The sequence below is a fragment of the Lissotriton helveticus genome, chromosome 4_1, assembly GCF_964261635.1.
Source record: "Lissotriton helveticus chromosome 4_1, aLisHel1.1, whole genome shotgun sequence".
In the NCBI taxonomy this organism is placed as follows: domain Eukaryota; kingdom Metazoa; phylum Chordata; class Amphibia; order Caudata; family Salamandridae; genus Lissotriton; species Lissotriton helveticus.
Genome location: NC_136063.1, coordinates 123639343 through 123783521, shown reverse-complemented (window position 1 = coordinate 123783521; position 144179 = coordinate 123639343). Strand labels below are relative to the sequence as shown.

General features: G+C 43.0%; 1 pseudogene; it reads right to left on the bottom strand.

Annotated features, from left to right (window-relative positions):
• Nucleotides 1–36065: 36065 nt before the first annotated feature.
• On the bottom strand, nt 36066–124901 carry LOC144827954 (uncharacterized; annotated as a pseudogene).
• Between the last annotated feature and the right edge of the window lie 19278 nt (nt 124902–144179).

Genomic DNA, 144179 nt, shown 5'->3' with positions numbered 1-144179 from the left:
ATTCTGGAAGGTCCTGATCTTCACCGGCACTTCTGCAGTCAAAGGGTTTGTCATTCTTTTTTTAGCAACTCTGATTATGACCTACTGTCCCTCCTGTTTCCTGCACCTGCTCTCTCTTCTGTGCTATATGCATCTGGAGCAGTATTACCTTTTACTTTATGCTTGTAACTTACCTCATCACTGTACTCTGCATACCGTGGAATTTCATCCATGGACTCCTTTTGCCAGCAGATCAAATTTTGCTGGATAATGAGTATGATTTCCAACCCCACTCCTTTCACACATTTTTATAAGAAGTGTCCCCATGTCTTTGGAGTCAAGCATTTCTAACCCACTGTACTGCTTGAAGGCTTGCAAGAGCCTCTCATAATAGGTATACACTGACACTTTAGGCTACTGGGTTGTTTGATCTATCTTAACCAAATCAATTTCTTAAAGGGCTAATTTGGACTGCAACCATGTGATCACCTGATCACATTTTTTCATAACCAAAGGCGAAGGACCATGAGTTGAAGGATCTCTCTCTGCCATTCTATGGGCCAATAAAGAACTATTTTACATGCAGACCATAGATCAATAGGGACCACAATTTCATACAGAGTATTTAAATCAATCCATAACACTTTTGAGATTATAACAAAATGATTGACTTGCTTGCACAATTCAGCAGTTTTCTCCCTCAATCTAGGAAAATCATTTGTGAATGCAGCTCGGTCTCCTCTACTCCAAGGGACATACACGTACACTCCACTAGGCATCTTTTTTAGCAGATATGCCTCAACTCCAGGGGCCTCATTTATGAGGCCGTGCGTCACTTTTACGCCGCTGGTGCGTCACTTTTTGTGACGCACCAGCAGCGTAAAAAATGTGCCTTGTTGCACCAAATTTACAAAGTGACGCATCTAGGTAGATGCGTCACTTTGTAAATCCCTGCGCTACATTATACCTGCGCCAGGTATAATGTATGCAGGAGGGTGTTCTGGCACAAGAAAAGGTCATAGAAGTGACGCAGTGAAATCTATAAGATCTCACTGCGCCACTTCTAGGACGCAAATGTGTCAATTTCTTACGCCTGCTGATGCAGGCCTTTTCACATGGGGCTTGCCCCATATGAAAGGACACATCGCTGGAGTTGCGTCACTTTTGTGACACACTCCAGCAATGCGTCACTTTTGCACCATGCAGAGACGTATCTGTAACTCCTTGCGCAATGATGGGTCATATTGTAAATATGACGCATCATTGATGTCGCAAGGAGGGAGCAATGAAAAGTGACGCATCGCTGTTTTGACGCAGCGATGCGTCACTTTTCATAAATGAGGCCCACGGTGTTTTCCCTTCTGGAGGTGGTATTTCCCCTGTCACTTTTTTATCACTCTTCTTCTTAGACCACCTTAACTCCCACTTATCAAGCATACTTCAAGCCGGTATTCCTACAATCAACTTTCGGATGTGTTTTTTCAATCCCATCACTCTTTCCATCAGTTCCTGGTCACGATAATTAAGCCTATGATTTCCTTGTAGCATTTTTGTTGGAGACAAGTCTACTTCACACCTCTGGACTAGTTCTGACAGCTTCTTATGTGCTCGTCTTTCATAATATACAACAGCTCATCTGACTCATAGGTCTCTATTCCCTCCAAAAGGTCAATTTCCACTAAGAGTCTCTACTACCTCAGCCTTCAATCTCACCACATCCAATAGTTTTACCTTTACGGCAGCCTTGATGGTTCCCTGACTTGATGTACTGTTCTGGCCTTCCTTACTGTTATTGTGATCTCTCAACCAAGTCTCTAAGTCTGTAGCTTGGTGGCTTTTAAAGGGGCACTAGATTCTTTAGGCACAAGAGATGGACGAATTCCATTCATGTTCCCTGACCTTCCCAATCCAGTTCTCTCCGTATGAGTGGACTGTCGCTGACTAAGGTTTCCCAGTGAGCTCGGGTCATTCAGAGGGACAAAAGGACCAATGGTGACCGGTACTGTAAGAGCTTTAGGTAACCATGAAGCAGCGCTGATTGTTTTGTTCAATACCTCCTAAGGCAGACACTCCTGTCCCCCCTTCTCCTGCAGCTATCATACCCATAACTCCTGCATTAGGACGTGTTAGAAAGCTGACACACTCTCCATGTTCCTTGTTTTTGCCAACTCTCACCTTCCCTCCTCTGACTGTAGATTATAAGGTGGAGGACGATCCAATAAACAACCCATCCAACAAGCGGAAATCAGTATTATTTCAGTCGTTTCCATCTTCCCTTCTATTCTGATTCTGAGAATCTACTTCTCCTACCAGCATTGGGTACAACCTTTCTCTTTCAATAGTATCCACTCTCCATCTCCTGAGCTGTGCATCCCATTGCACTTCCAGACATGCCCTCAAAGCTTAACTCATCTTCTCTTGGTATATTTCCCTTTTTCTTGTATGTGCTTCCCTTATCCATGCATCTAATGCATAAAACTGTGTTGGTCTAGGTAAAGGATGCAGCGCAAACAACTCTCCTCTCAAATAGTGCAACACGTCTAACCAAAAACATAGAAATGACAATTACCCTTCTTTTTCAGTGATTTTGTGCCAATTTTGAAGCCAAATTATAGTATGGAGCCCCACTTCTGTTGCCATACAGTCTGCTGGAGAATCCTCGGGTGACGCTTCTTCACCCACTTGAGTAACACCTCTGAAAAGATCCCACAACACTCTAAAACATGCCATTATTGTCCCCTGCTTTGCACATGTTTATTTTGCAGGTGCCTATTTTGATACTTTCACATGAGAAACTATCACTGTTTTCAGGTGTTGCAAGTTCCTGGGATTTAGTCTGAACTTTGTGAACAAGGCCAAACAACAATGCCCCTTCTTATTCTGTTCTGGTCAGGCCCTAGTGCCCAGACAAAACATACAGATGCAGCTGTTGCTTGGGAATAGGTACTTTGGTCATCTTGGAATACATGGATAAGTAGCACACATTTGGAGAGGGACCTTTCCAGGGAGAATAGCATGACAGCACTTATTATGTAGATCTACCGTCTAAAGACTGAGGTACGCAGTGTGCTGATATGGCCTAGAGATCTTCTGATAGATAATCATCCTGCTTCTATACAAGGGGAGGGAGCTTAGGCTATGATGTCTTTTGCTATGACAGATCCTCTTATGATTCGTGGACTACTTGCTATGCTGACTGTATTTGTGTTATGCATTTTTCTGCTTATTGTGGTCACTGTTCTGCATTATAGAGCACGATAGGAAAAATAAATATTTTAAACTTCTTTGTGTCTGTCAGATGTTATTGTGGACAAGTACAAGAGTGTGAGCTAAAGTGTGCATCTTGCAACTGCAATTTCTTGGAAAGTCAGGAGTGTTGTGTCTTAAATGGTTTTAAAGCCCATTTTGAGCTACCGTTTTGACCATTAGTTACATACAACATGGCATAACCAGTTGCTATTCCGGCACATAACTGGGCGGCGGTTATACACCTTTAGACGCAGCATGGGGTCCCCAATGCGGGTGCTACCATTATTTGCGTGGTTGAGGTAGATCCAGCATACTGCTTTGAGGTGTTTAATTCCTGGGTTACCTTTCCTTCAGTTGATGCAAATTATCTTTTGTTTCATGCTTACAAAGTCACTGTTCCTGCAGTATATCGTCCTTACTTGATGATTGAAGTTCTGTTGACGTCCTGGGAGCATACTCTTTGGTTGAATAGTGCCCTTCATATGGGCCCCTTAATTATTGATGGTGCTTCTTGGCAAGTTTTGGCTGGTTTTCCACCACATCCAAACTATCTCAATGTTACTTTAGTGGAGCTTTATTTGCATTATGAACAAGTAATCCAACTCTATAGCTGAGTCATACAATTTATTCATGATTCTTTCTTGGTGGCTGCGGCTGAAGCTGTGCCTCCAGCACCAATACAGGTTGGAGGCCTTGTGATTAGTCCCGTCATGATTAACTCTGTGATGGGCAAACATCCTCAGAATCATGAGGACCTACCCTTTTGGATAGCTCAGAAAACTAAACATATTGATGCTATTTTCCCACACAATACTAATGAAGCGAAACACAGCATCCTTACTATGTGTTTGCCAAGTGGTCTAATTCCTCCTTTATCGGACAGCATCACCTGGGGGACGGTCTTTGTCGAATTGTATACACTGTGCTTTGGCACCTCCTAAATGAGTGTTCTGCTGAGTGTTCTGAAACATGTATAGGAGGAAAACCGGGTGGTCCAGCCCTGGATTTGGGGATGAAATTAGTAGAAGTGTTCCCTATTGTCTCAAATATGTTTCTGGCTAACATTAAAGGTGAAGCAGTTTGCTTGCAGGTTCACCCATGGCTGGTGGCGGTGGCTGCAGCTCAACAGAAGCATCGGTTGACGATTAATATAGCGGATGTTTTTACATCCTAGGACGCAATAATTTGGGAGTCAGACCATTTATACAAGTAAAGAGTAAACCCCCTCCAGACAAAGAGGGTCGTCCAGTCTTTCCCAAAAAGGAATGGAACATAAACATGCAGAAGCCTAGGTCTTGTGCTGGTTGACTTCCAGGTTTTATTTATCTTGATCAATGCGGTCATGTGACATTAGACAATGCTTTCAAATATATTTTGGTGGTATTGGATTCGTGCACTAGGTTTCTCTAGGGGTGGCCACAGCGCTGTGCTGACGCTCTGACCAAAGTCTGGCTTTTGCCTCTAAGGTTTTCTTTAATTCGATAAAGTCAATAAGGGTGCTAGTACATTTCTCTTCTCCATATCGGCCTGAGGGCAATTCTTTTGTGAAGCAGATGAACCGTGACTTAAAGCAATTTTTAACAGCAAGTGTATGAGATACAGGCTGGGGCTGGCTGACTATAATAATAATAATAATAATAATAATCTTTATTCGGTTTTTAGCAATGCAAAACCATAAAAGTTATCACGACATACAAAATACATAAGTATTTATATAAAAACAGTTATTACACATGTTTTAAAACATATAACCAGGTTCTGTGCAAATTGAGTAAATGATAGGGCTCTAGTAACCCTCTAAGTTTATTCTTCTATTTCAAAGGTTATTCCTATGTCTCATAATGCACTTTAGGAAATTGAGTACATGGTAGCAGGTACCTTCAGAATCCAACATCTGTAATGCTAACATGGCTGGGCGACACTGTCTGTAACCCCAACTTTTTAATAGAGGGATTATCCAGATTTTTCTATGGGTATGAAAAAATTTGCATAAAAAGATTGTATGAATGGTTGACTGTCGGGACAAATCGTCACATGGACAAGGAGCCAAGTTTAAGTTCCAATTGTTTTTATCAGGAAAAGTCACTAGTCTGTAAAAAAGATTCAGTCTGAACCTTGTTAGGAGCATCTTATCGTATGCTGTAAATTCTAGGGTTAGATAAAGCTGGATTTTCGGGGAATACTGTATCATATTTGCATGGGTCACAGATTTTTTGGTCGACAACAAGGTCAGTCTCAAAGACTCTAGATGGCTCAGCGCAGTTTGTTTCAAATCTTTCTTAGATATTTCTCTTAATTTTTCTGGGGTGAAATAGTACTTATGTAATCCCAGATCAGAAAAGAAGTGTCTGATATAGGAGAGCCATGTTATTTTATGTACATGATCCAGTTCCATGGAGTCCTGTAAGATGTTTTTGGTCAGCAGATTTTTGTCCGACGTCCAGACGCGCCTCCAGAGTAATAGTGGCTGGATCTTTATTAAGTCTTCAATAAATGGGATTCCCAATTCCATGTGCGAGGCATAGATGGAAGAGCCTTTTGGCGTGGCCAAGAGGAATCTCATGAAAATATTTTCTTCTTTTTGCAAAGAACCAATGTCTGTGTGTCCCCATATCCCTGCCCCGTAGAGGGCGATGGCTTGGCATTTTGCAGCATAGATCTGTAACAATTCTACTGATGGTCTTTTTCCAAGTCTTTTTGAGAAGTTCATCAGTGCTAGAATTGCTCGTTTGAACAGGTGTCTCCTGGCCTCGACAGCCGCCTTCCAATTTAGGCTGTCATCAATCATGATGCCCAGGTAAGGATACTGGGAGGTCTTTTCAATTTTTTGGTCTTTTAAATAAATGGACTTTGTGGCTTTTCGTTGTCCACCCGCTACCATAACAAATGTTTTTTTTACATTAATATGTATGTCCAGGGCACCCATGAAGTTAACATACTTGGATAAAGATTTCTGTAACTCGATAGGGGTGCGTGCTAAAATAACTGCATCATCCGCATAGAGCAGTGCGGGGATCAGGCGATGTTTCAGTCTGGGCAGGTCCTGCCCCCCCTCAGCATGGTCTCCTCCAATCCGTTAGTATACAAGGAGAAGAGGAAGGGGGCTAGGACGCATCCTTGCCTTACTCCTCGCTCTACCCTAAACGGTGCAGTTAGCTCTCCTTTTATTCCATATCTCACTCTTGCTGAGGCTTCACCGTATAGCTCCCTTAGAAAATTCAAAAGGGGAGGATCAACCCCTAGTGTACCCAGCAGAGACCAGAGCTACGCATGCGACACGCAGTCAAACGCGGAGGACAAATCCACGTAGACCATATAAATTGTCCCTGGCTTTGCATGAATGTATTTCGAAACTAGCATGCTTAAGTTAAGAGCCTGTTCCACTGTTCCAAATCCTTCCCTAAAACCAAACTGGAGATCCGAAAGGATATTTTTTTCTTCTGCCCATTGCTGGAGTTTATCCAGGACAACTCTGCCGACTACTTTGCCCAGAGAGTCAAGCAGCGAAATGGGTCGGTAACATTTCGTATCTTGGCGGTCTCCCTTTTTAAAGATAGGGACCATGATGGAACATGACCATGACTCCAACAGTCCAAGTTTCGCTGCTGCTGTGCAGACTCTTGTGAGTATAGGAGTCCAAAATTCAGGAAGATGTTTAAATAAGTCCACTGGGACCCCATCGGGGCCAGGTGCTTTGCCGCTCTTACTCATCGATAGTGCCATTTCGACGTCTTGTAGTTCAAAGTCTATCAGTATTGGAAATACTACCTGGGGGAGATTAAGATGACGTTCTTCTGCTTTCGATGTTAGTTCAAAGATTTTTGAAAAATGATTCACCCAGGTTTCCTCATCGATGGCAACGTCGATCTGAGGAATATTAGAGTCCGATAGCAGAGGGGACTTAACTATTCGCCAAAAGGACTGACTATCTTTCTTGAGTGCGCTTTTATGCAGAGCTTTCCACAAAGACTGTTTCAACTCTTTTTTCCTTGTCTTTCTGGCATTATTATACTCTCGCCGGAGGTATTGGATCTCTAGATGGTCTCTGTTTGATTTTCCAAGTGCCTTTCTTAAGTTGGTCTGCGCCTTAGTACAATCATGATTAAACCAACCTGTAGTACTTGGTTTGTTTTGTTTGGGGTGATCTGGTCAGCAGTATTTTTACTTGTTCTAATATCATCTTAAAATTTTCCAGGATTAACTTGGCATCTGCTTGGGGATCCAGGCATATCATTATATTATTATAAGCAGTCTTTATTAATGTGTTAGTAAGCTTGTTAGGATCCACTTTTTGACTGACTAATCTCAATGGGGTTTAACATGCACTGAATAACCTCCCTTGAAGACCTCTAGGTGGGTGGACTCAGAATGAAATGCTCTTTGGCTTTAAGATGTTTATGCCAGACCTTGACGGTCTAGATGTTGTGGCAGCTGCCTCAACATTTGACGTAGATTACCATTCTGCTATGTTACAGGATCAACAAAAGAATCAAGATGATCTAGCAAAATCTCATTTGCCCTCGCCATCAAATGCAGCAGTGCTAGTTCCTGTTTCTGGCTGGCTTCCTAAAGTTGGTAATCTGGTCTGGGAGAAAGTGACCAACAAAAAATGATTTGGTCCCACATAACATGCCACGGTCCCAGAGCTTGTTTTAAAGGGCATCTGAACTGAGATCTTACCTCTGCTGCCTTGGTGCAGAGACAATCAGTTTATTTCAATAGAACATGTCAAGTTTCATCATTGGGCGGATGCCTACAATAATTCTGTGTTGGGATGTTTCACTCCATCAAATGAGTTCTGGTTCTTTTGATTCTCCCAGGCAACTGGAGGGGGAGACTAAATCTTCAAATGATGTATTGCCAGTTTTTCCTTTAACCTCTATAATTGTAGAAAACGAGTGTAGTTCTCCCACAGTTGAACTTACAGTTGATATCCCAGAAACTATAATACATTCAACTTCTAATGAAGAACAGCCCTCTTTGTTTCAGCTCAGCTCCAATGGTTACTATATTGATCAAGATAACTTTTTATGGATACACCTACATTCTCTTTGTCTATAGCTGTGCCTCCTACACTGATTTGTGTTTTTATCTTGGTTTGAAAAGAACTTACTTAGTACCACCATGGACTTAGAACTGGATCATGTTATCAAGTGTGTTCCTTTTCATGTAGATTGGATTTGTGACTGTCTTTTTCTTTTTGATTACTGGGCACTACTTGCCTGAATGATCTGCTGTAGAACGGGTTGACGGAGTACTGGCTCATCATGCTTCTTCGTATAAAATGAAAAGAGGCCAAACCCTTGTTAATATTTCAGCAGTCCTGATCGCTGATGGCATTGCTTGGGACAAAGTGCCATTCAATGTATATGGTCCTAGGGAGACCCTGCAAATTGAAAAAATCTTCTGTGTTTCCTTGGGAGAAGCCTTTTTTTACCTGGCATGAATTCAGATGATTGGGATGCCTGTGCAGTTAATTCTTTGTTTACAGATTTGCAATATTATACAGTTTTTGTTACAGAAGATCTTTGTTTCAATTCAGCAAATTATTTTGTTGCCAACATTATAGACATCACTTCACAAAACCCATACTCAGCAACCCACTTTTAATTATACAAAATGAGAACACTGCCCACCACCATCTAAAGGGAGTTCCATTACAAAGAAAAATAAATGTGCATATTTTACTGGTTACTATCTATTCAACCCAGCATCACATTATTTAAAATTGAATATCCCCACATTCAACAAATATATGCTTGCACTCTCTACGTTGGTCGATCTCTCTTCCTTCATAGAAGATCTGTCCCTGAAAGGTTACAATTATTGGAAGGACACTATTGACTTGAAGTCTATTTGGGGCACTAAAATTTGGCAAGTGCAAGGGAATGAGTCTATGCATCGTGAATGTTCAATATCATCTCAACTAACATTTTTAAATCAGACGGTTCAACAAACTACTTGTTTTGGTTAAGCCACTGCTAACAATTCGAATACTATCTCTATTATATCTCCATTCTGTCTCTGCCTCAATATGAGATATGGCTCACACATACCAACTAGATGCAAAATGGCACTTTTAATTCCTCTATGATAAATCCAGAGAACGGGGTGTATGGCCTACACACAGCAATGCTTGTCATGTATGTTTTATTAATGCTGCTGGTTGGTTTACCCAAAATAGACCTGATCTTCATTAACCCCATTCACATACATTTACGACTTATTCGGTTCGTAAATTATGTCAACAATGGTTGGAAAATTCCACACTATCGTCTGTGAAGGTGAAGGATCATCTTCCCTTTTGTCAGGTGACATTGATCTTTTAGATTTTCTTTTATTCCCAAAATACATTTGCAGTAAACATTTGGTTTACGCAGCCTATAATGAATTTTGGAAGCTATCAGAAATGGAAGCAGTACTACGCTCATGCCAAATTGATCAAGATAATTTGGAAAGAGTTCTTGCCATGGTTGATAACAGTATAAGCACACTGTCTTCTCGTATATCTACCTTTGACAATATTGTGTCGACTGGTATTGATATTGTTCAGAATGAAGTATCTACTTTGTATCATCCTCAAAATCAACTGCGTACAGTTAAGCAATTTCATTGAGCCTTACATACATTTGAAAGTGGGAGAGTATCACGGGATTACCTGAATGCTTCCGCACTATTTTTGCCATTCAATTTAACAGATAAACAAAAACTAATGTCTATGAAAGTGGCAAACTATGCTATGTTACACAGTGAGAAACTAGGACAGTTACCATGTACTGTAGCAGAAACAGATTCAGTGGTGTGGTTAATACATGGTGTTATTTCATTACCCAGCTCACCTTTCCAGCTACAGCTTGCACGAAACACTATCCTGTGGGTTGATATACAATTTTTGGGAGCATTTATATAGATGAATTGTGGTCCTTGCTATTCCCATTTTCTTGTCAGCATGCAGAAAAGGACATTTTCTTACAGGGGAGGATTGAAAATCTACAGTCAGCCACTCGCTTGTTTGTAAGCAAGTAAAACTTCATGGCACCTGCAACATTTCTGCCCCAAATGTGGCTTGTTTTTTTAAAAGAAACCCCAGTTCATGCATATTATTCCAACTCTCATTAACTGCTGCTTTTTTGGGGCAGGTATCCCGTACATAGTAACAGTTTCACAACACGTTACTTGATGCAGCAATATCCTGTGTCCCCCATACACGGGAGTGTAGATAGTTCACTGTGGCCTTCATTCCAACTTTGAAAGCAGATTTCAATAAGCTAAGCAGACTCAAAGAGCTATTGTTTCAATAAGAAGTAGCTCTCACATTAGCTTATGAGACCTTTGAATTGCAGGTGGCAGGAACATCAAGTGAAATTCAGTCATTGCTAAACACGATTCTCCCCCTACACTTTGGGCAATTAATTCACTAAGGGGCACATGCATAAGGTAATCATTTGCGATCTCCAAATAGCGAAATGTAAGGATTCGCTATTTGGTAACCCCAAATGCCTATGCATGAAGGATACGCAAATAGTTTACGAATCCATAACATCTCCAATAGCAAATTGCATATTATGATTCGCTATCAGGGAATGAATTCCCATTCATTCCAATAGGCCTATTTGCCTATAGGAATGAATGGGAATGCATTCATAATTTGCGATTACCAAATTGGTAATTGCAAATTGTGAATACAATTGCAAGGATCCTAGGGGGCCTATGGCCCCCTTGATAAACCCCCCAAAAAGGTAAGTGTGTACATGTGGCGCACACACAAGCCCTAAGGGCATGTCTGTGCACCACATGGCTTTTTGAAAAATGCCCTTTTGTGCATTTTTCAAAGGATTCACAAATTACCACCAACCTGAAGTTGATGGTAATTTGTGATTCCTAAATGCAAATTCGCATTTTGGTAATGCTACATGCATTGCATTTAGGGATTCGCAAATTGCGATTCCCTAAATGCATTTGCAAATGTAATGCCTTTGATGCATCGGAAAAGGCATTTTACTGGTTGCAGACTGGCTGATTGCGGCTGGTAAAATACTTAATACATGTTCCCCAAAATCTTTAATGCATCTGATATGACTGGCCTAGCCCACACTTCTAAAGTTGTAGGATCCGTCCTTGTAACATTGTTTCAGACTAATTTATTAGTAATCCCAGTTTTTATTCCTTCTATTTTTTCTAGTGTATTAGGAGGGTTCCCCTGCTGCTCCTCCTGATTTGTGTCGTTCTGGTACTTCTATTGTTGTTCCGCAATGGCTTTTCGATCTGTGGGATTGCCAAACCAGGATCAGTTGCAGCTGTACTGTGATCGGATGCAGTAGCTTTTTGGTTAAATGCCATTGGAATCTCTTGACATTGACTATTGGCTGCCGTTCTGTTATACTTTCTGTACCTGTGCAGCCTGTTTTGTACTGCATCTAGGTTTCCTTTTCAATGGGCCTTGGACGTCTGCCTGTACACTACGTCACATGCTCCCCTGGTTTATGAACTGATGATGCGTCCATTGATGTCCCATAACCAGGACTGTGGTGTGGGTAAGTGGCTTGTTTACAATCCTTCGCTGGTGCCGGCGGCTGAAGCGAGTCCCCGTGACCGTGCACAGCACCTCTTGGATCTCATTTTAATTGAAGTCGCCACAAGTTGAAATGGTATACTCTTGAAGCCTGCGGATATGAGCAGCATGTCTGATCATTTTATTTACTTTATTGGATGGCAACTTTTTTTACTCTGGAAGCTTCTGACACTTTATTGGAACTGGCATTCCAATTATCCCGCAAAGTTTTCGCCCCGGAGATATGCTACGATTGGATATGTTATTGGGTACAAAAAACGAATCTTCTCCATTTCTTGGCCCATCGAACTTCAGCTTTTGACAAGAATTGCTGTTTGGCCTTTGACTCAGACACTTTAGATTTGCTTACCTCAGACTTCTGTATTAGTCCAGGGCTAACGTCCTGACCAAGGGGGGGTTGTCATATGGCCAATGGCAACATTGTCGTCTTTTGTAAGGTAGCATGAGAACACTGCAGAATGTCCGCTGCTTTGCACATGTTAGTACACATGTTTATTTTGCAAATGCCTCTCTTAAGAATTTCAAATGAGAACCTATTGCTGTTTTCATACTTCCTGGTATTTACTCCGAGCATTGTGAACAAGGTCAAACAACAATGCCTCTTATTATTCTGTTCTGGTCAGGCGCTAGTACCAAGACAAAACATACAGATGCAGCTATTGTTTGGGAAGTGGTACTTTGGTCTTATTGGAATACACGGATCGGTAGCACACACTTGGAGAGGGACCTTTCCAGGGAGAAGACCATGACAATACTTATGATGTAGAACTGCCATCTATAGACTGAGGTATGGAGTCTGAAGATAACGCCTAGAAATCTTCTAATCTATATTCATCCTGCTTCTATACAAGGGGAAGGGGGTTAGGCTATGCTATCTTTTACTATGAAAAGCTCCTTTTCTGATTTAGGGATTATTTGCTATACTGGCTGTATTTGTGTTATGCATTTACCTGCATATTGCGGCATGTATGCTGCATATTAGAGCATGTTAGTTAAAATATATATTTTAAACTTGTTTGTGTCTTTGTCAGATCTTATTATGGACAAGTACAAAAGTGTGATCAAAAGGGTGTCTCTTGCAACTGCGATTCTTGGGAGAGTGGAAGTGTTCTGTTCAGGGGTATCTAGTCACTTGTTCCTCTGTGAGGTAGTAGGAGGGCAAGTGGGACACTATAGATAGTCGGTCCTGTGCTCACGAGTACTAAGGTGGTACGATGACTCAGTCCATATATACTACGGTCCCATATTCCTACGCATAGTTCTGTGTTTGCACAGAATCCCTGCAATAAGTTGTCTTAGGTGAACTGTCAATGACATCGCATGACAACTTCTCAATTCTTAGCTCAGACAAGCACAATAACCCCGGTGTCTTCTAGACCATTAAATATATCCCCGGATATTAGGCCACATTGTGGCCTGAAATGCACACCTCAGTCCCTGGACCACGTCCCGCTTGAAACCACATTCACTCGACTCTCACACCAACTGTGCCAGATATCTCACAATTAATTAATTCCTGAAATCCAACAAATGACATACAACCTATTGATACTCACTCCTCCGCTTGCCGCTGATCTCCCCGCACCATCAAACTCTGTGCTCCGCCGATATCCCTCACCCTCCGTTCTCAATCATTGGGCTCTATTTTGGGGCTCTGGGGTTCTAAGTTTCCTCTTTTCTAGAGTAATTCTGGATTCTTCTCACACTGCATGTGTAAACCATCCAAGTGAAAGGGCGGGCCTATAAGTTCTGGTCCTCTCTAGAATCACAATCTGATGGTTGTTTTTAGCAGCATGTAAATGTAGAGGGGAGAAAATAGTTAATAACACCAGTCAATTGAACAGAATTTTCCCCCGACACATTGTAACTACAGACAATTATGTAAGGTTAGGTAATTTATTACAAAGCCAAAAATAACTGGACATTGAGTGTTATAACTGGTATATTTTGGCATGTTTTCCCTGTCTCATTGCTTCCTGATCTCCTGGTTTAATGTCCCTGCACACTTTCTCACTGTTGTTCAGTGTTAAAGTGCAAGTGCTCCTTCTATAAATTATGTTATGGATTGATGTTTCTGTGATTGGCATGATTGATTTACTGATAAGTCCCTAGTAGGGTGCAATGAAAGTACCAAGGTCCGTAAATCAAATGCTACTAGTGGGCCTGCTGCACTGATTGTGCCACCCACAGAAGTAGCCTTGTAAAAGTATCTTAGACCTGCCACTGCAGTTTCTGCATGCTGTTTTTACTCCCAAGTCGACTTGGCAAGTACACCTATTTATCAGGCCCTAGCCTCCACTAGGGTAGGCCCCAAGTACCCCTATGGGCAGGGTGCAGTGTATGTGAAAGGCAAGTCATGTTCTTGTGTGTGTGACATGACCTGATGGTGAACATCAGTGTAATTCATGTTTCACTATTAAAAGGCTATTTGTCCCATGAGATAGAATGGGAGTTACTTTGTAACATCTTACAAGTATAACTTCCCATTGGGGCACAATCGAAAAATTGAGTTTAGTATCCCTGAACTCATAATGTAAAAATGCATCTTTTAGTAGACTTTATTTCTATGTTGTGTGTTTGAAAATACCACTTGTAGAAAGTGGGTACTTTCATGCTGAGCCATCCTATGAGCCTCTGCTGTGCTGTTGATTGACTGTCTGACTTTGGAGTGCCAGAGGCTGGAGATGTGCATTCTTTCAGACTGCTACTGGGGGGGGGGGGTGTTTCCTGCCTCTCCTGGATGAGTCAGGGCAGGGCTGCATAGACCTGGGCTGCATTTAGAGTAGTGGGAGGAGATTTCCTCGCACCTGAATGGGCCTTTTTGCATGGGATAATGCTATTTCCAATTCCTGACAGGAAGTTGGCCCAGAGAAGATAGCAATGGTTTAGACTTAGAACAGACACTCTCTGCCACAAGAGAACAAAGGGAAGTGTGGTATAAATATTAGGGCCCTGACCCCAGGATTTTAGAACTCTTTTGGACTACGAAACCTACCAAGAAGAAGAGCTGGAGAAGCTGTTAGGAGGAACTACCTCTTTACTGTGTGATTTGTGTGTTGGCCTGCATTGGCTGCTTTTGTCACGGGCAGAGAAAGGACTGTACTGAACTTTCTGTAACTTCTTTGTTTAAGTTTCTCCAAGGGTTTGAGGTAGAGCTTGCCCCCTCTTCAAAAAGCCTCAGGAACTGCAAAGATGTTACCTTCCTCTGGGTAACTCATGTGGTATACTAACACGGGAAATCTCTGTTCGTCAACAGCAAACTTGGTGAACACAACAACATTTAAAAGATCCAGGACAGGAGGGAGACCCTTTAGATCTGCGGCCTCACGGCTGTTGAATGGACTCCCAATCGATTTCAGGCAAATGGAGAATTTAATGCAATTCAGGAAGAAGCTGAAAACCTGGGTGTTTCCGATGGAGGAGTAATACACAGATTTATTGTCATTGTCTTATTCTGTTCTCCTCCCCCCTTAACCATCTGCCTTTTTTTTGAATGTACTATAACAACAAGGTAACTCTCTCAGCGCCAGGATACCCGTTGGGTGACAGTGCGCCAAATAAATCTAGTGTACATTACATTACATTACCGCCTCTGGGACGGCATTTCTCAGGTGCCATAGAAGCAAATCACAAACTGGAGCTGTCACCAAGACCCCTGTCATTTCCGTGAACTAAAGGCATGGCAGAGGGCACTGCCACACTTTGTACCGCAACCCTAGTCTCACCAACGATGATGATTGCTACAGCCACTAAGCCGATGTGTGCTCTGCGACATGTGTGCACTGCACTGCTCACAGCCTCGCCTTCACTCCACCGCCCAAGTCTCACTGACGATGCCATTGCCAGGTGACATCAACGCATTGGTCTGCACTGTGGTCTGGGGACCCCGCTCGTAAGCTACATAAAGCACTGGTCCATTCCACACCATAGTCTTAGCTAACCAACACCAGCCCCATCAACCGCCAATCTTCAACAGACACCACATCTTGCCCCATGACCATCAGCACCATGATGATCACCGACCTGCTTTGCACCTCAGCTCTGGTCTCACAGATGCCGCTGGACATGCACCACAAAGCCATTGCCTGAGGGCACCAAAAGCTGGTGTTGACTCAAACTGTGGGATTTGGTTGTTTTCAGCTAGCACCAGACTGAGCTACCGGCTTCAAGGAAGTGCATTTAAAGGTCATTCTTGCAAAGTGGATATTTTGAATATTATATATTGAATCTTTATCACTTTGCTCTTGTTTTGCACAGATAAATATTAGATATCTTTCTTAACTGGTGTGGTGTCCTTTTGTAGTGTTTTCACTTTATTGCTGCATGTTATGTGCAAATGCTTTACACGCTGCCTCTGGGATAAGCCTGACTGCTCATGTCAAGCTACCAGGGCGAGAGCAAGGTTTTTTTCAGTAGTTTATCCCCCTTATCCTGACTAGGCAGAAGGGTCCCAATTTGGACAGGGTAACAACTCGCCTCCTAGAGACTCCCATTTCTAACATAGAGACACCTCAAAATGAGAGAGTAGAAATACATTGGAAACAGCATGAAGCAACATGGACAAAATAATTACCTCAAGAAATAGGATACAGAGGATACTTTATTAATATTTTGTAAATGACATTGGAACACAGAGTCAACCTGCTTGCAAATGTATCATACTACTTGTCAAACCTTTACTATAGCTGTCATGCATACTATTAGCAGATATATATGTTTCACTGCCTAAATACAAGGTTCAACTCTAATCTCAGCATTGTGTTTACATTTCAGAGTATTGTATCATAATACATCTTACGATCATACATTGCTTCGTACCTCTCTGCTAATTTCACTCAGAGCTGTTGTTATGCGTTTAGTATTTAAATGTTATGTAGGGTTGTATGTCCTTCCTCCCTCGGCGGCTCCCTACCATGTCTCACCCTATTCTTGTGTAAAAACGTCCATGTCTGATCCTCTTTGTCTTTATTGAGCAGGTAAGTTTTGTATAGGCCCCAAATTTCTTTGGGTGGCTACGCTGAGGAAGGATCCCATTGTAATTTTCTGTTTGCGTGCTACAACATACCATGTCTCTCGACCAACTCTCAACAGTGGGTATCAGGCCGCAAGGCCAACACATCGCCATTCTACGCTTTGCAACCAGCAGCGCTATGTCATGTCAACCAAACATCTAATTGCTTTTGGTACTTGCCTGGAGTGCCTCAACAGGGCCAGAATGGGATCTGGTGCCTGCGTTGTGTTGATAATATTACACTGGCGCTAAAGTTACACCCCTACTTAAGGATCCTCAAGGAAAGAAATAAAAGGTGTCAGCTAATGGAGTCTTTCTAAAAAGTCTATCCACCATCGATGGGTCGAATAGCATTAAGCTATAGAGACAGAGCTCGTCCTGAGATGCTCTCTCTCGGAAGGCAGAGAAGAAGCGGGCCCCTTTTACTACTTGCAATGCTCTTAGTACTGGTATCTTCCCAAGAGTCCTTAAAGGTCATAAGGAATAAGGATACCCATCAGTCACCATACGGTACCGCCCTTTATCATTTGGGACACCTTATGGACCTTCCCATCTGTGAGACATAAATGATTAGTGAGGACTAGATAGAATGTCCTCAATCAATCCTGGCGATGTCGAAGACTGGATTGAAGTGATGGAACTTACCAACGCGGAAGAGCGGACCCTACTTATGGAGGAGCGGAAGAACTTGTCGGTGGTCTCTTCGTCCAGGCACCGAGGCCGAAGACAGCAGAGAACCAGAGACACTGTAAGAATCACTCAGCACCAGGCCCAACAGAACAAGCAGCGGGCGGTGCTGGCCACGGCAACTTTCACAAATGCGACGAGATCACCACTTCCTTCGCCATCGGCCACCGAAGACACTCAAGGTTCGGACTCTGAGGGTAGCGTGGCTTTGTTTCCCTCGGCGACCCCACAGCTGATAACTAACCTGTTTGGCTGACGGACTCACTCAAGTATTGTAACTCTTGTTTATTACTCCTTTCTGTGATGTGTAGAATAGGTTGCACTGCTCCCCTCCTCCGCGCGCCATGCTCCTTGATCCTTTTAGACTATATATAGGTGATCATATTATGCCCAGGGGCAGTGGTAGCTTGCTTCAACAACTGCCCATTAAGTGCTACCATAAGTAAGGCGGCGCTGCAACCCCCCATATGGCGAAGGAGTAATGTACTTCCTTTGCATATCCTGTTTGCTGTGATTATGCTTGTCATTCCTGCAATGCAAAGTGTTCTACCTCGGTTGGATCAGTTAGCGGGAGTTATGGTCCAATGCTTGTTTTTGTATGGACCTTGTATTAAGGGGGGTGGGATTGGTCATGGTCTGGGAATGTTTACTACTTTGAGAATGGACACCTGTCCATGCATGTTGTGCTCCTGTTCTTTGTTCTATTACATTGCCAGATGCACACACCGGGAAAGTATAAACTTATCACTTGGAACGTAAGGGGTATGGGCACGGTCCACAAGAGGCACAGGATTCATGCTCAATTACAACACCGCAAGGCACATATAGCCTATTTTCAAGAGTCACACCTGATAGTCAGTGAGATAGCAAAGCTTCAGAAGAAACGGAGAGGCCAAGTGTTCTCCACTGGATACTCTAACTATGCCCGCGGTGCCACGGTTTGGTACCCTTCATAGCCCAAGATCAAAGAATCGACAAGCAGGGCAGATATGTGTTTATAAAAGGGTCTTTGGATGGCCAGTTGGTGGTGGTAGGTACTTTTTATGCCCCAACTACGAACAGGATCAATTCTGGCCCATACTAAGTGGGGCCCTTGCTGGTTGGGAGGGGTGCCCATGGCTCCTGGGTGGAGACTGTAATGTAGTCATGGATGTGGCACTTGATAGATCACACCCCCCACTGCAGGGCACCACTGTCTTGAGACAGGCAGACGCTATCACTAATTGGCTGTTAGGTTGGGACCTGAGGGACCTGTGGCGATTAGGACATCCTTCTGAGAGGGAATACTCCTATTACTCTGGAATGCACGGCCTTCATACAAGGATTGACAGATTTCTTTACACGTGTAGTGTGGTCCACAAGGTGTTAGATTCCACTTATTTACCAAAGACACTTTCAGACCATAACCCCTTGAAAACTACCACATGGGGCAGGATTCCCACACCGATTCCCACATGGCGGCTATGGCCGCAACTGTTGGAAGACCAGGTCTTCCGAAGTACCCTTTCCGATACCATAACTCACTACTTTGCAGAAAACAGTCATACGGCGTCTAATGCATTAATAGAATGGGACGCATTCAAGGTGGTAGTGCGTGGTAGGGCCATAGGTACAACAGTGGGGGAACGCTAAGAACTTCACAAGTTGCTAGTGGAGGTGGAAAACCGTATGGGCGAGCTAGAGAAGGCTGAAATTGTGGATGAGACAAAGAAAGAGCCATTGCAGGAAGCGCGTATACGACATGCGGAACTGCTGGAGTTAATGAGAGTGCTTGATCATACGGCATATATACAACGTATACATGGTGAGTCAGATAGAGCAGGAGCATTGCTGGCTAGGATATTGCGAGATACCCCCCCGCCTGTGGCAATACCCCGTATTCTGTCTAGCACAGGCGACATGCTTACTACGCAGGTGATTTTTATGCCACCTTGTATGGCCCTCCAGTAGGCAAGATGGACTCACAGATAGATGGGTATTTGTCGGACTTGATATACCCGACGATACCGGAAGCACTCCGTAAGGGTCTGATCGGTCACATTACAATGCATGAGATTAGACAGGCTCTAAAGGATCTACCTAGCAACAAAACGCCTTGTATTGACAGCCTGCCCGTTGAGTTCTATGAAACGTATGCAGAGTTGCTGGTGCCGCAACTGATGAGTTTATATAAAGAAATTTGGGACATGCGCTCCCTACCCCAAACATCCGCACAGGCACTGGTCATTGCACTTCCAAAACCGGGCAGAGACCACACTAATATGGCTAACTACCGTCCGTTGTCATTATTGACCACAGAATACAAGATTCTGAGTAAGATACTCGCTAACAGACTAGTCCCGCACTTGTCAAAATTGATTCACAGTGACCAAACTGGATTTTTACCAGCTCGAAGTACATCCCTTAACATTCGGAAATTACACTATCTATTGACCGAAGTCCCGAAGACCTACCCGCTCGCCGGTTGTGTGTCCCTGGACTTACGCCAGGCCTTTGACTCCATTCAGTGGGGGTACATGCTTCGTGCATTGGAGAAATTTGGCATTCCGATGGAATATATTGAATGGGTGAAGATACTGTATGAGGCACCAACGGCGCGGACTAGGACCGGGGGCCACATCTCGTCAGCGTATACTATACAAAAAGGGACTCGTCAGGGTTGCCCGTTGTCCCCCCTCCTCTTTATATTGGCGCTCGAACCCTTGGCCATACGGCTGCGCCGTGATTTTGCAGATTTGGGGATCCGTTTGGGTCACACCACACACCTCTTCTCGGCATACGCTGATGATATTTTAATATATTTATCAGACTTCAACGCCCCACTGGCTCCACTGTTTGAAGCATTTCGCGACTTTGAAGGCGTATCTGGGCTGGCTTTAAACACGTCCAAGACGCACGCCATTTTCTTTACGGAGGGGGCGAATGTTGAGGAACTAGACATTGGGGACACTAAAATTCAGGTTACGCCCACGTCGTTCCGCTATTTAGGCATCCAAATTTATCGGACTGCAGCGGATATTTTAGACGGGAATCTGAATAAGGCTGTCAGGGCGCTGAGGTCTAGCGTCGCGTTCTGGATGACGTTACCACTCTCCGTCCCCGGCAGGGCTGCAATAGCGAAAATGGTTATGCTGCCTCGCTTGCTCTAGTATTTTACAAACCTTCCTATACTGATACCACAGAGTACTTTTGCATTAATTGATACGTTATTGACCGAACTTATCTGGGGTACGGGTAGAAGGGGTACTAGCCTTAAAAAACTTCAGATCTGCTCTACTGCCGGCGGCTTGGGAGTGCCGGATTTCCGTGCATACTATTATGCCTGTCAGCTGCAGTGGTTGTCCTACTGGACAGCAGGACGTAACCTGCATGAAAAAGATTACACATTGGAAGATATAGACAGAGGCAGATTGAACGCCCTTCTGCTTCCGGGGAGTAGTACCCCTGATATCCCCCCCTCTGCTACAGACAGCCCTAAGATGCTGGAAGGCGGCGCTGAGATACACTCGTTTGGGTGGCGGATATTCCGGGAATATTCCGCTGTTGGGGATTCCACTGGCTACTGGCAGGCTAACGAAGCGTATCCTATCCCCTTGGTTGGAGGTCGGGGTGAGTACACTTGCTGATTTGTTTGGGGACGGGACACTTATGGATCATGATACCTTTGTGCAATGTACTGGTGCTCCGACTTCTATGTTTCTCACATACATGGCACTGACCGTATTTGTAAAGAAAACCTGGGCCCGCGGGGTATATCCCCCCCTGATAATGATTTGATAAAAATGTTGTACTACATGGGAAGAGGGAGACACTTGGTAAAGTGGTTGTATAATGGAATTAGGGCGCACACACAGCTCACCCTCTACATATTGAAGACCCAATGGGAGGAGGACTTGGGGAAGGACCTCTCGGATAGGGAATGGGTGATAGCACTGGAACACCCTAAAAAAATCCCTAGTAATGCTAGATTTAAATTTATACAGACGATGATTTTACACCGTGCATATCTCACTCCTCATAGACTAGACAAGATGTTTCCCCAGACGCAGCACCACTGCCCGCACTGTTTGCTAAGCGGGGCAGGATTCCAACACATGATATGGGATTGTCCTAAACTAAGACACTATTGGAAATCGGTACAACATCTATTGGAAACCTCCACACTCATTACTATCACAAACACTGCGGCGGAATGCATTCTAGGGCTACATGCCGGATCACCACTAACAAAGTGCAATACCGTTTTGTAAATTTGGCATGCCTAATAGCCATTGGGAATATAACTAGGAAATGGAAATCCCGTCTCCCTCCTGAGGTACACATCTGGAGAGAGGAGGTCCTGCGTTGGGCAGCGGCAGAGGGTGCTGCACTCCGTAGGGAAGAGGCAAGGGGATTTAGAAAGACACCGATGTCTCTTGAATGGGAAGTAATGCTGGAAGGTTTACGAGCACAAGCAGAGAGGACATAGGTTCCCTCTAGGTTGGTACATCACCGGGAGTTGTTGTTATGGCTATGAGTTGCAATACACGTTCACACTGCGGTATGTCACTGTACGTACTCTCACCCTGTTAACTTGTGGCGTTGCCCGCCCTTCTAGTAGTTCCGACTGTATATGTACAACGACATCGCCGACCGTGACCTTGGGGTGGAGGGTGGTTGGGGGATTTCTCCAGGGGGTTAGTGTTATCTTACTTTGTTTTTCTTGTTATTTAATCAAGACAAAAATTTCCTTTTCCTTTCATTATAGTAATATTGCAGATACACTATGCATGGTGCGGAACTGCACACTTGCCCCACCCGATAATGACGTTCATGTCGGTTTGTAACAGATTTAGCTATTATCGGGACTGCTAGGATGCATAGACATTATACTTCTGTACCATGTTTCTCACCCACTGCATTGTTACTGATTATGTGACTCCATCAGGATTTCATTGTATTGTAATGTCTTATATTTGATATGAAACTAATAAAACATGTTTCAAAAAAAGAATGTCCTCCATCAAAATATGACTCACCGTGCGGTCCTATTGATGTTGACTCGAAGTCTAATTTAGTGGGTAACTAAATTGCAGTTCATGTGAATGTGAAAGAAAGTGAATTAACATTGGGTGAATGAGTAATACTGTATTTTATTATTTTACTCAATCCCCAATGTTAAAAAACAAGAGCAACAAAGAGCAGTAGTAAACAAATATCTGCCCAGATGGAATGTAGGTCGACATGTTTCAGCAATATAGATGGACATTCTAGTCCTTGCCTTCCTCAAGACCTATGTGAATGAGTGCTACTGCAATGTGCAAATGTGAATAAAATAGTGAATAAAGAAAAAAGAACATTATCACCTGGAATCCTAGGTGTCTATTGAATCCTTCCTGCACATGGACTAATTTGCCACTGCGAAAGAAAAACAGTTGTTACTATGTTATAGCATGCATCTCAAACTAAGGTATAATTAAATGATCAGGTGTCTAATTGTATTGACCTCCTGATCTTACATAAAAGTTAACCAAAGTAGCATACTGCTCACATTCATATTACATTGTCGTCACATCATGTACAGTCTTATCACTTAGGTGTGACCCAGCCCCCGTGTACCTATTGAGCAGGAGGAAAGAGCCTCACCTCACCTGGCTGCAGCTCAGGGAGAGGAAGCACTGCTCTAAAATCAGGGGAAAAGCACCGGAAACAGCGTTACATGTTCCTTCTCCACCTGACTGCTTGTGTATTATGAGTGAACAAAGCCCCTCACTCAATCCCCATAATTTTATCACAAATCGTTAATCAGGAATCTTGTCTCCTTGATTTTACTGTTAGACTTGTTAATATGGAACAACCATATTGTATAGACGATGTTATGGTCTAATTCTGTTAGTAGATATATCATATCATTCTGTCGTAGTGATTTTTAATGGTAGTGCCATAGAAAAACACGTGATGGTCATTCATGTCTTTATTTACAAGGTGCGATTAGAGATCATTTCATAGCCCGTTACCGACAAAGCGCCATTCTTTTGATATCTATCAAGCCACCATCATTCCCAAACACACGCTCGAGGCAAAAGTTACAGCAAACAATTAGAGAAACTCTCACACACAGTCGTGCCGGCATAATATAGGCCACAGGGTAAGCTAAGATCGCACCCCACTTCGTGTCTCCAGGATAGCTAGTGTTGCAAAAGAAAGCTTTTACAGAGGCATTAGGCTCTTACCTGTCCGTCGGTACTTCTCGCCGGCGTCCGCGCTGACTTGGAGAGGTACCGAACGGCCAGTCTCAGCCATTTTTATTTACCGAGCTCACTGATAGGGCCTCAGTGTGCCTCGTGATCGCATCACGTTGTGTGGGATTCATCAGAAAAAAATGTAGTTCGTAGGTTTTAGCATTATTGGATCGACCCATCTTTAACCACTTCGATGCTATTGACGGAACCGTTCCGTCACGCCCCTCGGGTGGGCTGTGCTCATGACGGAACGGTTCCGTCACGGCCCGGCTGCCGCGCCTGCGCGGCGCTGGTTTCGTGCATGCGCGGCGCATTTCATTAAGCGGGTGGGGCCGTGACGGAACCGTTCCGTCACAAGCACAGCTCACCCGCGAGCCGTGATGGAACGGTTCTGTCACCCGCGCAGGTGAGCCGCGCGCCCCCCGCGACCGTTAACGCTGCGGAGGAATAGCCGCCGCAGCCAAGGTGTTAATTATTCTGATGTATGGGTGGTACACATTTAAAAATACCAAAATGTTTATGTATTGATAAGAAAGCGAGTCAACCTACAAAGGAGTCACCAATTCGTAAATGAAGCGACACCAGATCTCGCAATCACGCGTCTTGTGTGGTCATGGTGGGGATTTGTAGTTCTCGAGAACCTAGCATTATTAATTCGATCCATCGTTAATTATTCTGATATATGGGTGCTATCTTATTTAGAAATACCAAAATGTTTATGTATTGAAAAGAAAGCGAGTCAACCTACAAAGAAGCCACAAGCTCGTAAGTGACGCGACACCAGATCTCGCGATCACACGTCTTGTGTGGACATGCTGGGGATATGTAGTTCCAAAGAACTCAACGTTCTGTAATTCAGGCCATCCTTAATTATTCTGATGTATGGGTGCCGGATTTTGTATAAAACGGAAGGAAAACAAGTCGACTCACAAGTGGCACATCACGTGCCCTCATGATCACTTGTCTTGTGAAGTCGTATTAAAGCCTCGTAGTCTCAATGTATTCCTTAGCTGACAAGCAGCATATTAAACCAGTTCCATCAGTAACACTTCTTAGATAGAATCACGGATGAAGTTTGAAAAGCAGTATTTTTTACTAGATAGTTTATATCTTAATGTGTCAAGGCGAAGCATGCCTAATAGAATGTACAATGATGCAATAATGAGTACTACATATCTCGCTGTATGAAGAGGACATCATGGAGATGGAAGTACATGTGCTCCCTCACTCAAACTTTATTAATATACACACAGTCAGCCAGGAATAGTGTGTCAATATAGAATGCACCTTTATCTCACAGTTGTTGAACTGTAATTGTGAGCTCGCAAGATGTACCTTATGGATATGTATATATATTGAAGGAACACTCTCTAAGTGTGGACTACTTCACTATAGTACGATGATAATGTTTTAGTTACTTTAATGGATAGGCATAAAGGAGATCAGAATTCTTTTCGCAGAGAGGACCATGGAATCTCATAATTCAGTCCCGTCTTATGGCTGCCTAACCTGAAACCCCATTTTTGATCTCTTGTTAATAGGTATTTCGATATGTCTGTGACATGATCTGGAATGAATGCCTGTTTCTGCACTGTCCATTGGAAATCCAACGGACTATATTTAGCCTCCACAAAGTAACTCGTAAGTTTGGTGGCCTGCTTTTTGCATCGTACAGTACTTTTTTGCTCAGAAATTCTAAGCTTGATTTTGCGGGTAGTCATGCCCACATACTTCAGCCGGCACGGGCAGGTAATTAAGTATATGAGCTTGTCGCTATTACAGTTAGCGAATCTTTTTTGTAGCCATGACCTATTTGTACCAATGTCAATCTCAAGTGATTTTCTTGTCTGCGGAAAAGCTGCACAGTTGCCACAGGGATGGTGGCCCTAAACTGCTGGTATGTCCCACATGGTGCCTACAGTATGTGCCAGTAGGTGCCTTATTTTTAGGTCTTGTGTGGACCAATCGATCTTTAAGGTTCGGTCCACATTTAAATGCAAATAGAGGATGCTGATAGATTCCTGGCCTGTATTGAGTATCGACCAATGTTTTTTAACAATCTTCTGGATGTTGTTAGATAAGGTGGTACATGTGTTCACGAAGGTCAATCTCTGTAAATCGTGTTTCGGTACCGGTGGTTTTAGGAGAGTCTCGCCATTGTTGTTTTTAGCATGCTTGAGGGAACGACGTACCAATTTAGGTGGATACTTCCTTAGATGTGGTTGTTCAGTGAGTAAGGTGGAATGTTCCTTGAACCCCGTCTTAGTAGAGCAATTCCTCTGTACCCTCAAGAATTGACCGTAAGGAAGATTATCTCTTAGGGAGGTTGGTAACTATCATAACAGAGCAGAGAATTGCAGACATGGGTTTTCTGTACAGTTCTGATTGTAGACCTGACAGAGTGGCTAGGATCAGTAAATCCAGAAAAGCTAGTTTTTTCTTGCCAAATTCTACAGTGAATCGTAAGAATTTGTTTCTGTTCTTAAGCCATGTAAGGAATCCCTGCAGATCTTCGATGTTACCTCGCCAAATGACCAAAATATTGTCTATATATCGTTTCCACAACAGTACTGAGTTGTAAAAGGGGTTAGCGGTGGTCAGTACGTGTTCTTGCTCGAAGCAGTGGACATAAAGACTTGCCAAGCTTGGCGCAAAAATGCTCCCCATACTGGTACCAGAGGTTTGTAGGTACATTGTATCCTCATATTTGAAAAAATTCTCTTTCAAGGCAATAGTGGCACATGCCATGATAAATTGTACCGGGGTAATGGAATCCAGATCCCGGGACATTAGTAGAGTAGTAATGACTTCCAGAGTTTCATCCTGAGGGATTGATGTGTATAGTGATTCCACATCGAATGATACTAAATAGTCAGTAGTGGTATCAAATTCGATCTCCGGTAAAAGTCTTACAACATCCTTGGTGTCTTGTAGGAAGATAGGCATTTCATTTACCATTGGGCTCAGAAAATAGTCTACAAACGTGGATAATGGCTCTAAAACAGGCCGTCCTGGGTGTGGTCTTTGTGTTTTGTGCACCTTAGGTATAATACAAGTATGGCATAAAAGGATGCTCCATGCAAAGATAGCCAGTCTCCAGGGTAGTGATCCATCCTTCCGCCAAGGCTTCTTCCACCATGTTGGCAATGATCATCTTGATCCTAGCTGTAGGGTCCGTATGGAGGGGCCAATATGCTTTTCTGTCACTCAATTGCCTAAGGCATTCGGCGCGATAGGTACTAGTATCTAACAGAACAATTGCACCAGCCTTATCGGCTGGTTTGATTGTAAGGTCTGCGTTGGATGTTAGATTCCGAAGTGCCTGTTGTCCTGCTCTAGGTAGGTTGCAGAAAGCATCTTTATTCTGTAAGAATAGTGAGTTCATATCTTTTTCTACTGTTTGTTCGAATGCTAGCACTTGCGCTGGCATTGTGTGAGTAGGTGGATTAAAGGTGGATAGTTTTCTTAGTCCTGTGTTAGTATTGATAGGATCAGCCTCTTCTCTTGGTTGTTTCGCAAAGAAAAAATGTAGCCTCACTTTCTGAAAGAATTTTACCATTTCCATATGTGTGTTAACCCCTTCCAGGCTGATGATGAGCTCAGCTCGTCATGAGCGTAACCTGCCGTGCGCTCATGACGAGCTGAGCTCGCCATGTAACGCGGTAATTTTAAAATTTCCGCGTACAGCGGGAAAAGCCGCCACATCGATGCGGTTAAAAGGGTAACCTTTGTGAGTAGGTACAAAGCCAGCCCTCTGTTCAAGTCTTCTTCTTCCACTCCAGTGAGTATGTGTGTGCTCAAATTCATCACAAGCCTGTCTCGGAGCTGGTTCCTGCTTGTTCCTGAGTCTTCTTCTTGCTCATGCCGCACTGTTCTCTGCTGACTTCCGGCTCTATTGTTCACCGCGGATGTATGACGTTACAACGCATACTTTTAGCACACATACCTTTACAACGCAATTTTTACAACGCAGGATCCATTACAACGAACTACCATTACAACGCATTTTTTTACATCGCAGATGCCATTACAACGTAAGTATTGGTAAGTATATATTATTTTTAAAAATGTAAATAATTAATATTAATATAATTTAATTTTAATTGTATTTTATTTAAAATCCAAACCTAGCCCTAAACCCTAAAAATACCCCTGTACCCCAAAACCCAAACCTAACCCTGAACCCTAAAATACCCCTGTACCCCAAAACCCAAACCTAGCCCTGAACCCTAAAATACCCCTGTATCCCAAAACCCAAACCTAGCCCTGAACCCTAAAAATACCCCTGTACCCCAAAACCCAAACATAGCCCTGAACCCTAAAATACCCCTGTACCCCAAAACCCAAACCTAGCCCTGAACCCTAAAATACCCCTGTACCCCAAAACCCAAACCTAGCCCTGAACCCTAAAAATACCCCTGTACCCCAAAACCCAAACCTAGCCCTGAACCCTAAAAATACCCCTGTACCCCAAAACCCAAACCTAGCCCTGAACCCTAAAAATACTCCTGTACCCTAAAAACCAAACCTAACTCTGAACCCTAAAAATACCCCTGTACCCCAAAACCCAAACCTAGTTCTGAACCCTAAAAAAACCCTGTATCACAAAACCCATACCTACCCCTGAACCCTAAAAATACCCCTGTACCCCAAAACCCAAACCAACCCCTGAACCCTAAAAGTACCCCTGTACCCCAAAACCCAAACCTAGCCCTGAACCCTAAAATGCCCCTGTACCCCAAAACCCAAACCTACCCCAGAACCCTAAAAATACCCCTGTACCTCAAAACCCAAACCTAGCCCTGAACCCTAAAAATACCCCTGTACCCCAAAACCCAAACCTTGCCCTGAACCCTAAAATACCCCTGTATCCCAAAACCCTAAATAAATTATTTTATTTTAATTAATTACCAAATTAGCAAAAATAATTAATTAGAATATTTAAAACTCTAGTATTATTTTTAAACCAAAAACAAAAGTTTAATTATTTCCTTTTTTTTTTAATTAACACAGTATTTTCAAAAATTACAAAAGTATTTATAATAAATCTAAAATCAAATAATATTTTAAGGTTATTTTACATTTAACATACTTTTAAATATAATGCGTTGTAAAAGTACATGAGTTGTAAAGGTACTTGCGTGGTAAAAGTATGCGTGGTAAAAGTATGCGTGGTAAAAGTTTTTACATTGTAATAGATGCGTGGTAATGGTATTGCGTGGTAAAAAATGTGTGGTAAAGGTTGTATACCGTTCACCGCAATTATTTTCTGATGTGTTCTAGTTGTTTTCTTATCCGTGACTATTTAGTCACTTCCGGGCTGCCCCGTTCTCATGCCTGAGAAACAATCCGGAGCCGCCAGGACGGTAGCATTTCCCCTTGTCCAAGTAGTTGAATTGACGGAATCACCACAGTGGGCATTGTACCTTTGTGCTATATAATTTTGGCCACATGATATAACCTTTATGTCGCATCAGTACACCGTTTACTTTTAAAGTATGTGCCTTTTATTTCTTTTGTTTGCTCTATATATGGACGTAGCAAACACACACATGTGTTTGACCTAGACTTTACCGAAACAACCCCTTGTGGCATTTTACGCGCACCTATGACTCTGTAAGTGGATTTTTTTATCCTTTGCACATTTTGGGCTGACACGATAATCCGTTTCTATTAGCATTGCTTCTCCTGATGACATTAATATTGTACGGGCAATTTTTGCTTCTCTGCACACCTATCGAAGGTGAGATTTATGTGTTCCCTTACCCTTAATTTGGTTTTCACCCATATTAGTCGCGGACCACACTATTTTCATTTTCCCTAAGGTTGTTTAGTACTCCAGCTATGTTAGTTCACCCAATGTCAGTTGTGCCGGATTGGAAGTATCACCAGCATCATGGTGAGGTTCTTTTAATGTGTCATTCACATGTTTAATATTGTCCTTTTATTCTCCGATACTACTTTTGGCTCCATCCTTATATAAACTTCATGGTATTTTGTCAATGTCAGGTTTTTTGTGCCGGAAGAATGGCGCTCAGGCTAAATTCGGCATCTGTGTGGTGTGATGCAGTATGTACGGTACGTACCGGTCGAGGGAACACACCTTGAAACCCCCGTATATATATGAGTCCAGAAATACACAATTTCAAAGCAAAACACAGTCCAGGGCACGCGTAATGAGACTCAAAATTGTTTCCGTACGATATGGTGAACTAACCAGGATGTTAAATCAACACCAGAGACCACCTCTCAGCAGCTCTATTACTTGTGTGGACAATCTACAGCGGCGTCGGTGTACCCGCCAGCCACGCCTGAACACTGGACTGCCCCCCCTTTACTCTTATTCTGTGGAACCCATTAGGACTGCTTACTTTTGGCCTATGCATCTCCAGGTCTGCACTCCTTTTCTCACCCATCGCCCTAGCTCCACAGGAGCACCTCAGCAAGCCGGGTTTAGAATTGTACCAGCTATCGGGTTAGCTTGACACGCGCCCGCTCCTCCTCTTATCTCCGCACCATGATCACATGCCCTAGCCGGGTTGGAATTATCACCGGCTACATGACCATCATCCCAACTACGCCAGTTTAGCCCTGAAGAGTCACAGGATTACTCCCACATATGACAAAACATGTGTCGACTGTTTTTTCGCTCAGTTTAGTTGATTAAAACACATGTGAAACTACATATCTGGTGTGGATCTAACATCCTGTTTAGTTCACCATATCGCACGGAACCAATTTTGACTTTCATTACGTGTGCCCTGGACTGTGTTTTGCTTATATAAACTTTGTTACTATTGATTTACAGATTACACCATTTGCTAACTCAGCTGACAGGTAGTCCGTGTGTTGTATATTGTTCACTGATTCCTTGCAAACTAGTTTATGGTATGCCCTTACTGTTTCTCTTTATATACTTCTATAGTCACCTGCCTTCGCATCATTCAGGATTTTGAAATAAACTGACACTCGTGCCCTAACGCGTTGGAATTATCACCGGCTTAAGGGTAAGAGTGAGCACTGGCCCTATATTTTTCCACATTTTGTACCCATACCCAATGCCTCTTACCTTTCAATACTTTTTCAACCATATTTATACCTTCCATTGTCTTCCTCTTTTATTATACCTTGCAGACATTACAGAGTTCTGGTAAATCCTTTCAGGTATTTAATTTTGAGTATGACTATCATCGCTTTTCCTACCTAATAGAAATAGAGTTCCCGTTTGTACTTGTCGCGCTTTCTTCTTTCTTGAATCACTTTTGGGTAGTTGATAACTGATGTACTTTATTTATCAGCCACATCAGTTTTCCTGGTGTTTGTGGTTTGAAATAATAGGGACTTATAGGCACTGTTAACTAATGATTACATTAGACTTAAATGCAGGTGGTACTCCCCACATTATTTTGTTGAGTTTGTTTGCATCATGGTTTCCATGTGTGACGGGGTGACGTATACATCATCTGCGAGGAGAGCATGTGCTCTCCAGTTGCTGTCACTCTATGCCTTGCGCTTAGGCCATTTCTTGTATCATCCCCAGCCCTGAAGAGTCTACTTTTACCCTGACGAAACACATGTTGGCTGGCTGTGTTGTACAACAGAAATTAAAGAAACTAAGACATCAACAAAGAATATTGTTCCATTTTGCTTATGAATTACACTTGTATAACTTGTTTTAATTTTGTATGTGTGCACGGGATACAGGTATATTTGCATTTTAAGGGGTTACAATGGTCTCCCTTTCTCAGGTAGCTCCATACGTAATACTGTCATACACAGACACTGACGCAAATAGGCTGAGCACCATCACTTCCTTGGGGCAGATTTATGAAGGCCTTGCGCCGCCGGTGCGTCACTTTTTCCCATGTTAAAGGCCTTCATAAATCTGCCCCTAAATCCCTGAACCTTTAGCCTCAAGCTTCTTAAGGTCATTGCCGCCAAAAATGAAGATCTGGGAGCGCACAGTAGGCGCAATACCATACAGGTCATAGGTATTCCGGAGAGCATTAACACGGGAGGCATGGAGGATTTCCTCAAAAGTCTCCTGACGATCACATTTGCCGCCGACGCATTCTCATTGTAATTGATACTGGGACATGCACACCACTCTCTGGGCCCTCGTCCTCCTCCGGGTTGAAACCCACGACCGATCATAGCTCGCTTGCTTAACTTTCGTGATCGAGACAGTGCTTTGAAACTGGCTAGAGAAAAAAAGGACCTAAAGTTCGAGGGCGTAGGATTCACCATTTATCCAGACTGCACGGCAGCTGTTCAAGAAGCCCACCCGAAATTCCGTCCTGCCAAACAGAAACTTTGCAAGGTGCAGATTGACTTTGCTCTCATGTACCGGGAAACATCATTTTCAACGAAGGCATTACTACGCGTGACGTTTACTACGAGGCACTTACCACGCAAACGTCTTTACCACACGTATGCCTTCCACGACAGTCTTTACCACGCAAGTCATCCTACGTTCTGCGTGTTACACTCCGGTCATCCTATGTTATACGTCTAAAAAAGGAAGTCCTTCTTTTATTTTGTTGGAAGTGTTTTCACTCTTGTTTCTTTGGGTGGTCGAAGTAAGGGCTGCTGGTGAAAGGCGTGCGGCTGACAGGTAAGTGATATGTTAAAACGTAATATTTTAGCGCACTTAAAATTAAATGCATATTTTATTTTTACGTAATTGATGTATGTGACATCATTGCTTTGTTCTGCACTTGTGGAAGCTGTAGACAGCTAAGCTAGAAACGGTGAGCAGCCCTTGCTTCTTTCTAGAGCATGTGTCAACTCTAATTTATGTGCAAGGCAAGCATATTAATAGCGGCCTTTATCTGTTCCCAGCTCGATTGCGTGCGTTTAACATACAGCTCAAAGTCAGAGCAGCAGCATTTTTAAAGGTTGTGTATATGCTAATATGGTATCCTGGGTGAGACATGCCGTATAGTGTAGGATTCCCACTAGTGGAGACATTGTGGATTTTAGGAGGCCATACAGATTTCATTTTAATTGCATCATCCTTATTTATTTATCTTTATTTATCCTTTGCTATTTTGAGGACCTATTTCACTTGTTCAGTAAGGCGAGCTGGTCCCTGGTGGCCTTTGGCTTCCTGGCTGTGTGTTCCTTCTGGTGAATTTACTTTTCTTACTTATAGGAGTAGGATGCTTGGGGTATAGGGGTATTGGGTGGGGTAATGTTTTAATACCCAGGTATTTTTCTTCCTAGTTGGCAAAAAATACCTGAGTATGAATTTGTAAGTGGCTACTCCTTATTTATGTTAAATATAAAGAAGTATACTTTACATTAAATTTCTACGCTAACTTTTAGTTGCGGGATACTTGGGGTATAGGGGTATTGGGTGGGGTAGTGTTTTAATACCCAGGTATTTTTCTTCCTAGTTGGCAAAAAATACCTGAGTATTAATTTGTAAGTGGCTACTCCTTATTTATGACAAAAACAAGAAGTGTATTTAACAAGAAATGTCTACGCTAACTTTTAGGAGCGGGATACTTGGGGTATAGGGGTATTGGGTGGGGTAGTGTTCTAATACCCAGGTATTTTTTTTCCTAGTTGGCAAAAAATACCTGAGTATTACTTTGTAAGTGGCTACTCCTTATTTATGTTAAATATAAAGAAGTATACTTTACATTAAATTACTACGCTAACTTTTAGTTACGGGATACTTGGGGTATAGGGGTATTGGGTGGGGTAGTGTTTTAATACCGAGGTATTTTTTTTCCTAGTTGGCAAAAAATACCTGAGTATTAATTTGTAAGTGGCTACTCCTTATTTATGACAAAAACAAGAAGTGTATTTAACAAGAAATTTCTACGCTAACTTTTAGGAGCGGGATACTTGGGGTATAGGTGTATTGGGTGGGGTAGTGTTTTAATACCCAAGTATTTTTTTTCTAGTTGGCTAAAAATACCTGAGTATTAATTTGTAAGTGGCTACTCCTTTTTTATGTTAAATATAAAGAAGTATACCTTACATTAAATTTCTACGCTAACTTTTAGTTGCGGGATACTTGGGGTATAGGGGTATTGGGTGGGGTAGTGTTTTAATACCCATGTATTTTTCTTCCTAGTTGGCAACAAATACCTGAGTATTAATTTGTAAGTGGCTACTCCTTATTTATGACAAAAACAAGAAGTGTATTTAACAAGAAATTTCTACGCTAACTTTTAGGAGCGGGATACTTGGGGTATAGGGGTATTGGTTGGGGTAGTGTTTTAATACCCAGGTATTTTTCTTCCTAGTTGGCAAAAAATACCTGAGTATTAATTTGTAAGTGGCTACTCCTTATTTATGTTAAATATAAAAAAGTATACTTTACATTAAATTACTACGCTAACTTTTAGTTGCGGGATACTTGGGGTATAGGGGTATTGGGTGGGGTAGTGTTTTAATACCCAGGTATTTTTTTTACTACTTGGCAAAAAATACCTGAGTATTAATTTGTAAGTGGCTATTCCTTATTTATGACAAAAACAAGAAGTGTATTTAACAAGAAATTTCTACGCTAATTTTTAGGAGCGGGATACTTGGGGTATAGGGGTATTGGGTGGGGTAGTGTTTTAATACCCAAGTATTTTTTTCCTCGTTGGCTAAAAATACCTGAGTATTACTTTGTAAGTGGCTACTCCTTATTTATGTTAAATATAAAGAAGTATACCTTACATTAAATTTCTACGCTAACTTTTAGTTGCGGGATACTTGGGGTATAGGGGTATTGGGTGGGGTAGTGTTTTAATAGCCAGGTATTTTTCTTCCTAATTTGCAAAAAATACCTGAGTATTAATTTGTAAGTGGCTACTCCTTATTTATGACAAAAAACAAGAAGTGTATTTAACAAGAAATTTCTACGCTAATTTTTAGGAGCGGGATACTTGGGGTATAGGGGTATTGGGTGGGGTAGTGTTTTAATACCCAGGTATTTTTTTTCCTAGTTGGCAAAAAATACCCGAGTATTAATTTGTAAGTGGCTACTCCTTATTTATGTTAAATATAAAAAAGTATACTTTACATTAAATTACTACGCTAACTTTTAGTTGCGGGATACTTGGGGTATAGGTGTATTGGGTGGGGTATTGTTTTAATACCCAGGTAATTTTTTTTACTAGTAGGCAAAAAATACCTGAGTATTAATTTGTAAGTGGCTATTCCTTATTTATGACAAAAACAAGAAGTGTATTTAACAAGAAATTTCTACGCTAATTTTTAGGAGCGGGATACTTGGGGTATAGGGGTATTGGGTGGGGTAGTGTTTTAATACCCAAGTATTTTTTTTCCTTGTTGGCTAAAAATACCTGAGTATTATTTTGTAAGTGGCTACTCCTTATTTATGTGATAAACAAGAAGCATACTTTACTTGAAATTACTACATTAACTTTTAGGAGCGGGATGCTTGGGGTATAGGGGTATTGGGTAAAGTAGTGTTTTAATACTAATGTATTAAATCCAAATGTTTTAAAAATGTTGTACAATCAATTAACATTATAAGCAATGGATCAATGCAATTATTAATACCATCATGCACATTTTAAATCTTTGCAAATCAAATATAAAATAGAATCTAAGATTAAATAATGAATTAAGAGATTAAATTAAGATATTGTTCAGTAAGAAATTTTATTTATTGAGTAAATGTTAAAATATTTTTCAGAAAAAGAAATCAATACATTTTTAATAATGCACAACAAATTTTTATTTTAAAACAAAAACATTAGTAAATATTTTCTTAATATGATATATTAATCCATTTGGAATTTAGTTTAATCGTTATAATAGTTCATTCTAATTTTATAGATACTTCGTAGTCACTAATTGTTTCACATTTGATTCTGTAGTCGGTGGTTCTTCTCAGCATGCAATGACATGAAGACGGGGTCCGGTTAGGTTTTGTTCTTTTTTTACCAAATACATTATAACATTTGGAAGGTACATTTACTGTAAGGAAAGTTCTGTACGTTAATTTCAAATTCTGCGGTGAGTATCATTTTTAATTTTTAAGAACTACACTTTGATCCCCATGCAGGTTGCCATAATATACACACTTTGGAACAATTGTTATCTGACTAATAAATTGTTCAAGAAAGTTATTGTAGATGAACTCAGAAACATTCTTTTATTCATACCTAGCCTAACTTTGTTAATTTGAAAAAGAAATTTAAAAAAAGTGTTTCAAATTAAACATATTGATCCAAAATTGATGTGATGTCAGTTCAAAAAATTTGTGCTAGTTGGTAAGATAGCAAAAGTAATTTTTTTTGATATTTGGGTCAATTTTGAAAAATGTCAATTATAACTTTTGGGAGAATTGTAAAACAGGCGATCAATTCACATGTTAGAAATGAAGAATATATGCAATACTTTCAAGGTAGTCAGACGTGCCCATTAAAGGAAATTGTTGGAGTTTTGATTGAAGTCTTTCAGTCATCTCTCGGCTACGTCGTGTCACTCGAGGATTTAGCATACCTGAAAGTGACTGAGCCATCCTCATTTCTTGAAAACTTTGTTCTTTTTTTTAAATTTCTAAGAAATGATAAAAGTTTGGATGACTCCTACCTATGGATTTATTAAAAGAGTTATGCCATCCTTCGATGGAATTGTTCGTTTTTGCTCCTCCCTCTAAGCAAGTTAAGTAGCAGTTCCACCACTCAATGGGGAACCTTGGCTTCCTCCTGCTACCTGACCTGCTAAGATTGCCAATCCAGGTTCCCTCAAAATAATTTAAAAGAGGTGCCAATTTCTCTTCATTTGCTATAAAATAATCTGATTGTATAATTGCAGTGTAGAAGTCATCTACAAAATCAGGAGGAACAAAATACAAAGCTGTTAATTTTTTTAACTCGTATTGTAGTTTGCTGTCTGACATAATCTTCGGCTAAGGATGTTTTCTGTATTTTTCTCCAATACGCCTGGGAAAAGTGAAAAAAACAACCTTGAATTTGGGTGTCTGGATATAATTTACAAATAGTATTAATCATTTGTATCTCAAAATCAATTATTACTTTCCGAGGACTTTTGTTGAGAGTTTTGGTTTTTATAACTGATAAAAACTCAGTGTAAGTGGAAGATTGTCTGTCAGGCAGCAAACCAACTACTAAGGGGATAGTTGTGTGGTTAATATTACCATGGATAGTATAAATGTGGTTAAAAGGATGGGGGTAGATTTAAATGTGCCGTCCATCATCCAAATTTCTGTATTTTCAAGAGTGGCCAAATTACGTGTTGTAGAAAAGATTAGAAGACGTTTTTCAGGATTATCATTATCATGTAAAAGGAAAGTTTCATTAGTAAAAGTCACAGTTAGTTCTGGGGGGATGTTAATATCGGAGAAAGTTTGTGGTCTTATTGCATGTGGATTGATGGCCTGTTTTGTTCTTTGAATCATGCGCCTTAAATTGGGGATTGTGGGCATATTACTGGCAACATGCATGGGGATGTTTTGTGCAACTTCCCGTAAAAGTGAGCCACAGGGTTCATTGGAGGTGGCTGCCAAAAATTTGATCTGCTGTAGGTTTTCCCTTACTTCAATCTCCATTGCAGAGGCAGAGTGGTTATGCTCTGTGGACCTCTCCACTATGTCTCCCAGAGTAACCGCTCTGCCTTTGCAATGTGATGAGAAATATTCTACGCACCTCCAATTACTCCTGGGCTCAGTTAAACGATCCTTACAGTAAATGTAGCCACCAAATTTTAATAACCTGTTACCCCTCTTAGATTGAATGTAATTTGCTCGGCGACTTGAATTATCTGTTGATGATCCTGTAAATAGAAGAGGATAATAAATGAGTTTTCATTTTTTTAAAACTACATGTGTTTTTCTGTACAAAAGATTTATGGTATCTAAATAAAATTACTAAAATTAAGATTTTTTCTGTTTTAGAATGGATGCAAGATTTAGTTTAATCAATAAAAACTGGATTCAGACACTTTAACACAACTGTTTCCACCAATAACCATAACCGTGCATGCATTATAACTCATGGGTGGTTACCACTAATACCCTTTATCACGCATGCATTTACTACAAGATACATAGTAAAAGCATGCGTTTTAACCCCTTGCATGCTCATGACGGAACGGTTCCGTCATCAGCGTCGGTGCTCCGGTGCTGATGACGGAACATTTCCGTCATGAGCCAATACGGTTTTAAACCCTTCAGCACTGCAGCAAAATTCGCGCAGCACTGAAGGGGTTAAAGGAAATTTAAAAAGGTGGGGGTTGGGGGGTCTCCACCCCAAAAAAACCCCAAAAAACTCTTTGTTGTGATGTGAAAGCAATCAGCGTGGTAACTAAGTGGAAATGAAAAGACACTTCCATTTCCTCTTTATGATGTGTAATGGGGATAGGGGTATTTAGTAAAAAAATAGAGAGCTGAAGAGGGGGAGCTACAGGTATTTAAAACATTGTCTCTAGGGACATAGGTCAGCCCCTTCTGTGGGGTGTTTACTGTTCAACTAGCCAAAAATATTTTACCTGTTTTCTCCGACAATACAAAGAAAATCATTATAAAGATTTGGTTTTTAAGGTATTTTTGTAGTAACAGTTATGCATGGTAATGAAATACGCGTTATAACTCATGCGTGGAAAAATTAAAAAAGGGGGTTTGGGGGGGTTTCCCCCCCAAAAAAACTTACAAATCTAAAAGGGGGGTTGGGGGGATTCCCCCCCCCCCAAATAAAAGGCATATGTTGAGACAGGATGCATAGTAACGTCATACAACAAATTATAATGTGCTACACTATTGACAGTTTTAATATCTGATTAAAAAAAATAATTATACATTTGTTTTTCAGAAATGTTTTCGATTGTACCTGAGGCTTGCATTTCTTTGTTCTTCTGTGATGAAGTTACGTTTCCAATAATATTACTATATGTGTTGCTTTCCTTTGTATTCTCTTTTCCAGTCTGTTTGGTTCTTCAGGTCAATGTTGTACACGTTGCTGCAATTACATGTATCAATAATACGATTAGAATAGTTAACATAAAATTATTAGTTAATCTGCAAATTTTAAATTGTTTTTTTAAGTTTGTTTAACGGTTTCATTATTTTCTAATATCACTATAAAAATCCTTAATTAAAAAAAACGGCATAAGTTGGTTGTTTTATTAAAGGTTTAAATAAAAAGATAAGGTAAATTAAAAGGTTGTTTCATTTATACCTGAATATTGGATGTTTTGTTCTTTCGTGCAACAGATGTGGTAAGCTGTTCTTCCTTTTTCTAGTTTATGGTTTGATGTTAATGATTCTCTTTACGATATCTGGTTAGAAAAACAAAGACATAGCATATTTTAAATAATTATTATTTAGACATTTTACACTTATCTGTTGTATCTTTCTTAGTAAAGTTAATATATGTTGACAAAGATTTTCTCTGAGGTAAGTACCTAGCAGAGTAAGAATACTAAATCTAACTACCAGACAACGTCCAACACCTATCCTCAGATAAGTACCCGGCGGAGTATGAATAGTAAATCTGCACCCGTTCACCTATCTATTCCTTCCCAGAGGTAAGTAACCATTGGAGTTAGAATAGTAAATCTGACACAAAGATCCTAACAAACAGCATTATATCTATCATGAGGTAAGTATCCAGTGGAGTAAGAATAGTAAATCAGGCCCTCCCACACTGACCAACACCTTGCCTGAGGTATGTAACAAGTGGTGTATGGATTGTTAATCTGCCTCTTAAACACTAAACAGCATCTTCTTTAATTTAAGTATCCTGAGGAGTTAGATTTCTTAGACTCAGCCTAACACTCTTCCTAGTGTAAGTTTTCAACAGTGTAAAATTTTAAAAAAGTGCTCTTAGAAAACAGAGACAGATTGTTGAACCACTATTGGTTTTAAAAATACAAAAGACAAATTAAAAGGTTCTTTCAGTTATACCTGAAATTTGGATGTATTCATGCAACTGATGTTTTAAGTTGATCTTCCCTTTTCCAGTTTATGTATTGACGGTAATGGAGATATCTGTTTTAAAAAACAAAGAAATAGTATATTTTACAATTTAGAAATATTACATTTATTTGTTGTAACGTATTTTGAAAATTTAATATGTATCAACAAACACCTTCCATAAGGTAATTATTCAGCATAATAAGAATAGTTAATCTGGCTCACATACATTGTCCATCACCTTTTCTGAGATAAGTCCATAGAGATTTTAGATCATATAATCTGGTCCACATAATCTGTCCAACATCTACCCAAATAAAAACACTCATCTGTCTAGTAATAGTAAAACTTATCCCAGTTAATACCTAACATCCTCCCTGAGGTAAGTTTGAAGCAGAGTAAGAATTGGAAAATATGCTCTCAGAAAACCGAGTTACATCATTGCACCACTATAAGTTTTAAAATTATATAAGGCAAATTAATAGGTTAATTTATTTGTACCTGAAGATTGGTTGTATTTTTCTTTCATGCAACTGATCTCTTAAGATATTCTTCCTTTTATCAGATTTTTGATTGATGGTAATGGTTCTTTATCTGATTTCTTGTTAGAAAAATAAAGACATAGCATATTTTAAAATTGTATATTACAAATATTACATTTCTTTGTTATAAGTACCAACTAAGAATAGTACTAAGAATAGAAAATCTGACACAAAGACACTGACCAACACACCTATCCTAAGGTAAGTACCCAGCGGAGGAAGATTTGTAATTCATACATACAGACTCTGACCAAAACCTTCCCTGTAGAGGCTTGAAAGACCCACCGCCAAATTAGAATGGCTGGTGGGTCTTGCAATCTGTCCGCCGCTTTTCCACCGCAGTCGACTTCCGACCGCGGCAAAAAAGCATTAACATGGTGGCGGTGTCTATCAGACACCGCCAGCCATATTAGGATGGAGTAGAAAGTATGCTTTTCCACTGTGGCTTTTCCGCCGTGGAAAACCATACAGACCATCACATCGCGGCCCATTGTGGGCCCCCTGGGCAAAGGGGGGTGTGGTGGGTGCACATGGGGGTACCTATGGTACCCCCCTGCATTTGCGTGAACAATGCGACAGGCACCATGTGGTGCCTGCCGATTTGTGCACACAAATGCCATGCATGCATTTTTAACATTGCTGCGGGTGCAGCTTGAAGCTGCACCCGCTGCAATGTTAAAGATAGAGGATGTAACCGCCACCCTGTAGGTCACATCCTGATCTGCACGGAGGGACCGCTGCTGCCCATGCGTACGGTCCCTCCTACTCTATGGTGGCAGACAGACTCAGCTCCGTCTACCATCATAATCGGCCTCTTCATTTAGCTACCAAACTTTATACAACACCTACCCTGAGGTAAGTACACAGCAGTATATCAATAGTGAATCTGTCTACAAAACAATGACCATCATATTCCCTGAGCTAAGTACCAATCTGATTAAAAATGAAATATTTAGCCAATAGACAATGGCCAAACATCTTTCCTGTAGAAAATTAGTTCATACCTTACTTTTTTTTGTTTTGTTTTTTAAACTGCTTCTCTATCCAATTCAGTATAAAGTAAAATAATTATATATTTTAAACTTCAAAACCCATGTATTTTTATACTCAGTGGAAATATTACAAAAAGACTGAATTTTAAAAACACAAACATTTTAATATCAAAATATTAACTAGTTACTTTGGGGCAGATTTACAAACCCCTTGCGCCTCTTTTGCGCCACTGTTGCGTCACTTTTGTGACGCAGTGGCAGCGCAAAAGATGCGCCATGGTGCGGGCAATTTACAACGTCACGCATCTGAGAGATGCGTCACGTTGTAAAGCCATGCGCCTTAAGGAGGCGTTCCGGTGGAAGGGGGGTGTTCCGGCACAGGAACGCCTCCTAAAAATGGCTGAGTGAAATCTACAAGATTTCACTCAGACACTTTTATTCCAATGCTGCGTCAAAACCCTGCAACTTGGCGCAGCATTAGTAGAATGGGTCCCAGTGCATTGCTGGAGCTGCGTTGCACATGCAACGCAACTCCAACAATGCGACACCTTTACCCATTTTTGCCCCATGATGCGCCGCATTGTAAATGCCGTGCATCATGGGTGGCGGACGCATGACGCACGATTACTGGAGCATCCCTGTTAATTTGCAGGGATGCGCCAGTAATTATAAATATGACCCAACATGTTTTTTGCTCTCTACTTATCAAATTAATAATAATTTATTAGTTACTTTTAAATTTGATATAATTCTAGACATATATCATCTTTCACGGACATTATGTTTCTAAAAACTGTTTGGCATACATTGCTTTTTGGAAACATGGTTTGTGTGACATTTTGACTAAATCAATATAAAAAAAAAGAATACATGTTTTCCTTACTTTTGTGATATTTTTTTCAGTTGGAAGCAAGTGTCACTCTCCTCAGATAAATTCTGTTATGATAAAATTAAAATACATTTTGTAAAATCCTTTACCAGATTTACTATTCCTTTATATTATTAAATGTGTGTTAAAACGTCTACTTACTTTGGTCAGTAGATGGCAGTAACAAACTAAAATCGAGCCTGCTTTCTCTAGCTGCTCACAACAGTGTTTACTCTCCAGATAGCGGCGAACCACTGATAAGAAAATGGTGGACAGCTCTTTATATGTGTTAATTGAGTGACAACGGTATTTTGAAATAAAATATGTGTTTTAATCTGCTTTAAAAACGGGATCAAATGGTGACTAAAAGTGTATTTTAAAGTGCTTTTTTGTTAATTACAATTGACCTTCATCGTCGTATTTTTCTTCCATCTTGCTTGGGGACACGTTTTTAGAGGGTCAGTGAAAGTGACAAAAGACAAACGCTGTCACTACGTAACGCATATTTTTTTAACCTATTAGTGTCATTGTGTTTATTCTAGTGTCATTTGTGCTTGATGGACGTTGGGTGCTTCATTACGTTATATGCGTAGTATAATACTTCGTTGAAAATTCCAGCGTGGTAAAGCCACTTGCGAAGTAAAATTTGCGTGGTAAAGCCATGCGTGGTATTTGTATACGTGGTATAATCATACATTCTCATGTACCCTGCCCGCCTGCGTGTCACATACCAGGGTAAACAACACTTCTTTCTCAATGTGCAGCAAGTGGGGAATTTCCTCAAGAGCATCAAAAAACACTCTGCAAACCGGGATGACAGAGGTCGACCTTCAAGATCTACATCTCCAACGTTTGTGTAATGCATCTACAACACATGGTCTCAGTGATGACATGCAGCAACATTCTTTTTTGTTCAGAGACTGATGTTAGTCTGCCCTGGAACTCGGGTCTCCTCAGTTTGTGGCTACGAGATTGTATCCCATGAGGCAGGTGATAAGCACCATTGATTCCGGATGTGTGGCAGACGGTGTGCGGGAGTCAGATAAGTAGACTGAGACATATTTGTGATGGTAAGGCATACACTATGACTGTTACATGAACAATGCAAAGCACCCTCTTTCTCCTCCCACTGGAGAGCTGTTGTTGTCACTTACTGAAGTCACTTGCTTGAAAAGGGTATATATTGTGTGCTTCTAGTGACTCCCCCTTGGGCGTTCCCCTTAACGTTCTGTGTATTTGATTTTGACTATAATGGGTTGTGTGGAAAGTGTACTGGGTTGGCATTACAATGCCAGCACGATTGGGTTTCTGTTCAGTGGGGAGTGGGTGGGAATTTGTTGTTTTTTCTTTCATTGTTCACAATTTCTCAGCCAGAAGACATGTGGATAACAGCCATTAGACGCTTGCACAGCAGTAGATCCCATTTCCTTCAGGCATAATTTCGACCGCATATACATGGCCCCACTGACTGAGGTGCAAAAAAATTACTTGCTTACTTGGAATGTTAGAGGCAAACGTTACCAGATCTCAGTGTACCTTCATAGACACCAAATTTTATATAGCAAGGCTACAGGAGACACTCTTTGAAATGCGTTGCCCTCCTGTCTTTGCTGGTACAAGGGTGGGGGATAGGATCTTCTCCTCTTATTCTACATACTATAGGGGCATGACAATTCTCGTTAGGAAAAATGTCCCTTTCATGCATGGTGGGGTAAACCATGACTTACAAAGAAGGAGCTGTATGGTTTGGGGCAAGCTAGGATCACAGTTGGTCACACTTGTCTGTTGTTATGGTCCTAAAATAGATGACCTTGACTTCTTTACTACACTCTGGGGGCACATTATTTTAACACTGCATTTCACCCCTCTCGTGATAGGTCCAACCCCCTTCCGCACAACTACACTAAAACATGCGGCTTACTGCCAGATAGAATTGCCGACCATGGCCTCATCTATGCATGGTGACATGTGCACCCAGATGCGCTGGAAGGTTCACATCATACAACTATACATGCATGCAACTTGGGCCCGCTTGAACCACTAGTTTGTCTCCCGTGGGATGGGTACATGAATAACCAGCAAGGACCATCTGGCCAAAACTTTTTCACATCATGCACCGGTGTGATTGACGTCCAGACCCGCTCTCTTCTCCTAGGAACTGGAAGCTTATGCCAGATGCACTACTGGGTTCTGCTTTCAGGGCAGAACTCAGCGCAGAAATTGCTGAATTTTTTCATAGAAATGTTGGCTCGGTTACACAAGTGGTGTACTCTGGGAAGCCTTTAAGGTTATGATGCGGTGCTTCTGCATTACTAAGCATTTTGGTGTCCTGCATGACATGCAAAACTACTACAAAAACTTGAAGGTGAGTTCAAGCAATTAGAAGGTGACATTGGTCATGATACAACTGGAACATCACAGGTGTCGTTCAGGTATAAGCTGACTGACTATAGAGATACCACTGAGCGGGAATTGTGCTTCAGGGGAAAATACTGCACAGCCCGTAAGTATGGCGAGGCGGGACGGCCTGGAAAGGCTTTATCAAAGGTGATCCGTACACCCCGTTTCTCCAACCACATATTAGGAGTCTGTGATAGCAATGGCATACGTCACAGTGATGGCCAAGGTATTCTGTATCATTCTATTCTGACCTTTATAGCACTCGCAGGCTGCAACCCCTGATTTCTCAGGATTCCTGAGAGACTTTACTCTTGGCTGGCTTAGGAATGATCAGAGGGAATTCCCGGCGGCACCCCTTGAAGTTGATGAGATACGGACAGCAATAATGCAGATGAGGTCAGGGAATGCCCCAGGGTCTGTCGGCCTTCCAATTGATTTCTACAAAACATATGCTACCAATGTTGGAAATGGGATCCCTGGCTGGCCAGGGCTTTCGCCAAAGTCAGTCAGAGACCACCACTCCCAAGTCAGGGCAAGGGAGTTACACGCCAAGATAACCCCTGCTCACCCTCTAGGTAACGTGGCGCGAGCAGCAAGGCTAAACTTGGAGGCGATGTAAGTTAAGTATTTGCGCATGCACCCCAGCAACAACACCAAAAGGCCCACCACAAAGGAAACTCCACACAAGGTTATGTAAAAATAGCCTTTGTATTACACCAAAACACATTAGATAAAACACACACTTTACAATGTGCCGGAGGCACGGGCAGAATTTACAAGGGATTATTTACAAGACAGGGCCACCTGGACCACTGTCAGGAATCAGCACTTTTAGAAGTAACAATACAATTCTTATAGGCCTAGAACTTAGAACATAGAGCCTATCGGACAGTACCTTCCGTCCTGGTTGCGCGGGATAATGCGAGTGACCTCCTTAGTAAACTTGAGCGGGCAGCCCAGCGAAGCGGCGCGACTCAGGGGAGAGCGGCGCGGCTCGAGGCTTGAGCGGGCGGCCGGCAAGGTACAAGCGTTTCTCTGGGACGACCAATGTGTGCGGCTCAGAAGAGGAGGGGAAGGCAGGATGCGGGCGACCCAGCGAAGCGGCGCGGCTCAGGGGAGAGCGGCGCTTCTCGAGGCTTGGACGGGCTGCCGTGCACGAGCTGCTGAAGGAAAACGAGCGAGGCACACTTCAGCGAGGCCCCGGGGGCCCAGAGAGATCAGACAAGTCCCAGCAATTTGTCAGGGAAGGCACAATAGAGTCCACTGGTCCTGGGACTCTGGTCAGGGGGCGAGCTCAGTATCAAGCCCTTGGAATATCACTTAGAACATAACAGAACATCACTGTAACACAAAATAGGACATAAAGCACACAACCAGTACCCACTGGTAACTGGTAAGTACCCCCTACGCAATCCTAACCACCCTAGGAACAGGTCACGCAGGGAACCAGGACCTTACTAGCACCACCTGCACTAGCAAGAACAACCACCTCAGTATCACAATACAAGTAGGGGCATAGACCTGGGGACAAAACACATGATGCAGAACCTACATTCAGCGGTGTAAGGAACACATGACGCATCAACACACGTTCAGCGGTGTAAGGAACAGGGCACATAATGTATCAACAACACATTCAGAGGTGCAGAACACAGGGTGCGCAAAACATACTACACATTGTACATTTCCTAACACCCAAAAGCAATAGGACATAGATCATAACAGCATCTAAACCTCAGTTAGCGCATAAATCACCTTTAGCGCAGAACTCACAAAGTCCAGGTTGCGCCACTTGCGCCAGAACCTAAACGTAGCAGCTGCCCACAAAGTGCTGGGCAACTGTAGGCAGGGACAGAACAGGGGGCCTAAACGCTGCAGCTGGCACTAAGTGCTGCGCAGCTGGAAGGCCAGGGATGAAGGAGTGCGCCTCACTCCTAAAGTCCAGAGTACATGTCCCTAGAAAGGCCAAACCTAAAATGGTGCAGCTGCCCACTAATTGCTGGGCGGCTGTAGATCAGAAAAACTGCGGCAGGGCTCTCATCAGCCCTCTGGGACAACCATGGAGCCAAACTGAGCCATCTGGCTCTGGGGACGCGGAGCCTCGCAGGCTCTAAACACAACTTGCCCCCTTGGAGCCTCTCGTGGCTCTCGAAACAATTGTCGGCGGGGAGCCTCGCAGGGCTCATCAAATATGTCACTAGGAGCCTCGGGGCTCCAATCCTCAGACTGCCGCCTCGTTGGAGTCCCTCACGGGGGACTCGACACACAAACAAATGCCCTCACGAGCCTCGCAGGCTCGTAAATCACTATAGGCGGGTTGAGCCTCTCTGGGCTCGAGAGATAAATGCCCCCAAGAGCCTCGTAGGCTCAACGAAGATGCGTCCGTCGTTGGAGTTCCCCCTGGGGACTCGGACAGAAAAGGCCCTTGGACATGGCAGTCCCGCTCAGGGGACTCAAGATACCACTGTGCCTCTCTTAGGCACGCTCCCCCCAGCCCGTGACACTCACCGGGCTGCTGTCTCTGGGGACGCCGCTCTTCTGCTCCTCTTCCCGGGACGGATTGCTTGGCTCTCTATCTCCGGGGCTCCCTCCTCTACATGGGAGCCCCGCAACACCGGCTCTGGTTGCTGGCGGCCCCGGGGCTCTCCCTCACTCCTGGGAGCCCCGGGCCGCAGGGATTCGGCCAGCTTTCTTCTTGCCCACCGGTGCTCCCAACAGCTCACGGGAGCCCGGGCAGCAGGCGGCCATCTTTCTCTGCCGGCGGAGCAGGCAGCCAATCACCGTGCAGCGGCGGGCGGGACTTCCCCGCAAAACCGGAAGTCCCACCCCGAGTCAGGCACCGTAGTGCCTGGCTTCCTGTTTTGCGGCGCTCGGGCCGCGGCGGTGAATCTCGGGGGCATTGAAGAGGGGTGGCCTCCCTCGAGAGATTAAATAATAAGCAATAAAGCAAGGTAGGCACTCGCTGGGGCCCAGGGGCTCTTCTCAGAACGGGGCAAATGCCGGGTGGGCACCGGCTCGAATAAACAGCGCTCCCAAGCGCTGTGAGCATGAATACAGCGCTCCCAGCGCTATAAGTGGAAAGTAAAGCGCTCTCAAGCGCCAGGGCAGAGATGAAGCGCTCCCAAGCGCTAAGAACAAGAAGAGCAACAAAGTCCTTCAGTAAGTCAGCATCTCAGCAGTCCAGGGGCTGGGCAGGGCTCAGGGAGGCAAGCCTTCCCCTGAGCCCAAGCAGCAGCACGCCCCTGGCAAGATTCAAGTTGGGAACAAGAACATTTTACAAGAGGTTACAGCCTCTTTTTATACAGAGCAACCCTTTGTCTAAAGGTGCAGGGTGGGGGAAGAACCAGTCGCAGCTGGTCTGGGAGTACTGTTGATGGCTCAACCACCCTCTCTATTCACTGGCAGGGCTAGGGTCATCAGACACACCACAGGGGGGCGGAGCCAGCATTGTGTGGGGAAAACCCAGCCCATCCAGGACACAGGTACACTCCTCCCACACATCACTCATGCTAATCTCACACTCACCACCGGGCAGACCCATCCAGACTTCCTGGAGCCTGGCATGCCAGCCAGCTCCAGCCAATCACACGCCAGCACCCTCACAGCACATGTACAGCCATGTCTAGGAATAGCACTTCCCCACTAGACACATACATGCCGCATACACCATCTCGCAGCATTCATTCTCACGAGTTCACACATACCAAACTCGGGCCTGCACTCCCCACGCATCAGGAACTACCAGGGACACATACATTCCCCATGCATTCCTATGGGAGGGCAGGCCTATCTCACCACATGCACTCAAGGAGCGCACGCACTTTACACTGCGCCACAGTGTCAAAGTGCGCAAAGAGCAGAAATCACTACACTTCAAGGCAAAAAGTTCAGGGGTGAACCTGCCACAAGGCCCAAGTCCAACACTGACCAGTTGACCCCATAATGAAAGAGGTCTATGAAGAGGCGCAGGAGCCCTAGCTCCTTCCAGAGTCTCTCAGGCAGCCCTTATTACATCACTTCTGAAACCCGGCAAGCCCGCTGATTTATGTGATTCCTGCCATCCTCTTTCATTGATCAATAATGACTTGAACATCCTTGCCAAAGAACTGACAAACAGACTCAGCCTGCTGATGGAGAAGTTGGTATTACCGGATCAGGCAAGCTTCATTCCTGGGAAGGCAACTTTGCACAATCTTTGCACTCTCTTCTCCATTTTGCGAAATGTTGACCCGCAGCTGGCCCTAGTGGTGGTCTTTCTGGACGCCACGAAGGCCTTTGATGATGTTGAGTCGGACTATCTCTTCACCATTGCCCAAGGGTTTTCTATCTTGGGTAAGACTTTTATATACTTCCTCAGTGGCCAGAGTTCTGATTAATGGGCATATCTCCACTCCCTTCTTGATCACGAGAGGCACCCATCAAGGCTGTCCCCTGTCCCCTCTACTTTTTGCACTAGGGATCGAAGCTCTCTCTGCTAGAATTAGACAGCAGCATTACGATAAGGCACTGAGGTGTCAACTGCTTCCTATTCTAATTTCTTTATATGCAGATGACGTCACCCTGAATGTTAGAGACCATCAACAAGACCTTAATCCACTCTTGCAAGATTTTGTGCGGTTTGGGTGGGGCTCTGGAATACACATTAACTGGACAAAATCTCAGATTTTCCCACTCATGCTCTTGGTGACAGAGTTTGCGCCCGACTTCCCAATTGAATGGTGTACAGCAAAGGTTAAATAATTGGGGGTTTATGTCACTGCTGATGTGAGGAGCTAATGCTCTTGAATTACGGCAGGGCGCTGGACAGCATAACCAGTAGCCTCAAAAGATGGATAGCGCTACCTCACTCATTAAAATGATCATTCTCCCAAAACTCCTTTACCTATTTTTAAATATTCCATATGACCCGGGAAGGCATTTCTTCTCAGCGCTATGCACAGAACTGATACGTCTGACATGGGGAAGCAAATGTCCCCGACTTCAATGGGACAAACTTGTCAGACCTTACTCCCGGGATTGGTTTGATATCCCTGATCTAGACCTCTACTATCTTTGCGCACAGGCACATTACGTATGTTATTGGTTTCATCCTCCCAAATACATTCCCCAAGTAGCTACAGAACATTGGTTAGCAGACCATGTCCCTCTGGAAGGGGCTCTATTAAGCCTATCCATGCCTCGAGACCCCACCCCTACACCAATCACATGTACGGTTCGAGCATGGCAACGCATTGCTAAAAAGGTACACGCACTTCCATGTTGTATTCCCCCCTCCTTCCTCTGGTCTACCATCCTGAGATGCCGTTACTACAGGAAGGAGTGTTTCACAGAACTAAAGCAAAGTTTCACATTACCTGCTGGCATGGTCTTATCTCAATGGCAGATTCCTCAACATACAACAGATCTTTGTCTGTGCGACCCCCACCCCCATGGACTTATTTCATGTTAGACTCCACAAAGGCATAAACGAGCACACTCCTATGTATCCACAAGAGCCACAAGACCTCCCCCAATTGCATTCATTGCTGTGCAGTGATGATGCATCGCACGTGATAGCGACAATATACCATAGCTTATACAGCATACCGGTTTTGGATCTTTGCCCGGCTAGCGACAAGTGAGACGCTAATATAGCACAAGAAATATCTGATAAACTGATGATAACTGCGTGATATCGATGAATGTGATAGGTGCGGCGCAGATGGTCTTGACTTTCTGCATCTCGCTTGGGAATGTGGTGCGATACAGACATATTGGCAACAGGACTTCCACGCATTGGAACAGATGACATCATTACAGCTACACGCTTCTCCACTACTAGCATTGTAAGGCTACATGGAGGAGATAAGCATTGCATCCCGTTGATTTGTATCACTTGCTCTTTTAATAGCCAAAAGAAGAATAGCATGTCGCTGGGGACGGGGCAGAGCGCCACATTTTAAGGAGTGGATTAAGGACATGATGTTTTGGCAGGAACAGTCACTCACATATACCGAACTACTCCCTCTGACTTCCCGTCCTAAGGCTATCTGGGCCCCCTCAAGACGTATCTACTCGAGCACCCAATGGAGGCCCTCCATACGGCACAGTCACCCCCACACGAGACAGGCCCACATGCTTCCACAAATACTGAACTTCATCTTTAGAGTACATTCCATTCTTCACTTACAGCCCTCCACTCAAACCAGCAAAATATGCTTTGATGGCCCATGACATGTATTTCTGTTAAAGAATGTTTTGTTAATGACTGTTACCATTCATGTTTTAGGACACTGCTGTAAATGCATACTTATGTATTTCAGTTGTGATGAACATATATCTAACCAAACACTGTATATGCTGAGATTTGTGTATATTTAATAAAGCTAATACAATAAAAAAAATTGCATAGGAAATAGTGCATGTTTAGTTATATTCCGACCTTCATAGAAAATTACACATTCATAAACACATTTAACGATGAATGATTTAGTTGCACAACACAAGTTCTTTCATGTTAATGTTATCTGCTAGTTACATTTTCTTTCTACATTAACTCCACATGTTTACTATTTAATGTCCTAAATAAATTTTGTTTTTCTTTATTACATTTGAAGATCCTAACACTTTATGTTGACACAACAAAGGATATATGCCGGTGCGCTCTACATGTGTGATTATAACGAAACACCTATATATAAAATGAATTTGTTCTGCTACATCAGTCATCATGTGAATCCTACACCTTGTAGTCCCCTTTGTCTTATGTAACATTTTCTAAAACTGATGTAGATACTTAACATTAATTTCATCTGTATGTGTGTGATGTAAAATTCTCCAACATCCACACTGACATGAGAGGAGCTGTAAAACAAATTAAATACATGTGAGAGAGAGGCTATGGCGAGATAAGACAGACTGTTGGAGGATGATAGTGAGTGAATCAGTGAAAAGCCCCAATAAAGATTGCTGTACCCTGGAGTACTGTAAGGACATTATTTACTATGCTTTAAAAAAATAATACAATTGAATATATGATGAAACGTGCTGTAGAATGCACCATTTTTGTCATTTTGCCCCAAGTTTTTATGGAGGGGAGAATACACTGAAACCTCCACGTAGTGGTCAGGCTCCCTTGCTGCGTTTGCTCGCTATGCACCACATGGCAGCTGCTCTGCCAAAAATATGCCAGGGCTGCTTTGGGTTCCCAGTCTGCACGCACAAACATCAGCTTGTTTCCTGCTTTCATGTAACCATGGCCTTAGTGTCGTCAGACATGTCCTTCAAGGAGCACACTGTCAACCTGTTGCAAATGATCCCTTCCAAATGAGTCTCACTTGCGCTGGTTGAATAGCTAATTGCTGCCATGTCCTTTCCCTATTGAAGTTCTGAGACATTGCCACAGATCACCATGAAACCCTATGAACACTGCACACAAGTAATGGTCGCTAAGCTCCTAAACAAACCAATTGTACAAGACATCTGCTTCACAGACCACAAAACCTATGAGAACATCAGTGGTTCTTAATGCTAGATGACCTCATTCAAGACTCTCTGGTTCAAATATAGGGCCGTTACCATAGGCAGCCAACTTACCTGCTGGAGAGACTCAACGAATCGTACAAGCATAAAGAGCACCTTTAGCCTTTGATTAGCAATTCTGCAAGTCCAACAGAAAGCAACAAAATGACTAAACTTATCCTGGTTTTCCAAATCTAAAATAGATTTGCTTTGAAACTGATCCTGTCCATTCAAGAAAGAGCAACAATCTTATTTTTAGACACTATTTGTCTCTTTCTGAGATGTTTTTGCAATCGGTATTTTCATGTTCTACCATCAACTCTGTACATGGACTGCAAGGAGCCACCACCAGGGTCATAGATGTCCTCTCAAGGTCAGGGGTCTGCTACTCTCTTAGCAAATTCAGAATTGAAAGCATAAGTGAAAACGTAGAAAATCAGACTCTGTTATAATCAATCCAAGAGGGAACTGCTGTCCTGTCATTGCTTGTCTATCCATGCAGAGCTAAACAAAGCAACTACAGCTCATCATCTTTGTTCAGTATTCCTTCAGTGGTTGCAGTTGCCAGTTTTGTATATTTGATGTAATAAATTCTTCCCTTTGTTTAAAACGAACCACTTAGCTGAGCCACGCCCCTCGCTACAGACAGTTTATCACCAGCTGACATACCTGCTGCCCTTGCATTCCTGCTGTGTTGAAGGAAGGAAGGTACAGTTCATGCCTCTGTCAGTGTTGACTGTTTGACCGCTCACTATACCTTGCATATAAGTCCACTACGCACAGAACCAACACCAGACCAACTTCCCTGTGAGCAGCTCCGTCACATTGAAGGGATGAAGGTTTTTTTTGGTGCCTTCCTGGTATGTGCTCTTCTGATTGGGATAGGTAAGTGTTCCAGCAGAACCTGAAGGAACAACCTTTCTGTGGGTGGGCGATCACATATGGAAGCACCTATAGCACCTACATTGACCCGGAGTGAATCAACATAGGGGGGAGGTTGGAGTGTTTTCATGGGTCAATTGACTGAAGGGCCAAACAAGTGTTTTCATTAGACATTGTGCACACAACTCTACATTTTGGTGGGTTTGGTGGTAATGAAAGAGCACCTGCCCCCTCTGCTTTTGTGGGGAGATGTTCACTTCTTGTGAGATAAGTGGCCTGAGAATGCAGCAGTTGCTATCTGAGTCATCAGTTTAACCCAGAGATGAGAAAAATCAATTTCCAGTGCTTACTGGCACATTGCACAAGCAAGTCAAAAAGAAAGATCATCTTGGAGTCATTCTGAAGTCATCCGATGAATTCAGCTCAGCTATTCCTACCATTTTCTTGGGAAGTCATCCCAAACCATCCTGAAGTATGCCTGTAGGGTAATATATTAAAACGAGATGACTCTACAGTCATCAGAGAAACTACTCCAGTATAGGTTCCTGATTACTTCAGGGAAAAACATTTGATCATTTATTACTACTACAGAATGGCCCCAGAATTATTTCAGGAGTAAGCTGGATTACTCCCAGATGATTTTCTAAGTGTTTCAGGATGGGGTTGTATTACAACACAATGATCTTGAGACAACCTCAGAATGAGGCTGATTACTCAAGGATAATCCCAAAATATCTTTAGAATAGGGCTGCACTAGTTGATGATGACTTCATGATGGGATTCATTAGCCTAGAATCCGTTCAGGCTGTATTACTACATGGGGATTTCAATATGTGGATGTCTATTCTATGATGATCTTGACTAGTAATGTGTAAAACTGACATATACAGGAAATTAAGAAATCTGTTTTTATTACTTTGTTGGCAGAGCAGACTGCTGCTACATAAACAAATGAAAAATTGCTTCAGGTAGTCTACCAAGCAGAGCAAATTCCTTGTTTGAACACAAGAAAACCTCTCGCCATTTTAACTCCACAGAAAACAGAAGAATGAACGCTAAAAGGGATACCTGACTCGGAATATATTTTAGCTTTCCACAGAACACATACCCAGCCCAAACTGTAAGGACTTTAGGATATAATCTTTTTACTCCAAGATATTTCCTCTATTACTCCTTTATGAGGTTTCCATGATTGCAACATACAACTGCAATTAAATAACACTGGTGAGTTAAGATATTTCATTGAGCATAGAGCGCTAATAATATTATTGCACTTCTTTTAATTCTGCTGCACTCTTATTTTTTCATTTTGATCACTGTCATTCCAATCCAGTGATTTTGCTGATAGCAGATGTAAAACAATAACTGTAAGTATAGAGGTTAGTACCCAAGGTGCAGAACTGGTATTGAGTTATTGTGCAACTATGAGTCTGATCAGGAAGTATGTTGTTGTTGAGTGACTGAGTAATCCTTTCAGAGAACAAGTGGGTAGTGCAATTCAGTGCTGATGTGAAGGAGGGCTGCTATAACAGACTCTGGATAATGGCAGTGTTGGGTGAGTCGTGGTTGTGAGCTGTATAAGTATGCTGATGGAGTGCGGTTTGATCAAAAGATGCGAGTGGCCATTATTTTTTGTGTGAAGAAATAAGTGTTTTGTGTGGTTCAGAGGCATTTCGAGTGGCTTATCTTACTATGTAGGGTCGGGAGGTCTTATACATGAAAATGTGATATATGTACATGAATGAGAGCATGGGTGCAACAGGCTGGGACTTGTTATATAATAGATTTGGGCGAAGGAAAGCATTTTTGGTGGTCATTGATGTTCTGAGGAGTGCTGTAAGTGATGAGTGCAACTAGGTTGTGTTAGGAAAATTAATGCATTGCTTGTGTGGGTGCAGTGTGAGTGTGTGGTTAATGAAATTTACAAGGACTATTGCACCCAACTCTGATGTATAATACTGATGGGGGTGTGAGTGGACCAGTATTGCTAAATGACTGTAAGCAAACAGAGCAATTGCTGGTGATAAATTGTGAGTCCTATTGAAGAAGAAGTTGGTAAGCAATGAGTGGTATGGACTGCAAATGATGTGAATGAGTGTTGCAAATGTCTCATGTTTGAGTGGTGGAACGTTTAGCTCTGAGATGTGAAAGAAAGATTGAGAGGCTGGGTCTCGGTGGTATTGTGAATGGTCGGTCAGGGGATACACACGCCACAGTAAGGTTTTGAGTAGTGAAGTTAGTTGGTGAGACAAGACGTAGTTGTGTGGATAAGTTATTATGGATTTTTGTCATAGTGCAGCTGGTTGGTGCTGAAAGTTAGTAGTGTTATAGGTGCCTGAAGGCTAGAGAGTGGCGTGAGTGACTGGGGCAGTAGGTGGTTCTGCAAGTGTATGTCATTGTAGTGTTCTGAAGGGATAACTGAAATTACATGCAGCTGAGTGTGTGTTGTGCGGTGTCAGTGAATGGGTGATGGAGGCAAGAGATATTGCACCTCATGTGTTTAATGAATTAATCAAATCAATCAATCAGCATTTATAGAGAGTGGCGCTGTCACCCCTGTGGGAATCTGGATGCTGGCTAGTGAGGTCTTTGTTGTGCTAGCTTCCCCTGCAACAGGTCTTGAGTAAAATGTCAGGAAGAGAGAAGAAACAAGTAGAAAAAAGCAAAACAGAGGTTAGAAAATTGAGTGAGCAGAAAAGGCAAAACAGAGGGCACAATAATGAGTGATCAGTAAGGAAAAACAGAGGGCAGAAAAACAAGCAGGCCGGAAAGGCAAAACACAGGGCAGAAAAATAAGCAGAAAAGGCTAAACACAGGGCAGAATGTCATTCAGAAAATAAAAAAACACAGGGCAGAAAGCCAAGCAGAAAAGGCCAAGCAGAGCAGAAGAGGACAAAACAGAGGGCAGAAAGATGCGCAGAAAAGGCAAAACACAGAGCAATAAAATGAGCTGTAAAGGCAGAAAAGAGCAGGAGAGAGTGGAAAAGTAAGCAGAAAGCCAGGCCGAAAACTTACACCAGATGGCAGAAAAGCAAGCAAAACAGAGGGCAGAAAACTTAGCAGACAATGCAAAACAGACGGTAGAAAATCAAGCCACAAAGGCAATAGGGTAGAAAAACAAGCAGAAAAGGCAAAAGGGCAGAAACATGAGTAGAAGAGGGCAAAACAGGGAGCAGGAAAATGAGCAGTAAAGAGAAAACAGTGGGCAGAAACACAAGCAGAGGAGGCACAACAGCAGGTAGACAGGCAGCAGAGGGTAGCAGACTGAAGGGCAACCTGGACTGGAGAACTGTCATAGCGAAGCTGGCAAGAGGACCTGCTCAATAAGAGAGCGCTGAGCCCATTATTAATCAGGTCATGGGGCAGGGGGGCCACTGGGTTAGAAATAGAGGGAGGGAGGAAGAAACAAGCTGAAAAAGGTAAAACAATGTCAGAGAAAAAGCAGAAAAGGCAACGCAAAAGAGGGCAAACAGAGGCCAGAAAGGCAAAAATGAGGGCAGAACACTGGAAGAGAAAAAGCAACACAGAGGGTAGAAAAATAAGCTCAGGATGCACAACAGAGGGCAGAAAGTAAATTGGCAGCTGAGGGTAGTAGACTGAAGGGCAAACTGGACAGGAGAACTGTTGCAGGCAGAGCTGGCTTAAGGACCTGCTCAATTAGTTAAGCAGGTCCTGGAAGAGGGCGGGTTACTGCATGGGAAACAGCTGAAGAAAAGAAGAAACAAGCAGAAAAGGGCAAAATAGAGTGCAGGAAACAAGCATAAAAGGCAAACCAGTGCAGGGTGGGGCAAACAGAGGGCAGAAAAACAAGCAGAAAAAGCAAACATAGAATAGAAAGATGGGTATCAGGAATGCTCCCACAGTGTGTTAAAAAAACAATTGCTTAAAAATACACAAGTAAAGATATTCTGAATGGCACTGAGAATGTATTTCTAGTCACTTAAAACAATGTATCAAAAGGATTTCAGTACATCTATGTCTATTCAAACCTACCTCACACCACACTACACGTCTCATACCTCAGTCCTAATGGGGTCTTCCGACCAGGTGTGCCAAAGGCATTCTGTAATGCCCTTTCTAAGAACCCACCCCCTTCACATATATTTTTGCTTCAGTTCAATCTTTGGCAGACATGTGAGTGACTTGTTGTTACGGTCCATTTAAGTTATGAGTAGTTCTTAAAAGCCACACCTAAAACCTTAATTCTCATTTTTAAAGTACATGTTTGTTAACCCTCACAAGGCTGTGGGCATTTTAGACTCTTATACAGAACATGTCTTCTTCCAGGACCTCTAGATCTCAGTAGGTACCAGGATTATGACATATGCAGGGCCATCCCATCGAATACCCAATATTATTAATTTTGGTTCAGCTGTAATCAGGTGACCTAGAAAGCCCTTTGTTGCTGCCAAGACATCTTTCCAGAAGAACCACATGAACATGTGCACCATACAGAAGAGGTCCCCTCCCAATTGATATTTGTAGACCACTACTGGCACCATTTTTTCCTGTACTGAGTATCAGACATGTAGTATCCTAAAAATGTATCTCTCTGCTAAAGTAGGAACTGCTTCTCCAAGGAATGTGTTTCTACCCTGTCCTCCATCAGTTCATTAGTATTGCCCTACTATATCTCTTGCCCTTTCTTTGTGCATTTCCAGATTACTCCCCCTCATCCTGACAAGAGTTTTCATACATTTTTATAAATTTAAAATTTGCAATTTTATTCCCTGAGTATGAAATTATAAATTGTTCTAACTCGGCCTTTAGAGCTGCAGTTTCTAATGCCACTGTCACGTCACTGAATCTTTTCTTTGGAGGATAATTTTGAATAGGCATTATTGTAAATGGAACAGATAAAATACCCCTTGTGATGCCTATAGTGCCTCATGCTTTTCTTCAGGCTCTTGCATGCATTAGTGGGTGTCTTTGTAGGCAGCTATATGATATCTCATACAGTGCTAACAATGAATGCCTCGTTCATACAGGTCTAGCCTTTCAGCATTGTTTCTCCTATTTGTCCCTTCTGGGGGCCACTGCGGCTCTTTTCCCATTCACATAATGGTATTTATAGAAGTCTGTAGTATATCTTTGAATATGTTAATCTGGACCAGGACTACCTAAAAAAACACAGCATCCAGGGTGCAATTAACCTGTAAAATAAATTTGATTTTATTATTCGGGCTTCATGGTGCCATGCAATTCCAAAACATTGATTCTTAAACGATTCAACAATATGAACAACAAAAATAAACTAAAAAGGCTGCAAGCAATGACAAAAGGTTGTCTTTAAAGCCCACCTAAAATAACTCAGTGTCCATCTAAGTTTAAAGTTAAGGTGTTCCATAGCTTAGGTTCTAGACATTTCAAAGAACACTGCCCACCACAGATGGCCCTGTTTAGGGACAATACAACATAAGTTGACTTGAATTGCAAGAGAAGAGTGGTAGAACAGTGCTGTAAGTGATTGGCTTTGACGGAAACGTACTTAATGGAAAAGCATGAGTGGACTAGGCATAGGCACTTAGGGCCAGAGGTACTACCATTCCATTTGTCGGGTCACAAATTGCAATTTTTTGTGATTTTCAATGTACGGCTCACTAAATTGAATGCACAACAGTGTCTGAGACATTGTTTGCAATTTCCAAATGGGTCCCAAGCAGCTGCGGTCCGTGCAAGTTAGTGGTGGGATGGTGGGGCCAGGTAAGGGGTGATTTCGAGGGATGATACTGAGGAAAAATTAAATAAATATTTCATTAGTCTTCTGGATAGTCCCTCAAAATCCCCCCTTACCTGGGCCCACCTCTCCAGCACTGTTACATGCATGGACTGCAGCTGGTCGCAGGAGACGACAGTAGGTCGTTATAGTTAGGACCTTGTTTCTATTTAAAAAGCGTTTTTGGTGCCATTTGACGAATCTTTGCGACATTTTTAAAACTAATGCCCTGCTCAGGTAAGCTCCTGTCTTGAAAGTTTCAGGGTGATTTTTAAGTGGGGGCTGAGAAAAAAAGGGGGTTCCCAAAACTCGTTTTCTCTGTGTTCATTTCCATAGGAAACTTTTGTCACAGCTACAGCCCAAACATATGAGCAGAATTACATCAGATTTGACGGGGAGGTAGCTCTTGGTCCTGGGTGCACTCTGTGCTTTAAATTGTGTAATCCGTTCAGTAGTTCCTGAGAAATTCCTATTTGAAGAAATAATATTATCTGGTGACCGCAGTGGATCTGCAAACCTTCTGGAGCATGTGATTGATTCTGATTGGCTTCCAACACTTCAAAGCAAGTATTGGCAACCATCCTGTAACTCGGTTGAACCAAGTCACAAGAAAAAAGGTGAAAAAATAAAAATAAGTAAAAGAAGCAGGGTAGAGACCCTTTGACCCCCTAGACCCGCCCCGGGGTCGCACACAAACCCCCAGGGCCGGAAAAAGCATTATTGTTTTAATTTTTGACTGGATTTGTGTAGGGTCCGTGAATCCGGCAGGACATATTTAGAAAAACAAAGTGCAGGCTCCCACGCTTCCGTTTTTTAGGCCTCTGGGTTTTCCAGATCCGAGTGCCACAGCATAATTATGTAGTGGGGCCCCCGCTTCACCGGGGACCACCATCTCCTCTGGGCTTTGTTAATAATGTGCAGGGCTCTCTACCCCCCACAGCCACGGGGGCCGCCACCTCCCTGAGGCTTTAATTTATTTTGAGAGGGTCCTCGCAGGCTCAGCAAAACACAGAGGACTGCCACCTCCCTGAAGCTTTTTAAGAGAAATAGAAATTGCAGGAGCCACCCTCACACTGCCTCAGGGATGACCACTTCCTTAAATGCAGGAAGCTACGCGGCCCCCTGAAGCCCCCGGGATCACCACCTCCCCAGGGCTAGTTTTAGAACCTAAGTGTGGGGTGGCTCGAGACCCCCACTCTGCCCTAGGGACCACTACCTACCTGGGCACACTTTACTCAAACCTGGGGGTCTGTTATTGACCCCTGGCCGTGGGGATGACAACCTCTCCTGAGCATTAAACAATTTGGGAGTGCGGCCATGTGGCCCCCCGCAATGAGCTCTCCATGGCCCTGGGCATCTCTGGGGACCTACCCTGGGACATTGTAGTTTTCTATCGCAGGGTGGGAGTACTGCTTCCGCCTTGCCATAGCAAACTTCTGCTCTGCTACATGGAAGTAAGAGCAGGAAGACAGCTCTTGTAAGCCATGAAGTGAAGCAGATTTGCTTCTGGGTAAAGGGTGCTACATGATTGAAGCTCTCTTTGTAAAAAAAAAAGCAATGCAGGCTACGCGGGGCAGAGAGCCAGCAGGGACCGTGGGGGGATTGGGGCTCTCCCCGTGGTTTCAAACATGAGGCCAGGCCCCAGGAGATGGGGTCCACAGGCCAAAAGAGGCCCGGGGAAGGGGGGCCGCATAAGAAAATATTTTTAAACAAGAGTCAAAGCCCAGAGGTTGGGGTCCCCTGGGCCAAAAATGGTCACCCCCCTCCTTTAAATCCTTGAGATCAGCCCTGTTTAAAAACAACAGCTCAGGCCCTGTGGATGGGGTCACCAGAGACCAAAAAATATTAAGGCCACGCAGTCCCTATTCCAAAAATAAAGCAAAAAAGAGAAGACGGCATCTCACTGGAGGCCCCGTCCCCTCCCTGTACCACTCTGCAAAAATACCTCCTGGCACATTCTGGGTTAGGGGTTAAGTCCCCTTGAACCCTAAGGGTCCTTAGTGGCCAACTTGTCCCGCAGGTACCGCCAATAAGCCCCACATAGAGGGATTGCTGATAGGAGGTCCGAGACCACGCCTCTTTTTACATCACTCTGCAAACGCGCCTCTTGTTGCACTGTTGCTGGGGCAATGAGGTCCTCTTGTGCCCTGAGAGTCAGGACTATTGGCATTGTAAATGTAAATGGTTTTCCTTCTAAAATTTTTTAGGAGTAAAGTTGATGTACGTTGTATGTAGGGAAATGTTTGTGGGATGTGCGGCAGTAAAAATATGTAGATTGAAAGTCTGTCGTATTCAGTGTACTGGAATTATGTAGAGTGGGATTATGTGTTATGGAGAGTAAGTATATGGTATGGTAGCCTGTGTTGTGGAGTGGTAACCTCAGGGTTAGTCTTCCTCATTTCCATTGAAACTAAACTATAAACTCAATCAGACAAAAAAGAAGGAACCACTGAGGAGCACTTCTGGATCTAGTCGGAGGTATGAGTAGGGCCACTGGAATTGTGTGACTGTTCAGCTGCACCAATTTTTGCATAATTATACCTTTTCAGCATTTGCCACATAATCCATCATCCTCTGCATAATCTGCAGATTTGAACAAAAAAACTTGTTTCTAGCTCAAACTGCTCAAAAGTTACCAATAATGCAGCATGGTGGGAGGCTCTCTGCAAACCGTGAATTGTCTCTTACCTCTGTCTGTACCTCTGTTGCTTCTTTCTGCACTTCCATTGCCTCTTTCTGCACCCATCTCGCCTCTTTGTGCACCTCTGATGCTTCTTTCTGTACTTTTATTGCTACTTTTCTCCTTTTTTTATCTTTCTGCACCTCTTTTACCAGTTTCTGCAACTCTCTCTCCTGTTTCTGCACTTCTCTTGCCTCCTTCTGCACCTCTCGTGCTTCTTTCTGCAATTCTCTTATATCTTACTCGACCACTATTGCCTGGTTCTGCACCTCCCTTGTCTCTTTCTGCACCTTGCTTGCCTCTTTCTACATTTCTCTTCTCTCTTTAAACACCACACTTGCCTCTTTCTGCACTCCTCTTGATTTCTTCTCCACCTCTCTTGTTTCTCTCTGCAACTCTCTTATCTCTTTCATCACTTCGCTTGCTTCTTTCTATACCTCAGTTGATTCTTTCAGCACTCTTCTTGCCTCTTACTGCACTTCTCTTACCTCTTTCTGAATGTGTCTTGCCTCATTCTGCACCACTATTGCCTCTTTCTGCACCTCACTTTTTTCTTTCTGTACCCCTCTTGCCTCTTTCCGTACCGTTCTTCCCACTTTCTGTATCTCTGTTGCCTCTTTCTGCACTCCTGTTCCCTCTTTCTGCACTGCTGTTGTTTCTGTCTACACTACTCTTGCCTCTTTCTGCACTTTTACCGGCTTTTTCTGTACCTTTGTTGCTTCTTTCTGTGCTTCTTTTACTTCTTTCTACACCTTTCTTGCATCTTTCTACACTTCTCTTGCCTCTTTATGCACCTCACTTGCCTCGTTCTAAACTCCTCTTGCTTTTTTCTGCACCTCTCTTGTTTTTTTCTGCAACTTTCTTGTTTCGTTCATCAGTTATCTTGCTTCTTTATACACCTCTGTTGCTTCTTTCAGCACTTCTCTTGTCTCTTTCTGTATTTCTCTTGCTTCTTTCTACACATGCCTTACCTCTTTCTGTACCTCACTTGCTTATTTCTGCACCTTTCTTCCCCCTTTATGTAACTCTCTTGCCTCTTTCTGCACCTCTGTTCTCTCTTCCTGCAGCTCTCCTGTATGTTTCTGCATCATTGTTACCTCTTGTACTTCTCTTGCCTCTTCCTGCACCTCTGTTGCTTGTGTCTACACTTCCCTTGCCTCTTTCCGCACCCCTGTTCCTTCTTTATGCACCTCTTTTGCTTCTTTCAGCACTTCTCTTGCTTCTTTCTGCACCTCTGGCTTTTTTCTGCACACCTCTTACCTCTTTCTGCACCCATCTTCCCTCTTTCTGCACATTTATTGCTTCTTTCTGCAGTTCTCTTGCTTCTTTCTGTACCTCTATTACTTCTTTCTGCAACTCACCTGCCTCTTTGTGCAGTTCTCCTGCCCTTTTCAGCACCTCTGTTGCTTCTTTCTGTACTTTTCTTGACTCATCCTGCACACCTCTTTCCTCTTTCTGCACCTCCATTGGTTCTTTCTGCAATTCTTTTTTTTCTTCATCTCTCTTGCTTCCTTCTGCACCCCTCTTGCCTCTTTCATCTTTCTGCACATCTCTTACCAGTTTCTTAAACATTCTTGCCTCTTTCTGCACTACAATTGCCAGTTTCTGTACCTCACTTGTCTCTTTCTGCACCCCTCTTGACTCTTTCTGCACTCCTCCTGCTTTTTCCTGCACCTCTCTTGTTTCTTTCTGCAACTCTCTTTTCTCTTTTATCACTTCTCTTGCATCTTTCCATACCTCCGTAGCTTTTAGCAGCACTCCTGTTGCCTCTTTCTGCACTTCTCTTGCCTCTTTCAGCATGTGTCTTTCCTCTTTCTGCACCACTGTTGCCTCTTTTTGCACCTACTTTGTTTTTCACTGCACCCCTCTTGCCTCTTTCTGCACCCTTCTTCCCTCTTTCTGTAACTCTCTTGCCTCTTTCTGCAATGATGTTCCCTCTTTCTGCACCTCTGTTGCTTCTGTGTACTCTTCTCTTGCCTCTTTCTGTACCTCTGTTGCTTCTTTCTGCACTTCCATTACCTCTTCCTGCACCCATCTCGCCTCTTCCTGCACCTCCGTTGCTTCTTTATACACTTCTATTGCTTCTTTCTGAACTTCTCCTGCTTCTTTCCCCACCGCTCTTGCCTCTTTCTGCACCACTCTTGTTTCTTTCTGCAACTCTCTTGTCTCTTTCAACATTTCTCTTGCTTTTTTCTACACCTCTATTGCTTATTTCAGCACTTTCCTTGCTTCTCTCTACATGTGTCCTAACTCTTTCTGCACCTTACTTGCTTCTTTCAGCACCCATCTTCTATCTTTCTGTAACTCCCTTGCATCTTTCTGCACCCTTGTTCCCTCTTACTGCACATCTCCTGCATGTTTCTATACCTTTTTTGCCTCTTTCTGCACTTCTCTTGCCTCTTCCTGCACATCTCTGCCATCTTTCTGCACCTCTCTTGCCTCTGTCTTCATCCCTGATCTCTCTTTCTGCACCTCTTGTGCCTGTTTCTGAAACTCTTTTGCAACTTTCTGTAGTTGTCTTGCCTCCTTCTGTACCTCTGTTGCTTCTTTCTGCACTTCACTTGCCTCTTTCTGTACCCCTCTTGGTTCTTTCTGCACCTCTGTTGGTTCTTACTGTACTTCTCTTGCATCTTTCTACTCGTGTCTTTCCTCTTTCTGCACCTCACTTGCTTCTTTCTGCACCCTTCTTCCATCTTTTTGTAATTCTTGTGCCTCTTTCAGCGCACCTGTTCCCTCTTTCAGCACCTCTCCTGCATGTTTCTGTTCCTTTGTGGCCTCTTTCTGCACTTCTCTTGCCTCTTCCTACACCTCTGTTGCTTCTGTCTACACTGTTCATGCCTCTTTCAGCAACCCTGTTCCCTTTTTCTGCACCTCTGTTGCTTCTTTCAGCACTTCTCTTGCTTCTTTTGGCACCTCTCTTGCTTCTTTATGCACACCTCTTGCCTCTTTCTAAACCTCTCTTTCCTCTTTCTACATTTCTCTTGCCTCTTTCTGTTTCAGTTTTGCTTTTTTCTGCACATTTATTGCCTCTTTCCTCACCGCTCTTTCTTCTTTCCCCACCACTGTTGGGATGTTATGCACTGCTCTTGCTTCTGTCTGCACCTCTCTTGTAAATTTCTGTACCTCTCTTGCCTCTGTCTGTATCCCTAATCTTTCTTTCTGCACCTCTTTTGCCTGTTTCTGCAGCTCATTTGCCTCTTTCTGTAGTTGTCTTGTCTATTTCTGTACCCCTCTTGTCTCTTTTTGCGCCTCCGTTCGTTCTTTGTGCCCTTCACCTTCCTTTTTACCGCATCTCTCTTGCTCCTTTCTCCTTTCTTCATCTCACTTGACTGTTTCTGCAACTCTCTTGCCTCTGTCTGCAGTTCTCTCGCCTCCTTTTGTACATCTGGTGCTTCTTTTTGCACTTCTTGTGCTTCTTTCTGCACCATTCTTGCCTGTTTCTGAACTTCTCTAGACTCTTTCTGCACTTGACTTGCCTCTTTTTACACTTCTTTTGCTTTTTGTATGCACCTGTCTTGTTCCTTCTGCAATTTTCATGTCTCATTCATCACTTGTCTTGCTTCTTTCTAAACCTCTGTTGCTTTTTTCAGCACTTTTCTTGCCTCTTTAATCACTTATCTTGCCTCTTTCTGCACGTGTATTGCCTCTTTCTTCACCACTGTTGCCTCTTTCTGCACCTCATTTGCTTCTTTCTGCCACCCTCTTGCCTCTTTCTGCACCCTTCTTCCCTCTTTTTGTAACTCTCTTACCTCTTTCTGCACTCCTGTCCCCTCTTTTTGCACCTCTGTTCCTTCTGTCTACACTTCTCTTGCCTGTTTCGCACTTCTCTTGCTTCTTTCTGCACCTCTGTTTCTTCTTTCCCCACTTATATTGCTTCTTTCCTGAACTTCTTACTTCTTTCACCACCTATCTTGCCTCTTTCTGTACCTGTGTTGCTTCATTCTGCACTTCTCTTGGCTCTTTCTGCATCCCTCTTGCCTCTTACTGTACCTCTATTGCTTCTTTCTGCACTTTCCTTGCTTCTTTCTGCACCTTTCTTGCCTCTTTCTATACTTCTCTTGCCTCTTTATGCAACTCACTTGCCTCTTTCTGCACTCCTTTTGCTTTTTTCTGTACCTCTCAAGCTTCTTTCTGCAACCCTCTTGTCTCATCACTTCTATTGCTTCTTTCTACACCTCTGTTTTTTCTTTCAGTACTTCTCTTGCCTGTTTCTACATATTTCTTGCCTCTTGCTGGATGTGTCTTACCTTTTTCTGCACCTTACTTGCTTCTTTCTACACCCTTCTAACCTTTCTCTGTAATTCCCTTGCCTCTTTCTATACCCCTGTTCCCTCTTTCTATACCTCTCCTGTATATTCCTGTACCTTTGTTGCATCTTTCTGCACTTAATTTGCTTCTTCCTGTACCTCTGTTGCTTCTGTCTACACTTATCCTGCCTCATTATACACCCCTGTTCCCTTTCTGCATCTCCGTTGCTTCTTTTTGTACTTCCCTTGCTTCTTTCTACTCCTCTCTTGTTTTTTCCTGTACCCCTCTTGCCTCTTTCTGTACCTCAGTTAGTTATTTCTGCATTGCTCTTTCTTTTGGCACCTCTTTTATACATTCCTGCAACCCTCTTCCCTCTTTCTGTACCTCACTTGCTTCTTTCTACACTTCTCTTGCTTTTTTTCTTTACTTCTCTTGTTTCTTTCTTCAACACTGTTTCTTTTTTCTGCACCTGACTTGCTTCTTTCCTCACCCCTCTTGTCTTTCTGCACTCCTCCTACCTCTTTCTGTACCTCACTTGCCTCTTTCTGTACCCTTGTTCCCTCTTAATTCACTTCTCTTGCCTCTTTCTGAACCTCTGTTGCTTCTTTCTGCATTACTCTTGCCACTTTCTGCAGCTTTCTTCCCTCTTTCCGCACTGATGCTTCTTTCTGCACTTTTCTTGATTCATTATTCACCCCTCTAGCTTCTTTCTGCACCTTATTTGCCTCATTCTGCACATCTGTTGGTTCTTTCTGCAGTTTTGTTGCCTCCTTTTGCACCGCTGTTGCTTCTTTTTGCACCTCTCTTGCCTCTTACTGCTCCTCTCTTTCCTCTTTCAGCAGTTCTCTTGCTTCTTTCTGCACCTCTTTTGCTTCTTTCTGTACTACTGTTGCCCTTTTTCAGCACCCCTCTTGCCTCTTTCTGCACGTCTATTGGTTTTCTCTGCGTTACACTTGCTTCTTTCTTCACCTCTCTTTTAAATTTGTGCACCCTCTCTTGCCTCTTTCTGCCCTTTCTTTGTTTTTTCTGCACTGCTCTTGTTTCTTTCTGCAACTCTCTTGTCTTGTCTCTTTTATCACTTCTCTTGCTTCTTTCTACCCCTTAGTTGCTTTTTTCAGCACTTCTTTTGCCTCTTTCGGCACTTCTATTTCTGTTTCTGCACCTGTCTTGTCTCTTTCTGCGGCACTGTTGCCTTTTTCTGCACCTTACTTGCTTCTTTCTGTACCCCGCTTGCCTCTTTCTATACCTCATTTACCTTTTTTTGTACCCTGATCCCTCTTTCTGCACATCCCCTGCCTGTTTCTGCACCAGTGGTGCGTCTTTCTGCACTTCTCTAGCCTCTTTCTGCACCTCTGTTGCTTTTTCCTGCACCTCTCTTACGTCTTTCTGCACCCCTCTTCCCTCTTTCTGCTCCTCTATTGCTTCTTTCAGCACTTCCCTTGCTTCTTTCTGCACTTCTCTTGCTTCTTTCTGTACCACTCATGCCTCATTCTGCATCCTCCTTCCCTCTATGTGCACCTCTCTTGATGCTCAACTTTTTCCTCTTTCTGTAGTTCTCTTGCCTCTTTTTGTACCTCTTTTGCTTCTTTCTGCCCCTCTGCTGCCTATTTCAGTACCCTTCCTGCCTCTTCCTGTACCTCTGTTGGTTCTTTCTGCGCTGCTCTTGCTTTTTCTACACCTGTCTAAGAGGGCCTCACCTAGACCGTATGGTGGGCAACTTGAAAAATGCTGCTCGCTTTTAAATTTGTGAAACACTGCTAATTTTATACTATTTATACTGTTGTATTGTTTTAAAAATTGTATTTGCAAGTGGTAGGCTGCACTTTGCACTGACTTTTCCCGCATTGCACTCCTAGCGCTCCCTCACTTCCATTCTTTGCACTTCCTGAGCGGGGTTACGGTCTAGTGTTGCTCTAGCAGCTGCTGCAGGGCAGGGCTGAGTGGTGGGTGGGAGGAGCCACGGGCCTTTAAAATGAATGCCGGAGCAAGCGCACAGTGCGTGCGCGCAGAGGGCGCGCTGCAGGCGCACCAAAGGCATGCCTAAGGCAAGCCCGTCTGCGCCCGTCCACGCCAGGTCAGGACCAGGGGCCAGGACCCCTGGACCCCGCCACATGTACTCGATGCAGGCACTCCTGTCCATGAGCCTAAGTGGGCCGCCGGTACAGAGCACACTTATAGCTAAACTCAGGTGGGAAGGGCAGCTGAAGTCTCAAGTTAGCCCAAGTCCCAAGTCCCTAGTTAGCCCAAAAGAGCTAAGTCACATCACTCTATCCCTAAGACCAGCCAGTTTGGAAAGCCCCAAAGGTCGTAGCTTTGCTTTGCTTTGCTTAACACCTGCTCGTTAGAGAAGCACTGCCTTGAGGTTTTTACGCTTCTTCAAAAGGACTGCCTGCACGTGATAGGCCCTACGGAAACCTGGTTAGAAGACTCCTCATCTCCAGATCTGGTAGCCTCGCTACCACCTAACTTCATAGCTATTCATCATAATAGACCTAGTAGCTCGAAGGGTGGGGGAGTTGCTATCATCCATAACTGTTCATTCAAGACAGAAACCCTCTGCGCAGAAAGCATACAGGGTGCTGACTTTTGGGGGTTAAGTTTTGTTCTCCAACGCACTATTTTGTGATACTAATAGTCTACCGCCCACCGCGTACGCCACCTAGGTTTATGGAACCTTTCCTGGCACTGGTTCATGATCTCCGCTCTCCCTATCAAGGACTAGTGCTGATGGGGGATTTTAATTTCTTCTGAAAGGAAAGCCCGAAGGTCAGCCAGGCATATTAGCTAGAGGAGGCCCTAATCTCCTTAGGTCTCTGCCAACTAGTGTTTGGGTTGACGCATGAGAAGGGTCATACATTAGACCTGGTCTGGTCATCCTACCCTTTGACTAGTCCTATTGCCTTCTCCCCATGCGTTTGGTCGGACCACCATCTAATTCAGGGCCATTTTGCCCTCCCTAATCGAATGGAAAAATCTCGGCTGGAGTGGAAAATGCTAAGGATGGGAACAAGATTAACGTTGATGATTTGACCTCCACTCTATTACTCTCTGACCCTCCACAGACTTTAAGGGAAGACATAGAGGCTGATAGTGCCACTTTATGGTTGAGGCTTAAGTATGCCATCGACATTGTGGCACCAGCGCGCAGGGTGAAAATTTCCAACAAAGTTAAAGGAGCACCCTGGTTTAATGAAGCACTCAGGACAATGAAGCAATCTCTCCGCCAGTGTGAAAGAGCCCGGCGTAAAACTTATGAGCTCACTGCCCAGGTAGCCTATGTAACAATCTTTGCCTCCTACAAAAAGGCCATTAGATTGCGGAAGGCAGGAATCTTTGAATTTAGGATTGCTACTGCCGTCAACCCCCAGAAAGAAACTTTTAGGGTCTTGAATGAGCTAAGAAAGGATAAGGGGCAAAAAATCTCTTTCAGTCAGGAGGACTGTCATAATTTCAGTCCTTCTTTATGGGAAAAATCAAGGATATTTTGACGGAGATCCATCGTACTCCTGTTTTTCCTTGTTTTACAGGCCCTACCGTTTCACCGCCCATGTTTGTTCATCCTCTCTCCACCCTGACGTTACTTACCAAGGAGTCCCTGACCTGCCTGGCTAGGTGGGTGAAATCTGGCTCACCAGCACACCCCTGCCCACCCAAAATCTTTAAGCTGGCCTTCACGGGATTTGAGGCTGAGGTGCTTTCCCTCCTCAATCATTCCCTGGAAACAGGGCTTGTCCCTGCCAATTTTAAGGAAGTCCGGGTCGTCCCGCTAATAAAGAAATCTGTCTCAGACCCTAAGAATCTAAAAAATGTTAATCTAAATTCACAGCTGCCTATTTTGGCTAAAATATTGGAACAGCACGTTCTGCTATCCCTCTAACGCCATCTGGAAGATAATCATCTTTTAGAATGTAATCAGGCCGGCTTCAGGGCTCATCGTGGCACAGAATTGGTCATGCTTTCTGTGCTGGTTGATCTGAGACTTAGGGCAGATAATAAAATGCTGTGTGTCCTGGTGCTGTTGGACTTGTCCGCAGCATTTGACACGGTCATTCATGAGCAATTGCTGTTGCGGATTGCAGGCCTAGGAATTTAAGATAGGGCTCTCGCCTGGATCACCTCCTTTCTCAGAGACAGTTCTCAGAGGGTACAGTTAGCTGATCTGGTGTCTCACCCAGCCACCCTTTCTTGCGGTGTGCCCCAGGGCTCAGCATTATCTCCCTTGCTTTCTAATGTTTATTTACAGCCCTTGATATCCACACTGAATCAGATGGAGTGTAGGATCTATAACTATGCAGATGACACTCAACTTATCATCCAGATTGACAGTTCCTCAATGGCCCATCTAAGTATGCAAAACATTCTAACATTCACTGTCCACTGGATGTCGGCTAACTTTTTAAAGATTAATCCCGATAAAACCGAGGTGCTGGCTGTTACCATGCTCTCCAGTTCTTGGAATGAGCTCTTCTGGAAAAAAGAACTTGGGACTTCTACGAAACCTGCCATGGCCGTGAAAAGTCTTGGCATCAAAATTCATGCCAAACTGTCCATGATACAACAAGTGTTGGTAGTCTTGGGAACTATCGTTGGACTGCTAAGACAGCTGCGTAAACTATCTTCGCTCCTCTCCTTCGACACACTTAGACGGGTAGTCTCAGCAATGATACTGTTGCTTCTAGATTATGGCAACTCTTTGTACTCTGGTCTTCCACAACAACTGTTAACCAGATTGCAGGTTGTCATGAATGATGCGGCTAGATTAATCTTCAAGAAACCAAGACGAGTTGACGCTACGCCCCTACTGCGCGATCTACACTGGCTCCCAGTCAGGCAGCGACTCAAGTTCAAAGGCCTCTGCATTACACATAAACCCTTGTACGACCTAGCTCCAAGTTACATCAAGGACCGCCTATCCAACTATGTCCCCAGTAGAATGCTTAGTTCAGCAGAGGCCTTTCTACTAGTCTGCACCTGCTTTAAGCTGTCTTCCATAGGTGGGAGAGCCTTTTCCACATTGATTCGCCTGGCGTGGAACAGGCTCCCTGCTAACTTACGCAAGGAAGTGAACCTCCTCCTCTTTATGAAAAAGCTGAAGACTGTGCTTTTCTCACAAGCTTGGGGCCCAATTTAAACTGGCCTACCCAATCCATCGAGTCCAGGTGTGCCCTCTGCAGTGCTTAGAGACCTCTGGGTGATAAGGCACTTTATAAATTACAATTACAATTAGCTCTCTTGCAAATTTCTGTACCCCACTTGCCTTTTTCTGCAGCCCTCTTTCCCTTTTTGCACCTCTCTTGTCTGCCTATTCAAATCTCTTTCCATATCCCTCTTGCCTCTTTCTGCATGTCTGTTGGTTCTTTTTGCAACTCACTTGCCTCCTTTTGCACCTCTGTTGCTTCTTATTGCACTGCTCTTGCATCTTTTTTGCACCCCTCTTGTCTATTGCTAGTACCTCACTCGCCTCTTTCTGCATCTCTCTTGACCAGCTACCTCACCATGGTGTGGACCAGACCTTAAAGTATAAAGGTCAAATGCAGGAGAAGCAAGTACATTTTGAGATCGGACTACAGTAAAGAGCACAAAGCAGCCTACAACCTAGTGCTAGAACACTATAAGGAGGCAATTATTGAAGCCAAACGTTCTTACTTTACTGCAAAAATTGAGGAGGCTCACAATTCCTCTAAGGAACTTTTTAAATCCATCCAACTGTTAGCCAGACCGCTACAGGCCAATCAGTTTAGAGCGGGCCAAGCCAAATTAACTCGACATTTTCTTTCAAAGTAAGGTGCAGTTGCTCTACAACGATCTCCTAAACATGCACAGTGCCACGGATGCTTGTAAGGGGCCTTCAATGGAGGAGAAGGTAGCCCATTGCCAGATAACACGCTTTCGGTGGCTCTCTCAGGATAATGTGAACAACCTCCTCCTATCGATAAAATCAGGTTCCCCAAACGATCCCTGCCCCGCGGCTACTATTCATCTAGTCTCTGAGAGTATCAGATTTATCTGACCCCCTTTTAAATCAAGACCTAGAATCTGTTATCTATCCTTGTGTGTGGAAGAAAGTATGTATCAGGCCAATTCTTAAGAAGCCGGTTCTCGGCCCTACTGAGACTTAACACTATTGCCCAATCCCAGGACTGCCGGTAGTAGCTAAAATTCACCAGAGAGCCATCAACAAGGAGCTTACTTTATCTCTTGACTCCAACAACCTGCTCAACTCTACTCAACTTGGCTTTCAGTCGTGCCATTCTACCGAGACGCCCTGATCATGGCAACAGATGAGATTCACAGAGTGATGGATGGGGGGCAGAGCAGTGCTTATCCTCCTAGATCTATCAGCAGCATTTGACACCGTGAATCACACAGTGTTAGTGTGGTGGCTGAGGGATGTGGGAATTGAGGGCACAGCTCTGGCCCTCTCTCCTCCTTTCTGGCAGCACAGGAGCAGAACATATATTGGGACAGTATGCAATCTGATACCTTTCATCTCCCATGCAGAGTACTGCAGGGCTCTGTCCTGTCTCCGACGCTTTTCAACATTTATGTCACTCTGTTGGCCAAACCTCATTAGAAAGCACAGGTTTACTTTGGTCTCATACGCCGATGATTCTCAGCTCATCATATCAGTGTCCAAAAGACCCGATGTCGTTGATAGTAGCTTTTATGCCTGTTTGAAAGAGATTATGAGTTGGATGAGTCAAAACTTCCTCAAGATAAACACTGACAAGATGGAGGTACTGGAGTTTGGCGAATCCCAATCACTGTGGAACCAAACCTGGTGATTGACAGATCCAGGTGAATGCCCCCGTCCTACTGCTAAGTTCAAGAACCTGGGTGTGATCATTGATGACCAGCTCAATTTGGCGGGTCGGGTCAATCGCCTGACTTCCTCATGCTTCTTGTTATTGAAGACCCTTTGTCCCAAAGGAGCTCCAGAAAAAAGTAGTAGTAGATCTTTTTCTATCAAAACTAGATCACTAATGCTCTTTTTATGGGCATTGACAAATCTCAGAGGATGAAACTGCAATCACAGCAAAATGCTGTGGCACAATTGCTATTGAACATACCAAAAGGTCATTCTACCTCGGCGGGCATAAGAGCACTTCTCTGGCTTCCCATCCAGCAACAAGTGTATTTTAAGGCCCTCTGTTTAGTGCACAAGGCACTTTATGGAGGTGGTTCAGTGGAGATCTAGAAAGTGTTTTCACGGTACACTCGTATCAGAATGCTTAGATCCCCGAACATGGGCCTTATCCACTCCCCTTAAAATTTGGAGAGCTAGATGGGGAGGCCGGAGTCTATCATACTGTGCATCCAAACTATGGAACCAACTACCATCTACCATGAGACTTCAACCCAACCGGCAGCTTTTTAGGAAAACTCTGAAATCCTGGCTGTTTCCTTCAAACTAAACCATCGGTGCTACTGCTTAGACTTTCCTCTGTACAGCCCTAGCCCCAAGATGCCACAGCATTCAAGCGCTTTAAAGATGACTATCTTATCCTATCCTATCCTTTATCCACTTCTCTTGCCTCTTTCTGCACGTCATTTTCCTCTTTAAGCACTTCTCTTGCTTTTGTATGCGCCTGTCTCGTTTCTTGCTGCAATGTTCTTGTTTCTGTCATAATTTTTCTTGTTTCTTTCATCATTTGTCTTGCTTCTTTCTACACCTCTGTTGCCTTTTTCTGCACCCCTTCCCTCTTTCTGAACCTCTGTTGCTTCTTTCTGTACTTCTCTTGCTTCTTTTTTCACCCCTCTTTCCTCTTTCTGCACCCTTCATCCCTCTTTCTGCACCTCTCTTGCCTCTTTCTGCACCTCTCCTACCTGTTTCTGCACCTCTTTTGCCTCTTTCTGCACGTCTGTTGCTTCCTTCTGCATTTCTTTTGCCTCCTATTGCTCCTCTATTCCCTTTTTTTGTACCTCAGTTGCTTCTATCTGCACTTATCTTACTTCTACCCTTTGGTACACATATGTACAGAGTATTCTGTTTAAAATACAGGTTTTCAAGTATGTTTATGTTAATTTCTAATTAACATGTCAATATGTAAAAGACACAAGCTTGCATACCTTCCCAATGATGATGGACGAAGCGCTGAAACTGCTTAGACCCTCTTCCCCAGTCACAGATCTGTGTTGAAACCCTCATCATTCTTTAGCTCACTTTGCCACCTCTGTTCAGACCGACCTATATGTAAATCAGTCTTGACACTGTGCCGCATGGTAACAGTCTGGCCCGAACTGCCAAGCCCTGTCTTCCCTGAACCGGAAACAAGCATCCTGGGACTGGTTTCTGGGTAACACCCTTCATCAAGCCAAGCTAGCTTGAATCCAGTGGCAAAGTGAGCAAAAAAAAAAAAACATTCGGCACAGATCTCTGTACTGGGGTTAATTTATGAGATTGCTCTGCATTCTGTCCATCAATTGTTGTTTTTGCATTTGTCATCCCAAATGGGACAGGTATGCCCAGGCGTGGGTCCCGCTCTCTCCATGCCAGTGGAGTCAAGCTATCCTGGCTGATGAGGGGAAAAACCCCCAAAAAGGTCCTAGGATGGTTATTTCTAGTCTAGGAAGGACCTGGCCTGGCAGTTCGGGCTGGGCACGGGGACAAGACTGATTTGCATATGGCTGGGTTCAAACTGGAATCACACAGTGAGCAAAAGAATTATGGATTTAGGCCTAGATCTCTGTACTGGGGTGAATGTATGACGTTGTTCTGCATTCTGTGCATCACCTGTTGTTTTTGCATTTGACACTACAACAGAGACACATGCATTAGTTACCTCCTTGGCAAGGCCAACACGTAACCACGCTCTGAGCCCACGGTTAATGAACCACACCCCAACGCTGGACTGTCGTACACAAGTCCACTCCACTTACAGTCACAGGGGAGTACAACACAGCTACCTGGCCCAGGTCTACCCCACTGCCTCGGGTGACATGGTTGCGTCCACTGTACACAGCACACGCAGGGGTGGGCAAGGTAGGTTCGGGGACCAGCGGCCCGGGGTGCAGCAGGCACACAGGATTGTAGGCAACACCACTCATGACGTCGGCGTCGGGCTCATGGCGGGGTGAGAGGTGCAACCCTGGCAGACACATTGGCCATTCCAGAAGAGAACCACACCCGGAGCTACGTACTTTGTATTTTCACCCCCTATGCTTGTCTGACGTATGTCGGGCTAGCCGACTCCACTCACACTTACAGGGGGGACGTAACAAACTACATTTCTGTGATCTTACCCTCTGGCTGGGGTGACATGGTTGCGTCCACTGTCCACTACACTCCAAACAGAGAGCAGTGTATGTCGACATGGATATGTCTGTGGTCTGCATACTGCAGTCTGGCCAGCACATTCACGCCACACTCTCACCACATTCTGCTATTGTGTGGCTGAGGTGCCATGCCGTTGATGGCTCATGTACGTAGCTAGACCAGGTTACCACAGTAAGTTGTGCTGTTGTGAATGGTGGGTGGGCATGTTGTTTGGCATGTTGTATGTGAGTTTATAACATGTGCATTCCCATGGGTGTGAGTTGAATGATTGGTCAGTTGGGGTATGTGGTGTGTTCATTTGGTACTTACCAATGAGCAGAGCATTTCCCTAGGTGCCATCCTGGAATCGCTGGTTGATGATGGACTGTTGGAATATGTAGGAATCATGCACACTGCCTGGGTAGTTGGTGACGACATTGGTGAAGAATCCCAAGTGGTCCACTATTGCCTGCACATTGATGGAATTTGTGTGCTTTCTGTTGCTGTAATTGTGTACATTGTCGGCAGGGGGCACAAGAAGGACATTTGTGCAGTGAATTGCCCCCAACACGTGCGGGAAGCCAGCTAAGGCGTAGAAGCCCTGCTGGGTTTCTAGCTGTTCCGGCGCAGTGTGGGGAAAGTAAAGGTACTGGGGTACCAAGCTGGTGATGGCATCCAAGACAGTTGTGAGGAACTTTGATAGGGCTGGCCGTGAGACTCCTCCGACTCTGGCAGTTGTTGGTTGGAAGGTACAAGAGGCCAACAGATGCAGCACAGCCAGCAGTTTTGTCTGCGGAGGGATGTTGGCTGTCCGCTGTGTTGGTACCGTCATCCTGTGGGCTATGATGTTTGAGCTTGTAGTGGGAAATAACATCCTCTGGTGTTAGGTCCTTGAAGCTCGGCTGCCTATTTCTGCGCTGCTTCTGTGGTAGTCCGGATGGGGGCGGGGGAGTCCAGGGCGGTCTGGCCTCGGGGTGTTGGCGGTAGGTATTGGGGTCATCTTGGTGCACCTAACTGCATAATCAGTAGATCCATGGCATCTGTTGTTCCTCTGGTTTGGATCTGGGCTGTGCGCCCTTTTAAGGTGCAGGTTGTCTTCTGACTTTACACCAGTTAAGAGGAGGTGTTAAATCCCTGATGCTAATACACCTTATCGCATGTTTTGGGATCTTATCGCCGATCTGGCTGGTCGTTAAGAAGGTTGCAGAGTGGTGTTTTCATGGCTTTTTACACGCGAACCCCTACTCTGCCTATCATTAGCGTTAGTTGTCGGGGTCATCTGTGGCGATGTTTTTTGCAGATGCTATCATGTGCAAACTGGTGATATGGACTGTTAGTACCAGCTTGTGAATGGGGCGTACATTTATTGCCACTTTGGCTGTGATAAAGTGGCAATAACTTGGCGATAAGTCCTTGAGAATATGCCCCTGGATATTATGTTGGCTAGAAGTAGACCAGAGGAAAATAGAATAGATAAGAAAGAGCAACAGCGGCACTGGTTATCACCGCTTTGCTTGGTCACACAACTGGGCACGGCCTTCAGCTAAAAGAGAGTTGATGTCTACCGAAAAAAAGAAGCTTTCAGTGAATAAATTGTTCTTCTTAGAGAATCGTATTCCTAATATTGTATATGAGATATATTTAAATCATGATCTGAGGTTTGGTGAAACGTTGTACCTTCCAATTGTTGAAACACAAGTACGATCTGTCAGCTTCTGGAAATCTATTCCCACTCAAAGTCCCTGCTGTCTCAGTACCTGTGTGCAGAGATTTTTCTACTAGCTGTAAGAATCTCGGGGAATATAGGGAAGGGGAGGGAGCGATAGGTACACCATGGTGAAACTTGCTTTCTGGCACAGAATCCGTTCAGTAACTGGATGGCACAACCCCATTTCGGTGTTATAGAGAAAGTTAGGTGAGAATACACTGGAAGACAAAGTGTGTTTAATCTGCTGGTTGAACAATATGACATCAACGAATATTTACATAATGTACTGGTTTTGTCAGTTGGTGTTGCTTTTATGAGCCTTGGGCCAAATATGAAATCCAGCTGAGAGTCCCAGGACATCACCGCTAGCACACCTGATAGTTGTCATAATAAAGGCTGAAGGTGAAACCAATTGGGGAACCAAGAACAAGTGAAATAAGAGATGTGAGTGATGAAAAAGAGTAAGAAAGCTGGAAGCCAATGCAACTAGCCACATGTTGCCAGGCAACATCTTGAAGTCACTTATAGTCTCAAATCTTGCTCTAACACCATTAACCCAGTAATGAATCCATAACCAGAAAGGGAATGTCTAATATTATTCTACAATTAGTGGTCTAGTGTTCTCATTCTTAATAGTTTCCTCTGATCCATTTGCCATTGTTTCCAATAACTGCATGCCTGATGCTTTGCTGTCTCCCATAGCTCACAATGGATCCTGCCAAAATCTATGAAATATATAACTCTGTGATTCAAATAATGTTCAAAGTGACTGGTTCACCTAACAGCAACCATTCCCATTATATATTATATTAGATCTATACATGTATCACAAGAATAGGATATCCTGTTTAGGTTTAAACATATAATACCTGAGGAAACCACACCGAAAGGGAAACAGGCAGCCTTAGTGTGAACATATTAACCCTGAAAAACACTAGTACAGTTACGAATTAACCCCTTGCATGCTCGTGATGGAACCATTTCGTCACAAGCCACGGTGGTGCTGTGCTGGTGACGGAATGGTTCCGTCACGACCCGGCCGCCGCGCCTGCGTGGCGCTGATTTCACGCCTGCGTGGCCCATTCTATTGAGCGGGACGGGCCGTGACAGAACCATTCCGTCACAAGCACAGCGCCACCGCGGCTCGTGACGGAGTGGTTCCGTCATGAGAATGGCGGCGCCGCGCGGCCCCCTTCGACCCTAGTGCTGCGGCGGAATTACCACCGCGGCCAAGGGGTTAAAATACCATTTTGAACAAAGGAAATTGAGATAGAAGTAAATATTTATATTTATATTTTTTCCTAAAAAGGCCAACACAAAGTCACTTTGTTATACAAGGTAGTAGCCTGAAAGATTGTTCTAAGAATATTCTACTTGGATTTTGATAAGGCTATCTCTAAAAGGTTGTTTCTTCTTCCCTTTGTATCCTACAGTTTTATGCACTTGTAATAAGGGTAAGGGGTTTAGAAGCATACTTTATATCTGATCTAATTATTTCAATTTTCCAATTGGTGACATGGCTGAACTGAGAATAATCTTTACCAATCGTTTGATACATCAGTCCCCTCTTCTAATGACTATGGGGGTCATTCTGATGGTCGTCAGACCACATCCGATGGCTCATTGGATACAGTCCAACTACTACTAGCTTACTGTGGTCCAATCATTGCATTACAATGCATGAGGTCAGAGGCAGCAGGCATATGGACAGTCTCACACTTTACAACAGGCTCATGGAGCCCCCCTGATGGTTAGTAGTCCCTGCAATAGTGGTGGTGCCTGCTCAGTGCATTGCCATAGCGATTACAATGTTGCTTTCCACCTGCCATTTCATGAAGTTCATGTGCCATGAAAAGGCAGGTGGAAAGCGACTTAGTAGACCCTAGCTGGTCCCCCTTTCCCCCTGGTCATACGCTATGAGGACTAGGGGCACCTATGGTACCCCCTAAACATTCCTGCACTATGGTGCCTGCAACAGGGTGCAGGGATGCTTTTAAAGTATACATTTGCGGTCCGCAGCACAGCCACTATGAAAAATATACACTTTGTGACTGCCATGCAGGTGGTTGCATTGTAATTACCCCATTGTACTTTACTGCTCGGGTTTTTGAGCTATGGTAAAAGCACAATTATAAGTCTCAAAATACATTGCAACAAGTGTTAAAATGTCAGGACTGCCTTAAAGTGAGACATTTGCCACTGGCACACTTGTCAGCTATGGATGCCATCACAACAGCATCACCATCATAATATATTCAAGCAAAGGCAGCAGAAAAACAGTGGTGAGCGTGCTTGAAGCATGTTCTAGGTGCCTTAGAAAGCAGGACAACACATTAATCTGGCGAAATTCAAAATTTGTAAAGGTTTCCAAAGAAACCTTGCAATTGGCAGGGTTTACCGCCTCAATAATGACATCATATAATATTAAGTAAGAAGTAGGCGAATGACCCCCAACAGTGTCCAGATTCCTTTATTTAAAACATTTGCATATATAGCACTCTTATATTTTTTATTTATTGTAAGAGGAACTAAGATATGAGTATGAGTGAGAGTAAGAGTGCACCACTCAGACTTTCTAATCTTAAAACAGTTGATTATAAGTTCATTAGACACACTGCTATTGGGAGGACAATAAATGGCATGCATTACTTCTTTAAATTAAATATATGCTTTCAATATAACAAAATGTTTTGAAGGCAGCTGAATACACCCTAATACACACTGTTTTTAAAAGGTTGAAAAACGCTAAAAAACACCCTGCTCACCGCCAAATCCGGGACACTGATGATCTTCTGCTGCTGGAACTTTGGTCCTGGTACTACAATAGACCTATACACAGAAAATGTGCACTGTAAACACTGAAAAACACCACTGAAATCCCCCAAAACACCCTACAGAAGAAATTCTATCAAGTCTGTACAAAGATGATGATGGTCTTTGCTTTTCTTATAGAAAAAATAAGATGCACATATATCAAAGCAGTGTTTTAAAACAAGTTTACACCATTAAGCACAGGTATTTTTTTCAATACCATATCTGTATCCAGTTCAATTTATATCATCTTTAAAGAAAAACACCAGTTTTAACGGTGTCAAGACATTTATCTCGGCTACAGCAACTACGTGTCTCGATTGCCTAGCAAAGATACTTTAGAACATAAATAAATATATACTTTGTGAATTCAAAATGGCCACTTACATTTGTAAGTCCAGCGGCTTCATTGGAAATGCACTTCACTGAACTCAGTGTTCCAGGTGGCACGTTCATCAAATACTTGTAGACTCTTTCTAAGCACAAACTCAACATGAACCACCAGTCTTTTCCGACTCTGAAGGCACAATATCGTCACTAGTTTGGAGTATTGTACTGTTTCACAGGGCAGGCAAAATGAACTAAATGCCGGACACAAATCATAATTCAAGCCCTCATACAGTTTTAAAGTTTTATCAAGGCATTACTATTAGAAATGGGATTTCTGGTTGGCTAGGGCAAATACCTAAGCCGGGAACAAACCACAACTCTAGTCAGGGCAAGGGAGTTACACACCGAAGATAACCCCTGCTCACCCCCTTGGTAGCTTGGCACAAGCAGTCAGGCTTATCCAAGAGGCAATGTGTAAAACGTTTGCGCAAAAAACACAAAACAGCTGCAACACACTAGGCACACCACAAAAGAAACTCCACACAAGGTTATATAAAAAATAGCCACTGGCAGAACCATCAGAACAGGTAAGTAGTAAACCACCAGTAACTACTGGTGCCTTCACTTATGCATACACCACCTTAGGTATTCACCTTTAGGCATAAACGCATTATGCATAACCCTTAGGCATAATACATTGTACATAAGTCACATTACACATTAGGCATAACATTTTATCAGCTGTGCACCATAGGGACATCAGACCCCTCTTCAGTGTAAACCACACTAAGGTTATACATGCACAACATCATCAGCCTAGCACATTCCACATAATAGCGTAATATACAAGACATAATGATTATCCCTAGGCCTATACCTTGTCATCAGGTAGCCCCAGTGCCTCGGCGCTCTCCTGTCAATGCCCATTAGCATTAGCATGAGTAGGATAGGGACTTCCGTCGAGGATTGCAACACTGACCTACTAGCTGCATTGGCTGGTCAAATGCCCCCACTAGCCTCTACTGGGTGATGATGCAGCAATACTGTCCCAAATTCTCACATGGGGCGGGGGTGCAGCTCACCCAAGTCCCCCCATTGTGTCAAAAGACGGCGGCCCCCTGCGTCCACGCAGGGCTGCCGTGCATCAAACTTGCTTTTGGAGGCTTCCTCCTCCACACATGAAGACACTGGTCGGGCCTCGCAGGCTAAACCCAAGGCATGGAGCAACTTCTCTCCGCTCTCACTGGGGCACTTTTGCAGGGCCCACACGACTCCAGTACCCTCACCTCACCTTCAGCAGCTGCAAAAGAATGTCCCAGGCACCCAGCGCCACTAGTAAGTACTGCTCACCCTATATCCCTTGCCGGAGATTGTCCCGGGTGTCGTGAGTGGGCCCAGCTGGGTTAGGACCTGTGTTGAGGCTTTCCCAGTGATGGAGCAAGGTTTCATACGTAAAAAACTTGCTTGGACTCAATTCTCTCGAAATAACATGTGATAAATTAACCAACATGTTTTGTGAATACTAATAATTGCACCACACAATATTTTCTTCATCTAGGGGAAGCTTGTCTATATGCTTTCCTAACAAGTAATCCGAGTGTCTTAAAATGGCCGCCGAAAACGCGGGGACTCTTTTGCGCATGCTTCTACTGCATCTACGTAGATTAACGTCTTTGCTTTTGGTGAGAATTCTTTGCAGCTACGCAGCTGTATTAAAATGGCTGCTTTGAACCCTACATGGTAATGCACATGACTGTGCTCAAACTAAATTTTGCATGTCTTGCTAAACTACTAATGCAATAGTTAAAATAAATTAAAGGGAGTAGAGTAGAAATAGGAAATCTCCATCTTGTATGGTTGTATGCATACGCCTGGTACACAGTCAAACGACGAGCTGTGACATTGAAGCGCTGCCATATTCCATCTTACCAGTGATGCGCCTGAGAACTTCACCTCTTGACCCAGAGACATGGAGAGGGGAAGAGGAATTGGACAATTTGTATATACATTGTACATGTAGTATAATGAATGTGATTGGGAGGAATAACACATGGGAAGTAAAATTGAGGGTGGGAACATAGAACAATGAATCTTACAAAAAGACATGAAATTAGTATGGTGTGATGACCTCTCCTCATCCCACTGACCAATCGAATGTAGGGTATACACACATTTTGAAATATTGAGGGGTGGTCCATACACTGAGAAGAGTATAATTAGGGTAGGCTCAGACAGTTAGTTTGTCCGACTTTCACAGACCTGTCACTGACCCAACATTGCAGCAGAAGAAGGAGGATGACACGGAGGTTAGAGGTGGAGGGAGAAGAATCTTAGATTGCAGAAGAAGAATCGATCCATCTAGAAGGGGAGATCAATGAGAGTAGCACCAGAGAGGGGTGTGACGCTGGTGTTGCACTTAGAAGAGGTTACCTGTACTGCCCTGCACATGATCTGATCCTTAGGCTCCCACTAGCCGGAGATGTCTTTCAACCCTTGGCCAGGGGTTGGTCCTCACACCATTCTAGGTAATTATAAATCGGTGTGGTATGTCCTTGTGCCGTTTTCCTTTTCCACTCTTCCCAGGTACCAATCCCTAGAGATTTTACTAAGTGTTTAAAAATTTTTGTTTTGATCATTATTTTCCTTCTGGAGAAGTTTGGGATTGACATGTATTGGTATTTGACTCAAAATATATGGCATAGATAAAGGTTTTAAAACTCTCCCGAGTCTGTGGTCATTCAAAGAAATAAGAGTAAATGTTATTTATGCCTATTGTGCTAACAACCTGATCTATCGTCCAGTGGAAATTAATGTTATGTTCTGTTAGCAATCATTTCCAGAGCGCACGTACACCCAGAGGTTTCATGGCGCTATGACTGAAGAGCTGCGACCCGTATGGCGTTATGCGTAGGCCTGCATGAAAAGCCAAGTTTTCCCTAAAGCACATCAAATCTGTACAGCTTCTGATCTCGGTGGGCAATGCGTTCCAGAGTTTAGGAGCCAAAAAGGCAAACCTACATCCACCTTGGCGTTTGAGTTTATAAGATGGAACCATCATCAGCTGAAGTTGGGCAGAGCGCAGGGGGCGTAAAGAGGTATATCTAGAGACTAACTGGGGCTGTTGCAGTATAGTGACTTAAATATCAGGCATCCTGATTTGAACAATGATCTCTGAGCAACCGGGAGCCAATGTAACTTCTTCAGGAGGAAGGATGCCGAGTGCAATTTGGGTTGATGGAATATCAACCTTGCCATTTGGTTCTGAACCAGTTGGAGGCGTTTGGATAGAAAGAGTGGAAGTCCCAGATAGATAGCGTTAGCGTAGTCTAAATGGGAAAACACCCGTGCAATCACCACCTGCACCAGTGCTGAGTGAGTAAACATACGGCAAATCTTTCTTAACCTGCGAAGTTGAAAGGAACAGGAGCAAACCACTGTCCCAACCTGTGTTTTCAAGGATAGGTCACTGTCGATGGTTACCCCCAGACTTCGTACGTGGGGGGTCGGTTGCAGTGGATTACCTAATTCAGGCGGCCAATAGTGAGGGCCCCAGAAACCTGCTGCTGTTCTCAGTCAGCAACAGTTCGGTCTTGTCTGGGTTCAATTTAAGGTGGTTCTGATCCATTCACTGATGGATAAACTGCATTGTCTCTTGAAATTGTGAGACTGAACTTGGGGTGCCATCAATTGTAAACAGGAGCTGCAGGTCATCAGCATAGTTGAAGGTGACTGTGTTCATTTCTTTCAATGCCAGAATCAAGGGAAATAAATAAATATTAAATAGATGAGGTGAGAGAGAGGATCGCTGCCGGACCCCACAAGAAATGGGGGACTTAGCAGCCATAAAGTTCCCTAGTCAAACCGCTTGAGAGCGAACGTTGAGGAAGGAACAAATCCAACTGAAGGCCGAGCCCTGGATGCCAGCCTGCCGAACGCCGCCGACAAATCCAGGAGAACCAGTGCCTGGGGTATATCTAGGTCGGCCTTCTGACGTAGGGAGTCAAGGACTGTCAGCATGACCGCCTCTGTACCATGCGCTGGGCGAAAACCCGCTTGATGTAGGTCCAAATAGTTTGAAGATTCTATAAAGTTGGACAAACACGTTGCTACATGTGCCTCCAGCACCTTGGCTAAAAAAGGGAGTAAGGAAATAGGGCGGTAATTTGCAAGGATAGCAGGGTCAGTGCCTGTTTTGTTTAAAAGTGGGACCACAACTGCTTCTTTAAATGACTTAGGGACGAGGCCCTGGGAAGGGACTCGTTTAGGAAACTGGTCAATAAGTCATGGAAGCTAGAAAATGCCTGCTTTTACAGATTTTTAAGCACTAAGGTGTTCAAGTTTGGTAAGAAAGGTGTAAAGGTAGAATATACTTCAAGGTATACTAAGTCTTGATCCTCAGCGGAGGATTGCCAGCTTATTCTATGAATGTTTATAGGCCCAGGTGAGTGTGGTTTTTTAGAAATAAACCAAGCTGGTAATCTCGCTCCATCACTTGTGTCTGTTCACCCATGCATCGAATGGTGCCTCCCCTTCTCCAAAAACATGGGAGAGGACTACCTCTGTCTACCCATAGGCGGTTCACAACAATCGAAGGACAACGTCAGGGGCAAGCATTCAACTCGGCCCCCTTGGAGCGGCGTACACGGAGTGGAGTCTCCATCTACGAGGCTTTTTCTCTGGGGAGATGAGCTCCCCACTAGGCTTTCTGTCTCTTGAAGGGCATGTCCTATAGTCAGCAGGACTTCCCTGCTTTTGCCGGTCCCTCTGATCTCTTAGTTCCAAATGCTACGGTCTGGCAGAGTACGGAGTCAAGTATCCGCTGGCTGCCTTCTTTGGCTCTGCCCTCAATCGGACTTTGACTGCGTGGCTTCCTTTCACGGATGTGTGATACCTTGCCTACAGTCAAGCCACAGCCAACTTGCTTCTGCTTGCTTGATGGACTGTTTCATGGGGAGAAGTCTCCGTCAGTCTTCTGTCCTCCATTCTCGGCCTGAGCATGGGTGGCACACCAACACGCACACTGGACAGCCTTCCCCAACCCAACAGAAGAAATAAAGTGCTCTACATATGATTTGTTCATAGATGAAAAGAGGAGCGCTCTCCACACACTGTCACCAATCATGTAGGGCAAGCCACAAAGTCATGGGGGACCACAGGGACACACCACCAAAGTGTCTCCCGGAGGTCAGCACAAGGATTCCTTTTGGTAGATTTGTAGGCATCCCCTAGCCCCAGAAAAGCAGCAAGTCACCACTTCCTGCAGCCCAGGCTCATGATGGTTCCTCCTGGTCCCACACAGTTTTTCAGCAGCGTGGGACCAGTTTTTTTATTTATTCATGTTGTCAGCTATTGACAAGTGGTTTCAACAAATGCAAAGTATTCTATCCCACAGCTATTCGACTAATATAGGAAGCTGACTGCCTATATAGTGCACTAAACTCAAGTAGTGTGTACAGAGTCCAGTAGAACCCTTATTAGTACACAGAGGTTAATGTAGATAATACTAGTGCTCTTTTTGTCGTAGGGTGGGTGAGCAGTTAGGCTTCTCACTGGCTTGTTCTGAGCATTTGTTGTACTCATAGAAGCAATAAGTGTGACGCATACTCAAGAATAAATCTGAGATAAATATCAAGACAAGAAACTTCTATCTACAGTTAGTACTTTAGGAGCTATGATTTTTAAGAGTTTGGTAAATATATCATTTTTGTGTGCATTGATGTGGATATATGATGATATCCTGCAAGACTTCACCCCGCATGAATCACAACACATGTATTACTCCGCAAGTGCTGTATCAAAGTGTTACAATCACCCTGCATAATTTTACCCCGCATATGCCTTTACCACGCATACCATTACAACACAAAGACATGCAAGGTAAAGGCATATACTGTTTAAAAAGTAGTTAAGGTAAGTATATATATATAAATGTATAATATATTTTAAATATATATATATATTTCAAATATTTATATACATATTAATGTTTAAATATTTAAATATATACATATTTTATAAACATATGTGTGTGTGTGTGTGTGTGTATATATCTTTATATATATCGTTTGAAAATCCACCGGAGGACTGAGAGAAAGCAGGGGAGAACTACAAGAACCAGCATGCCCACCAGAGGGAAATTGAAAAAAACGCTATGAAAGCGCCACCAATTGAAATTGCCGGTACTGTGGGAACTCCTAGCTAACAATAATGGCACACCTTTGAAAAAGTCGAATGGTCGACGAAACGCGTCAGGCAAGCCAAACCTGCAAAAAATTTATAAAAAAAAAAAATAATAATAATAAAAAAAAATAATAATAATAATTCAGCCCAGTGAAGTGCGACTCCAAATTCCTGAGGCAGAGGAGGAAGGTTGATGTAATATATATATATATATATATATCCCACAGCAGAGCAATGCACAGCAAAGTGTTTGCCTTAACCAAGCCCCTAATTACTAGGGTATGGGTACTGAAGAGCACAAATTGTGCCACTCCAGAGACCCCTCATCAAGACCATGTAAGCTGACACTACATCAGGGTACATAGAGACACATTCCATGAGAAATACGTAAGTCACCCCTACAGCCGGACTTACAGCCCTAAGCCATGGTGCACTACCTCTCATGTGTGGACATATCTGCATGAGCAAACATGACCCTGTCAATATCTGACCCATTCTTGGATATTGTGAGTAGACAGGGAAACCACAAAGAGTACCTGGGCTGGATACTTCTCATACGAGTTTCCTAGCACCATGATGGCTTCACTGTACCCTAAGATGTTTGGTAAAACATCTTGCCCTAATAAACTGCTACTAATACCAGTTTTGGACCTATTAATAAATGCATGGTGGATATATTTTGGGGGTTCCCTGAAAACCTACCAAGCATTGGTGTTGTTTCTGACAAGCCATAGCCAGTCTGCCACCACCAGCCATGTTTCTGACCTCATGGGGTGAGATCCTATGTCCTTAGATGCCAAACCCAAAGTCTACTCTGGAAGTGGTGCTTCACACCTCCTCCGGGCTGGAATGGCCTTCCAAAGTGGGTAAAATTCAAAGGCATTGCCACCTTTGAAGGTAAGCCAATCCTTTCCCAGATAGTGGGGGAGGTGGGGGGGGGGGGGTTGCCAGCCCCCCTTTTACTGCTCCAAATTTAGTGGGAGGACAGGGGAAGAAAAATAGTTTAATGAGGATTGTCCACACTCAACCAGCACCACCCCTAAGGTGTGGCAGGATCTATGAACCCCTCTCCTGAATATCCACCTTCTTGAGATGGTGAAGACATAACCCATCAGGGCTAGGGTAGTGCCTCTTCCCACAGGAAGTTGTCACTTAGAGGGTGTTGACACCATAAAGGTAGGTAGCCAATTGGATACTACCTGTCTCCTCCTGTAACGCTCCTAACTTTAGTACTCAGGTGACAACGCTAGTCCTTGAACCTAGACTCGCCTGAGAACTGAAACCCTGCTGCAGAAGAATTTTATGAAAAACCCTGCCTCTAGGACTCAACAATTGTGGTGTGCAGTTTTGTCTTCAAACTGTGATTTTTCCAAGAACACCAGATTTCCTCCAGACTTTGAGAAAGCACCAAGTACCTCCCTTGAAGTGAAATATCAATCCCCTGCACACTGCAGGCACCGATCTTAAAGAGTATGGTTTGTCAACAGCTCTAGAGGTTCAGTTATGTCTTCCCACTAAGGTTAGAGACAGCAAGATCTTCTGGAGCCACACTGTACTAATGCCCAGGGTACTTGAGCCCCTTCAGCAAACATCAAGACAAATAGTCTAAAACAGTCTCCAGCAATTCCAGAAGCAATCGACATTGAGACCCCTGAGACCCACATCATAAGTGGCCCATCTGTCCTGAAATGTACTCTTCAAGTTGCCCGCTCTTGACCTCGGCACTCAGTTCCCAGATGACCTATCTGCTGTGCACTTGGTCCCACTGGCCCCAGTAACGATGAATCAGCTGTGCTTCCATGGTCCTGTGACCCTTGTTACCTCCTTCCTCCAGTGGGACTCACCTGACATACCTCTAAGTTCTCCTGTGCAATGTCTTTCCAGGTGACCCCCTTCGTTGTAGCACACCAGCAACCAACACCTTCAGCACCCTTCTCCTGGCCAAATCCAGGGCTCTCCTGATCTTCTGCTGTTGGAACTTTGGACCTGGTCCTGCAATAGACCTAAAATGAGGAGGTAAACTACATGAAAGCATTGCCTGATTTTATTTGCATGTTTTGCTTTCCTCCATTGACATCAATGGTGCTTGATCGCGCACAAAAATGATATATTTACCAAACTCTTAAAAATCATTACTCCTAAAGTACTTTAAGATGATAGAATATCCTGGTCTTGATATTATTATATTTTATATTATTTTTATAAATTGGTCTCAGTTTTATTCTTGAGTAAGCGCCACATTTATTGCTCCTATGAGTACAACAAATGCCTAGAACTACCCCATGATAAGCCTTTCTTCTCACCCACACTACGACTAAAAGTGCACTAGTATTATCTACTTTAACCTCTATGTACCAATAAGAGAGTCTCTGGACACTGTACAGTGTACTATATTTTACTGCACTATATAGGCAGCCAGCTTTCTATATTGGTACAAAAGGGGGTGGTGATGGACGGAGCATCTGAATCAATCGAACACTCACACCCAGTCAAATGAACTGGGTTTAATCCATCACCGTTCTTTAGCCCACTCTGCCACCCCAGTTCAGACATGGCTATATGCAAATCAGTCTGACCCTGTGCCTCAGGGGAACAGTCCAGCCCGAACTGCCAAGCTATGTCTTCCCTGGACCGGAAACAAGCTTCTGAGGACCGGTTTCTGGCATTCCAGCCGTCTGCAGCCCGGCTTGATTGAATCCAGTGGCAAAGTAGGCAAAGGACTCACGTCTGAGCATACCCCGCCACACTTAGGGTGGCCAAAAGCGGTACAAAAGAGGGTGGTGATGGACGGAGCATCTGAATCAATCAAACACTCACACCCAGTCAAGAGATCTGGGTTTAATCCATCACCGTTCTTTAGCCCACTCTGCCACCCCAGTTCAGACATGGCTATATGCAAATCAGTCTGACCCTGTGCCTCATGGGAACAGTCCAGCCCAAACTGCCAAGCCATGTCTTCCCTGGACCGGAAACAAGCTTCCGAGGACCGGTTTCTGGCATTCCAGCCGTCTTCAGCCCGGCTTGCTTGAATCCAGTGGCAAAGTGAGCAAGGGACTCACGTCTGAGCATACCCCGCCACACTTATGGCGGCCAAAAGCGGTACAAAAGGGGGTGGTGATGGACGGCAATTTGTTAAGGTGGTCCGTATCCCTAGCGGGAAGAGATTTTAAAGTGGAATACAGACCTGGGACTGACCATGCAAATGCAGATCACCATTGCAGGTTCTTCCACTTAGTTGATGAAGGCTCCCTAGGCAAAGGTTAGCTTGAGCCTCTTCCATTTGACATGGTTAGCCCTCACATTTTGTCTGAGGTGATTTTTATCTCTAAGTGCACTGGGTCCCTGCTAACCAGGTTCTGAGTGCCAGATCTCTTTCCCAAAACTGTACCATGAGTGGCACAACTTCAGCCACTATTGTAAGTCCCTTGTGAATGGTACCCCTGGAACCCAGTGCATAGCCACAAAAGAAAGTCCACTGGGGCTAGCAGCACTAGTCCTTTACCATCAAGTCTGTCAATGGTGGGTGATTCTACAATTGGTTAATCTATTCATTCTGGGTATTAAGCTAATATTATTTTGTTCTACTCTGATTACATTTTCTGTTATATCTGCTCTAGATGTGCTAGGTTGAAATGAGGTAAAAAATGTAACTCAATTGTAGAGTTTTTAGTCACGTTGGGTTCCTTTCTCAATGTGACTTTCTAGTAATAGTTGTCCATAATCAATGGCTTTGCATTGCTGCATACAGTATTAGTATAGTCTGTTTTTAGCATCTTTAAATGTATCAATTTTATTTCAAACTAATTGTCATTCATATTGCACAGCTAGCATTAAGGAACAATGGGGCATATTACCAACCAATAGAGATAATTTTTGTCTCTAACTTGTTTAGAGACAAACATTATCGCCGCAAATCGGCGATTTGTATCGCAGATAAACCTTGCTATTAGCAAGGTTTATCGCAAATGCGATAAAAAACGGCCGCAATGCATGAATATCGCTGAAAAGTCAGCGATATTCATGCATTATCGAGCAAATGCTCTTAGCCATGTTATCCACCTCCCATTGGATAACATGGCTAAGAACTGCTCCTGGGCAAGTGTTAGCTTTTGGAGATATTCGCGCTTAGCGCGAATATCTATAAAAGTTGGTAATAGGAGATCGCGATGTTAGCGACTGTTTTCAGTCGCTAACATCTTGGCACGCCCACTTTGCATGTCATTAGTGATAAATATCACTGACATGCAAAGCGGGGCCCAAGATGGTCACTATCTCCTATTAGCTGTCGCTAACTGGTGTTAGCGACAGCTTGGTAATAGGGAGATAATTTTATCTCCGCTTTCTTGGCTTTAAAAGCCAAAAAAGCGGAGATAAAGCCCCTTGATAATATGCCCCAATGTACCTTTAAAAATGGTATGCAGCTAATCCTGTTGAAGCAGACACTGACTATGAAGTGCATTGTGATAGTGGGCAGTGATGACAATCATGAGAATAGTTATTTGAGTTCTCATTTGCCTTCTAATGTACAGTAATATTTGCCAATTAGTATTACAGCTGCATTACATTTTGTATTTTGTTGATCATGAATAAATTGTAGTCGGATTTGCTGAAATATTTGATGTTGGCAGTAAAATCCTCTTCTAGTGATTAATTTGAGCTTTGCATTTTCAACTTCACAAATAGCTATGTCAACTTCATTGTTGATAATGGATCTCCTAAAAGTACTTAACTTGTTATTGGCTTGTGTTCTATTTTAGATTTGCACTACTTATGTTTTTTCTTGTTAAAAGTCATGTTGCAACATTTTTATGTATGTTAGGTAATCTGAAAGTGTTAAAATTGAGTTTATGTTACTTTAATTTCCAATTAATTACCTTGTCCCTCACTGTGGCTCCAAACGTTTAGGCCAGCAACCTTTGCTTGGGAATCAAATTGTTGTTCAAAGCAACTTCTTAAGTTCAGATAGCAGCTTTGCATATTTTAAATATTTTGCAGTAGAGGTAACCTAAGTCAAAAGTTAATAACTAAATTGTATTCATTTGTTTGGGAATGCAAATATTTAGAGCTGACTTACTCTAATTAAGTCGTAAGCTTTGGGTAGAAGAAAATAGGTTTTCTATTAGGATTTGTTGCCGAAACCCCTTTTGTTAAAGTTGTTTGTGATCTACTGCTACTTACATTTATGTTCACAGGATTTTAGAGTATTATATGATTGTAGTTCTTAGTTTTTTGTGGGTTTCAGTAATTGTTTCTCTTTTCAACATATATTTGTTTTCTCTTGCTATTTTCAAATAACTTATTTATTTATTTGTATCTTCTACTTTTAAGGATGTGATGTTAGCATTGTGTTATAGCTGTTTTGTGAAATCATTAGTATTTGTTTTGTCAGTTTTAAAACATATATCTTGCAAATAGGCTCTACCAATTTAGTGTGCCCAGATTGTTATGCTTTTTGATCACCTGTTCATGGACCTTTACAGTGGATAAGTCTCACTATCTGGGTCTCACTCCCAGTAATTTCATGGTAAATTGGATTGTGCAGGTTTGCCGCCAGCCTTTTAAGAGAAGGTTGCTACGATAAATCTAGGGTACAGGGGTACTGAGCTTATTACATGTGTGCACATATATGTACAGACAGGCACAGGCTGAACATAACCGACTACAATGGTGTGCAGCTTGGTAGCTGCACACGGTTAACCTGCATGCAATAGTTTTAAACTCCAAATTTGACTTGTCAAAATACCCCCTTTGAAAGGTCTAAGCTTTCATTTTATATATCACCTCAATATAGGCCTTATTGTGCTTAAAGGCAGTGTGCAGAGTTTTAAAAGACTGGCATGTAGGAATTAATGTGAACATGTCCTTATAGTTAAATATCGCAAAAAACAATGTTCTGTGCAGCAAGGCTGACTGCTTTTATTGGGAGTCGTTGGGATTCAGTTTTACATTTATTAAATGTTAAATTTGTATTAGCAGCAGCCAGAAAAATGCATCTTCCACTCCTTGGAATTGCACTTTAAAGTCCTCTTTAATGCTGAGGTTGGGTTTCAAATTACTATTTTAGAAAAGAAATCCATTTTCAGAAAGTTTGCATTCTTCCACATAACGTTTTTGAGAGTTTCCAGCTCCTGCGTTGGTGATGGTTCTCCGACTGGGAAATGTGTATTTGGAGCAGATAATGCAAAAAGGGGCTTCGTTGTGGGCAGGATGGGTCAGCACACACAAACAGCACACACAAACAGACCTGACACCAGCCTTATTTGTTATCCGAAGGTTCAGAAAAGGGGAGGACTAGACAAAAGGGAAATTCTTCATCCACAAGCTGGACTGGTTATAAAAGGAACAATACATTGAACCAGGGCTACGACTGGGGCAACACCACAGAAAGTTGGCAGGATAAGCCCCCTATTGCCGTAATTGACTGTGAACTCTGTCTACCGCTGACCTCAGGACTAGTAGGTCTCTCCAAGTGTCAGTGTTGCTGACCCTGGTATATTTCCTAATGACCAGTTGGGGGAATATTTAGACTCGACTACCCTCCAGATGCCCTGCAAGATTGCCAGAAATGTTGGATGTCTGTGGAAGGCACAGCAGAGGACAAAGCTGGGACGGGGAGCGTATGAAACCAGCTCCATGCAGAGTGTTGCACTTTAGAACCAGGAGGCTAGCAGACATTGGGCCTGATTCACAGAACTAACTAACTACAATATCCTAAACTTACTTCCATTTTGGTGTTCCCAGAAGGCACTTACTCATGCTGGTATTCACAGAAGGTACTTACTTATTTTGGTATTCACAGAAGGCACTTACTCATTTTGGTATTCACAGAATGCACATGCTCATTTTGGTCTTCACAGAATACACGTACTCATACTAACTTTATTTCCACACTCGGTCTGGAGATTCTGGCCCAGTGGTGGAGATTCCGGCCCGGTGGAGAAGATTATGGTCCGGTGGTGGAGATTGCAGCCCAGTGGAGGAGATTCCAGCCTGGTGGTGGAGATTCCAGCCGCTGTTGGAAATTCCGGCCAGTGGTGGATTCCATCAAATGGCTCCAAAGTTATTAGCAAAGCAAAAAATACTTTTCCTATGAAAACTAGTTCCTAACTATAATTACATATATAACAGCTATCTGTAATACACATATTAAAATCATTTCATTTTTACTGCAGACACTTGGAACAATGGACTGTGGGAGTACACATTTTTAGCCATGCCTACAGCTGAGAAAATATATCACTTTAGGTATGTATTTCTGTACAGTTATACAATTCTGAAACATTTGTTGCTTCTCACACCTGTAAACAGCACCAGACACCTCCTTTGGGTCAACTTGTGCTCTAAAAATACTCCTGCTATGTTATATGATTTTAAAGAATTCATCAATGAATTTGACATACCCAACAGCAAAACAACAGCTGACCCATCCTCCCAAGACCTCTGCAGGAGACTCAGTACCTTGTTTACCTCAAGATTAAGATGATATATGACAACTTCGACAACCAAGTCCTCCACACCTGTCTAGTTCCTACCCCCACCCCCAGTGACACACCCAACAGACTCTGCTTACTTCAACCACACTCACGACAGAAGACACCCTAAAGACCACGAAAAGCATATATTCTGGAGCACTCTCCGACCACTGCCCAACCCATATCTTCAAAAGATCTTCACAGCCATCACACCGTAACTCCACTTTACTATCAATTGCTCCCTTGAAACCTATAAATTCCCTGCTGATTGGAAACATGCTGAAGTAAACCCCCTCCTGAACAAATCCTCTGCTGACCCGACAAACCTCAAATACCTGAGGCCCTTCTCCCTGCTTCCATTTGCAGCCAAAGTCATCGAAATGGCCTTCAACACCCAGCTAGCAAACATCATCAAATCCAACAACGTCCTGGACAGTTCCCTATCTAGATTCCGCAGCAACCACAGCACCAAGAACACCCTACTTGCCGCCAATGACAACATCCGCTCCATCCTCGACCAGGGCCAAAAAGCAGCCCTCATCCTCGTGGACCTCTCAGCTGCCTTCAACACCATCTCCCACCACATACTAGCCACCAGACTACACAACTTCAGCATCCGTGAAAAAGCTCTTGATTGAACATGCTAATTTCTCGCAGGCAGAACTCAGTGAGTTAGACTTTTGCCCTACCTCTCAGAACCAACAGAGACTAGATGTGGAGTGCCCCAGGGATCCCCCCTAAGCCCCACCCTCTTCCACTTCAACATGCCCCCCCTCACAACAATTGTCAGAAACCAAGGGCTCAACATCATCTTCTTGGTCGATGACACAGAGGTCATCCAGGAACAACTTGCAAAAAAGGATGAAAGTCATAACACCTGATTGAAGTAAGGCTGCCTGAAACTCAACTCTGAGAAAACAGAAGTCCTTATCCTTGGCGGGACAACCCCTGGTGGCCCCCCGCCCTCGGAACCCCCCCACCCAGACGTACCATGCTCAAAACCAGGCATCATACTTGACTCATCAATCACAATGAACCGTATGATCAACGCAGTATCCTCAGTGTGCTACAACACCCTCGGCATGCTCTACAAACAATTTTACTAGTGAACCAAGAGGCAAGTCAATTATGTGCCTTCTATGTGACCTATGTTATTCAGGGAACAAAATTATAGGTTAGGAAATCACCCATTAGAGATTTTGTACAGCGCACATCCTGAACACATGTATTTCAAGGTGCTTTCATATGTCATAATGAAGAAAGAGGGGGCGTTGAGCTAAGAAAGAGTCGACTTCTGGTTCACGCTTGCCTTAAACCTTCAGTGTTTTTTCACCTCAATCACATAATGGAATGAAGTAGACAAAGGCTTAGTTGTGTCCATGATTTGGCTATCATCAAATAATTTAGTGAAAATGGAATACCATCACCACATTGCAGGACCCCTTTCAAGATTAAAGTAAAGTTAGAGCATTATTGGGTTACAACTTTTTTTCAGATTACATATTTACTACCATTATTTAGTTTGATTTAAGTTTTTCCTATATTGATTAAAAAAGGGAGCAAAGAAGTGTGTCGGGAAATGGAAAAGTCAAAAGAGCACAATTGTTCATGAGTGGAGGCCAAGATTAATAAAAGCATGCTTTCTAGTTCTATAGATTCCTTCTTGCTCATTACTCAGCAACTGGGGTGTGAGTGATTCCTATGATGAGACGCTACGCTCACGAACAATATGCCATTGTGCTTTGGAACATGCCCAGACTTTAAATACAGATTAGACAACTAGCATATTTTGGTAAAGTCTTCAAGCCAGAATTAAATATCAAGTTCCATAGTCACATGACTAAAAGGTTCTCAATATCCCACATCTAGCCATAGAGGTGTATGTGTCTGACCCCCAAAATGCACACCTTGTTTGGGGGAATTTGTCATGGACTTTTGATAGCACTTTTTACCTTAACCGAGCGTGTTTCTAAGTACTCCTAATATTTACATATCAGAGACAAAGAGCTTGTGAGGCCAAACATTCTATTTCATTCCAATTCAATATTTGAGTTACTTTCTTTGGGAACTTGACTAGCCAAAGGTAGCAACAGCAAGCCGAGAAGGCTTACTTATACTTGTACCCTAAGGCAACTATATCTCGCTCCCCGCCATGCACAGTTTTTACATCAATCAAATCACTGCAAATGTTGAAGTGATATTATCAATGATGTTATAAATGACATGATTGGTGATGTAATATGTGGGGTAATTAGCAGTGCATGGCTAGGATGCTGGTTATAGTTAGCTTTAGGTCACAAGTTATAGTTACTTGAGATAACTATAACTGCAGAATTTCTGTGGTTTTGTTTGTGCAGTCTGAAACTAACTATAATGTTCCTGTAACCTTTATTTTTTATAGTGAATTTCCTTTTTTTAACATTTCTATTCCCCAACTATACCTCCCACCATGAGTGGCTGTTTGGGTATGAAAGCGGTTGTGTGAATGGTCACATTGGTTTGTTAGTAGTTGTGTAAAAGGATGTCTGGGGCTGTCAGGGGGTGTGTGAGTGATACATATTAATCTTTTTTTCATAACTCCAAAAATATTGAACAGGTTTACACCAAATTACAAGCACATCTCTATCTATACCAAGATCTAACTTTCTTCTAAAACTTGTGTAATTCCATTTATTGGTTCGGGCGGTAACTTTGTATTTAATCCATTTTGGAAATTAAATGTATAAAACATGTTTTGAGATCCTAGTTGATTAAACACCCAAAACTTTCCAGATATCAGCTGAATTGAGTGGTAAAATAGTTTTGAAAATTTCGTGAAGAATCATCAAATGGCGCCAAAGTTATTAGCAAGACAAAAAACTGCTTTTCCTTTGGAAAGTAGCTCCTAAGTATAATTAAAAAAAATAAAAAAAATAAAATATATATATATATATATATTCACTGAAAAAAATGTAGGTTTTACACACGTTATAGTTAGGAAGTAGCATTTACAAAACCTTTGAAATTCACTGAAAAAACCGTAGGTTTGACACATGTTATATTTAGCTGGACATTTCACTCATATAAAACCATTGAAATTCCCCCGTTATAGTTAGTTCAACTAACTATAACTCGTGCGCCCGCAATGCACTGCTGATGACGTCACATATTACATCACTCATGACATGGTCAGTGACATCACTCATGACATCACTGATGACATCTCAAATGACATCACTGATGACATCACTGATGAAATCATCCAGTGAATGGGTGTTTTTCTGAAAATTAAATATGTTTCATATATGTATATCTGAAGGTTGATGGAAGAAGAAATGGGTATATAAGTGTATAAATGGCTGCTTTTTTGGTGAAAAATAGATTGTATAACTGACTGATTAAGTGTATCTTAATGAATACATGGGTTAGTGAGTAATGTTTAAATATATATGTTTCTGTATCAGTCTCTCACTTTCTGTTTAAGTGGCTCCATGTGTTGGTGAGTAACTATATGAGTGATACATGAGTGTCTATATAGGTTATTGTTTGTTTGATTATCAGTAGGAGTGTCTGAGTGTTTGATTGTCTGTATGCTTTGTTGGGAGGTCTTACATAGTGCATAGATGCATGAATGAGTGACTTACTGCTTGTATGTGTTGAAGGCAGCATATGTGCAGGACTGTATGGGTGGATGAGTGTGTGTGGTGAGTAGCTATATAGGTAATTGTTATTTTTTTCTGTATGGGTGGATGAGTGTATATATGGGTGTGTTAGTGAATGAATGACTGTTTTAATAGTGTATTTGTGAGTAAGTACATATGTTTTAAAATAGTACATATGAGTTATGTGTGAGTAACTCTATGGATGAGTGTCCGTGTGTAACAGGATGATCAGGATGTATCAGTGTATGAGTACATATGATGAGTGAGTACATGTATGAGTGACTGTATATGTCTGTTGATGAATGAGAGGATGTGTGTAGAGATCTTGGAATTACTAAATAGGTGTGTTGTAAGTGGCATTGGTATGTCTATTGTATTGAAAATGTTATTTTCTATTTTTGAATGTGTGTAATAAAGGTTATATTAGGGTGAGAGAAGGTCTGCCACTCTTCCACAAGGATGATGTCATCAGTGATGTCATCAGTGATGTCATTTGAGATGTCATGAGTGATGTCACTGACCATGTCATGAGTAATTTAATATGTGACGTCATCAGCAGTGCATTGCGGGCGCGCGAGTTATAGTTAGCTGAACTAACTATAACGGGAGAATTTCAATGGTTTTATATGAGTGAAATGTCTAGCTAACTATAACATGTGTCAAACCTACGGTTTTTTCAGTGAATTTCAAAGGTTTTGTAAATGCTACTTCCTAACTATAACGTGTGTAAAACCTATGGTTTTTTCAGTGAATTTGCAAGGTTTTTTAAATGCTAATTCCTAACTGTAACATGTGTTAAACCTATGTTTTTTTCAGTGAATTTCAAAGGTTTTTTAAATGCTAATTCCTAACTATACTGTGTATTGTACAATTGTGGTCGAATGTGTTCATGGTTTCATCTCTCTTGATATATGATGGATGTCGGCTCTTTGATGTACAACAATCCTTTAACCCCTCCCACGCTTATAACGGAACCGCTCCCGCACGCCTGTGCGGCGCAGATTTCGCACCTGCGCTGATGTTCTGAAGAACGGGCGGGGCCATGATGGAACCGCTCCGTAACCAGCACAGCCCACCCGAGGGCCATGACGTAGCGGTTCCGACACAAGTACGGGAGCGATGTGCGGCCGACACACCCCCTTAGCGCTGCGGCGGAATTGCTGCTGCAGCGAAGGGCTTAATGAAAGTATGGTGTACTTTTTGTTAAAAATGATAATAAACAATTAATTATATTCAGGTGTTTCCTTACATAAATAATGGAAATGTATATTTTTTTTTACCACGTGCGCGACCGGGTACGCGCACCTCGCGATATCTTTATTTTCAAAATGTGTTTTTTTTGCTTGTCAGGGTTACTTAGGGACCCCCTGAGAAGCTCTAGGGGGTCAGGGAGTGTCTACCATGCCTCCTTCTCACGTTTTGTAACTTTCATGTAAATTGGGTAAAACGCTATAAGCGCCGTGCACGCACCCGAGCGCGCACGTTAAGTCATGTGACACATAAACAACACTTTTCATTGGTTCATAGTAGTTTCACTTCTAGAATCTTCATGAACCCCACCCATTTTCCTCACTATCTGTTTCAGTCTTGTGGAAGAAGGACCCTCTCCAGCTCCACTGACAAGAACTTGAAATGACTGCCAGACAAGATTCATCTTCATCAGACTCTGATGACCAACATCGTGTTCCTCATCGGCGATTCAAAGAATCTTTCATTTGGCAATTTGTTCGCTATCCAGAGGACCAAAAAAAGGTGAATGCGCCAAAGGTCACATGCAACCTTTGTGACAGAGTTCTTTCAAGGGAAAATCCTTCAAAAAAATATTCCTTCTCCATCCATACAATGATTAGGCATGTGATGCAAGTTCATCCTCCACAGTTTGCGAAGGCATCCACCAGAGACCTGGCCACACAACTGCCACCAGCTGTGGCCAGCACTTATTCGGCAACACCTCCATCTCCCTCAACTGCCGAACTGGACCTGAGGCCATATTTAAAGAAGGTGCACATGAGGTGCAACAAGTGCTTCAAAATTCTCGTGTACTCAGAACAGAGCCTTGTGCTTGTTGAAAAGCGCATCATGGAGCATGTGTGCACGAAAAGGCGATAATTTTTTTTTATTTCAGTTTTTTGTTGTTCCTGTTGAACACCTTTGAAGTTCAGGATTTCAGTTTGCGTTTAAAAAAAATATATATATATAAAACTTTGAAAAAAAAATACAAAATAACAAAACAAAAAAAAAAAGTTATTTTCAGAACTAACTAATTTTTCCAAAAAGAGCTCTATTTCTTATGCACTGTGTCATCTTTCTTTTGAATGAATGTGTAGTTGTATAAATGACTAACTGAAATCAATGACAAAAATGGAGTAAGGGACTGAGCAAATGAGTGAGGTAAAGGAAGTATTGTGACTGAAGAAAGTGAAGTAAAAGAGTGACTGAAACAAGGGGACAGATGTACGTTACATGGTGCATCTCTGCAAATCAGCAGCGATGCGCCAAGTACCCTAGACAAGCAAAACCACCCGTGTGCCACCACTGATGTGCCACATTCACAATGTGGCGCACCATGGGGCAAAAACGGCACAGATGCGTAACGCATCTGTGCCGTAAAGGTGTCACATTGCTAGAGTTGCGTCGCATGCGCGATGCAGCTCCAGCAATGTTCCTGGGGGGCCGATTCAAGTAATGCTGCGTCAAGCCTTACGCCTGCTTCAAGCAGGTGCAGGGTTTTGACATAGCATTGGCGTAAAAGTGACTTAGTGAAATCTTGTAGATTTCACTCAGCCACTTTTAGCAGGCGTTCCTGCGCAGGAACACCCCCCCCTGCACAGGAACGCCTCCTTAAGGCGCAGGGCTTTACAACGTGACGCATGTCCCAGATGCGTCACGTTGTAAATAGCCTGCACCATGGCGCATCTTTATCACTACCGCTGCGTCACAAAAGTGACGCAACGGCGGAACAAAAGAGGCGTAAGGGGCTTGTAATTCTGCCCCAAGGTGTCTAAAGGTAGGGTAGTGAGTTCAGGGAAATTAAAAATTAAGGGAAGAGCAGTATGGAAAAGGAAGTAAAGGAGGAGGAGTGACAGAAGGGGAGTGAGGATGGACATATGGAAGGAGAGTAAGGGACAAAGAGAAATACATAGAGTAGGGTAAGGGGAGTGAAGGTAAAAGAAATGGAAAGATGGTGAGGGAAGGGGATTTGAGGATGATAAAAGGGAGGTAAGTGAAAGTGAGAAGTGGGAAATAAGTGATTTAAAAATTGAGTAAGGAAATGAAGGGACTTAGGAAAGCGTAGAGAGGGAATGGAACAGAGGGACAGATTTATGTTTCCCAACACATCTCTGCAAAATAGCAGAGATGCGCCAGGAAAGATGCGACACACAAGTTAATCCTTGCACCACTCATGATGCACCACATTTGCAATATGGTGCACCACGGCGCAGGAATAAACAGATGTGTGTCACATCTAGGACTGAAAGTATGCACAGTGTTGAAATTGTGTTCCATGCAGGAAGCAACTCCAGCACTTTTCCAACTTGCTCTATCTGTAACGTGGTTCGTCAACCTTTACACCTGCTTCAGCAGGTGCAATGTTTTGACACATCAGCGTTGATGAAGTGACTCAGTGAAATCTTGTAGATTTCACTGAATCACTTTTCAAGGCAGTTCTTGCGAAGGAACGCCCACCCCTGCGTGGAAATGCCCACATGAAACCTGAGACTGGTTTCATGTGGTGCAGGGTTTTACAACGTGATGCATCTCCCTCCGCTTCTTTTGCGCTGCCACTGCGTAAGAAAAGTGACGCACAGGCGGTATAAAAGAGGCGTGATAGGCTTCTAAATCTGCCCCTGCGGAATTAAATGAGTGAAAGAGTGTGAGGGAGAGTATTGGAAAGAGAGAGGAAAAGAGAAAAGGGGTGAGATACAAACAGGAAGAGAAGTTAGACTGAGTAACACACAACAAGAGATGGAGAAAAAAATATTCAAAATATGAGTGAGAGAGTAAATGAAAAGGTAGTAGCAGAAGGGAATGAGAAAAAGAAATTAGGGAGCAAGATTGACAGATGAAGTGAGGAAAAGAAAATGAGGGGTACTGATGAAATTGGAGAAGAAGAAAAGGAATGGGAGTGATGCACAGAGAATAGAACATAAAGTGGGTAAGAGGAATGAGATTGAGTAAAGGGCAGTGATAGTGGGAGAAGGGATATAAGAGTTAGGGGAAAGGAGTAATGGAAAAAAAAGCAAGATAAACGTAGTGATAGTAGAAGATAGGAAAGACAATTAAAGGACAGAGAGAGAAAAAGGTAGTTAGACAAGGTGAGTGAGGCTGAAAAAACAATATTAATAATGTAAATAAGAAAGAAGCAAAATAATGGGAATAAGTAAAGGAAACTAAAGGAAAGTAAAAAGAGTTAAGGAAGGCGAATAAGAGATAGATTTAACAATGACCAAAAGAGAAAGAGAAGTAAGAGAGTGATGAAAAAGTATTTTTGTGTGTCATACTTACCTTACAAATAGTAACAAACTAATAGTAAATTTCTTTTAGAAATATACCATCTGTTGAAGAAATGAAAAAATAGAGTTATAATATACATGTCATAAAACAATAGAAAGTAGGAGTGCAGGAAACAGAAAGTGAAAGAAAGGAAGAGAAAGGGAGAGAGAGAGAGGGACAGAATGTGTAGTGTATAAATCAATGACTAAGATGACTGAGTGAAGGAGAGGAAGGGACTGAGGGAATGACTGTGGAAAGGAAAGTATGGTGAGGAAGGAAAGGAGAGTGTGATGAGTGATGGAAGGAGAGAGAAACAGTGTCTAAAAGAAAGGGACTAAGGGTAGGGGAGTGAGTTAAGGAGAGAGAAAAAATAAGGGAAGGACACTAAGAGAAACAGAGTGAGGAAGGGTGAGTGAGAGAAGGTGAACAGGGCAGATACAGGGAAGGAGTGTAAGGGACGGAAAAAGGGAAATAGAGTAGGCTAAGGGGACTGAAGTACGGATTAAAGTATGGTGAATGAGGATAAGTGACGGAAGCGGAGTAAGGGAACAGGGGCGAGGTAGGGTAAGAGAAGGGCATTGAGGTTGAGGAAACAGGGGTGATAGAGAGAGGATAAAAGCAAGTGAGCATGAGACAAGGGAAGTGAAGGAGTGAGAACATAGAGGTAGTGAAGAAAAGAGTGGCAGAAAGGGACTGAGTGAGAGAGCAAAGAAAGGTAAGTAAGGGAGTGTGGATGAGTTATAGGGAGTAAGCGGGATGGAAGAGAAGTGAGCGAGTGAGAGGACCGAAAGAGTGAGGCTAAGAGAGAGGGAGTGAGGGAAGGGGAGTTAGGATGTGAGAGGACAGAGGAAGTGAGAGAAGGAGTGAGTGAAGTGTAGTAAGGTGAGTGAGAGAAGGGGAATTACTGAGGGAACAAATAAAGGAAAGAAGGGGAAGGGGAGTGAAGTAGAGTGACTGACAGCTGGAAAGTGGTGGATGGGAGAGAGGGAAAGGGCAGTGAAGGAATGGAGAATGAGGATAAGTGAGGAAAGTGGAATAAGGGAAGGGAGGTGAGGGAGAGTGAGAGAAGGGTAGTGAGGGTGACTTAAGAGGAGTGATAGAGGGTGGTAAAAGGTGAGTGAGTGTGAGACAAGGGGAGAATAATATATATGTGATAATACAAGAGTGACAGAAAGGAACTGAGTGAGGGAGCAAAGAAAGATAAGTGAAAGATTGTGGGTGAGTTATAGGGAGTGAGCATGACAGAAGAGGAGTGAGAGAGTGAAGGGACGGAGAGAAGGGGAGTGAGGAAGTGAGAGGACAGAGAGAGTGAAAAGGAGTAAGTGAAATGGAGTAAGGTGAGCAAGGGAAGGGAAAAGAGTGAAGCAGCGAAGGAAGAGAGGGGAAGGCAAATAAAGCAGGGGGTCTGAAAGAAGGTGAGTGTGGGAGGGGGGTGAGGGAAAGAGAAGTAAACATGGGGATTGAGAATAAGTGAAGGAAGCGGAGTAAGGGATCGGAGGTGTGGGTGGGTAAGAGAACAGTAGTGAGGTTAAGGAAAAGAGTGATGAGAAAGTACATTTTGTATGTCAAGCTTACCTTATAAGTAATGTAAACTTAATTACATATTTTTACTAAATTCAATATCTGTGGAAGTGAAAAAAAGTAAGTTATAATATTTATAATATATATTTCAAAATACAATAGACAAGGCAGGAGATTAAAAGTCATAAAATGGTAGTAAAAGATAAAGTAGGAGTGAAGGACACAGAAAGGGAAACAAAGGAATGGTGAAGGACTGAGGGAGGGAAAAAGAAATAGAGGGAGAGCAAATTACTAAGAGGATAATGAAGCAGATAGATTCAGTGACAGAGAGGAAAAGAGGGAGAGAGAAATGAACTGAAGGTGAGTAAGATACTAAAGGAATGTGAGTTATCAAAACTAAAGACAGAAAGGGGAGTTAGGAAAGGGGAGTGAGTGACAGGGAAGGGGGAGTGAGTGAGGGTGCATTCACAACAATTAGGGATGGAATGTGAGTAAGGGTGAGTAAAGGGGCGGGAGAGAGTGAAGGGACAGAGGGAGTGAGGGTAACAGAGAGGGAGTGAGGGAAGAGGAGTGAGGAAGTGAGAGGGCAGAGGGAGTGAGAGAAGGAGTGAGTAAAGTGGAGTAAGTTGAGTAAGGGAAGGAGAATGACTGAGTGAGTAAAGGAAGGAAATAAGGGGAAGGGGCGTGAAACAGAGGGACTGTGAAAAGGTGACTGCGGGAGCAGAGTGAGGGGAAGGGCAGTTAAGGACGGGGAATGAGGATAAGTGAGGGAAGTGGAGTAAGGGAACGGGGGTGAGGGAGGGTGAGAGAAGGGCAGTGAGGTTGAGGAAAGAGGAGTGATAGAGGGTGGTTAAAGGCGAGTGAGTGTAAGGCAAGGGGACTGAGGGAGTGAGGAAAGAGTGAGAGAAAAGGACTGAGTAAGGGAGCAAAGCAAGGTAAGTGAGGGAGTGTGGGTGAGTTATAGGGAGTGAGCGTGACGGAAGAGGAGTGAGAGAGTGAGAGGTCGGAGAGAGTGAGGCTAAGAGTGAGAGAGTGAGGGGAGGGGATTGAGGATGTGAGAGAACAGAAGGAGTGAGAGAAGTAGTGAGTGAAGTGGAGTAAGGTGAGTGAGGGAAGGGGAATTACTGAGGAAGCAAAGGAAGAAAAGAAGGGGAAGGGGAATGAAGTAGTGACTGAGAGCTGGAAAGTGGTGGAGGGGAGAGAGGGAAAGGGGATTGAAGGAATGGGGAATGAGGGGTAGTGAGGGAAGTGGAGTAAGGGAACGGGGGTGAAGGAGAGTGAGAGAAGGGCAGTGAGGGTGAGTAAAGGGGGCGATAGAGGGTGAATAAATGCGAGTGAGCATGAGACAAGGGAGTGAGAAAATGAAGTGACAGAGGGAGTGAAGGAAACAGTGACAGAAGGGGACTCAGGGAAGGAGCAAAGAAAGGTAAATGACGAAATGTGGATGAGTTAAAGGGAGTGAGCATGAGAGAAGGGGACTGACAAAGTGACGGGATGAAGGGAGTGAGGGTAAGAGAGAGGGAGTGAGGGAAGGATAGGGAGAAACAGAATTAAAAAAGTAATGAAAAAGTATTTTTTATTAGTTGTACTTACCTTATAAATGTAATATCTGTGGAAGAGAATAAACAAATCAGTTATAATAAATATTTCTGAATACAAAATACAAAATAACTTGTACAATATGTTATATGGTTTATTTTTGCTGTTCTCAGAATATATTGATTTTCACTATAAACAGTGAGTTCAATACTTCTCATCATACGACAGCGGGCAAAAAAAAACCACAATCAAAATGATTGTGTTTAAAAAACCCAGACATACTTTGATTACATAATGAAATTATTTGAAAAAAAAACAAGTCTTAAATGTTTTTCTCTAAATCACAATTTCTTGTGTAAGGATGCTACATCTTCAACAATCACAAAGTAATACAATAATATCACTTATTTGTAAATACCTCTCAATAAACTTCCGTATAAGCATGTTCTAACAACATTTATCTGAAGTAGTCATTTTGTTCTGAGATACTATTCCTCATGGCCAAATAGTATGAGTAAAGTCCTTATTTTGCAAATTACTTAATTGTACTCTTAACCATTCTTTTCCCGACTTTTAGAATAAAAAGTTCCAACGTGTTCTGTACCATCAAACATTACTTAAACCTGTATCTGATACTATCACTATGCCAAATACAAGTTTCATTTTTAAATTTGGTCACCCTCACTCACACAATACTTCTGAATAACAGAGTATCTTTTCTTAACAGCAGTAATCTTCCTACGCCAAGTAATTTTACTGAAATTTAGGTTGCAAAAACACCAGATAAGAATTTGGTAAGTCAAAAGGCAAACATTTTTTAAAAGTCAATTGACTATCATTACAGTGAGTCCGCCTGTTGGAGATTTCAAATAAGCTCTGTAATGTCCTGATGTTGTTGAAGGACCATCATGAAAGATAATTGCTACAGTTACAAAAGTTCTTCCAGAAATTGATAGTTGAGAAGCCTCAAAATTTTTATATGAAGTTGTCATTTTTGTTCCATCAGGTCTGCATCGTTGGAGCATTAAAATTATATACTGTCCATATCTTCGGATATATAATGTTGATAACATTTATGAGTTACATTGAGAACAGACCATGTTTTGATGTGCATCTCTAACAAGATTATTGAAAGACACTGCTTTACAGTCTGGTAATGGTAAATATAAAAATCTTTCAGTGTGTATGTCAGTAAAACTTGAAAATGAACAATTGTCGCAGTTATGTTGCCATTTATAAGAAAGGCCAAAAAGACTATCAATATCTACACCTTCATCTTGTAAAACTGTAAGCATATACATATAAATTCCTGATAATCTTGCTGAATATTCTGAGATAATTGATTTAGTCCAGCACATATGTCTAAAACATTTCGAAGTTCAGAAACATTTGCTATTTCACTATTATCACTGCTACATTTCTGAAACACAGAATTTAATGAACAACAAAATGTTTGGTCCCGATTTTCAACAATCTGTTGCTGTAAACTTTTAAGAAAAAAAACATTAACCACTACATTTGCATAGCAGTTGACACCAGAACTGTTTTCAAATTTAAATCCAACAATCTCTTCAGTAGTAACTTTTTTCTTTTTGCTACCAATCACAGGTTCATCTATTTTTTTCGTTTCTCTACTACTTCACTACATTTTTCCTCATATCTCCTTTTTTGACCTACCACACACTTTTCAATTAAAGGATATTGAGGTAAACTTGGAGCATATTCTCTTCTTAACCTGTTATACTCCTTCACACAATTTAGATCTGCACTAATCTTTGTCTCATCAAAATCAATCAGATACAATCCAGATATAGTTCTAACTCGAGATAAAGCAACGTAGGCCACACCCTCTTTGAACACAGTACTTCCAATATTTATCAAAGCACTATCTACACTTAAACCTTGAGATTTATGAATAGTCACCGCATATGCCAAACTGTTTTCAAATTTAAATCCAACAATCTCTTCAGTAGTAACTTTTTTCTTTTTGCTACCAATCACAGGTTCATCTATTTTTTTCGTTTCTCTACTACTTCACTACATTTTTCCTCATATCTCCTTTTTTGACCTACCACACACTTTTCAATTAAAGGATATTGAGGTAAACTTGGAGCATATTCTCTTCTTAACCTGTTATACTCCTTCACACAATTTAGATCTGCACTAATCTTTGTCTCATCAAAATCAATCAGATACAATCCAGATATAGTTCTAACTCGAGATAAAGCAACGTAGGCCACACCCTCTTTGAACACAGTACTTCCAATATTTATCAAAGCACTATCTACACTTAAACCTTGAGATTTATGAATAGTCACCGCATATGCCAAACAAACAGGAAACTGTTTTCGTCGGACATATAAATCTTTCACAAGCAAAAATCTATTTGAACAACGAATGACTTGTTGTACCTCTTCAATTCCATCAAATTTGATTTTTAAAAATTCAATCTCATCTCTATTTGGGTAATTCAGAAAACCAACAACATTACCCATTGCTCCATTCACAAAACCTCTTTCCACATGTAAATTTCTTCGTAAAATAATCCGACAATTTAAACATACATACAGATTCTTTTCTAAACCAGCAGGGGCATATTATCAAGGGGGTTTATCTCCGCTTTTTTGGCTTTAAAAGCCAAGAAAGCGGAGATAAAATTATCTCCCTATTACCTAGCTGTCGCTAACACCAGTTAGCGACAGCTAGTAGGAGATAGCGACCATCTTGGGCCCCGCTTTGCATGTCAGTGAAATTTATCACTAATGACATGCAAAGTGGGCGTGCCAAGATGTTAGTGACTGGAAACAGTCGCTAACATTGCTATCTCCTATTACCAACTTTTGGAGATATTCGCGCTAAGCACGAATATCTCCAAAAGCTAACACCTGCCCCTGAGCAGTTTTTAGCCATGTTATCCAATGGTAGGTGGATAACATGGCTAAGAGCATTAGCTCGGTAATGCATGAATATCGCTGACTTTTCAGCGATATTCATGCCTTTCGGCCAATTTTTATCGCTTAGGAGATAAACCTTGATAATAGCAAGATTCCTAAGCGATAAAAATCGCCGCAGCTCGGCGATAAAAATATTGCCGCTAAGCCAACATAGCGATAATTATCGCTAGTTCTTGGTAATATGCCCCGCAGTTTTAGATATTGATTTCTCTAAAGAATCCAATTTTAACTTCAATCTTTCAGACAAAATAATAGTACTTCCTTCATGCTCTATTCTATCTTTAGCTTTCAGTTTCTTATATATAACTGACTTATCTTCTGCCTCATTACTATATATTTTCTCTGCCACATTATTTTCATTTGGAAACAATTTGGAAAGTAATCGTGTTTGTAAAGTTTCTTTGACATGTTCACTTAGTTTTCCAATTCTTATATCTTGAAGAATATTTCCATATTTAGCATCCTTTGCCTGTCGTATATTTTGAATGAGTTCAGTATATTTGAAATGTGACCATATATTAACATTTCCAATACTTCCCAGGCACTTTCTGGTGTCTTCATGTGTAACAGTTTTAAATACAGATTGTCCTTTTACAGGAGTTAGCTGCAGTAGATCTCCAAAAACTATGACGTGTTTGCCTCCAAATAACACATTAATACTCTGTTTTAAGAATCTGTTGCATTCTTAACTGCACAAAGGCAAGCATTAAATTTAATACCATGTTTACCTCATCAATAATGAGAAGTTTCATTTGTTTAAGGACTCTAGAAACTTCACAACAAGCTTCTCTAGATAGCTTGTGGTATTGTAATTTATTTTCATGTTCAACTGGCAGCATCAATAAACGATGTAAAGTAATCCCTTTAATGTTGTGTGATGCCAACCCAGTTGGAGCAGTAACAACACTATAGAGTGATGACTCAGTTCTTTGCTGTAGATATGTGGCAATTCCTTTATTTAGAAAACTTTTACCAGTTCCAGCTTCTCCACTCTCATATAGTCGGACAGGTTGAAATGACATACATGAGCATTCTTTTTTCTCATGACGAAAACCATGCTCAATCTGCTCTGTCACTTCATCATATATTTGTTTTAGCCCAAGATTAAGTTGTTTTTCCAATTCTTCTAAGTTTATTACATCCTCTTGAACTTGTTCCATTGCTCTTTCCACCTCATCCATGGCAGTGGCTGCTTCATTTTGAATAATTGGTTGTCCTAGTGGATCGTGACTCAACGAAGCAGAACTTTGACTATCTTGAGAACTGTCTCTAGCAATCTCCGCTGCAATTGTTGCTTCTTGCTCTATTTCGTCGTTCAACATTTGCAGATAATTACTAAAAACAGGACATTCTATACTATTTTTAGATGCATTGAATGAATCTGTCAAAGTCACCAAGTAGCTCCTCTTCTTTACGCCATGGTTTAAAGAGTTGCAAAAGAGCTAAATAGTAAAATTCTAATTTGTCAGGAGTTTCGCCACTCAGTTTTCGGTGATTAATCAAACATTCTTTTCTTTGTTTCACCAGACATCCTTCACATCCAATCACAGCATGTACAACTTTATCAATATCCTCTTTAATATTCCTTTTAAACGTGTAGTTTTGTAGTATTTCATACAGACACATGTTTTCAAACAGATTACTTCTATTTGGATAGTATGTATCCAACATGTTTGTCTTCAGAATGTCTGTACTGTTTCGTTCTTTCTCTGCTAAATATTCAATTTCTTGAACAGGTTTCAAAACTCGGTTTCGTGTTCTTGCAAGACCTAAACTCACCCAAATGATTGTTCTAGATTTTGCATAAAGACTTGCTGATGATAATCGATCACAACATTCATATGCTCCAATTTCTCGCTGAGATAACATCTTCAAACTGTAGGTATACAATTTCTTACTTAGGCTCTTTTCATGAGAAATGTCTTCCCACATATCCTTTAGTTCCGTCTTTTCAGATTTGGTGATGTAAGAGGTTACATATCGAGCCACAGCAATAGAGTTGTCTGAAACATATTGAATATCCATGTTAGCATTCCACATGGACAAAATGACTGGGTTATAGTCATTTATGTATTTGGACTCTTCATTTCTTCTTAAATTGTAGGTATTTTTTGGTGATCTTCTTGTGACAGTATGTCGTAAAGATGACATAAAATTGTTCACTCTCCCTTTTGAAATTACTGGTCATGGAAATCCAAAACGACATTTGGTATAGAATGTATCCTTTGATTTGAATTTTCGTCGACAATATTTGCCACAACGATGGCTTTGAAATGGTAACACTTTCCCTCTTAAGTCCTTATCAATTGTACTTTTGGGTATATCACATGTTGCATGTTCTTCAATGAAAGACAGTACAGTGTCATCTGAGTCTGTTCCAAATTTGGGAGCATCTTTGATCCATAATAGCATATGAATATGAGGAGCACCTCTTGCACCTCTTGCTTGATACTCTTTTCTCCAAAAGAAATCCAGAACTTCGCCAAGAGGAGTTTTTTGTTTGTTTGTAATAAAAGACATCATAGCTTCAAATCTATGGTTAAAATACCTGCAAACATTAACTGGATCCAAAGAGCACAGTTCTCCAGGTGTCTTGTACTCTATATTTTCTATGTTTGCATTTGCCTCTCGAAGAAATTCAAGTAAATCTTCCCAAGCATACTCAGCACAGCTTAGAGTTAGAAACCATGTAGGTGCTCCTAAGTTTCTTAGCATACATTTCAAATCCCCATGACGACGGTACCAATACTCATTAGTACCACGCTGACATGCCATTAGATTAATTAGGTGAGAATCCAAAACAGTGTATTTCTGTTGGACTTTATCCATAAACTCCCTTGCTGAAACATTTTGCAGATGTACTCCACGTTTTAGGATACGGTTCACTGCATAAGAAAGTCCAGATAAGTCACTCTCAAACAGAAGATGAAACAAATATGGAATACATTGACGAAATCTCGGATCTTCTGCATATAATCTTGTTGTCCGGTATTCAGATGCAGCAATCTGCATAGGTCGGTCATCATATCGTGCACCTTGACCTGTTGGAAATAACTGAGGAAAACAACGAGCTTCCAAGCTTTCTTCCCATACACTAATGGGACTTCCTTTTGCTTTTTTCATCTGAAATAATTCAATAGCATTCCCCATTGCTTCTTTCGAATGCAGTGGATGAATTTCTTCACTTCTGGACACATCCACTTTTTCAATTCGTCCAGCAGACAAATCATTATCCTCTTCTTCATTTATTTCCTCTTCTCCTACGTATACATTTTTATAGTATTTATTGTTTTTGACCAAATACAACGTTGCCTTTTTGACTTTTCTTACATCCACTAAATCTTGCCAGATTTTCTTACTCTTTGTAGGCACACCATTAACTAGAATAACTAGAGGTTCCTCTCCTACATTTTCAACACCAATTGTCTCAATGTTTTTCTTTAAATGAAGAGGCAAATATACAATTCTTCCCTTTAAACCTCTTTGTAAACCTGAAGGATTTAATTTCCCTGTTTTTGGATCCATACGAACAATAGCCTGAAATGGATGCACACATTGAATCAGAATAGTCTCATAGGCATTCTATTATCATTTAATTTATTATAACAATATTTACAACTACGTTGATCAGAACCCAAATGAAAAAATGTTCTACCAACAAATAAGTTGCAAAATCTTTCCACTCACTATTATTTTCCTTTTCACTTTTTAAATATAAATCAACTAACCTGGTTTGATTTTTGTAATGAGTGCGTCGACAACACACACAAGGAACATTTGGTTTTTCACCTGCAATGACCTTAAACTTTGTTATTTTCTACCACATTTCCACCTATTGCTCTATCAGTTTCTGCACTGTCTTCTTCTGGACCAAAGTAACTAACCTCAATTTCTTCACAGATCTTCTTAACATCTAATTCAGATCCATGCAAAAGAGCACTATTTAACTGTTTGAGTTTAAGTGCCGGACTTTTTGCATGATACAACTTTCTCACTAATTTCCTCATTTCGGTGTGATGCACAGCTAACATCCTGAAATGGTGAAAAACACTCTGGCATATTTTTTTAGAAAGACAAGCCAGAGAATGCCCTTGCAGACCTGTTTTTTCTCTCACTCTACAACGGTCTAATTCTTGCAACATTATAATCTTTTTTTTTAGACTTTCCTTAGCAAACTTACGTAAGAAATTGCGAAAGAAATCAATTGAATCCTGTCTTACACTGCAAATACTACTACAATTCCAAGTGTACACAGGAGCCTTAGGACGTCTCCCTACAACTTCATCAGCTATCACCTCTTCTGCATTTCTAGGCACACTTTTCTCTTTTTCAATAGGACAACCATCCTTCACCTCATATGCTCGACCACTGGTGTCAACTGCATGCAACAAATCATTCCTTTGAAAGTAACTCTCTTCATTAAAAAATGGCTCACAACTTGAACTATGCATCCATTTTGCAGAAAAAACTTTACAAAAATTTGGCAAAATGGTAGAGTCTGACTCGCAGATAATGCTTTTGCTCAAATGGTGTAAATCCATCCAGTAGTTTCTGAGAAAATCAAAAGGAAAAAAATATATATATCTAGAAGCACGCACAGTGCGTGCACCCATGCGCGCACCCTGCGCAAATCGGGTGTGCACGAGCGGAATTCTGATTTGCTGTTAGACGTCTGTCAACATTCCAATCAGTGGAAACCATGTTGTCACTTCGAGGCAAAAATCTCGGGGTGCGCGCACGTTGCACACACCCCTGAGGCAGAAGAGATTCAAAAACTAAAGTGGAGAACATGAAAAAGGGGCAGGGTAGAGACTCCCTGACCCACTAGGCCTTCTCAGGGGGTCCCTGAAGGACCCCAAAGGGCAAAAAAAGGTGCGCGCACATTGCGCGCACGTCGAAAAAAAAGACGAAAAAAAAATACAGTTAAAAACAAGTTTGAGTGTTTAGATGTTGGTTGGCTCTAAAAAGAGCCGTTGTGTTGATTGAGTATTTTTTGTACCTACAAGTAAGTACCGATGCAGAGTCTAAAGTTCAAGAGGAAGACTCCCTCTTCTGTAAAATGTACACCGTCTCCTCTATAAATGCCTTACAAGTTGTAACGCAAGTTGTTGTGGTATATAGAACCCATACCATAGTCTCTGAGGAAAGCAGAAACAGACTTATTCACATGTTTCCTTGCTTTCTCAATCTGTGGACAATATTAGTTGAACCAGTTCCATTTTTGCCTTTGGCATATATTAGAATATACAAAGGCAGTTTGTGGAAAAAGTGACATCAATTGCCCAAAGGTGTCCTTTAAAAGCATTTCAAGACCTACCCCAGTCAGGTTGCCCAGGTCATTGCCACCACAGTGCACAATTATGAGGTCAGGGTGTGGGAGATGCAAAAAGGATTTTACCAATGGCATCAATTGGTGACATCTCAATCCTCTCTGGCCAATCCACATAATATCCACATTTGGTAAATCAAGGTTGAGAAAGCATCTATTTGCTGCATACCTTTCACTCCAGAAAATATAGCTGTGTCCTACAATCCACACTCTAAGCATTTGAAGGGAGATCTGGTTGTACTCAGATGGGCTCTGGAAATGAAATGGCAGTTTGAAAAGTAGGAGTTTAGAAACAAAAATGTGGATGAGATTCAGTGCGCTTGAAAACAAAGAAATGATTGGTGGTTTCTGAAAATGTAACATTGAAAACTAGGGTGCATGGTACTGTTTTTTAAAAGGAGAAATGCTAATGGTTGAGAAAAAATCTTTGAAAGGAACATTGCACAGGATAAGCTTGGGAATTGAAAAGTCAAACACACTTGCTGGTTTGGATTACAGATTACCTTTTAACCTGTTCATTCAGTTAGGTGTTCTATGGAGTGTTACCATGGTAACAGGCAGAGAGAGTAGTGGGGGAACGTTGAATATTATGTGAGATTGAAAGTGTTGAAATGTAGAACCAATGAAAATGTTAGTTTGGTTTTGAATTCGTATGGGAAGAAATTTCATTGGTTATCTACATGAATATGTGTGGAAAATGAGAGGGAAAGAATGCTATACTATGGTTGAACTGACTGGTGCACAATTCAGAGATTCTGCTTAAGAAAATCTGGTGTGTGATTGACACTGTTCTAAGTCTACAAAAGGATTATTAAAGGTGAGTTGATCATTTGTAAAGGGATCTATGTTGTGCACTTTAAGTTAAAAAGAAAAATGTATTATAATGTGGAAGCAGGAGTTTATTTGTATAGAGTCTGAATGTGTCTACTTTGGGAAAAACATTGTGAAAGGAGCATTTAGTATGTTGATGTGTTTGAGGAGATTTTTTTTGCAGTACAGTGCTGTTGTTAAAAATATAGAGTGTGTACATGAAGTGCTCTAACCACTTCACACTTGTATATCAGGGTTAGAATTCTCAGATAGTCTTCTTGCAGTCTAGTAAACATTCTGGGTGTGCTGCACAAATGCCATAGGAAATCTTTCAGTAGCATGTGGCAGAATCGTTTGTTAGTTGATGTGTTTAAAAATATGGGAATACATGTACTCATGGAGTGAGTCAGGCTTTAGGACATGCAGTGCTTTATAGTCCTAGCACTTGCATGATACCATACACTGCCTAAACACAACTGCATTGTTCTAAACTCAGAAATATCAGTCCCACCTTGAAACCCTACACTGCCTGAACACCACTGCACTGTCCTAAACCCTGAAACACCATCCCTAGCAAAACCTGCTAAACTCTTTCCACACTACTGCAGTGTTCTAAACCCTGAAAATGCACTACTAGCAAGACCCCCTTTTACTGTAGTAATCATTTTACTGAATTGCAAGGGATATTGTCAAGTGTCAAAATCACAGTGTGAGTCAGTATTCATTTCAGAAAAAATGTGGCAGAATAATTTGCTTAGTTGATGTGTTTAAAAATATGGGAATACATGTACTCATGCAGTGAGTCAGACTTTAGGACATGTAGTGCTAGAAAGTCCTATGCAGCATGTGTGTCAGGCCTCTTAATTCCCAAATAGTTTCCATGCTGTGTAATAAAGATCCTGGGTATGCTGTGGAAATGCCATAGCTACTCTCTCTGTAGCATGTAGTAATCATTTCAGTGAATTTTCATTTCTACATTATCAGTCCCACCTTGAAACCCTACACTGCCTGAACACCACTGCACTGTCCTAAACCCTGAAACACCATCCCTAGGAAAACCTGCTAAACTCTTTCAACACTACTGCAGTGTTCTAAACCCTGAAACAGCATTCCCAGCAAGACCCCCTTTCACTGTAGTAATCATTTTACTGAATTACAAGGGATACTGTCATGTGTCTAAGATCACAGTGTGAGTCAGTATTCATTTCAGAAAAATGTGGCAGAATAATTTGCTTAGTAGATGTGTTTAAAAAAATGGGTATACATGTATTCATGAAGTGAGTCAGGCTTTAGGACATGTAGTGCTGGAAAGTCCTATGCAGCATGTGTGTCAGGCCTCTAAATTCTCAAATAGTCTCCATGCTGTGTAATAAAGATCCTGGGTGTGCTGTAGAAATGCCATAGCAACTCTCTCTGTAGCATGTAGTAGTCATTTCAGTGAATTTTCATTTCTACATCCATCCCACCCCAAAACCCTACACTGCCTGAACACCACTGCATTGTCCTAAACCCTGAAACACCATCCCTAGCAAAACCTGCTAAACTCTTTCAGCACTACTGCACTCCTCTAAACCCTGAAACAGCACTCCCAGCAAGACCCCCTTTTACTGTAGTATTAATTTTTCTGAATTGCAGGGCATACTGTCATGTGTCTAAGATCACAATGTGAGTCAGTATTCATTTCAGAAAAAAGTGGCAGAATAATTTGGTTAGTTGATGTCTTTAAAAATATGGGAATACATGTACTCATGAAGTGAGTCGGGATTTAGGACATGTAGTGCTAGAAAGTCCTATGCAGCATGTGTGTCAGGCCTCTTAATTTCCAAATATTATCCATGCTGTGTAATAAAGAGCCAGGGTGTGCTGTAGAAATGTCATAGCAACTCTCTCTGTAGCATGTAGTAATCTTTTCACTGAATTTTAATTTCCACATTATCAGTCCCACCTTGAAACCCTACACTGCCTGACCACCACTACACTGTCCTAAACTCTGAAACACCATCCCTAGCAAAACCTGCTAAACTCTTTCAAAACTACTGCAGTGTTCTAAACCCTGAAACAGCATTCCCAGCAAGACCCCCTTTCACTGTTGTAATCATTTCACTGAATTGCAAGGGATACTGTCATGTGTCTAAGTTCACAGTGTGAAAGTGTATTCATTTCTGAAAAATGTGGCAGAATAATGTGCTTAGTTGATTGGTTTAAAAATATGGGAATACATGTACTCATGAAGTGAGTTAGGCTTTAGGACATGCAATGCTTTATAGTCCTAACCCTTGCATGACACCATACACCGCCCAAACACAACTGCATTGCTCTAAACTCAGAAATATCAGTCCCACCTTGACCCCATACACTGCCTGAACACCACTGCACTGTCCTAAAGCCTGAAACACCATCCCTAGCAAAAACTGCTAAACTATTTCAACACTACTGCACTGCTCTAAACCCTGAAACAGCACTCCCAGCAAGACCCCCTTTCACTGTAGTAATCATTTTACTGAATTGCAAGGGATACTGTCATGTGTCGAAGATCACAGTGTGAGTCAGTATTCATTTCTGTAAAATGTGGCAGAATAATTTGCTTAATTGATGTGTTTAAAATATGGGAATACATGTACTCATGAAGTGAGTTAGGCTTTAGGACATGCAGTGCTTTGTACTCCTAGTCCTTGCATGATACCATACACTGCCCAAACATTACTGTTTTGCTCTAAACTCAGAAATATCAGTCCCACCATGACCCCCTACACTGCTTGAATACTACTGTACTGTCCTAAACCCTGAAATACCATGCCTAGCAAAACCTGCTATAGTCGTTCAACACTACTGCACTGCTCTAAATCCTGAAACAGCACTCACAGCAAGACCCCCTTTCCCTGTAGTAATCATTTTACTGTTTCAATTTCAATTTCAAGAATCTTTATTCGGTTATTCAAACAGAAAAAAACATAAAAGCACGGTATTACTTAATAAATAACACAATAAAACTTGATAAACAGACGTTAAAAGAACAACCCGAATATTAAAACACATGTTAAAAAGTAACAATCATATATGGGTGAATATAAAAGTGAGAACAATAGTAAGCAGTTAGCCCTCCATACTGTTTCTAAGTTTTAAGGCAGATTTTAAGAAGCCAATCACAAATAATGTACATTCAGAGTGTAAAAGTTGGAGATAACAAAGAGCTGGTCTAACCTGGTCAAATTTCAGTTTTTTTAAAAAGGGGCTTTAGATAAAACCTTCGAGGTAAATCATAAAAAGGAGAAATGAATGAAAAGTGCACCAAATCCTGCGGAGACTCATTGTCGCAGCCGCACGCTGGTAACATTTGGCCTCGATGTGTGCCCCTTGGGACTGATAACATAAGATGATAATAGCCCAGTCTGAACCTGGTTAGCAAATACCGGTCAAAGCCCGCCATAGGCCAAGATAGATAAGGCTCCATTTGGGGTGTGGTTTTCAATATAACATACTTTCTGATACTAGGTTTATTCAATTCCACCTCTTCGCGTTTCATTTCTTTTGATAAGAGGAAAGTTTTCCTCACGAGCTCTACATCAGCGCGCATGATTGAATCAGGATTTAGAAAAAGTTCAAAGCGCCTTATACCAGAAAATCTATCTTTCAAGTATTTTAACCATGGAATTTTAAACAGATTATCCATGCATATAGCTTCCCTCAAGAGTAGATGGTTTAAGGTCAGATCTTTATTTAACCAGCATTTTAACCAGTAGATGAATGGCCGTAATGCAAGGGTATCGCTTATGTAGGGAGTACCAGTTTCTTCATGCACTATTAAATTGGGAGTCCCCTTCAGAACACCCAAAGTCTGTTTCAGAAAGTTGTTCCCAGCGACCACAATCTCATTAGCAGCCACAGACCCCCAAAGTTCACTGCCATAACTCCCTATTGCCACACTCCTAGCCTGATAAATCTTTAATAGTGCGGCAATTGGTCTTTTACCCATTTTCCTGACAAAATTAAAAATGGCAGCGTTAGACTGGATTATCTCCCCCCTTTTCCTTTGGAGTAAAGCTCCCCATTTTAGCTGGTCATCAAATAGAACTCTCAGATATGAGAATGTTCTAGTATTCGGGACCTTCTCCTCATTAACCCTAAATGTAACCGACTTCTTATTATGCTGTTCCACATGCATTATAAACAATTTGGTATTATTGATCGATAAGTCGCAGGCATTCATGAAGCTGTAAAAAGCATTCAACAAGGTTTGAAGACCTCTTGGGGTCCTGGCCGGAAGAACCGCATCGTCCGCGTATAATAAAACAGGCAAACCCTTGCGGCCGACATAGGGATAGTCCGCACCAGTATTTATTAAGAATTCCTCCAAGTTGTTAATGTATAAATTAAAAAGAAAGGGGGCCAGAATACATCCCTGCCTAACACCCCTGTGGACACAAAAATCCCTTGACTCTTTAAGGTCCTGCGAATACCTCACATTAGCCCTAGTGTCCTGATGCATATCCCGCAAAAAGTTAACCAGGTTCGACTCAACTCCCATGGCGCCCATGGCCTCCCAGAGCTTTTCCTGGTTAACACAATCGAATGCAGAGGAGAGGTCCATGAACGCCATGTAAATGGAGCCCTGCCGGGCCAAGGTATACTTCCCCAAAATCATATACAGATTAACACACTGTGCTATTGTTGCGTGACCAGGCCAGAATCCTTACTGGATTTTGGAGATTACCCTGTGTTTGTTGGTCCAGGCTGTTAATCTATTCAGCATTACACCACCCACTACTTTGACCACAGAGTCAATTAATGATATTGGCCTATAGCAGGATGTGCAGTTCCGGTCCTCTTTCTTGAATACTGGCACTATTGTTGAGGTCCCCCAGGACCTCGGGCAGCCATGTTCTGCGGCTGCATTAATCACGGCAGTAAGGACTGGCGCCCAAAGCGATACCTTTGATTTAAATAAGTCCGGGGGCATACCGTCCGAGCCTGGTGCTTTCCTTCTTGACAGTCCCAGAATGCCTTTCTCGACCTCGTTAATAGTAAAGAGTGGCAAGCTTGCTCTTTGTACGCCTCTGTCAAAGTCTATCTGCATATTGTTACTATTAAAAACAAGACTAAAGTGGGATACCCACTCGTCTTCAGTAATGTTGGTGCCGATTAGGTTATCATCTATCGTGTCAAATAAAGGTTTATTAATGATACCCCAAAATCTTTCACTGTTACTGAGAGTATCAGGGTCTAGTAGATCGTGCCAGATTTTATCCCTTACTTCTGCCTTACGTTGGGCCAAGGCCTTTTTATAGGCCAAGAGCGAAGACCTGATCAAGGCGGGATTCCTAGGGCTTGACTTCAGAGCCGCTTTTAATTCACGGCCTAATTTAGAACAAGAATGACCAAACCATTTAGGGTCCCTGCAGACGGGGCCCAATGATGGTACGGTTAACATAGCACCTACTTCAGACACAATGCCATCGAAAGCACGCAAAATGTCCGGTGAAAGAGATACAGGAGATACGCACAGTGATAACTCAGGGGCACAGGATTTATTTATTTTGTCATGAAGTGACTCCGGGTTCACCATAGACCATTTCAGGCGACCCTTCCATCCGTACATTTCTTAAGACACCATAATTTGGCGTCTTTACTCATGATTGTAGGAGGTTGCCAACCAATGAGACACAGACGGGGTTATGATCACTATATGCGTTCTCCAGAATTTTTAAACCCAACAAAATTGTATTAAGGCTATTGGAAAGAAGGATATGGTCAATCAAAGAACCCCCCTGAATATCCTTTAAATGTAGTGACGGGCTGATAACTACAGGCATCCGCCAGGGACATGGCAGAAATTAGATCAAATTCATTCAGAAGTTTTTTCAGCATGTCTCCCCGGCCAGAGTGTTCATAGTGAAGCCCCCCCATCCTGTGGCAACCCAGTATTCCAATTACAGTGTTCATGGGGTTCCCACAAGGGTGCACGTTAAAGTCCCCCATAATAATGACCCAAATGGAGAGGCTCTCACAGTGATACCTGATGAAGTTGCCCAAGTCTTCAATCAATCAATATCATACCCCTTGGCATTTACAGCGTTGTAAAAGTTAATCAGGCAGACCATTTCTTTCCCTCTTTTGATTGTCACCGCTTGAATATCAGTGTTGTTAGTGGGTATTACTTTGACAACACAAAGCAAAGCTAAATCAATATACAGAGCCAATCCCCCTTTCGCTCTACCACTTTGTGACGGTACTGCCGGTATAAAAAAAGTTTATATCTTTCTATAAATATGTCACGCTCCACCAGCCATGTCTCTTGCAGACAAATTACTGAGAAAGATCTTATGAAATCTATCCACCTCGGGTCTTTGACCTTTCTGGCCAGCCCTGCAATGTTCCAGGAGATAACATTATAACTCATTGCCTTACTTTCCCCTAGATGTGGCAAATGGTTTACCGACATACTCCCTAATGACCCAACATTATGGACTGCGAAGGAAGCCCTCATGGGCGATAGGGGACACCGGATGGTTCACTGCTTCGTACCTCTCTAGCTCCCTCATAGCATACAGTTCCTCCACTGTCCCCAGGGTGATAAAGTCAATCGACCATTTCAAGTCCGCTATACCTGTTATGTGTGGATATTTGATTGGATATGTACGGTTGCACCTGCTGACCCCCATCCCCCCTCCCTCTTCCCTGATACCTTACTAACGTCCAGTCCCCCTCCATCTCTGGGCAATTGGGCACGGGAAAAAAATATATCAGTGGGAGGGGTTGGATAGAGGACCCCATGTTGTCATGAATACAGTGATTTCAGTTGCAAATGTGTTCCACAGTACGAGTATCTCTGTAATTCACAAGCACACAATCACCCTGTATATTTTTGGGCCTATTCCCCACCCAGGGCACCCTGGGCACCATCAAGATTTTGCTGGAAACATTACGGGGAAGTGGTCTATTTCTGTTCAGCCAATCTGCAGCTTTGTTTCTTAAAGACGTGAATGATTCTTTATTTGGGTTGCAAATTTCAGGGACCCCAGATAAAACTACGGTATACGGGCTCGATTCAGGTGGTAAATTAATTCTCAGATTCTCGGGATATCCTGATTCGGGTGACTCCCTAGGGTTTTTTTTAGACTTATCAGCATTAACACCTCTTGTTGTTTTAGCGGATAATTGCACGAGAACAGGTGGGATATCTGCAGATACATTTTGGGTGGATGTAACTAGGGAGGGAATAAAATTATGCGGTACTCCCCCCCTGTGCAGTATTCTGTTGTATATTGCCCAGAGGCAGCACATTTAACTTGACATAGTCCGCAATCTTTAGTGTTACATCCTCGATCTTGGCTAATCGGTTCTCAATCTGTGAGAGCCTGTCTTCGAGTGATTTAAAAGAGGACTTTAAAAATAGGCCAAGATTGGCAAGGTCTAAGTCCTCTGGTATCAGGGCTGCGTCCACAGAATTAGTCACACATGAGGCAATATCAGGAGGCAAGGGTGGCCCATTTTTCTCTGTTAGACTCACCCTGCCCAGACCCGTTGAAGTTATGTTGCTATTACAAGATTGTTTGGCGAGTTTAGGCTTCCTTCCTCCCGCGGCGACATTTGGCCCCCGCTTTCTCTTAGGTATCGCACCCTCTCGCCTCCCTCGCGTCTACCTTGTATTCGGCCTCTCGGGTGAACTATAGTTAGACACAATAGTCCACTCAGCGGCCATAGTTGTATTAGACTGATCCACTACAGAGATGGGGCCTTGGGTCTGGGGGGTAGAAGGGTTATGTACGATCACCGGAACATCAATGAGGTTTGCTCGTGATGAAGGCTCTGGGCTGCGTGCATTAGCAAAATATCCCATGGACGATCTTTTTGCCAGGGCGAGGTCTTGAGAGACCCGGCGCTCCATAAGGATAATGCCCTGGTCAATGACAGAGTTGGCCCGGATAATAAAATTGTCTAGTGTCCCGGTTAAGTTCCCATTTGGAATCACTCCCTTGCTTCTACTGTCACGGACAGACATTTTACAGTACAACTGAGCAACTCAACAGGTACTTACAGTTGGACACGTTGATGTCCTATGTTTACAGCACCAGGAAAGACAGAGGGATGGCCCGGTCCGGTCTCGAACGGTTGCGAACGGACTATAACGGGCCCGCCCTTGGCCCAGGCTTCGCCCGGCTCGACCCGCGCGCGATCCTGCATCGCGTGGGCTTTCGTCTGTTTTTAAGCGCCTTCAGGCGTGGAGTTAGCGGCAGTGGCCGCAAGGGATCCCGGGACTTGTAGTCTTCTCCCTTCTCCCTCCACCCGGCGGCCGCAAGATGGTGTGCTGCGGCAGCGGGAGGGAGAGCAGAGGACGGGGCAGCCAGCGAGGGTCAGCAATCAGGGAGACCAAGGTGAGTTCGCAGCCAGGCAGGTTCCTCAGAGCACCCCTGAATTGCAAGGGATACTGTCATGTGTCTAAGATCACAGTGTGAGTCAGTATTCATATCAGAAAAATGTGGCAGAATAATTTGCTTAGTTGATGTGTTTAAAAATATGGGAATACATGTACTCATGAAGTTGATAAAGCTAGTTTTGTATTATCTATTCGTGAAAATGATAAAAGGAAGTGTTTATATTTTTCTGCAAGGTACAGCAACATAAAATTTATTATGGATCAAAATCAGAACAACATTGAAGTCACTTTTGAAATTTCTTACACTCTGATAGAGGACTTAAATGTACCTTTTATGGACAGCAGCAATGAAGAACAACCTATTGTTGCATGAGATATAGCCTGTGATATTTTGGATGAAAGTTTGGACAATGACTTCTTTGAAGCATTAGATGATATTGAGTTTAATGTCACAAGTTTTGAAGTTGATGAAGAAGCTAAGGAAATTCCTGATGAAATCATGCTAGATGTTCTATTACAATATGAAATGTTACAAGAATAAATTTATGATTCAAAATTAAAAATGATTTGAGGGAGTCTTCTTGTACAATTGTAATCTTTGAGCTGGTAGCCAAGTTATTGTGGCATAAACTGAGTCTTACAGCATAGTTTTTATTTCCAGGTATATATCCTTTGACTTTTAGCAAAGTCTCTGTGATTGTTGATTTCGTATTGTACAGAGCTATTCAACAGAATGTCTTTTTGTATGCACGGTGGTAAAAAATGAAGCTATTTCAAATTCAGTAGGTACTCTCCTTACAGTGCTTTAATCAATCAGTTAGTACCCAAGTACTCATGCAGTGACCCAGGCCTTAACACATAGACTGCTACAAACCCCTCTCCAATTCACATGCAGTCCTTTAACTACCTACACACTTGTGTTTCACACTTTTAATTCCCCAGTCAGTATCTAAACACTCCAGCAAACATCCTGTCACTAATCTGGCACTCCTTTAGTTTATTTTACTGAATTGCAAGGGATACTGTCATTTGTGTAAGATCACACTGTGAGTCAGTATTAATTTCACAAAATTGTGGCAGAATAATTTGCTTAGTTGATGTGTTTAAAAATATGGGAATACATGTACTCATGAAGTGAGTCAGGCTTTAGGACATGTAGTGGTAGAAAGTCCTATGTAGTATGTGTGTCCGGCCTCTTAATTCCCAAATACTCTCCATGCTGCATAATGGAGATCCTGGGTGTGCTGCACAAATGCCATAGAAAATCTTTCAGTAGCACGTAGTTATCATTACAGTGAATTGCAAGGGATATTTTGATTTGTCTAGAAACAGAATGTGAGTCAGTGTGTTTTTGGGAATATTGTGACAGGATCACTTGCTCGGTGCATGTGTTTGCAGACATGGGAATGCATGTATTCATGGAGTGAGTCAGGCTTTAAGACATGCAGTGCTTTATAGTCCTAGCACTTGCATGACAACATACACTGCACAAACACAACTACATTGGTCTAAACTTAGAACTATCAGTCCCACATTGACCCCCTACACTACCTGAACACCACTGCACTGCACTGTCCTAAACCCTGAAACACCATCCTTAGCAAAACCTGCTAAACTCTTTCAACACTACTGCACTGCTCTAAACCCAGAATCACCATCCTCAGTGAATGCCCCTATAATGTTGAAACATCACTGCACTGCCCTAAACCCTGAAACAGCACTTCCTGCATGATCTCCTACACTGCCCGAACACTGCTGCTGTGCCTTAAACTCTGAAACAACACCCCCTGCTATACCCCCTACACTGGGTGAATACTAGTGTAGTTTTCTAAACCCTGAAACAGTACTCCCAGCAACACCCCCTTTCACTGTAGTAATCATTTTACTGAATTGCAAGGGATACTGTCATGTGGCTAAGATCACAGTGTGAGTCAGTATTCATTTCAGAAAATTGTGGCAGAATAATTTGCTTAGTTGATGTGTTTAAAAATATGGGAATACATGTACTCATGAAGAGAGTCAGGCTTTAGGACATGTAGTGCTAGAAAGTCCTATGCAGTATGTCTGTCAGGCCTCTTAATTCCCAAGTAGTCTCCATGCTGTGTAGTGAATATCCTGGGTGTGCTGTAGAAATTCCATAGCAACTCTCTCTGTAGCATGTAGTAATCATTTCAGTGAATTTTCATGTGTACATTCTCAGTCCCACCTTAATCCCCACTCGGTCCCAAATTTCTAGGGGGACCCGTGTGATGAAGGATGCATAGAGATTGGGCGGCCTATGTTCTCCTCTCATGAAGGGGATTTCCTGCAGAGTCCGTCCCGCTACCGCCTGATCCTGAAACAACCAATGTGTCCCGGACTCCCAGCTGACCCATTCAACTAGAAAACGGAGCTGGGACGCTTGAAAATATGTCGCTAGGTCTGGTATCCCGATTCCGCCCTGTTCTGGTGCTGGCATGGCGGTCTGGCGTTTCATGCGGGGTTTCCGCCCGTTCCAAATGAATTGTGACAAGTCGGACTGCGTTTGTTTTATCCAGCCTCGGGGTGGTGCAAGAGGGATCGTACGAAAAAGGTACAGGATCTGGGGAAGGACAGTCATCTTCACTGCCGCCACTCTACCCAGCCAGGACAGCGGATAATATTTCCAACGGCTCAGCTCGTTTCTGATTTTCTGCCGCAGTTTGGTGTACTTGACGTCTACCGACTTCTGAAGAGAGGGCGCTAACTGAATCCCCAAGTATGGGACCGTGTCCGACGTCCACAGTATGGGCAACAGCGCCTGTAGGTGAGTGCGTGTAGAGGGGTCAAGGGAGAGGTCGAGGGCCACAGATTTGGTCATGTTGACCTTAAAGCCAGAGACACTGCCGAACCTTTCTAGGACCGCAATGCACGCCGGCAGGGAGCTCCGAGGTTTATCTAGGGAGATCAGCACGTCGTCGGCATACAGGCTGACGGTGTGGATGCTGCCACCAAACTGGATACCCTGTACCTCCGGGTCGGAGCACAGGAGGTGTGCAAGAGGCTCCATATATAGGACAAACAAAAGAGGGGACAATGGGCAACCCTGCCTGGTGCCGTGTTCGATGGCAAATTGGGGAGATGTGCACCCATTGACTCGGACCGCCGCTGTCGGGAATTTGTAGCAATTGAACACTCTATTTCAGAATTTAGGCCCTATCCCTGCTTTAAGTCGAACCTTCTCTAAGTAGGGCCAGTGTACCCTATCAAATGCCTTTTCGGCGTCAATGGTCAGCATCATGTACTCACCCTCCGTCCGTGCGGCTTTTTCAAGGAGGTGAAAGGCCCGTTTAGTATTATCCGTGGTCTGGCGCTCCGGAATAAATCCGGATTGGTCCGGGTCAATCAGCCCCCCATATACGGCCCTAACCTGGAGGCGAGGATCCCTGTATACAGTTTGAGGTCAACGTTCAAGAGGGAGATAGGTCTATATGCTCCGCACTCAGTCGCGTCCTTACCTGGCTTAGGTATCACTGCGATAGATGCCTCCAATAGATCCTTATGGATCGCCCCCTCTTCAGCGAAAGACGTGAAGAGCCGAGCGAGTAGCGGGGCTATTTGGCAGCAGAATGTTTTATAAAAGCTCACCGGGAAACCGTCTGGGCCCGGGGCTTTTCCTAATTTGAGCCGGGAGATAACCGAGATGACCTCCTCCGGACGGATGTCTTTTTCCAGGCAGTCTATCTGTTCCTGCATCAACATGGGCAGGGGGACACCCACCAGGAACTCGGACTCCGCCTCCGAGCAAGCAGGGTCGGCTTTGTACAAGTCCGCGTAGAATGTGCTGAATGCCTCCGCTATGGCTTGATTTTCGCCTACCACGGTACCATCACCCCTCCGTATCTCACGGGCCTCTCTGCGCTGCGTGACCTCGCGAATTTTGTGTGCTAGCAAGTGCCCACACCTATCCCCGCCTGTATAATAAGCTTGGCGCAACCGGAGCGCTGCGTACTCTGCTCTGTCGAGGTCGAGCGCTGCGAGCTGCTGTCTGACAGCTTTTAATTGTCACCAAATTCTCGGGGCCCCTGTTCTCTGGTGCATTTGTTCTAACTCTCTAGTCTGCCGCGTAAGTTCCTCCCTTTTAGCTTGACGTTCTGCGTTTTCTGCCGTTGAGAGTGACATGAATTCCCCCCTGAGGACTGCCTTCAGCGCGGACCATTGCGTGGAAAGTGTGGGATCAGTGTTGCTGTTGTGTGCCAGAAAGTCAGTGCTTGCACTGTGGATTTTAGCGACCACTGCTTTCCTTTGTAGGAGTGAGTCTTGGAGACGCCAAACCCTGCGTGGGCGTTGAGTGTCGGCTTGAGTGTGGGGTTATTAAGGCCGCGGACGTTCAATGTGAGGACAATCAGCTCATCGCCCCTCATCTATAGGATCCACCCCATTCCCTTCCTCTAGAGTAGCCCTAAAGCGGCCGGGGCCGCGAGCCTCCAACTTGCCTCCGCCTCGCGATTCAAACTTATTGACCCAGGGTCGCCCCTGCCAGTAATCGAACCATGGACCATTTTCCCTCCCCTCCCTCCCCCCTCCCCCAACAACTGCAGAACGTCATTGTCTCTCATCCAAGGATGAAAAGTAGAAGAAACAAGGGTAAGTGTAAGGTAGTCTTACTAGTCTGTTCGGGAGTGCCTTCCCGCCAACGGCCATGCGGCCAGAACGGACATCCATGACATTAGGCGACAGTGTGTCTCTCATCCCGTGGAACCGGCACCACCGTCCTTGGCCACGGCTTCTACTGCGCCGCATTGACCTGCTTCGATTTCCGTCGCCGGGGGTTTCTTAATTCGTTTCCGCCTTTTCGGATGGCTCCACTGCGTATTTCTTCCATCTGTGCCTGGCGCGGATCCCTGGGCCTCGGCCTCGTCTTCGGGCTTCTCGATTCCTAACAGCGTGCAGGCTTCCGATACTGAACGAAGCTGGTATTGTTTGTTCTCCAGTTTGAAAACTAGGCGAAAGGGATGGCCCCAGCTGTATGGAATGCTGTTCTGCTGTAAGTAGGTCATGACGGGTTTGAAGAGTCGACGCTTGTGGAGCTGAGCGCTGCCAAGTCCTGAAATAACTGCGGGGACGTGCCTTGGAATGCTATTGGTTGTTTCTGGCGCGCTTTTTGTAGTATTTCTTCTTTGGTACGGTAGTCCTGAACGCACACCAAAATGTCCGGGGGGATGCAGTCCCCGCACGGGGCGGCCCGGTCCTGTGGGCTCTGTCCAGCTGTAGAGGAGAGTCCGGCGGCCGCTCCAGCAAGTGGTTGAAAAGTTCCCTAGCGTAGCGAAACACATCTCGGGTGGCATCGGACGTGGCTACATTGCGAATGCGAATGTTATGTCGCCTAGAGCGATTTTCTAAGTCCTCCAGGTGGAGCTGTAAGTCTACTTTCTGGTCGTGTAGCCGGATATTCTCCTGCTGTTGGGCCGCCAGTTCCATGTCCCTGTCGTCGCTCTTGGTTTCTAGGTCCGCCACCCGCTCCCCTATACCGTCCATCTCGCGCCTCATCTCTCGGATTTCACTGGTGAATTCAGTTTTAAAAGTCTGTATGTCGTCCCGTAGGGACGCAAAGAGGGATTCCAGAAAGGCCTTCGTGATGGGTTCCGTCCCGCTGTCGGAGGTCTGGTCCATCTTCTTTCGCGCCGTGGCCCCCGCGTCCTTCTGTGGGGGGGTCACTGTTTTCGCGAATAGCTCCTTCACCGTTTGGCCTCTGGGAGGCCTGGCTGACGACATCCTGCTGTTCCTGTGTCTTTGCCACCCGATGTAACGATCTCCGCGTGTGTCCCCTGTGAATGCAAATCTTCACCGTGGTATCGATTTGGTGCTGGCTCGCCACGGGCCGTCGTGATCCCGCCTGTCTCCCCTGCAAGGGCTCCCTCGGAGCGAGTGGGCCTGCGTGCGGCCTGTCACAGGCTTGTGCTCAATTGGCTCCGACGCGGGCCGGGCCCCCGGTTCCGCATGGACGGGCCCCACTCCCTTCGGAAACTCAGCCGCCACCTCCAGCATCCTTGAGAGTCTCTCCTTGCGCTGCAGCGCCCCCACCTCTGAAGCCAGGGGCACCCCCTGTCGCTGTGCCGGGACGGGCGCCTCCAGACGCAAAGAAAGTCAGTGTGCCCCGGCAGGGCCCGAATCCGTGGCCCCACTTGCTACTGCCTGTCAGGGCCCCTCAATGTCGGCCTCCGCCAAGGAGGACACAGTCTGCCAGGCCTTTGTCGAGGGTGACACAATCTGAGGGGACTTTGTTGCCACCGGGCCGATATGCCCGCCGAGGGGGTCCTCCGTCCCAGGCCCCACACGCCGCACTCACTCAGGACTCACCACACTGCCGCCTGTGATTCCCGGGGTCGTGCCTCCGTCACCTTCTAGGCCCTGCGGCATCCAAGCACCGCTCTGCCGTCTGTTGGGCCGAATGCCCAGCTCCGCCGTCAGCCCGGAAGCCTCTGCCGCTGCCGTGGGTCCCTGCCTTCTGATAATCGCGGGGGACACACGCCTCAGGCCACGCTGGTTCGCCGCTGCAGGGGGCTCGCCGCTCGGCCACGTCCTACACCCCGAGTCGGCCTCGCCAGGTCAGAGGGGGGAGGGGCGCCTCGCACCTCCGGGTCCGCAGATGTCTCGCACCGCCTCGTGCTGCGCCTCTGCCGCGCTCACCGGGTCCGTTCTGCTATGTGGACGGTTCCGACAGCCCAGAGCCCCTGAGTGCGGGTGCAAATGCGTCAGAACCGGTGCTGAAACAGAGCCGTTGGCAGGAGCTGAGGCGATCCACGTCCGCTCACTTCGCCATCTTGGCCACGCCCCCTCAATTGATTTTTAAACAATGTTTGCCTTATGACTTACCAAATTCTTACCTAGTGTTTTTACAACCAACATTTTAGGGAACATAATTGGCCTAGGAAAATTACTGCTGTTAAGACAGGGTAGTTCGGTGTTGAAATGTACATTGTGATGAGGTTCAAAAAATTCTTGTAGTTGATGTAGAGGTAGTGTAAGTGTATCAGATAGTGGATGATGTGGCTATCACAGGAGATGTTGATCATCAGTGAGAAAGAGGTGTTTTAGATTTGTTGTAGATTCTGATAGCATGCTAGCTGTTTATGGTTCTATGTACATGATAAATAGCATCGGGTGGAGGTATAACCATTGTTAGATGGTACAAAAGATATTGGTGCTTTTGATTCAGAAGGTTGGGAAACGGACGCTTAAGAGTTCTATTAAGTATCTTCCAAACTAAGGATTTCACACGTACTATTTGGCCATGAGGAATGGTATTTGAAACAAAAAAATGACTATTTTGGGTAAATGCTGTTAGCATATGTTTGTACATAACTTTATTTAGAGAGTATAAAAAAGACGTAATAATGTTTTGTTACTTTGTGATTGTTGGAGATGTCCCACATTTACGTAAGAAATTGCTGTTCGAAAAAAAAACATTTAAGATATGTTTTTTTTCAAAATTTTACATTATTAATGAAAATGTTGAATGGGTTTTTTAAAGACAATCTTATTGATTGTCTTTTTTTACCCGCTGTTATATGATGAGTACTATTAAACTCACTGTTTTCAGTGAAAGTCAATATATTCTGAGAACAGAAACATAACATAATGTACAAATTATTTTGTATTGTGAAATATATATTATAACTCAATTTTTCTTCTCATCCACAGATACTATATTTATAAAAAAATTATTATTAACTTTTCATTACTTATAAGGTAAGTATGACAAACAAAAAATACTTTCTTATCACTCTCTTATTTCTCTTTTCCACTTTCTTCACTCTGTCCCTTAGTCTCCTACCTTTACTCATCTTACTCCCCTTCCCTCACTCTCCTTATTCCCCTTCATTCACCTTTTCACTCTTTCTCTCACCATCAGTACTCTTACCTCAAACCTCACTTACATTCTCCTGCTCCCTCTTTCCTCTCTGTGTCCCTCACTTCTCTTTTCTTTCTTCCTCCATCACTACCCTTCTTTTGCTCTATCTCTCACTCTTTCCTCTCTTCCCCCTCACTCTCTTTCCTTCACACCCTCCCTCATTCACTTTCAGTCACTCCCCTTCTCTTATTCCCTCACTTCCTTTTTCTCACTCTCCTTCCTTTATTCCTTCCCTCACTCCCCTTTCCTCCATCCGTCTCTAAGTCTCTTCCTCTGTCACTATAACTGCCTCACTCCCTCATAGTCCCTCACTCTCCCTCTCTTTCTCTCTCTCACTGTCTCCCTCTCTCTCCACCACTCTTCCTTTTCTTTCCTCTCTCTTTCCATAAATCCTTCTCTCTCACTCACTACTTTTTCCTCTCTCTTAATATGCTTCTTTTTCCCTTACTCCCCTTCCCTTACCCTCATATCCCTTCTCTCACTGGCACTGCCCTTCACTCAATCTCACTCCTCTTCCTCATCTTCATATTCTCCTCTCTGTGCATCACTCCCATTCCCTTTCTCCTGCTCCTATTCCCTCACTACCCCTCACTCTCTTTCCCTCTCTCCATCCGTCAGTCCCCTTCCCTTACTCCCCTTTCCTCATTCCCTTTTGCTGACTCCCATTCCTTTAGTCCCTCACTCCCCTTCACTCCATTTCTCTCTCCCTCTCTCCCTCTGTCTCACACAGTCTAGCCGCTTTACTCCCTCTCAGTCACTTGCCCTCCCTCTCTTTCTCTCTCATTCTCTCCCTCTCTCTCTCTCCCTCACCCTTCCTCTCTTTCCCTTTCTGTTTCCTTCACTCCTTCTTTATCCCTCAGTCCCTTTTCCTCTCTCTTAATCTCCTTCCTTCTCTATCATTCCCCTTTCGTCACCCTTATACCCCTTCTCTCACTGTTACTGCCTTTCACTCACCCTCAGTACGTTTCCCTCACTCCCCTTCCCTCACTCCCTTTCCTTCACTCCTCTTTCCTCACTCCCCCACTCCATCTCACTTACTCCCCTTCGTTCACTCCCTCCCTCACTTTTTTCGCTCCATGTTTCTCTCCCTGTCTCCCTCTGTCTCCCTCACTCTAACTGCCTCACTCACTCTCTGTCCCTTGCTCTCCCTCTCTCTCACTCTTTCCCTCTCTCTCCCTTACCCATAATCTTCTTTCCTCTGTCTTTCCACCACTCCTCCACTCTCCCTCACTCACTTTACTTCTCTCTTAATCTTCTTCCTTCTCCCTCATTCCCCTTCCCTCAACCTCATACCTCTTCCTTAACTGTCACTGCCCTTCACTTAAAGTCACTCTCCTTCCCCCACTACACTTCCTCCTGTCTGTATCTCACACCCCTTCCCTTTCCCGCTCTCTTTCCCTCACTCCCCCTCACTCTCCTTCCCTCATTTAAATCCTGACTCCCCTTCTCTCTCTCCCCTTTCCTAACTCCCTCCATCCCCTCATGCCACTTCTCTCTCCCTCACTCCCCATCTCTCACTTTCCCTTACCCCCCTTTTCTCATCATCATACCCCTTCCCTCACCGTCACTCCACTTCTCTTACCTTCACTCCCCTTACTCTGCTCTACTTCTCCCTCTCCGTCTCTTACTCCCCTTCCCTGTCTCCTTCCCCTGCTCCCCTTTTCTCACTCCTCCTCCCTCACTTTCCTTTCCTTACTGCCCTTCCCTTACTCTTTCACTACCCTTACCTCACTCCCCTGCCCTTAGTCCCATTGTTTCAGTCACTCTTTGACTCCACTTTCCTCACTCACCGTACTAGCCTTTCCTCACTCATTCCCTCAGTCCCTTCCTCCCCTTCACTCAGTCATTTGTCATTCATTTATACACTACACATGCATTCAAAAAAGTATGACACAGTATATAAGAAATATAGCTCTTCCTTGAGAAGTGAAGTTAGTTCTTAGAAGAAGTTTTTTTGTTTTAATTTATTTTATTGTTTTTTGAACAATTTTATATTTTTGGGGGATTTTTTCGTAACAAAAAAATAAACAGGTAACCAAAAACTGCTCAACAGGAACAGGAACAAAAATAATAAAAGAAAAAAATTAATTGCGGGGGCATGTGTTCTGCCTCTTCTTTAGCACAATCAAGTCTATGCTCTGCTCTCGGTAACACAAGATTTCATTGCAAAAGTTGCAACGTACGTGCAAGTCCGCAAAATCAGGCCGGATGTCTAGAGCACTTGTAAATGGAGATGCTCCCGATGAAGATGTACTGGGGACAGCAGCTGCAGGATTGTCCCTGATATGTTGAGTTGATGCCCGAGCATAGTTGTTTGGATGAACATTTTTTAGATGACGCACAATAGTATGAATACTAAAGGAACAATGTTTGGTGGGATCACCTCTCGATAGAATGGAGCCACAGATGTTGCAAGTAACCTTTGGGGCATTCACCTTTTTTAGCCCTTCTGGGTATGTAAAAAATTTCCAAACAAAAGACTCTTTTATTTTCTTCCCCTTTGATTGTTCAGGTAAATAGTCCACATCAGAGTCTGAAGATTCCTGTGGCTGCTGTTGTGCGAACATCATGCACGCACGGTGTTCGCATGCATATGCGCAAAAAAACTTTCAGTCCAAAAAGTCATTTCTGTAAATGTAATGTAAAGAATAACCCAAACAATTCTGTGATATAACTGTAAAAATTGTATTTTTGACTTTTTATAACCGTATATTAGCTTTAAAAGCATTTACGAAAGTCGGGTAAAACGTCATTCATATGCGACGTGCGAAAACCGTGCGCGCATGCGTGCGCGCACATTGCGCGCACGTAAAGTCATTGAACTTGAAAACAACACTTTTGATTGGTTTATAGTAGTTTCTTTTCCAAATCTTCAAAAAACCCACCCACTTCCTTCACAAGCTGTTTCACTTTCCAGGGAGAAACATCTAGAAGGAGTGTATGTATTTATATATCAGTTACCTGTAGTAGACATAATAAAATCCTTTCAATTTGTCTGCATACATTTGGAGCAATGGAGAAAATATTTGAATTTTTGTATATATTTTTGTACAGTTTTAGAAACAAATTCTGAAACATTTGTTACTGCTGACATCTGTAGACAGCACCAGACACCTCCTTGGTATCGACATGTGCTCTAGAAATACTCCTGCGATGTTAAATGAATTTAAAGCATTGATCTAGGAATTTGACAAACCCAACAAAAGAATAATAGACAATCCACCCTCACAAGATCTCTGCAACCGACTCAGCACCTTTTTTCACCTCAAGATTAAGATGATATATGACAACCAAGACATCTGCATTGATCCAGGTCCCACCCCCACCCCCAGTGATGCCACCCAAAAGACTGTGCTCACTTGTTCCTCAATCACGATAGAAGACACCATAAAGACCATGAAGAGCATATACTCTGGAGCTTTCTCAGACCCCTGCCCACCCCACATCTTCAAAAGAGTCACCACGGCCATCACACCCCAACTACACTGGACTATTAATTGCTCCCTTGAAACCTCAACATTACCCGATGCCTGGAAACATGCGGAAGTCAACCCCATCCTGAAGAAACCTTCTGGAGACCTGCCAGACCTCAAGAACCTCAGGCCCATCTCCCTGCTTCCATTCACAGGCAAGGTCATCGAAAAGGCCTTGAAAACATAGCTAGCACACTTCACTGAACCAAGCAACATTCTGGACATGTCTCAATCTAGATTCTGCAGCAACCACAGCACCCAGACCACCTTACTTGCCGCCAACTACTAAATCCTCTCCATCCTCGACCAGGGCCAAAAGGCAGCCGTCATCCTCCTAGACCTCTCAGCTGCCTTCGACACAATCTCCCACCGCACACTACCCACCAGACTCCACAACTCTGGCATCCGTGAGAAGACCCTTGACTGGATATGATCATTTCTCACAGGCAGAACTCAGTGAGTCAGACTCCCGCCCTGCCTCTCAGAACCACCAGTGATCAGATGTAGAGTGCCCAAGGGATCCTACCTCAGCCCCACCCTCTTTAGCATCTATATGGCCCCCCTCACAACCATTGTCAGAAACCACAGGTTCAACATCATTCCCTATGCTAACGATACCCAGGTCATCCTCTACCTCTCCAAAGAACCCAATATCACCAGGCACAACTTCCAAGAAGGGATGAAAGCTGTCATGACCTAAATGAAAAAGAGGTGCCTGAAATTCAACTCAGAGAAAGCAAGAGTCCTCATCCTTGTTGGGACAATACCTGGTAGCCCCTAGCCCTTGGAAACCCCCCACCCGACGTACCATGCACAAAACACCAGCATCATACTTGACTCATCGCTCACGAAGAACCACCATATCAACGCCGTATCCTCAGCCTGCTTCAACACCCTCTACATACTCTGAAAAACATTGAAATGGATCCCATCTGAATCCAGAAAAAAGGTCGTACATGTCCCCATCAGTAGCAGACTGGACTACGATAATGCTCTCTACGCCGGAATCAATAAGAAAATACTTTGCAAACTCTGAGACCGTCCAGAACATTGCAGTCAGACTGATCCTAGACATCTCTCCTCACAATCACATCACACATCACTTTTGCGATCTCCACTGGCTCTCCTTCAAAAGTAGAATAACCTTCAAGCTCCTCACTAACACTTATATGGCCCTTCACAACATATATAAACAACCGCCTGTCCTTCCACATACCCAACAGATACCTCCAATCATCTGACCTCTCTCTGGCTATCATCCCACACATCTACAAGACCAGCACAGGAGGAAAGGCCTTCTCCTTCCTGGTAGCCAAGGCCAGGAATTACCTCCCTCTCCACTTCTTGCAAGTCTCTACACTGCTCCACTTCAGAGAGGACCATAAGACCTGGCTCTTTCGATGACCTAAACACATAATGGAGCTGCCCCCAGTGTCTTGAGACCATTGAAGGTGTTCAGCTGTGCTTTACAAACCCTGATTGATTAATGTATTTAATGGTGTTAAAAACAATAGTCTTGGTTTCATTTACTGAACATTCCTTGACCAGTCAATGCAAGGGACACAAAATATCCTAAAAATGCAGTTTAATTACGTGAAAATAACAGTTGTGTTCTTTTCCATTCTTGCCAGTTGATCTATACATGTTGTTGTTTTTTGCTTGACCTACAATTTATGCCCAACAGCTTTGTATTGAAATAAGAATGGAAAATGTAAACCATTGTCAGCCACAGATGGGTATACTTCTTCCTGATTGGGTGTTAGGGGGTGTTTTGTGAGATTAACAGTCTTTATAAGCACAGTTGGAATCTAAAGCCTAATATGTGTAATTGCTGGACAAAATCCCTCTAATTTCTTTCTTCCATTTTTATCCACCGCGTTTGACACGGTTGATCACCATATACTTCTTCAGCAGCTGGCAGAAATAGGTATCACAGATAGGGCTGCAGACATTCTTCAATCCTACCTAACCGATAGACAACAAACAGTGACGTTAGATAAGCACAAATCTCCCTCCTTTTTTATACCATGTGGGGTACCTCAGGGTTTGGCACTCTCGCCCACCCTGTTTAACATATATGTGGCCCCACTGGAAAAGCTTATTCGCTCTTTTGGCTTTACAGCCATATGCTACGGTGACGACACGCAACTTGTCGTCTCACTGACTGCTATATCAGAGGACGTGGCAGCACGTTTTAACTCATGCATAAGGCATATTATCAATTGGATGCAAAGCAATTGCCTAAAGTTGAACACTGGGAAGACGGAGGTAGTAACGTTTGGCAGGGACTCTTCACTTTGGAACTTCGCTTGGTGGCCTGACACAACGGGATCTTGCCCTCAACTCGTAAAAAAGGTAAAAAACTTTGTAGTCCTAATTGACGATCATCTTTCCTATCAGACCAGGTCAACAGCATTACCTCTTCCTGTTTCTATATCCTGAAAATTCTTAGGAAAATCCAACCTGTCATCCCTATGCCACTCAGGAAAAGGGTAGTCACAGCTCTGATTTTGTCAAAAATCGATTACTGTAACTCACTCTACCTTGGAGCCAAAAAAAGTGTGACACATAAACTGCAGACTCTACAGAATTCAACTCAGCGACTACTGAATCTACCCAAATTCAGCTCCATTAGTCATGCAATTCGAGAACAGCTGCAATGGCTCCCTATCTTAGCTAGGATCCAATTTAAGTCCTTGTGTATCTTACATAAGGCATTGCACGAAAAAGGACCAGGACAGATCAGACAATATGTTGAGCGTTATGCTCCACAGAGAGTTTTCCGCTCCGGCTCTGCATCCTTACTTATAGTTCCAAGGATAAAGACGCTGAAGTGGGACGGTAGAATCTTACGATTTTTAGCTCCGAAGCTATGGAACTCTATGCCCCTGCATCTTAGAACCCAAAATAATCTACTACAGTTTAGGAGGGACCTCAAAACCTGGCTGTTTTGGCTGTACATAACCAACTGCATTTCTCCTTACTCTGTATTTTTGATAGTTAAGCACTAAGACACCACTGCATACACGCGCTCTAAAAAAAACCTCATTTCATTTCTAAGCACGAGTGAGTTTGGAATCCTGAGATTCCCCTGGTCCAGCACCCATGAAAAAAAAAACCTTTAAAGCACACATCGCCTCACATCTTAGCTAAGTGGGGAACTCTCCCAAAAAACTATATAAAGTTTTAAAATCTTTTGCTAACCTGATTGCTTGCACCAATGACAACCCCTCTTCACAAGCCCTTTGTGATGATATTGCTAACCATCTTGAAGATAAAATAAACCTGATCTATGATAAATTCACTGGAGATAGCGACCTTTTGAGAGAAGTACCCCCCAAACCCCATCAAATACGGACTATATTTGTCTCCTAGAGATCTTTACCCCTGCTTAGGGTGGATACTGTGGAGTAAGTTCTTAAATCTGCTAAATCAGGGTCACCTTTACATAAAGTGTCCGCTAAGATTTCCTTTTTACTATCTGAATAACGTGCTCCTTCCATCTGCCAGATAGTAAATCTATCAGGGATTGAAGGTCAACTTCCACCAGAGTGCAAGGCTGCACAGGTAATTTCCATAAGCAAGAAGGAGATCCTCTCTGTATCGGCTCTGTCAAACTATCGTCCCATTTCCCTTCTTCCTCTGATGAGCAAACTTTCAGAAGGTTATATTAATAAACAACTTACATACATAGTGTCTATTTGATGCCTGGACCCTTCGCAGTTCGGATTCAGACCTATGTTCAGCACTGAATCAGAGGTAACAGATTACATTAGATACTCTCTTGACAACAACCAAGCAGTTCTACTGATGTTGTTTGACCTGTCAGCAGCTTTTGAACAGTGTTCCATTGCACATTGCTTCAAAGATAAAAGGAGACAGGGACTTGTGGATGAGCTGTACAGTGGTTCTCGAGCTTTTGAACTAGTCACATGCAAACCATTTATCTTGGACAATTCTGTTCCTGCACCATCGTGCTTAATGAGGGAGTGCCAGAGGATTTCTGTCTTAGCCCCACATCGTTTAACATTTATGTGGCTCCCCTTGCTAAAATTATCATAGAGTGTGGATTCAACCAATTGGATGACGTAGAACTCTCTCCATTGGAAATAATGGGGGGCCCCAGTAACCCTCAGAACCTGGGTAAGTGATATATACAACAAAAATGGTTCTGTTGGGGACACAACTGATTTGTACAATGTATTGAATACATACAAGAACAATTATTTCCAATGAACAATATTTTTATAAAACAAACCACAACTGACCACACTGAAAGCAAGGTAAGTCTTTAGTATTTAACCTTTTGGCAGATTAATTCTGTCCAAAACAAGACAATACATAAATTCAAATACATAGAGTGAGTGAGTCGTGACTGGTGACTGAGTGTGGAAAACGGTTTAGACAATAACAAGCCAAATCATACAGTTAGACAAAATATAATACAAAACAAAAATCCACTGTAATTCGCAACAATCCTAGGAAAGTAAATAATTTCTTTGCTTCATTAGGACTTTGTGCAGGTGGATCTATACAGAATGTCAACGTTTCGACCCTAGATGAAAAGCGCTGGTTTATTCGAAAAACAGCACGGACCGAGTGAGACGTTCTTTTCAGCCTGAGCGCTTGCCACGCCGGCCCTGCACTCCATGATCCTCCCACTGTGTTGAAGATTAAAATAAAGACCAAATAAATCTGCGCTAGTAAACACTTCTGGAGTTAGTCGGATGACAATCCCCACCCCCAAAGTCCATGAACTATTGAATGACACACCTACTACTATTGAGGCTGTCCCATCACATTCCAGTCCTGATGAAGACCCGCTATAGACGCTCATAAACCAGCGCTTTTCATCTAGGGTCGAAACATCGACATTTTGTATAGATCCACCTACACAAAGTCATAATGGACCAAAGAAATAATTTACTTTCCTAGGATTGTTGCGAATGACAGTGGATTTTTTGTTTGTATTATTTTTTGTCTAACTGTATGATTTGGCTTTTTTTTGTTGGCATGAGTCTCTCGAGCGCAACTCCTGTGTAGTTCCTGTGACTAGGAGGCTGCTTTCTCCTTATCTGCTGCCCTGGTGGACAGCTCACTCAAGGGACCTTGGCATGTTTTGGCGCGGTGGCACACATGGTCACTTGAGACAAATCATCTGGCCCTTTACGCAGCAGCAGTGTAGCAAAAGCACTATTAATATACCCAACGAGGTAAAACTTACTGGATTAGCCAGTAGAAAGTATTCCAGTGCAAATTGCCCCAAAATCCCAAAGTTTGCAGGAAAATCCGCGAATTCGCGAATGTTTTTGCGATTTTGCGCGTATTCTTGGACTGCAGATCTGGAAAATTCGCCCATACTTAGTCGAAACCGTTTTCCACACTTAGTCACCAGTCACGACTCACTCGCTCTATGTATTTGAATTTATGTATTGTCTTGTTTTGGACAGCGTGCTTAATGCTTTTTGAATTAATCCGCTAAAAGGTTAAATACTAAAGATTTACCTTGCTTTCAGTGTGGTCAGTTTTGGTTTGTTTTCTTAAAATATTGTTCATTGGATATAATTGTTCTTGAATGTATTCAATACATTGTACAAATCAGTTGTGTCCCCAACAGAACCATTTTTGTTGTATGTAGATTTTTCTCTAGCTGAAGGTTGGTAGGTGAGACATTATGCTCTTTGGCAAGGCCCAAATTCTTTTCTTGGATGACGGAGAATTTGGTCCAGCTGAATGTTGGTAAGACAGAAATTATGCTCTTTGGCAAGACCCAAATGCTTTGTTCTCCATAGTGGTGGCCTCTAGACTTGGGTGCAGCACCTGTCCTGAAGTCAGTGGTTAGAATTCTGGGTGTTCCACTGGATCAGGCTCAGGTAGTGGCTAGCACTGGCACCTGCTTTCACATGATGAGTCTGTGGCGTAAAGTGAATCTTTATCAAATAAACTCCAGGTGGTCCAGGACACAGTGGCCCAACTGGTCCAGAATATGTCAGCAAGAACAGCTTATCTCCCCCTCATGTGCTTACTTCACTGGCTCCATATATGCAAGAGAATTAAGTTCAGGATTTGCTGTATAGTACATAAAGCATTGAATGACAGATGGTACAGTGATTTAACAGAAAAACTTTACCATACCAGCTGAGCAGATCACTATGATCTGAGGCTAACTCCCTTCTTCCTACTCCCCGTTTGAGGTAATCTTGTTCTGTGGCAATGCCTTTTCCTACCTGGCTCCCCATTATTGGAATCAATTACCCTTTAACCTTCTGAAGTGTATGGATCATCTTCATTTTAGAAAACTACTGAAAACTGAGCTATTTTGCAACTAATTTCTCAAGGCCTGTGTTTATTCCTCAGTAAGGTGGATATATTCCTTTGAAGTGATTTAGGAGCTTTGCAAATGAAGTCAAAGCAAAAACAAATGAAATCCTGCAAGTGTGCTGAGGCTTCAGTCCAAAATTGAGCTTAGGAAAAGTACACACTTTTAGCTTTCAACGTCCTGTTTTACTGTGTAGTGAACTTAATAGCACCTGTACTGTTTATCCCATCAGTTCTACTTCTTCTTTCATGCAACGTAGTACATTTTAATCTGGGTAAAGAAAATCTCTATTCTAAAAGAAAAGAACTGGACTTTTCATAAACTTATTGTGGCTATTGTATCGTTTTTGTTTTTTGAGTCTCCACTTACCACCCTACCTCCCGGATACACCCTGTACTGCTCATCAACTGTACATTTTAGATCTAATTCACAAAGGTAAACGTACACTTTTGTGTAAGTTTAAGAATATTTGTTATTCATAAAGGGATCTATGTGTAGTATCTTTACAAGTGCAGAGTCTCGGCACATAAAAAGACTTAAACTTCAACATACAAATTATTTATTTTCTGATTATTTTACTTTTCCCTTTTCGAGAATAAACGATTGAATTATTGAATAAGAAATTCGTGGCATAAACAACATAATCCATATAACTTTATGCTATGCTCAATACATTTTAAGCTCCATAGAACATCTTCATGTATAATTATATGAACTCTTCATAATGCAAATTCTGCTAGAGAAATATATAAAAATATTATCAGCTTTCCAATTGAAACATAAACACAAGTTATACTAGGAACTTAGAACATCAGAAAACTGGGCAAGAGATGTTTAAGATTCTATGGGGCACATTACGATGTCGTGCGGATTGCCTCCGCCAAGCTGGCGTTAGCCACCGTCGGCCTGGCGGGGGCAATCCTCCCGATATCCATTCCCGAATCCCCCCCCGCCATATTAGCATGGTGGGGGGACCGCGGCAGACGAAAAGACCGTCCGCCGCTTTTCCGCCCCGGTCGCCTTGCGGCCGGGCGGAAAAGGAATATTATGGTGGCGGTGTCTATCAGAAACCGCCAGCCATATTACAATGGGCATTTTACAGTGTCCAATGCCGCCACAGAAAGACATGCGGTCTTCACTCTGGGGGCCCCCTGCGGGCCCCCAGAGTGAAAGAGGGGTGGGGGCTGCACACGGGGGTACCTGTGATACCCCCCACATTTGCATAAACAAAGCGGCAGGCACCGCCTGGTGCCTGCCGCTTTGTTTATGCAAATGCTGAAATGCATTTCTAGCATTGTGGCGGGCGGTGCTGAGAGCACCGCCCACCACAATGCTAGAAATGCAGGATGTGCCCGCCACTGTGGCGGGCACATCCTAATGCCCCCCACGGGACCCCCGCCCTTATGGCGGGCGGTCCCAATGCCCACTAGGATGACGGGCGGACAAACTTCACCCGCCATCCTAATGGTCCCCTAAGTGTTTGTAGTTGTAGCCCTTGATAGAGCAACTGCTCAAAAAACATACTTTTGTTTCTTTACTTTCCCAACTCTCTGTCAAGTGCCTGATGGCCTCTCCTTGGGAGCAAACTTCCTCCCTGTTTACATCACTTCCGATCTTGCATCTCCATCTAATAACTTTGTGTACACATGGCTTCCAGTCATTCTCTCATATATTTCTCTCCACTCTCCAGGGTCAGAAGTGGGCAGAAAAATGCCCAGGCACCAAAATAAAAGTGCTCATCAGTAGTGAAGTAAAAAGTTTACAAAGTGCCCCAGTATTCCAAATTCAAGCCCTTTTGAACTTATAAATTGAATCTGTATAAGTATTTTGCAAGGTATGGATGACCGCATGGATTTGAGCTTGATGCAGCCAATGTTTGATTTGTTATCAGGGAAATCAACAGTAACCACTGGCCCAGCAGAGCATACAACAGGCCCAAAAATAGCCCAATAAACTACTCAAACACTGACATAAAAGACCATCCCATCGGGCGCTGCATGATTGTTTTATAGGTGAGTCCGGCCATACCATTCTCCAAGGCCCTCCAATACTCCAATGTGTGTTTGAATAGATTTCTTATATGCTTCCTCACATAATACCCATTCAGTGAGTTCTGAACACTATCCATCAAAATATGATACTATGTTTCGTACCTGGAGTTTGGAGAGAAATGTATGTCTTTACACATTGTACGACTGTATATCACTCTGCAAGGCACATCAACAAGACAGACTTTTCATTTCTGATGGAAATTTCTAACTGCAGATCTCTCACCTTTTGAATTCATCAGGTGCCAGATTAGATCAGGAAATGTTTAGTTAAACAGCATTCACATGCTGCTAGGAGGAGTCCTTATTCTCCAAAGCAGCTTTGTCCTGACTCTGGAACTGACAATTTCAGAGATGCATGTAGACACCATGCTTGAGCACTAACTTCAGATGCTTTTTTTGTGCCCTTAGACATGGCACCAGTGCCCCCCTTCTGATTTTTTTTATCAGTGTTTAGTGACTCCAAAATATCCTTAACAATAGACTTTGCAAGGAGACAGTGTCCCCTTCATGAATTATGGACTGTAAGCTATAGAAAATCAAAAAGCACATGGTGGTGACACATCCACACAACATTTGCTATTGGCGCACAGGTTCCAAGTATGGCTTGATGTCCTTTAACAATTGTTCGCTAATACACCGCATGGCTATCAGTGAGTTTGAAGCTTAGTTGTTTGTCATCAAACATAAGAAGCAAGGCAAGTCATGTTCATAGTCCTGGTTCTGCTCCTGATCCAAGAATGAATCCCATTCCAGCTCCTAATCCAGCAAAGAAAATCAATCTAGGCGGAAATCCACCTCTCCAGTGAGAGTGTGGGCATTCAGCTTTCTCAGTATCCTACTGTCTTATTTCACAATCAGAGTCAATGCACAACAGAGAACTTCTGGGTCATAAATGACTGTGAGGCAGAATTAGACTTTCAGTGAGGTAATGCTGCAGCATTAACAGATGATTCCAGGTCATTATGGAGTGCCTTATGCTCCATTTATTCATTCGGGGCCTATAGCTGGACTTTCTCCAGTGGCGTGCTCACTTGCACTGATGGACCTCTTTGTCAATGCCAGCCCATGCCTCTGTAACTTTCCAAAGGCCAGGCAGGAGTTCCAGCATAGAGGAGATATGTTGAACCCCATTGTGATCTGCCGAGACACTGCAATGTATCTGGCTTTCTGGGGTATGGAGGCCACCTGGTTCTAACAAATGTCATTCCAACCACTGCCAGCTATGCCATGATGTTAACATGCTTAGGGTTGGGTGTTATTCTCCAGTTGGCCCATAAGCAACATTTAGGTATGTCTTCTATGAAAAGATCTAGTTTTTGATGGCCGGGTTTGGACCGGATGGTGGATTGTGTAGGAAGAAAATGTGAGTGTGTAAGCAGTGAAAGAGGTCTCAAGGTGGTCCCTGAACCTTTGAAACCTGTAGGACGGCCAGAGTTTTCCTTGGAAGAAGGATGCCATAGATATTTCTGGACCATTTTATTCCTTGCCACGGGTAGCAGGGTTTGCCTTAGTTCTGGTGGACTACGATTCGAAATGCCCTCAAGTTAAGTTTGTTGCGCAGATCATCAGCAGCGAGGTTATTGAATTTCTCAAAAAAATATATGCTAGAGAAGGTTATCCTTAATTGTTGATCACGGATAACGGGGTACAATTTAAATCTAATGAGATGGAGAATTTTTTCACAAACATTGTAGCATTCAGCATATTACATTGCATTGACCGAACCTCAAGGAAATGGCTAGGTTGAGAGGTTCAACCACGTGTTAAAGGATTGGGTGACTGGAGAACACAAATGTGGGGATGAATGTAAGAGAAAATTGAGGGAAAAACTATGGATGTATCGGACATCGCAAAAACATACTCACTGAGGTCAGTCCCTTTAAACTGATTAAAGGGATTAATCTCACTACAAAATTGTATCCATGGTGGTTCAAGAAAACGTAAAAGAGAAGAGATGTGCTTGTGTGGATATTGAACAAGTTATCAGAAGAGTGGAGAGTAAGCAAGACAAGATGAAGGAGTGGTATGATGCTGAATGGAAAGTTAAAAACTTAATTTCCACGTGGGTGATTGGCTTAAGATCCGATTACCAGGCATCATAGTAAAGGGCATGCCTAGATTTTGTAAGGCTTTGCAGGAGGTAAAAGTGAACACTAAAAGTCCAGTCACACAGAATGGAAAAACATGGAATGTCAGACTTGTGGCCAGGTGCAAAGGTAATGGGTGGAAAAATGGTGGTGGAAGATTGTATTGAAGAGGAGCACACGTTGACATTGAATAAGTTTCCCTGTTTTTGTGGTGGGGGAACATGGGAATAGCAATGTCAGATTGGGACCAGAGTGGAAACTCTGCCCAGTGAGTCTGTGGCATTTCGGGTTAAGAGAGCTAAGAGAATGAGACGTGCACCTGAAAAGGTTAAAAATGTTGCTGCTTATTGACTTGTTTACTTTTCCTGGTTAAAGGTGAAGATGTGTTTTGTATTTTTATTACCTATTTACTTATACATTTACATATAAATGTATATTTTTACACTCTGTATATTGTGTTTGATACGTCTTTTTTTTCACTTGAATGTTCCTAGATGGCTGTT